This window comes from Cupressus sempervirens, chromosome 3 (assembly GCF_028749045.1).
Source record: "Cupressus sempervirens isolate cs-2001-9-10 chromosome 3, ASM2874904v1, whole genome shotgun sequence".
In the NCBI taxonomy this organism is placed as follows: Eukaryota; Viridiplantae; Streptophyta; class Pinopsida; order Cupressales; family Cupressaceae; genus Cupressus; species Cupressus sempervirens.
Window position 1 is genome coordinate 36,013,889 of NC_143120.1, and position 144,179 is coordinate 36,158,067.

Here is a 144,179-nt window from a genome sequence, read left to right on the forward strand (position 1 = left end):
CATCAATCCTAGATCTATCATTTCAAATTCCCTTTTCATTGTTGATTTAAACATGTCAATAGATAAATTACCTGTGAAGATCAAATCAGCAACATATAAACAAACAATCAAAATTTGACCTTGTTCATTGATCTTGGTATATAATGTAGGTTCACTGGTGTTTCTCTTGAATCCATTCTTCATCATGTATGAATCTATTCTGTTGTACCAGGCTCCTGGAGCTTGCTTCAATCCATAGAGTGCCTTCTTCAACTTATAAACTTTGTCTTCATGTCCTCTTATTTCATATCCTAGTGGTTGCTACACATAGACTTCTTCATCCAAATATCCATTCAAAAATGCTGATTTGGCATCCATTTGATGAACCATCCATTTGTTTTGAGCTACAATAGCTAATACTATTCTAACAGTATCAAGTCTTGCTATAGGTGCAAATGTCTCATTATGGTCAACCCCATATGCTAGTGAAAATCCCTTAGCAACTAACCTTGCCTTATATTTGTCTACATCTCCATTAGATTTAAAATTAATCTTATAAATCCATTTTACACAATGTAGTCTTTGTTCTAAGGCAAATCAACTAATTCCCATGTATCATTTCTCTCAATTGATTCTATTTAATCATTCATTGCATTAATCCAATGTTCTTCCTTAATTGCATCTTCAAAATATATAGGATCTTGAGTAAATAAAGCAAAATTTGATTGCAAATCTAATTTACTTTCTTGAGCATAAGTCTCACTCAACCTTCTATTTTTCTTGCTTGATCTCAATTGTGCAAGTATAGGGTGTGAATTATTACTTACTTGTGAATTCAAAGATTCTCCATGCTCAACTTCTTTTTCTAAGTGATCTCCTTGTGGACTTCATGGTGGAGTTCCTTCTTGGTCACTTGGTTGATCCTCTTGATCTTCATGATCCCTTTTATCATTCTCATCATATGGTATTGTTGTAGCACCTATAACATTTGTATCTATATTTCTAGCCCAAGATTCATCCTCTTTAAATACAACATCCCTACTCACAATGACTTTTCTAGTCATAAGATTAAACAACCTATATGCCTTAGATTGATCATCGTAGCCAACAAAAATGCATTTCTCACTCTTATCATCTAACTTACTTCTAGTTTCTTTGGGAACATGTGCATATGCAATAAAACCAAATACTTTGAGATGAGAAACACTATGAATCTTACCGCTCCATGCTTGCTATGGAAACATGTCCCTCATAATCTTTGTTGGACTCCTATTGAAAATATAAATAGCACAAGAAATTTCCTCAGCCCAATACTCATTAGGAAAATACAAAACCAAAAAATATGTAGAAAGGACTCAGGTTGACCACAAAAGGGGCACTTGGGATCAGGAACCCCAAAGTGCTTGAGTCGAGGCCCTAGGGGAAGACCTTGGAAGGCAAGGCACCAAGCAAAGTGGGAAACTTTGGGCTTAGCAATAGTGCACCAGATGGTATCAAAGCATTTTTTTCATTGAGAGAGCGAAGATTGCAAATGCCATCTCTTTTTTAGCGTGTCTACCATCAGAAGATGGAGCGAAAGCCATCGGTATCCCTTATTGGGCTTGTAGTTGGCAAATGGAGTGTCAGGATACCACTTCCAGTCATGCCACCAAGGACAACCAAACTAAATTCCTACCTTGTGCACCAAATGAACAGGGATGGAGCAAAGCAATAGGTCAAAAGTCTATCGATCTGCATGGACAAGGTAGTACTAAACCTGCATGTCCTCCCAAGTCCTAAAACTCATAGTGACTCTAGAAAAGAGATCTTTGGCAGTTCTGATGCCACGTTTGAAAAAATGAAGAGCACTAGCACCTTGGGTCTTGGCAAGAGGATTTCCCTAGATGGCAAACAAGGGTGACCACCAAATATTTTTTTGATTCAAGGAGAGGCCATTACGAAAGTTATCCCCAGACCAATGAAGCCAAGGCTTGATAGCCTCTCAACCTTTTCAGATGCTCTTGATAACAAATGAGCCCTATATGAAAACAGGTTCACGCATGATGAGAAGGGTTTGAAAACCAATCCCCTTCCATGCAGGTCTATTGGCAGGGAAGCTAGAAGAAATGCAATGGTGAACCAGAATCTTCCAAGCTTCATCTCTATTGGGCTTTATTCATTTTATTCATAGTTGTCTTCAATAGTTAGTCATTCTTTGAGGTTTATCATTTTGTAGTACTTATATTGTCCATCATTGTAGTCTAATCAAATTCCTTATAAATAGTCTTAGTGACAACTTTTTCTTTATACTTTTAACATTGATCATACTTTTTCTTGCAAATGGGGATGCAAGAAGAGTGGGTTTAACCATGGGGAAAACTCTATAGTTAAGTGTGCTCAAGCTAGAGTAATACTGGGATGAGTGACCTCTGGGAAGTCGTGGTGCTTCACCTCTACAAGCATCACCTAGATCCAATGAGTGCTAAGTGTTCCATTTATTCTAATGAGAGATGTATTTGTGTTGAATCACTACTCATGAAATATGGGTCAATGAGTTTGACTCAAAAACTACGCAATTTAATCCTAATAGAAATATCACAATATACTAAATAGTTTTTGTTTATACTCATGAAATCTTTTGACATCAATGAAAATAGTTTTGTCAGAAAGACGTTATTTGAAATAGAGGCTTATGCAAATAGATTTACAAAGTTCTACTTGTGTGGTAAGGATTCTAATCATGTAGCTCACACAAGTTTCAACTATAATGATCTAACAAGCAAGTTTTGGGTGCTTATAAGCTCTCTTCCTATGTTTCTTCATGAAACAAATTATGTAAATCTTTCGATTATAATGAGCATTGGGATGGCGGTCTACTCTAAAAATTACCAAATAGTTCAATATGTGTCAATGATTTCAATTTTTTCTTGAAATTACATCATTCATAGAGTTTTTGGCTAGCATAAGATATGTGAGCTTTGGAAATTTGTCAAAAGATGTTAATATGATGTGAGTCAATATATTCTAAATCATATTAAGATGTGTGAGCTTTGACAAGTCATCCATTCGAGATGGTTCCACTCAATGTCTCAATTATAAAGTGATTTTTCTCAAGTTTGATGAATAACCTAAAGATAAATTTGGACAATGCGCCCAAGATTAGTTAAGATGGAAATGTAGCTGAAATCTCTTAGAATTTAGTAGATACACTTATATTAAGACAAGCTCAAATATTTCAATTTGTTAAGGCTATAAATTTGTGAAGGGATTTTCAAAGGAGGGACATAAAATATATTATAGCTTAATTCAAAGTGATCCATGTTTTTTTTATAATACCCTCTCTCAAAAAAACATATGGGCATAGCTTGGGTGGCATGTAACTCTTTCCCATACACAAAAATTAAATCCCTTCTATGATTACAATACTTAAAAGAGAGAGTAAAGTAAAGGCCCCTTTTGAAATCTAATAGAAAAGTTGTTTTAGCCATATAATATGTAGAGCAGAAACACTCTATTACTGACAAAAATAGTATGAATACACAACAATTCTTTCATACAAATAGATTGGATTTAAGAGCACATTTGCAAATTGATTTGACCATGGAAATAAAGATCACATTTCACGCATAATAGTTAATAAGAATATTATTGTAATTATATTTAAAGATGATTCCAATGTAAAAAGATTTACTTAAAATTGAACTCCTTAGTTTTTTATTCTTTTGACAAAGGTAACTAAAGTCGGTAAATTTTTATTAATATAAAAGGAAAAATGGACCTCCCTATTATAATCACGTTTACAAAAAAATTCAATAAAAAAATAAGATTAAGGAAAACAATTTTTTTATTATTTCCATTTGAGCTGGATGGAAAAAATTATTTTAGAGGTTCCTTTAGAAAATCCAACATACACATGTTATTCAAAATCCCATTGTGAAATATTATTTATACCAAATGATTGGTTAAATTGTTGAAAATTAATTTTACCTTTGATGTCTCTATCTCATGGCATATATAATATGATGAAATACAGTGGACATGGAATGAAATTTTGCATCTAAACTATAATGAAATTGAATATGATTTTGATAAAGGAAGTGAACTATTTCATTTCAAAATGGAAATGATATATTTGTATAGTCTATGACATATGCAAAATTAGAAATAAATACATTATATATAGTCTATTATATGACATCTATTCGATAATACCTTTTTATTTATAAATAAATTATAATATATAAAACTATTGTGTATTCCTAATATGCATAAAGCATTAAAAAATATTTTCAATACTTATAACTTGTTTACTAGTCATTTAGTAAAAATATTTTGTTGTGGAAAAAGAAGAATTCCCTTGAGAACTATGATCTCTACAATGATTCCAGGTCAAAACCCAAAAAGCACTCCCATCTCCAATCCCTTGCACACCCCTTTTCTACTGAAGAATTCCTAATTTCATCCAATATACACAATGCAAGGTGTTGGACATGTTCCCATACTCACTCAACACATGTCTACTTGCCCTCATCTTTTGAGCACCTAATTGGAGCTACTCTCACTACTTTGAGCCTCGTAAAACTCGTGACAATGTGATAGTATGGGTTATAGTTTTAGCAAAAGTAGTGACCAATACACATGGATAGTGTTTAAGTTGTAGAGTGGGGAGTTTTGAAATGGGGTATATATGTAATTCATTGCTAACACATAGTTATAAAAGCAACACATTTATTCAACTAGACAATCTAATATAGTTATGAAATATAGTTACACAACTATCCACTTCTTTTTTATTCTTCAATGAAGAGAAAATTTTAATGTATTTTTATTTCACATACACAACCACTTATTTATCGAGTTTTTTTTCTAGCTACAAAGGTTGGTCTACACATGTACAAATGTAGCTAAAAAATTCATCATGATAAGAAACACGATAAGTTGCAATATACCAACACAAAATTATTATCAAGGTTCATATTAGAAAACATCTACATTTTCATAGATTTGTCTTAATCCACCTTTTACATATTCAATACAAATCAATCTTATGGGTCTTATAAGATTTTTTGTCAAATATTTTTTTAACTTCTCATACATTTTAAATTGTCAAACATTAAATAATAGCACACATGTCTTCACCAAGTTTTTCAATCTCCTATTTCTTTTCCTCCAATTCCACTTTTAGAATTTTTTTCAAGCTCTGAAACTAAAATTACATTTTTAAATAAAATTTAATAATTTTTCTTAGAAATAAGTACAAATGTTTTATGCATGGGGTCATTAGCTCCATAATATATGCCTTAAAACATTGAGCAACTGCTACTAGTAGAAATAAGCTAAATAATAGCATGGGGACCTATCCTAATCTATGAGCTTTCATGCATCATTGTGCTCTTTCCTTCTATCTCCTTAACATAGGTTTGGTTGTACCTCTTAACTCCAATGTTGACAAAATGGGTTGTGCTCTCTTTAAGATTTGTGGCAAGAGACTATTGGCATAGTTAATTTCTAAAGGTTGATGCTTCATTTTCTATAAATAATTAATAGTTTCTAGTTAACTATATGTAATTTTTGGTTAGAACAATTATGACATATTTATCAATTTTATGTATGATGTATGGTATCAGAGCACTCATATGACTGGGCATGAGAACAATGGAGACATGGTAAGGATACGACTGAAAAATATCTTTTGTGCTTGAATATAGATGAAAATTTCACAAAAGATCTATATATACAGTAATGAAAGAGAAGATAATGAACCCTATAGTCGGTAGTAAAACTCTATGAAGGATTGGAAGCACTGGTAATGTTATAAATCTGCACTCATACTCTTGATTTCTCTAACCATTTAAATGTGTGTTCTCGTCCTGTGAGGAGATATTGTTACATGTCCTTGTGATTATTGTAGATTTTAGAAAAGAATAAATTGTGAAAATATAACTTTTATTGAAACACTACTTAAAAAGATTACAAAAGCTTGAATAGAAAGAATTCACAGTTAGAGGAAAAAGTGAGAAAAAAACTAGATACACATGTATCTAGACATGTTTTATTTGCTAAGAAATGAATCTAAAAAGAAATAAAACTAAATTCTAAATATAAATATGCATATTTCAGAACATTCTTTATTTGCATAAAAACTAAAAAACTAACCAAAAGTAGTCTCCAAACCTTTTTTTCTAACAACATTACTTATCCATATGCTACCCCTTGATGGTGAGTGAACTCATAATATGATTACAAAAAACAAAAACTAATTATTTTCAATTGTTTGGGTGAAGATATATGCTAGTTGATCTTGTGAGTTTATGTGTTTTAATTCAACTTCCTTTTTCTATACCAATTCACAGATAAAATGATACTTTAGATCAAAATGTTTTGTCCTGTTGTGAACTAGATTTTTCAAGTTAACTTAATAGCACTTACATTGTCACAATAAATTATTTTAGGATGAATTTTCTTCTCCTCAATTTCTACAAGAACTTTTTCTTAGCTAAAGAGCTTGTGTGCCAGCTAAAGTAACTGCAACATACTCTACTTTTATAGATGAGAGGGAAATAATGCTTTGTTTCTTTGAACTCCATGTAATCAAACCAGAACCAAAAGATAAATAGTTTCAAGATGTAGGCTTATGGTCATTTATACTACCTCCCCAATCTGAATCACTAAATCAAACAAGATTGAATGTTTCATAAGAGTAGTAATGAATACCAAATTTGATAGTTCCTTTCACATATCTCAAAGTCTTTTTGGCTTCTTTCATGTGTATCTTTGAAGGATTTGTCATGTACCTTGAAATAAGAGAAATTGAATAAGCAATATCAAGTCTTGTGTGGATTATAAACATCAAACTCCCAATAATACTTCTATAATATGTCTCATCAACTAATTCAGTACCATCTTCTCTACATAACACAACTCCATGTGGAAATGGAGTGGAAAGAGGTTTACAATCAGGGATATCAAATTTCTTCAACATATTCTTTGTAGACTTTGTTTGACAAATAAAAATTTAATCCTTACCTTGATAAACCTCCATTCCAAGAAAATATTTCATGAGACCAAGATCTTTCATCTCAAATTCATCCATCACATGATAGATTTGAATTCATCTTTCATTTTAGAACAACTACCCATATAAAATAAATTATCAATATACAACTTACAATGATAATATCATTATCTTCTTGTTTGTAGTAAAAGGTAGGTCCACTCTTACTTCTTTTGAAGCCATTCTACTGAAAATACCCATCAATCTAAGCATATCCATGCTCGTGGTGTTTGTTTGAGACCATACACTGCCTTCTTCAACTTGTAGACATGATCTTATTTGTATTGAACTTCAAAACCTTGTGGCTTCCCCACATATAATTCCTCTTCCAACTACCCATGTGATGAATACTCCATTTCTTCTAAGATACAAGAGAGATTAACATCTTAATAGTCCCTTGTCTTGCTACTGGTGCAAACATTTCTTCAAAATCAATGCCATACCTTTGAGTAAAACCTTTAGTGAGTAATCTTACCTTATGTCTTTCAACACTCACATCATTGTTATACTTAATCTTGTAGATCCATTTGGTGCCAATCTTCTTCTTCTCATGTGGAATTTCTACAAGCTCCCAAGTCTCATTCCTATGAATTGAATCCATCTCTTCTTTCATTTCTTGCATCCAAACCTCATTAGAACATGTGTTTTCAAAATATGGTGGTTCAAAATCAACTTGAGAAAGTAATACAAAATTTATTGCAACCTTCAATTACTTCATTTATTTGATCTTCTGATTCAAAGTATCTATGTGATGATCTAATCTACCTCTTCAAATGGTTGAAATAGAATATGATACTCTTATACTAGCATGTAGGAGGAACTACGTTATATATTTGATATGAAGTACGCATACCAAGTATTAGTGCTAGATTCAAGCTTATCACCTCTTAAAGAAAGAATATGAATTCTCTATCATTTGTATATTGTCTTATAGAGATATTTTGTCATTTTATGATAGGAGATGAATGTTCTATGATCTCAAGAGTGAATTTGGGTCTAAACCAAAAGAGCACTTTCATATTCTTAGACCCTCCTGTGATGGATTTAGGACATGTTTGACTCTTATACCAATTTGATAGACTAGAGTTCTATACAGATATTTAAAATAGACTTGAGTACTAGAATATTATTAAAAAATGTGATAAACAATTACAAACCTTAATTTTGCTTATTTTCAATGAAAACATTTGTTAGATATTGAACATCCTTTCTTTCAAATGACCTTCGTACAATATCACACATCAATCCTTTCCTTCATAAAAAAAAATATTTACATCATTTATATATGTAATAGAATTGATTTATGTTTATTTAAAATAGAATAGCTTAAACTTAATGCTAAGTTTCTGCCTTAGACTACATTTATCTGATCTTGTAGTTTAAGATATCTATGCGATGATATTATTCAGGTTTACAAATGATTTGAATAGTGTAGGAGGCTCTTATACTACCATGTAGGAGGAACTAAATAATCTCTTTAATATTAAGCATACCTTATTAGTATAAGATTCGAGCTTATCACCTTGAAAATAAAATATATATAAATTCTCCACCATTTGCATGTCGTGTTGTAGAGAAATTAGGCTTGTTTACGATGGGAGAGGAACGCTCTTGAGAACTACGGTCTCGACAGTGAGTCCGGGTCCAAACCCAAAGAGCACTCCCATCTCCAATCCTTCTCCGCACCCAATTCTAATTTGGACTCCACTTGATCCAGAATAGCAGGCCCTCCTGGGTGCACAATCCAGAAGAGCTCATTCCAATTATCAAACTGCCCGAATGCCTCCACAAGAGCCTTCTCGATGTTCTTCGAGATCAACCTGGGCACGTCCTTCAACAAATGGAACGTCAGCCCGGCCTCTCTCAGATGCCCATCGATGGCTCCCTCGCTGTCTGGAAGAATGGTCTGCGCAGTCCACAGTAGTTGGAAACAGGGCTTCTCAATTCCCTCGATCGGGTCAGCTCCCACAATCACCGCTGCCGCACCATCGTCAAAGAGAGCCTGCCCAACGAGACTGTCAAAGTGGGTGTCATCAGGTCCCCGGAAAGTGACGGCTGTGATCTCATTGCAAATGATCAGAACTCGTGCTCCCCGGTTATTTTCGGCGAGGTCTTTGGCCACTCGCAGGACCGTCCCTCCGGCAAAGTAGCCCTGCTGATACATCATCACTCTCTTCACACATGGGCTGAGGCCAAGCAGCTTTGTGAGCTGGTAATCTGCACCCAGCATATCTACTCCGCTGGTTGTGCAGAATATTAGGTGGGTGATCTTCGACTTGGGCTGACCCCAGTCCTTAATAGCTTCTTTGGCCGCCTCTTTGCCCAGTCGGGGAACCCCTTCCACCACCATGTCTTGCCGTGCATCCAATGAAGGCGCCATGTAGGCGCACAAATTAGGGTTTTCCTTCAATATCTCCTCCGTCAGGTACATGTATCTCTTCTTTATCATCTACTTCTCGCCTGCAACATAAACAACGTGGTCCTTGTAACCATTGAATCTTAGAAATCTAAACTAGTAAGGTATTGTTGTATATGATATAAGTCTGGCCGTATGTACTGGACTTAAACATTCTCTTGAACTTCTCCTTCAGTTGGGCCTTGTGTTCATTTTTCGTTATGCGGAAGTAATAGTCTGGATAAGAGCTTTGTTGAATTACGTTGGGAGGATTAGCGGCTCCAGTGGCCAAGATGTTTGCTGGACCCTCGGCCCTCTGTGATTTTTGCCATGCTTCCATGTCCACCATCTTCTTCAATCTTGACACACTCATTATTATTCTCCTAATTAAACTTCAAACCAAGCCTGCAACCTGGTTGGTGGAGATGTCTAGCAATGGATCACTTTGTTGGGTAATCCAAGCTATGACGAGCAAGATAGATGAAACGCATGCATCTATGTTGGGTATATAAAGAAATGATTTCCACATTGGACACTTCTCGTACTATGACCTGAATCATAAAAATCCAATTCAACTTGTGTAATCCATGAACTATCTTCAATTGGTTTGTCTTGTCTTTTCACTAAACTAGGTATTCCATGTAATCCTTTCCTCTGTTACTCTTTCTTACTCTACTATTTAGAATATTTTCAATGTCTTCTTTCTACTTTCTAGGATAATCCATGTTACTATCATTATCATCTTCTAATTCATAATACTCAAAGATATTTGAAAGGTTAAATATAGGCAATATACATATCCTCTAGTAATTCCACTTCATAGGCATTTTCAATGTCAAATTTCTTCAAAATCTCAAGGTTTAAACTTCTGCATTTTTAGCTTACTGTAGGTACAAACTAGAAATCTATTCTTCATCAAATAAATCATAACCTCATCACCAACTTCAAAATACTTGTGTCTCTTCTTTTTATCAACTCTCTACTTATACTTCTGATTGTTGTCTTCCAAATTTCTTTTAACTTCCTCGTGTAAAGCCTTCATGAAAACTTCAAAGTCCATTGTTTCAACACTCCTTGTCTTAGTAGACAATTCTCTTAACTTTGTGGTTCCTTTAGGATGAAATCCATTAATAATTCCAAATGATATGCTCTTAGTGCTTCTATTCACAAAATTATTGTATGCAAACTCTACTTATGCCAAGAAGAAATCCCAATTAGTAAGCTTATCTCCAACTAAGCATCTTAGTAAGTTACCAAAAAATTTATTTACTACTTTAGTTTGGCCATCTGTCTGAGGGTGAAATTCAGAACTAAACTTTAACTTTGTATTCATCTTTTTCCTAGGTGTTCTCCAAAAGTAACTAGTAAACTTAGTGTCTCTATCTAAAAAAATAGTCTTAGGAAGACCATATAATCTTACGACTTCCTCAAAAAATAACTCAGCTACGTGTAATACATTAGAGGTCTTCTTACAAGGTATGAAATGTGTAATTTTTAAAAATCTATCAACTACTAGCAAAATAGAATTATTACCTCTTTGAGTTCTAGGCAATCCAAGAGCAAAATCCATGCTCACATCTTCCCAAGATCTATCAAGTATAGGTAAAGGTGAATACAATCATACATTCTAACTAGTTCCATTTGCTACTTGACAAATTTTGCATCCTCTAACCATTTTCTGCACATCCTTATAAAGCTGTGGCCAAAAGTATCTCTCAAAAATTACTTTAATAGCTTTATCAATCCGAAAATCTTCAACAAGTCCACCACTATGTTTCTCTTTTATTATGTTCTCTCTCATAGATCCTCTAGGTATGCATAACTGAATTCATCTGAACAACATATCCTCTTGAATGAAATAATCAGTCTACTTATTACTCACTATCTATTCCTTGAAAAATTTCCATGCTTTTGTGAAATCCAAATTAGTCCCATACAAATACTTCAAGTCATCAAAGCCAAGTACCTTAGCTGTCATCTTTGTCAACAAATTTCTTCTTTGACTCAATGCATCAACAACTTTGTTTAATTGTCCACTCTTATGCTTCAATAAAAAGGAAAAAATCTGCAAGAACTCTACCCACTTCATATGTCTCTAATTTAACTTATTCTAACTTCCCAAATACTCCAAAGCTTTGTGGTTAGTGTCTAATACAAAATCCTTAGGCATCATATAATGTCTCCATTTCTTCAAAGATTGAACAATAACATAGAATTCTTGATCATAAACTAAATATTTTATCTTCAAATCATTCAATTTTTAATCAAGCTACATGCCTTCCTTCTTGACTCAAAATAGCTCCAATTGCATTTCCACTAGCATCGCATTCAACTTGAAAAATCTTATTGAAATTAGACAAAGCAAGTGTAAGCAATTTTGCAATCTTTTGCTTCAATGTTTTAGAAGTATGTTGGTGTTTCTTGGACTGCCTAGTTTTTTTGCACCTAATATCAGGATGCACAAGATGAAAACAAACCTAAGGACTATCCAGGTCCTATATTCAGCAAGATTGATCTCAGCTCTAAACCAACTTCAAAAAAGTACACTATACTCTCTACACTTTAGGCTCTATAGGGCCAAGGCGGGTGCACCTACGAATATGAATGTGACTGATTATTTTGATTTTCTCTTCAGGCACTTTCTCATTGATATTTCTTCCCTCAAAACTATCCCTTATAGTAGATAATGGTCACACTTTCTTCTTAGATTTACAATGAACTTCCTGATTACAATAGCTAGTTATAATCAAAAGGAAAGCTATTACAAATAAGTGTTGACCAACAACTTTAGTTCTTCATTACATAAAATGGAAAATTGATTTTTAATTGATATATGTATTTTGCAGCTATAAGACCCATCAACTTAGAACTAAAATTAATTGATCAGTGCCTTATCCATTGTCATATCTAGAGTCAAAACTAGCAACTTTAGACCTATTTAATTGACTTGCAATTAAATTTGTTAATAGTGAACTCTAAATCTCATTCTTATCATATCCCTCTCATATATAAAAAAACTCTATCACTTACTAAAAGAAATCAATAAGAGACATAAAATTTATCTAAATTGCATTAAATTGAAAGAACATTGTTCACTTCAATCTCGAGATCATAGATATGTATAAGAAAGGAGACAAAAATTAGATACACAGATATGTAGAACTTCCTTTTATATTAATTTCCTCTAAAAATGGATACAATATTGGTATAGACTCACAATATAACTTAGAAATTGATAAGTAGATCATTCATATTCACTATATCTTCAAGTTTACAAGACTAAATGCATACATACAATAAAAAAAACTAGATGGACTGTAAATGAAAAAAAACTAAAAAATCTACACAGTTCTAACCTCTACTCCACATCTTGGAAATCCTTATAAAGGATTACAACAAGATATAGATGGGAGGAGGACACATGTCAAAACTTAAATGGAAGAGAAAGGTGGCAGGACATGTACAAAAAGTCACAATTAAGACATTCCTCTGTGCTTGATCCAAAAAGAGGATGTAGTTGAAAAGTTAGTAGGTGGCAATTTATTGCTAGAGCTTTAACTTTAATTCCTTGTCTTCTTTGGTTTTTAACAATTAACTTCTTATCTACCTCTCACCATTAGAGCTTTAATCTCTCCCACCACTTCCAATACATAGATCTCTCTCTTGGTGGGCCACTTTGTAGTTTAAACCTCTTTTAGTTCCTTTGTGACATTAGTCCACCTAACATTTTTTATGGCTTTAGACTCCACTAAAAATTTATTCAAATCTATTTTAGCTCTAAACAAGGAGTCAATCAAATTATTGAATGGGGCATCAGTGTTATCTTCAAAAATTGCTACTATGGCCTCTTGGGTTAATATTGCACTGAATGAATCAAACTACCCCTGCCATTCTCTCAACTTACTACTTGTATCCCAAATTGGTGGAATACGAGGCTCAATTCCCTAAGATAGAACTTTCAACATTCCTTGTATTATTTTAATTTTTCCAATAAAGAATCCAATTAATTCTCTTACTATTTCCAAGCTCTCCTTTACTATAATTATCTTATTACGAAAATCTGCCTTTTTAGCCATCAACATAATCAACCTCTCTATGAATTGAGTATATGGCCCCCAAAGATTAAATGTGGGTAATAGCCATAAAAGTGCTTCATTTTAAAATTTCTCAGCATCTTGTAAGGAATTAAATAATGTATGGGTTTTTTGTGATATACTCTTCAGAGTTTCAACCCTATGGCCAATCATACTCTTAAGGACAGATGCCCTTACCTCATCACCATGTTGTGTTGGTGGAGAATCAATGCTCATCCTTCTAGAATTTGTTTCCTCTATTTCTAGCTCATTAGTATGTGTTGTGGTCTTTTTTTTTACCTTGGATGGATGTATCTAACTATCTTGTTCCTTGCTCTATTCTAAAATGACAACCTACTCTACATTGGATAGTTTCTCTCTGAGAGATACAACTTTAGCTTCTCATACTTGGACCTTAGCCTCAAGCTCCTCAATTTTATATTTGTATACATGGCTCTTCTTGAGCTCATGCTCATACTACTTCCTAACATCAATGTAATCATGAAAGGATTTGGCTGACCTTGTCTCTGTCTCCTCTACCTTTGCCTCATTCATAAATGAGAAATTTTTAATGGCCTTGGAGATCTTTGTACCAAAGGTGCCCTGTAGTGTCCATATTATCATGTTTCCCTACTCTGTGCTTTTCACATCCATCAATTTGGGCTTGTTTTTTGTAGGATCCATACTCCACACTGCCAGAGACTTGGTGTCAATGTTAAGTTCGGATCCTCTCTACAGTCCACCAACACCATATGCCTCATATGAAATGGTATTCTCTTGTCTCCTAATTTGATCAAGCGTAAATGCTTGTTCCAAATCCCATCCAGGAACCAGTAGCATCGTGCTCCTTTGTACTAGATCCCTTGCCTCCTCAAGAGTCATGACTTCACTTTTAGGGGCATGCAACATTTTGATCAATTCTTGCTTCTACTCATCTGACTCACCTAGTTTCATCTTCAACACCAATTCACTCTGTTTAATTCTATACAAGAAGCTATTAAATTCAACTGATTTGATGAAATTTTTCTAGTGCAGAGGTTATCATTTTCTAATTATTTGCAGAATAGGGCTCATTTTTTATGACTCCATGCCCAATGGATTACGTAAGGCCACTGGTCCATACTTAGCAGGAAAGCATCCCCTCTAAGTTGCCAAGAAATGTTGATAATTTTGTCACCATTTATCCCATCACAGATAACTGATTAGAGACATCTTCCATGGGATAAGTTATGTAGTTTTTGGGCATTCAATGATGCAATTCTGTAGTTTTGGCTAAAAATTTAGCATTTTCAGGTGCACAAAAACACAATGCAGTTTCATTCCCACTCAGGCTTGTTAGACAATTTTGTAGAATGAGTGAGAGATTGAATTATTACTATAGGGTATAGCAATCATCAGTGCAAGGCAATCACAAAAAATGGATGTATAGACAAGCGATGGGCTTATTGATATTGCTCTAGCAATAAGTGGTTTCAGGTGTCGGATGAGTCTCATTAAGTGAGGCAGCATTGGATGAGCAATCCTCATAGCATCACAAGTCAACATGGTCAATGGACATTTCAAGTTGCAATGGTGTAAAAGTTGGCTTTCACATCCTTACACATAGTCAAGGTTTACCTAGAGTTAAGTTATTGATGATGTGAAATACTTTATTCACACCATTGCAGGGTCAATTACTGAGTTAATGGTTTAAGTTGCAAAGCTAGGATGAACATCAAATAGTCAAATGAAGTGGTCTTTGCACCATCACAAGTGTCTGAGTTGCAGTGAATTTTTAAGTTGTGAAGGTGCAAATGGTGATCATGGTAGTTAAGGTTTAGAGCAATCGTAGTGTCGCATTAAGGTAATACTAACCCTTGGTTTATGCTATGAAGTGCCAAAAGCTTTGTTCAAATCTTTGAAGGGTTGAATTTGGAGTTAAGATTCATGGTTACAAGGCTACAAACAAAGGAAATATTATGGTTAAGGGCTAGGCATAGCTTTGCAAGGTTTCATCCATTGTTAAGTTCTCTAGTTGCAAGTAACAAAATAAGCTAGCAATCATCTAAGGTAGTGTTTGCAATGTCACATTTTTCAAACATGTTTGAGGTCTAGTAGTTTTGATGGAGAAAAACAATTAAGAATAAAGGTTTTTTAGCTTCACACGGTTAAAGGGTTGTTAAGTCAAAACTGTGGCAAGGGTGTGAGAAGGTCATTTTTACATTGTTCACAGGGTCGTAATGGTTAGAAGACTAAAGTGATAAGGAGTTGAAAAGTAGTGATATGAATAGAATGAAGACATCATAGTTTCACATAGCCTTATAGTTAAAAAGGAGAATGAGTAGAGAAGCCATGATCAAGAGAAAGGCATAAAATCATAGGTCAACATAAAGATAGAAAGTTGGGCAAGGTGGCAAAATGCTTAAAGGTTATAGGGTTGTGTGACAGGTTTGATGGTTGAAATCTAGTTGATCTGATGACATAGCTGATCTAGCATGGTTGTGAACATGAAGCAACAACTCCTTTAATGGTCAAAAAAACTTTTGATTGTATACACTAATATGTTAGCAATAAATACTAATCTATTTAAAAACCAAAACATTAACTAACAAAATCAATATAAACTTCAAGAGAGACAAAGTGAGGTCCTCAAATGAGAATATGAGTCATGGATAGGCTCTCTCAATGAGGATGATCACTTGATTTAGAGATGTGTCTATTATGTGGATTTGGGATGTGTGCTCAAGCTTCAAATTGCTTCAATGGTGGAATTTATGTGGATTTTGGTGTGGATATGTGAAATTGGTATGAATTTGGCTTCTCAAAATGGCATGGTAACTTTAAGGTTATGGATTGTGGTTTTTTGGCTTGGGAGAGGATCCAATTTATAGGCAAGAGGCTTGAGGGATGGAGGGCTAAGATGCAAGGATGTGGAAATGGTTAAGGAGGCCTCAAATTGAATGAGAGGAGAGCACATGGATTGTGCTTCCTTACAACCAATCAAAGAGTGACACATGTCACAAGGAGAGTGGGTGGAGGAAAGGGCATGGATGAGTCAACAAAGGAGGCCCAAGGCTTTAAATGGCCCTCATAAGTGCTTGTAAGAGCATTTAAGGGCATTTAAGGGATAGTGGGCTTCCTTTATGACTAGGTGGGTGGGATATTTTGAGAGGAGACTTTGGCTTGGTTTAGGAAAGTCTTAAGCATGCTTAGGAATGTGCAAATGATTAGGGGATGGATTAGACTTGGGTTAGGATTAGATTAGAGATGGGCAAGTGGATGGCATTCATGAGGGTGGGTGAGTTAGTGACTAAGCATAGGTTAGTATGGTTGGATGGGGTGGATTAGGCTAATGGAGGAATTAGGGATAGGCTTAGGGGTTATTAGGTTTGAGGGATAGATTTATTAAATAGATTTATTTAATAAATGGAGATTTTTGAAATTAGATAGGAGAATAGGATTAATTGATAAATAATGGGTTATTTGATTTATCAATTAGGACTATAGATGATTAATTAAATTAATCCGCTAGGGGATGGAAAAGGATTAATTAAATAAAATTTTAATTAATGATGCCTTTAGAGATAGCTAAATAGGATTACCAAAGCGGTGTAATTAGATTTAGGTGTCTACATTTTGCCCCTCTTTGACATAGTGTTGAGACAACACTATTTCAAAGAAGTTTGAATATAAATGACATGAGGAAGATGTTTTAGCAACAAAGTTGCCCCAGTCTCAGATAAGAAGAGGAGAGACTAGACTACGAGATGTCCCCTCAAGAAGGTGGCAGAGAGAGAAGATGAGGCTCGACGACTCCTTGAAAAGCATAAGAATTCGAGACGAGTAGAGACACAGATTGGCAAAGAGAAGGGGTTAAATTAGCTCAAACTCTCACTATGGGATAATGATAAAGGGAGGTTAGTTTTACAAAAGGAAGCAAGCTTAAGATTTTCCAAGATTGGGGGGAGGATGAAGGAGTGGAGCACAAGAAAAGGAAACCAGGAGGAGGGGATGGATGATGGGAAGATAAAGTTGATGCAATAGGATTTCAAGGGTGGGAGAGATGGATGGTGGATATGGATGGGGGATAATGGAGATGAAGGGAATCCATCAAATCATTTTGAGCAGGGGGATACTTCAAAGAGAAGTACCACCATGGAGTTTACCACTAGATTTAATATAGGAATGTTGGTTAATTACCAAGGTTACCAAGAACAGCAAGGCCTTTGTACTAACTTTCTAGAGGACTGATGAATTGATGCATAAAAAACACGCAAGGATTGCCCCAGCATCACACATGAACCTTAGAGGAAGCAGCGTGGAACCGACATTGGGTAACCCACAAGAAAGAAAGGAAAACAAACAAAAGACCTGATCAAGACCATATGCACAGATTGCCCCATTCGCGGTATACCATGATATGAAAGATTGTGGCAACCTTGAGGAGGGAACAAAAAGATTTCTTTGGAAAAGATACTTAAAGACCCAAAGCGAAGAGTCCAAATCAAGCGAAAATCCAAAAGAGAATCGTTTGCCAATGAGATGTGTAGGATGAGGTACTAATGGACCAAGATTAGATAGGAGGAAAGCTATATCCTACAAGGATCTATCAGAGAGCACCGAAGCTGATGGAGCAGGAAAAGTGATGCGTCTGGCAAGTAGAACTAAGAAGGATAACACTTTGGTGACAGGAGATCAAGCTAAAAAAAATGTAGTAGTTGTGAGATAGGAATTTTTTTGAAGGGTGGGATGACTGAGAGGGGTAGTCAGGGCACCGGGGTCGGCTATAAGGGGTGAAGAGGGGGCGAGAAGGGGTCAGTTGCAATCAGATTAAGGAGGAGATATCGTTGGTGAGGAGCTCTGCAACAAAGATTACGATGGCAGGTATTGGGCAACTAGAGCACCGAGCGAACATGTATAGTGCAATGAGTACAAGTACGAAGGACACCCGATCGATTGGTAGGGTCTAAAACCGCTTTGTGATTTTTGAGTATGCATTTGTTAGATCATTCCCAAAAAATAAAAAATGTGATCCCGCAGGCACGGGTTTAGCGAGAACGCGAGCAAGATCAGCGGGATCGTGATCTTGTGAAAATAGCGTCGAGTGGGAGGTGCGCGAGGAGCCAAATAGGAATTGCAGGAAAGCGATCCCGGGGTGGGAATTTATGCGAGAACGAGGTAGATTAGGCAGGATTGCATCCCCACAAAGAGGAGCGTGATTAATGTAGTGGGAACGTGTACCTGCAGATGAAGGTCTTTACACAACAGGAAAGTGGGAAAATGGGGATAGTGTAGGAAAGCGATCCTGCGGTAACAATGGTCAGCGGGATCGCCAAGTGTAGAGACCACGGGAACACGATAGCAAGATCGAGGGAAAAAGGTCAAGTGGATAACCAAGGTCAACACCGCAATCCCATCAAAAAAGAGTTCTGCAAGAAAGCGAGTATAGAGGCGTTGCGAGAACGCAAGTCCGTGGGAATGATGGTTTTGTAGAATAAAGGCAGAAAAAGTAAGGGTTGAGGAAAGGGATGGTGGGAGGATAAACAAGGAGATAGAAAATTGACGGTTGGATCTATTTTGGTGGTGTGCAGTGGTCCCTGGATGCATTAGTGTCACAGGGGCGGTGAGCAACAGTGTTGCATGCTAGCGAGACGCTGACGTCGACCAATTGGGCATGGATCAAGGTGATCGAACTAGGCTACCTGGTGAGGTTGCCCCACACCCACACCTACATGGTGATGGTCACAGTGCTATGCGAGAGATGGCACAGTAAGACAATGATGTTTCACCTACTGATGGGGAGATTATGGTGATGCTGGAGGATGTGTATCGCATATTTAGACTGCTAGTGTGGGGGACGCCAGTCATGGCGACTAGAGAGATGACAACAGAGGCGATTGTACAAAGACTAGTGGGGCCTGGAGTGGAGTACAAGATTTGGCAGGGACAATCATACTAGATGAGCATTTGGATCACGTGATGACAGAGAGGTAGATCTACTTCTATGTGCTAGGGCTAGTTTCGGGGTACATTGCCCCAGATACAGGTGGTACAGGGGTTACACTAGTGTTGATTCCAGTGGTGATGTCGATTATGAATGCGGGACACCGAGTGGCATGGGGTTCTCTGATGTTGGCCAAGCTATACTAGGAGCTACATCAGATAGTATACTAGGGTGGTGGCTGACAGGGGAGGAGTATTGGGTTTCTGACACTATTACAGGTATGGGCATGGGAGCATATTGCAGTGCTTAGGCCATTGGGGTGTAGAGATAGGTAGCTAGAGGAGCCAGTGGCATACGGCTAGGCCAAGCCATTGACATACCACCACATGGATTCAGTGGACTACTGGAGAGTGGGCATTGATGAGATAATGACAGTGGTGTGGAGGCCATACATGGGCCTAGGACCGTGGGCAGAGGAGGGAGAGCAGCTCCCATATACTATTTCCCCCTGTTTTATGTTTGGGAGGTGGGAGTATGTGGTAGAGCAATACAGGTCGAATAGGGCACTACGGTAGTTTGGGTGGCAGCAGGTAGCATTAGGAGATCCGCACTGGTATCAGCGAGTCACACACGAGCCAGTGTCAATGTACGAGCCAACCTTGCATCGAGACAGATTGCTAAGGGCATGGCAAGAGCTAGAGCCACAGTAGTGGGATTGGTTTGGCGGGGCAATAGATGTGAGCTCCACACAGGAGTACCAAGATACTTTTGTGCGACCAAGACTAGTGGGGAGAGCATAGGGCACAAGGGTAGTGGTGGTGGTAGGAGAGCTAGCTCGAGCAGCCCGAAAAGGATGGTATGTGGTGAGGGGGTTACGGAAGCAGGCAGCAATGGTTGCACAAGAGGAGGAGTCGGCCCCGTAGAGGAGGAGGGTCAAGGGGGAGGAGAGGAGAGCTCAGCCAAAGAGGAGAGCAGAGGAGAGGGGAGCCCAGCCAGAGAGAGGAGGAGAGGAGGCACAGGGGCAATAGAGGGAAGCAGGAGGAGATGCAGGGGGATCGTCTACCTAGGGAGGAGATGACAGATTGGCAGCCCAGTATGCCTTGCTAGAGCAGACACACATAGTGATGAGCTAGCTGCTCCGTAACACACAGTAGGAGAGAGATCAGCTCCGGGTAGAGCAGGACCAATTTAGACAAGAGCAGGATACAGTCCAAGGGTAAGAAAATAGGACAGGTGTGGAGGTGGGGAGGCTACAAACAGAGGTGGGTCGGGTAGAGGGGAGGTTGGATGCCATGACGGTGGAGTGATAGGGGGTGCATGGGAGACTAGACGCCCTTCAACAGGAGTGAGATAGGCTGGTGGTGGAGGTGGTGAACTTACTGGCGCAGGTGGCAATGGGAGGAGGTTTGGATGAGCTGCAAAGACTACGAGCAGAGATGGAGGATTTGAGGGAGAGGGTTGGATTCTACCGAAGGAGGTACCATGCCATAGTGCCAGCATCACAGATTGAGCACTATAGGCAACCTACATGGTCAGGGATAGCAAGTACCCACATAGGGATGTAGGGAGGAGGGGAGAGTACAAGCAGGTCCCAACACACAAAGCATAGTTAGAGGGTAGGGCTGAGCCAGCAATGGGGGAGGAGGGAGGAGGCAGAGAGCTCTGGGATAGGGGGAGGACTGATGAGGCCACCACCACCAGAACTAGGGGCTAGGAGAGGGGCAGAGAAGGAGACTGATGATGTAGGTATGATGGGTTGACCATCGATGAGCAGGTGACTTTTTGGGATACTGACTACTCTGTATATATCGACATTTTTGAGACACATGAAGATTTTGTGTGGGTTCAAACCCATTTGTATGATATGGACATGGTAAACTGATGGACTGCTATTCTTTCATTCTTTCATTGATATATAGATCTGATGATTCTGGTGAGATATGTGTTTATGGACTGGTGATGTTATGTATAATGTTTGATATGCGTTGGATAGACAGATGATATTGCTGACGATTGGTGATGCAGGATGCTATATGTGCTATGATTTTATGATTGTGCTGACAATTTTTGATGCAAGATGTGAGCTTTGATGATATTGTATATATGATGATTTTGATGTGATTTGGCTATGATAGTGCAGATATGATGTGATGTGAGTTTTACCTATGATATCATAGATGTGATGTAATTTGATGTGATCCTTGATGACATATTTTTCCTTATGATATTGTAGATGTGATGATGATGAGATTTGCTGTATGATAGATGTTATGTGGTGTGATATGTTTTGATACGATCTTGATGATGTGATGTGGCTTATGATGGAAGTGATGTGATCCCAGAGAATTGATTTCTTTGGAGAGTATCTAAGATGATGTTGTATGATGATAAAAACAAACTAAAAACTAAGTGACAAATGTAAAATGAATCACCAACTAAAGGACAAACAACAGATTTATGATATGGAAAATGAATATAATATCATGACATTTAGGATATGGTAACACAAACTAAAGATGAACTACAATGCTAAAATGAAACCTAATCTAATGATGAATGACTATAATGCTAAAATGAATCATAATCTAATGATGAATGACTATGCTAAAATGAAGCATAATCTAATGATGAATGACTATAATGCTAAAATGAATTATAATCTAATGATGAATGACTATGCTAAAATGAATCATAATCTAATGATGAATGACTGTGCTAAAATGAACCATAATCTAATGATGAATGACTATAATGCTAAAATGAATCATAATCTAATGATGAATGACAATGCTAAAATGAACTAAAAGAGAGAACATAAATTTATGATATGCTAAAAAGAACACAAACTAAAAGATACACCTGAGATTTATGATAAGCATGTGAGGATAACATAAAAAATTGAATGCAATGATATTCCGAGATATGATAAAGGGATACGAGCTATGATAATACAACATACAAGATTTGAGGAGATGCAAGATAAACAATGATGGTGGAATAGGATAACCAATACTTGACTTATGATAGTGTTCTATGATATGAAAAGTGATCATAGGAGATATTGACACTAAGGAGAATAATGTTGGAAAAAGAGTGACCAACAAACTCGCAGTCAGGAGGATAGCAGAGATTTTAGAGCTAGGATAGTATCTTATAATAGGGATCACATCATGATGAGAATGAATACGAATTGATGTTCAAGGGTTTGAATCAAATGATTCTGAGGGTGGAAAAAGTGACAGTTCAAGGGAGAGGGGTGATGATAAGGAGGAGAATACCAAGGGTTCTAAAAATAAAAGTGAGGCGTAGGGGAAGCTTGAGCATGGGGTACTTCATGAGGAAGTAACACTATGTAGTGTGAGTAGTTTATTTGATATAGGATTGTTAGGGATCTGCCAAGGTTACTAAGAATGTCAAGGCCTTTTCCCCAAAATTCTATAGGACTGACTCAAACAGGCACACAAGGATTGCCCCAGCATCACACATGAGTCTCAGAGATATCATTGTTGGAATGATACTGGATGATCCATAAGCAAATGAGATTACCCAAGTGCACATGTTTTATCTAAAGATGAAAACATGTTGGAAATATGCAAGGATAATATCAAACTGACTCTCAAGCAATAAAAGACTATGATCGAAACCAACAGGTCTCCTTAGTTGCCCCAGTCAAAATACACCATGATATGAAATGATCATGGCGATCTTGAGGAGGAAACAACAAAAAAAATACGTGGAAACAATCAACCAAAATAAACAACCAAAGATTCTGCAAAGTGAAAAAGTAACCTTTTGCCAAAGAGATCAACTGATGGGCTACTGACGGGTTGCAACAAGACCTGGATAGTATGTATAAGTATGACAATTCAAGGACACAAAAACTCGAGACTAGATAGAAAAACATAGTAGTAGGTATATGTATGACGGGGGAAAGCTTAGGATGAGGAGATAGCATGGCTATAATACATGGGTTTGTTTAGGTGAGATTTTGAAAAGCGTGATTTATGTACAAGGGTCTAGATATTGCTGTATTCACATAGGTATGGTACATGGGAGACAAGGGTTAGTGCAGGGGTATGAGACACATGTTATATGGGTTGTATATGCTACATACGGTAAAGTAAAAGGATAAAAAGCTCTTGATAGGGTAGATCTACTAGAGTACAATGGTAGGATACATCGAGTATGATACATGGGATGCTATAATACAGGCATGAGGTGGGATGTTGCATAGTGCAAAGTGCTAGAGGATGATGTTGCGAAGCATGGCGAATAACAATAAGGAACACCTTGGAAAAGTGGGGGAGATGAGTGATATATTATGGAGGGGTGATAAAGGGGTGTGTGTTGGTGATAGATAATGGAAGAGTTATAGTACACCTAGTGCCTATTTGCTAGGTTTTCACCAGGGACCTATCCAAGGTGCTTGAATTGCCAAGTTTTCACCATTGGATGCTTTATTTATTTATTTATTTTTTGTGCCTTTATTTGCAAATTTTGTCCTTAGGTGTAGAATTTCTTGAGATAAATAATGTTGGTAGGATCATTTAGGACTTCACCTTTAAGGGTAGATAGCTGATAAGCTCCTGAGCCAAAAGATGTTGTGACCACATAAGGACCAAGCCATGTGGGCTCGAACTTGCCTGTCTTTTCTCTGTTAGCTTGAACCTTCATATTCTCTTTAAGGACCATGTCACCTTCCTGAAAATTGCACGGATGGACTTTATTATTGAAATTGCACTTGAGGCGACTTTGATAGACCATGAGGTGGTCGTAGGCCTGTTGCCTTTTTTTATCAAGTAGATCAAGTTGAGTAAGTTGAGCCACTCTATATTCTTCATCAGATATTTGTCCTTGGAGAGAAATGTAGAGTGATGGGAGTTCAACCTCAATAGGTAGGACTGCTTCAGCACCATAGACCAAGGAGTATGGAGTTGTGCTAGTGGCTTTACGGAATGAAGTGTGATATGCCCATAGGGTAAGATTAATTTGCAAATGCCAATCACAGCCAGAGTCATTGACAACTTTCTTGAGGATTCTGAGCAAGGTTTTATTAGTTGCCTCTGCCTAACTGTTACCTTGTGGGAAATACGGGCTAGAAAAGCAGTGATGGATGTGAAGGGAAGTGCACAATTCCTCCATATTTATGTTTTCAAAATTACCTTCGTGGTCTGTGAAAATGGTAGCTAGGATACCAAAGTGACATATGATATGATACAATATAAACTTGGACACTTGAACTCCCATGGTAGTAACAAGCGGAACTGCTCCAACCCACTTAGTGAAATAATTAGTGGTGGTGATTATCCACTTGTGCCCTTCTGAAGAAAGTGGCACAATAAGACCAACAAGATCAAATCCCTAGCAGGCAAAAGGCCATGGTGGTACAATGGGTTGCAAGTCCTATGCTAGAGCCCGTATTAAATTAGCATGTTGTTGACAAGGTAAACATCATTTCAAAAATTCACATGCATCTTGTTCTAGAGTAGGCCAATAATATCTAGCTTGAAGGATCTGCTTTGCTAGCACCATTCTGCTTATGTGAGCACCACAAAGTCCAGCATGTACCTCTTTAAGAGCCATCACAACCTCATTGTGATCTAAACATCGAGAGAGAGTATCATGATAACCACGATGATATAGGGTTTGGGCGATGATAGTGTAACGGGAAGCTTTGCGAATAAGGCTTTGGCACTGGGTTCGTGTGAGGTGAGGAGATATGATACCATTTAGTAGGTAAGCATGAATTTCATGGTACCATGGAGATTGGGGACCAACCAAGATACAGATCTGTGTTGATTCATCATTCTCATATGCGGGTTCATGTAGTTACTCAACCAAGAATTCATATTGCGTAGCTTCGTGTGGTATTTCCAAGAGAGAACCAGTAGTAGCCATAGCATTAGCTACCTTATTCTAGAGTCTAGGTACCTATATGAACTAGATCTGAGTGAAATGCTCCTTTAATTGATCAACTAGATCTTTGTAAGGTAGTAACTTGTCATCCTTGGTTTGATATTCATTCAAAGCTTGTTTGATGATAAGCTAAGAATCACCATAGACCTGAAGCTCTGTGATATTCCATTTAATGGTAATTTTTAGTCCCGCAACAAGGGCCTCATACTCTGCAATGTTATTGGTACACAGAAATTGTAGCTTGAAATATTTAGGAATATAATTTCCTTGAGGTGTAACCAAGAGTATGCCTGCACTGGAGCCATGAGATGTATAGGAGCCATCAAAATATAGCTTCTAGAGTGATTGTTTTTCTATCAAATAGAGGTATTCGTTTGGAAATTCCATGATGAGTGGGTGATCTGCAACTAAAGGTGCATCAGCCAAGTGATCTACAATAGCCTGGCCTTTGATGGCCTTTATGTCAACATATTGAATGTCAAACTCACTGAGAAGCATAACCCATTTTGCTAGTCGTCCGATGAGTACTGTACAAGAGAGCATATATTTCAATGGATCAATCTTTGATATTAGTTGTACAGTATGACTCAACATGTAGTGACGTAGCATCTAGGTGGCAAACACCGCTGCTAAGCATGCCTTCTCCATTGGCGTGTAGTTGAGCTCATAGCCCACTAATGTTCGACTGATGTAATAAATAGCTCATTCCTTTCCTACATTGTCAAGTTGTGCTAGCAAAGCACCTAATGCTATGGGAGTAGCTATGATGTACAATATGAGTGGGCACCCTGCAACTGAAGGAACCAAAATAGGTGGATTAGCTAAGTATTGCTTGATGAGCTCAAAATTGCACTGGCAAGTTGGGTCCCATTTGAAATTTTGATCTTTCTTAAGCAGGCGAGTGAAAGGTTGACACTTATCAAAAAGCTAAGAAATGAACTGCCAGACTGATTGGAGTTTTCCTTGCAAAGAACAAAGGTGCCTGAGTGTCTTAGGAGGAGCCATATCCATGATGGCTTTGACCTTCTTAGGGTCAATCTCAATATTGTGTTGTGACACAATGAAGCCTAGGAGCTTTCCTAAAGTAACACCTAAGACACACTTCTTTGAATTAGCATGAGACGATATTCTACCAGTCAGATGAACACTTCCTCAAGGTGAGATAAGTAATCCAAAGCATTGAGAGACTTGACTAGAATATCATCCACATAATCCTCAAGTATCTTATGGATTAGTTCATGGAAGATGACCATCATCACGTGCTAATAGGTTACCCCGACGTTCTTTAGCCCAAATGGCATCATATTATAGCAGAATGTGCCCTAAGGTGTAGTAAATGCTATCTTATGTTGATCTTCCTCTGCTATATGAATCTGATTATATCCAAAGAAACCATCCATTAGTGACAAGAGTTCATGACCTACAGTGAGATCCACAATCATGTCGATATTTGGTAATGGAAAGTCATCCTTCGGACAAGCTTTATTAAGATCCTTGAAATCGGTGCAAATTCTTATATCACCAGAGGGCTTGGTAACAGGTACCATATTAGAAATCCATTCAAAATAATCTATTGGTTGAATGATTTTTGCCTCTAACAACTTCTCTAGCTCTGCTTTGACTAATAAAGCCATCTTAGGGTGCATTTTTTGAAGTTTTTGCTTGATGGGCTTGGCCCCTGGATCTACTGCCAGATGTTGTACAACTAGTTTTGGGTCCAACCCTCGCATATCCTGATATGACCATGCAAAGTGGCCCATATTTTCATGGAGAACTTCAAGAAGAAGATCTGCTTGTTCAAGTGATAAAGAGGCTGTGATGTATGTGATATGTGGTATCTCTCTCAAACTGATATTTATAGGCCGATTTTCTTCTGTCAAAACTGAAGATATAGGAGGTCGATGCTCTTGTGGGGGGAGGATGAAATCTCCATCCTCAGGTGCCTCTGAGAGGTTTTCACCGTTGGATACATCCTTTATTTTTGTTTCATTTTTTGAATCACCCAATGGTGCTCTAGAGGAGTTTTCACCATGGGATGTTTTCCTTTTATCTTTTATCTTTTTTGTTTCTTTTAGAATTCCATTTTTACAACTCGAGATTTCCTCCTCCCTGAAGTAACCTACAGGATCCAGCTTGTAGACATATGTTGATGGTGGTGGCGGCCATTTATGTGGCATTTTTGCCCCCATGAATTTAAGGAGCGTGTTCTCGGTAGAGAACTTGTCAACATGAATGACACTTGGTTGGTCCCAATCTATGAGTTCGGGGTGAGTGAGGGGGAGGTCTATGAAATTCAAGGATAACTGGCAAAGCACAGAGGCTCCAAGGATTATTTTGTCAAGGAAAATATCATCATAAGCTTTTTTTTCAACTTCCTCAGGGATGTCTTCAACCTTGATGAGAGTGTTTTGGATGTTCATAAAGGCGTGGCCTTTCATTGTAGTGCCCCCAATTGTGGGGAGTCCATAGCCCAAGACTTTGGTTTTCTGCCCTTGGTGTGCTTATATAGGCTATCGCATTGACTCGACACTTGAACTTTACTCGGCACCTAATCTTCACTCGACATTTGAAAACTACTCAGTACATGAAGATCACTAGGCACCTGAAGTCTTTCCTGACTCAGCTCATGTTGTGGCTTGGCATTCATGGTGTACTCAGCTTCAATATAGAAAGTAGGTAAGTGTATTGGCACTCAAGTGTCAAAAACTATTATGAAGTTAACAATCTCCCCCTTTGACATGAGTGACAAAAACACTTAACTGACCTTATGAGTACATTTACTAATCTGTTTGGTATATACAGAATTTAAAAAAAACTTGATCAAAATTTTTAATTTACAATATATACCTCAAAAAATTTGTAACTCCCCCTGAGTTGATTGTGTCATTATCTGTATATCAAGCTCCTACTTTTATCTTTTCTCCCCCATTAATTCATCTTCATAATATCTGTATCTCCCCCTATTATATCTCTTTTTCTTCTCCCCCTTTTTGACACTTATGTCAAAGAATGTTTAAGTGTTAAGACTATATTTAGCCAAAAATGTGTTGTTTACCTCCATAATCATCCTGAGAGTTGCATCCCAATTGTTTAAAGAAATTTCTAGTGACTTATGCTAGATGGCAGTCTCTGCAGCAAGATGAATAAGTCCATCTGATGTAGAAAGATTAGGGTCTTTCTTGAGAATAGTTTCAGCATAAAATTTCTCTTTATGGATTATTTCTAAATGTGGGGTAATGGAGGACTAGAGTTGTATCAATTTTGCCTTGATATTGGCCTCTTCTGCTGTTAACATAGCTATTTCCTTTTGAGTGTGAAGCGTCTGGGTAAAATGCTTCTCACTTTGAGCTAGATCTTTAGGTAGCTGCATGCTAGAAATATTTAAATTTCTTTTCAAGCTCATTGTCTTTTGGCTAGTCTCTTGTGTGAAGTATGAAAAGTCACACAACTTTTTGTACAATGAGAATATATTCTCAAGTACCTTTTTCACTTTGTCAATTAGCTTTGCCAATTCAACCTAGGAAAGTGCAATTTGACTTGATATTTGCTCATTTACTTTTCCCTGGAATTTTCTTTCAGACCATTCCATAAGTTTTGCATTTGTCTCTTGGTCTTCATTTGTCACCTGGTCAAAAATATCTGTCAATTGCTCCGTGATATGCTTTGACTCATCTGGTGATTGCAAACTGAAGGCATCCATAAAGATGTCCTTAATCTCATGTAGTGTTTGTTTTTGTTTATACTCCTTCCTGAGTATCTCTTGTCTTTTTCTCCTATTCAGTGCTTCCTGCACCTCATTTATTTGATCAATGGATATAGTTTTTGAGTCATAGCCTGGAATGACTATCTCCTCATCTAATTCAGGGTCTCCATAGTGAAGTAACCTTGCAACTTTTGTAGTACTAGATGTTGGTACAAATATTTGCAATGGCTAGTGTGAAGGAGTTCTTGAGGTAGGCAAATTTATCAATGTTTGTATTGCCTCCTGCTCTTTAGGGGTTTCCACTATTTCCTCCTCCTTCTATCTTCTATCTTGATCAATTATGGTAATCTTAGGAAGTGCACCTTGTGTTTGTGTTGTAGGATTAGATGTAATAGTCTGTCCTGTTTGTTTTGTTTGTCATGTTTGTTCTGTTCCTTTTTCTACAGCTGCACTTGGCTTATGTATTGTAGTATCAACTATGCCTATTGAGATAACTATTGGCATTTTAAGTTGACTACTAGTAGGTGTAGAGATGATGGAAGGTGGTTCTTGTGGATTCACCTTATCTCTAATTGTGCTTTCTACTAGTTTTTGCAATTCATCTATACTGACCAATACTGGATCTGCACATAATATTGCTTGTTGTGTAGATTGGTCAAGGATTCTTTTGAGATCTTCTGCAGTTAATGGATTGATATTCTGACCAAAAGTATCAAGAACATCAATAATAGTTACAGTTTCTATAGGTGTGATAGATACTTGAGGAGGGCTAGAGGGTGGCAATTGTGTGTCTTGCACACTCTGATCTGGTTGCTTCTCTTGCTTAGTTGTTGCCATTATATCTTGTTTTTGTGTCTCTTCCTCCCCTCCATCTTTCTTTTCTTCTTCCTTCTTCTCTTCTTCTATCTTCTTTTCTTCTTCTACTTTCTTTTCTTCTTCTCCCTTCTTTTCCTCTTCTACTTTCTTTTCTTCTTCTCCCTTCTCTACTGTTGTCTTCTCTTCTCTCCTTTTTCTCCTCTCTTCTAATGGAGCAGCAGCTTCTTCGTTGTATTCTTCTTCAAGAAAATCTTCAATCTTCTTGTACAAGTTTTTCCATGATTTCATTGTTCTTTGAACAATTTCTTCCATCTCTTTTTGGAGTAGGAAAAATTCCCTGTATTTAGGTGTAAACCTATTATTATGCCTTTTGACTAATTTTTTTACTTGTTCCTTAGTCAAATCTGGCAATACGCTTGCTAGGGTTGATTCCCTCATCTCCTTCTCCATTTTCAAACAAAAATGCCATCTATCTTCTACAATTTTAGATAGTTCTTTTGGCAATTATTCATCTAGTTCAAGTGGAGTGTACTTGAACTGTGCCATCATTCCATAGACTATTTCTTCTATCCTATTCTATTCTTCTTTGGTAAACTTATTGAAATCAACTTTATTTAAGTTGCTTAAATCACCATTTCCAATCTTTTTACATAAAATATCAACTGAAGAATGGCTTACTTTTTCAGATTGATCTTCTTCATCAATATTAGGTTGAGCCACATATCTTCTTCTTTTGCTCGGCTCTTCCTGTGTTTCCTTGATTTGTTTCTTCTTTGTAACTTCCTCTTTAGCCTTTTGAATGGAGGCCCTTGTTGCAGCTCGTGTTGTAGGCTTTTGAGGTGATGGCATGGTAGATTTCTTTGATTTTTGCTGAGCTGGAGGTTGTTCTGTTGCCTTTCTTTTCTTTGACTCAGCTTCAGTTGGTGCTTCCTTGGCTTCTTTGTCTTCTGCACCTTCCTCCTTGTCTTCACCCAGTCCTTGAGTTAATTCCATTGCGACTTGTTCTTGCTCATCTTCATCATCATTGTCATCTTCTTCTTCTTCTACTTCATCCTCAATTTCTTGGAAGTTGACTCCATTTATGCAAAATAGGGTTTCCTTTTTACGAAGTATAAAATTGCGTAGCTTGGCACAAATGAAAAATACCTCAAGATCGATGAAAACATGTTGGGAGAGGTTGCAATCTGCTTGAAATGCTGGATTCTTTACTGTGAAGTTTCTCTGCTCTTTTTCTCTTCTTTGCTTCTTGATCGCGATGAGTAAAACTGATTAAAATCACGATAATATACCCTATTTCAATTGCATTAAATGCTCAACTGCCAACTTGGCTTCTAAAAAAAAATTGACCTAACTCAGTATCAATTATGAACTCGGTCGCTATTAGGAGCTCGGCATGTGTTGGAGTTTAACTCGACATCCAAAGATAGCTTGGCAACATCATTTAGATTTTGTCTTGACATCTTGTTTCATGCAGATTTATACTTTGCATAGCTTCTTTGTCTTGGGACTGATGTGTGATATAGCTTTGTATATCAGTCACGTATACTTCTCATGCTTAGTTTGATGAAGTGTGATCACTTGACCCATTGGATGAAGTGATCCCTCCACTTGATGTGTTGTCTCATCTTTCTTTTTCCAAGTTTTATTCATTTTCCCTCTTATATTTTTGACATCAATCTTTTCTTTGCCTTTATTTTCTTCAGTCTTGGGTGCCTTTGACCTTGTAGGACAGTTTCTACTAGTATGACCAGTTTTCAGACAACTGAAACATGTGGTTTGGTTCAACCATCTCTTGTAGTTCCCTTTGAAATGTGTTCTTATGTAGTTCTAAGGCATATGTCCATATTCTTGACAATAATGACAGCTATACCTGGTGTTGTAATCCCAATGATAATGACTTCCATTCCCTTTTGATTTTGCTGGTTGATTTGATGTCCACATAGGTTTTGATCTACATTCAGATGCCCTATGTCCATACTTTTTGCAATTATAACAATGTCCATTAAATCTCTGAGTCCTTGTGACATTGGATCTACAATCTTGTGTCATATGTCCTTGCATGTTACACTTGTGATAGAATTTCTTACTCTTGGGTGTGTTTGATTGATTGAATCTTCTACTCCTGCCAACATTAGCTATATGCCCCTTCTTATTACAGTAATAACAAGTGGGTTTTGAATCCTTACCTTTTTCACTTCTTTTTTCAGCACTCTTTGATTATTCTCCAACTTCAGTGTTTTTGTATCCAAGTCCTGATGTATCATGGGCGGATCTTGGGAATTTCATCAATTGTTCAAAATACTTGATGGCTTCACTTGACTTGTTCAGATTCTCTACTACCTCTTTTTCTCTGTTCAATTCATTCTGTATTTGTTCATTCTACATCTTTCAAAGTAGAGATCTCAATATCTTTCACATTGAGTTCATGATAAAGGTTCATCATTTGGGCAAGTGTATCCATCTGCATGTTTGAGATCCTTGTCAATTCAGTACATTTTTCTTCAAGTCTGTTTGCAAGATTTCTTTTGTCATTTTCCATCATGACTTTATCCTCAACTGCTCTTTTCTTTTGTTCAGTAATTTCACATATCATTATGGCCTTTGATTCATGTTCCATCTTGAGAGATCTTATCTCCTCTGCTTGAACTTTGTTTTTCTCCATCAGTTCTGCTATTGCTGCATCAAATTCTTTAGTGTATCCATTGGCAAACACTTGTGTGGTATCAACCTCCTTGTAGTGTATATCATTTTCAGCTATGGCTATCTCCTTTCTTCTCTTTAAAGATTTTCTTAATTCCACTCTTGCTTCTTCTACTTTTTGTAGAGTGAGTTGCACATCAATCACCTAGTTTTCAATGATCTTTCCAAGTTTGAAAACTTCCATCTTTAGATCTTTTTCTCCAAGATGTCAAACTTTTCCTTGTTAGAACCTGGATGCTCTGATACCAATTGTTGTAATATTCAAATAGGAATAATACTTATGAGAGGGGGGGGGGGGGTGTGAATCAGAAGTATCACACTTTTAATCAATAAAACTTTTAGGTGGAAGTAAATTGCATGCATGTAAATACAACAAATAAACATGAAACTAAGACATGCATCAACAACACATAACACTGGAATTTGGTAACCCAGAAACCCTCCAAGAATAAGAAGGTAAAACTGGGGTGGGGATGATACCCACAAAAATTACTACAGCAATATTGTTCAACCACTTATGATGGTCTGCCCTATTAAAGGCCTGCCCTGTTAAAGGCTTTACATTGTATCAATAGTGACCTAGTTAGAGGATTTACAAACACTTTACATGAAGTGTCACCCTATTAAAGGATTTAATCACCTATTTAAAGGATCTATGAAATAGCTGTTAAGCTAACCTATCACCATAGGATTTTCATTCTAATACAATTTCTAGAAAGTAGTAGGTACAATGAACTTGATAGATTACAATCCTTGATTGCTGAATGCAGGCAGTTGTTCTGCTTTCTCTGATCTTGATCCTTTGTGATCTGATAACCCTTGTTCTGAAAGTAGATTTCCTTATACACCCTTGTATATCCACTCATATATTTTATAATGAAATTTTTTCTTCCTTATAAAGACATTTGAGGGTTTAGGGTTAGGTATGGATCTTTGATCCACATTCAATCTCTATTTTCCACTCATTGTTTTCACTTCTTCCATTGGTTGCATACCTTCATCGTTTTTCTTATTGGCTGCATGTAGATTGCATAGGAAAGATAAAATATTTGATCTTATCATTTAATCCTTTGAGATTTACCTTATGTCGACTACAAAAATTGTTTGCATCATAGTTTGTGCAATTACAAACTCTTATGCTGATATTCTGAGTTACTCAGCTCCTGAAGCATTACTTATGCTCGACACATGCTATTTCCTGGATAACTTGGCACCTAAAAAAAACTGGCTTACTTGACACTTGTTTTATTTCTATATTACTCGGCATCATCTATGATTCGGCACTTGAACTTTACTCGGCACCTAATCTTCACTCAGCATCTGAAAACTACTCGGCGCCTGAAGTCTTTCCTGACTCAGCTCATGTTGTGGCTCGGCATTCATGGTGTACTTGGCTCCAATATAGAAAGTAGGTAAGTGTATTGGAACTCAAGTGTCAAAAACCATTATGAAGTTAACAGAATGCAGATCAATGGGAGCTGGACATGGTCATGCAGCAGGCTAGAGTTGTAGAAGCCAGTATTGGAATGCAAAAAGCATTACTAAATTTCCTTCACCACTAGCTAGAAAAATTTGAAACAACAGTGAATCACTTTGCAATATCCCACATTGATGGGAATTTTTGGTTTTCAGTGATTTAAAAACAAGATGCAACAATTACAAAACAAAGAGCTCCATCGGAGTTGAGCTTGTTTGGTTGTTGGTTAAGGGTTTGTGGCTAGACTTTAAATTGCTAGTACTATTGCAGTCTGCTAGTAAATTAGATCTTTTGTCTATTTTGATTAACCTATCAAAAATCCAAGGAATATTCTTTGGATTATTTTGTGTAGGGCCAGGGTGTGACTAGCTAGTACCTATGCAAAAAAATTTCTCTGCAAGGCTACCTAGCCAAAACAAAATTGAAAATTCTATCCAAAAAATGCAAAGAGAAATAACCAGATCCAAAAATAATAATTGCAAATCTGAAAAAATATCATACTTAAACTTGCAAATCAAGGCCTTTGGGTGCCAATTTGCAAAAAAAATTTGCCTCACAATTGACTTTGGCTTAGGGTATCTAAATTTATAGTTGATTTTCATCAAATTGATGTTTTGAACATAATGGTGAGGTCCATTCTAGCTCTAGACACTCCCAATGACTATGGTACTCTAAATTTGAGCTAATGTGTTGAAGCAACAATGTTCTCAAATGGCTATGTGAAGAGAGATTCTCCAAGCTCTGATACCATGTAAGAATTTTCCTTAGGTAAAAATTCAGCCAAGGCCAAGGAACTCAAACACAAGTACAAAATAGACCAACATATGATCAGAATAACAATATAGCATTCAATTCAATGTACAAGTACACTAGGAGTGCCTGTATATAAAGGCCTTTGGAATGCTTCTAGAATTCCTAGAAGTTAGCAACATGATAAGTGATACAACCAAGCACATATCCACCAGGTGTGGGTTATCCTCCATTTAGCATAGGAGTAAGTGCAATGATGAGAGGATAAGCCTACAAAGGTGTAGCACAAAAACTAATGTTATAGATGCCATGTGCTTAATTAGGAGTGCAAATAATTGTGTTTTCTACATGAAAACTTAGTTAATTATGCAAACTCCAGTGTTGTAGACACCATGTGCTGAATTAGAGCTGCATACTTATGTTTTGTCAACATGACAACTCATAAAAGTACAAAAACTCCTAAATGTCAACCTAATAAATAATAAAATAATGCATTAACCTAAGTAAACTTATTAATGTGTAAATAGTAAGTACTTATTTACACCAACACTTGTCTTTCCCATCTTACCAATTTGACAGTTCTTGCATAGACCCATGTCAAGCTTCTTCAAACTAGGAATACCTCTTACTCCTCTATGTTCTCTTTTCTTAACCAAATTATCAAAATTCACATGATATATCCTTTTGTGCCATAACCAACTTTCCTCTACTCAAGCAATAAAACATGAACAATCATTGAGATCAAGATAAAATAGATTACCATTTGTTTGCTTGCTAGAACCAACCAAATTTCCTTTCCCATCTAGCAGGTTGGCTTGTCCATTCATGAATTCTACCTTGAATCCAATGTTATTTAGTTGTGCCACACTTAGTAGATTATGCTTTAGTCCTTCAACCCAATAAGTATTATCACACACAAATTCTTTAGTCAACACAATCCATCCTTTTCCTTTTATGTTACAAGGTTCATTGTTTCCAAATCTTACACTACCTCCATTATAATATTTCATATGCTCAAATTTGTTTTTGTCACCAGTCATATGATGTGAGTAGAAACTATCAATAATCCATAAATCATTTTTTCTAACATGAGAGATAAGTGCCATATTATCTCCTTCATCATCAAATTCATCTTTCACAGCTATATATCTCATTTCATCTTCACTATTATCAGAATCTTTAGCTATGAAACAAGATTTCTTACCTTTATCCTTGAAGCTCTTGTAGTTCTTGGAATCCTTCTTACCTTTATGCTTATTTATTTTCTTCTCATCCTTAATTTCCTTGTTTAGACACCTAGCAACAATGTGACCAATATCTTCACACGAAAAGTAGATCAAAGGAACTTTCCCTTTGTACTTCCCTCTTCCTTTGGAATACTTCCTTGCAAGTAGGGCTTCAATAAATTCAAGATAATTGTTTGAACTTTCTTTTGATGATCCATCTTCTTCAATTCCTAATTGACTGAATTTGGACTTTTTACCCTTTTCTTTGACTGAAATCTTAGCTTTAAATGTAGATTCAATATTTTTTGAAGCAGGAACATAGTTATCATAATTGTCTAACTCAAAAGTTGTTAATCTTCTAACCAGGGCATCTAAACCAATTTTATTATTTAGATCACATCTCATTTCTTGAATAGTAGATACTCTAATTACATAAATAGGAAGAAGAGTTCTGAACACTTTACTTATAATAGTTTCCTCCTTGATGTCTCCTCTAGATGCTTTGAGTGCACTTACACTAGCCTTGATCCTTTCCGCATATTTTTCAATCTTTTCATCTTCTCTCATTTGTATTTGATCAAATTGTCCTCTAAGGCTTTCTACTTTGTCTCTTCTTACATTGTCATCTCCTCCATAGATATCATTCAGTTTGTTCCACATTGCAAAAGCAATTTTGTAGTCTCTTACCTCATAGAATTTAGCATAATTGAGAGTAGATGCAATATCAATCATCATGATATTATGATTCTTCTTTTCAAAAATGTCTTCAACTGATAATGTTACAGTGGGAGTCTTATATTTAGCATCAAGATACTTGCAACTTGAATCACTGATAGTAGCCAGATGTAATCTCATAAGTCCTTTTCATGCTACAAAATTGTCTCTATTCAGCTTGAGAATCTCTCTTTTGTAAGACATCCTGATCTTTAGCTTAGGTCCTTGAAACCTTTTTTCTAAGCACCAAAAGCTCTAATACCAATTGTAGGAAATATAAGAGGAGTAATTGAGAGGGAAGAGGTGAATCAATTACTACAAAAATAAATCCCAGATCCCTTAGATATCAGTACAAAATGCAAACAGATAACTGAATACTATTGAAGCTTAGTAAACACACATAATATTGTAACTTGGTAATAATTGGATTAGCTCGGTAACAAATTAACATATAAACCTTTAGATGTTATCTGTGATTACCATTACTTTAACTTAGTTACAAACACATAAAGAAAATAGCATGAACACATTTGACATTAGGATTTAACATGGAAACTCAATTTGGGAAAAACCACCAATAGCAACTAGTTACTAATTTTCACTCTTTTGAGTGAGCCCTATTAGGAGCCCACCCTATTAAAGGTTACAAAACACACTATTAGGTGTGACCATATTAGAGGATATAATCACCCTGTTAGGATTGGCATGGTTAGCGATCTTGAGAACAATTCAATGGAATTTCCACCTTGTTAGAGGATTTGCAAATAGCTATTAAGAAAACTCTATTAGGAGATTTAGATCACTACTACAATGGTTAGAGAGTAACAATGAGATGACCAGATTTGACTATAACTAATTTACTAATTTTAGATCTTTGTTCTATCTTGTACTTGATCCTTCCAGATCAAATATGGATTTGCTATACCAAAAGGATATTTTTCTTATCCTTCAAATTTTCTTCCTCTGCTTATCAATAGATCTTCAATTCTATCATCACAAGTTGCACACTTTCTTGCACTTTTTCACACACACTTGAAATCACAACTTTACCTAATACTTATATCTTCCAGTTTGTCAAGTCGGCTCAAATACAACTTACAATAATAAATATTCATCACCTTAGTTGGCTAGAATGAATAGATAAGTCAATTAAGATTAATACAATAAAATTAGGAAATTCCTTCATTAATTGACCTTGCTCGATAGAAACTAACTCTAAAACAATTTCCTTTTTTAACCAACAGAAGCTTGGTTAACACTGCAAACTTATGAGAATCCTTTGGCAACCAAGTGAACTTAGTTAGCACTGGTTCCATCCAACTTTCCTTCATTACTCGAGTGAGCTCAATTAACACTCACTTTCTACAACTTTTACTTCAATGCCTGAGTGAACTTAGTATACACTGCCTTTTGAACTAGGCAAATACAGGAATGCTCAGTAGACACTGAGAACTATTTTTACTACCCAAATGAGCTTGGCATATATTTATTGATAATTATTATTAAATTTGTGTAACATCAAAGACAACACACAATTAATCAATTGTATCCAACATAAAATGCTCTACACTCATCCCAAGACATGATCCAATCATTAAATTCATTATCCAAATCAAATACATAATTCATCTCAAACTAAGAACCAAACATAGATAAACTTAGACAAAGAAGAACCCAAGTATCAACAAATATCAAGCTCACTTGACACATGAAGGAATACTCGTCGAACACTAGACAATTCGTAAGTACAAAACTCAGCAGCAACTAGAACTCAACAATTGTTGGAACTCAATAACAACAGGAACTCGGCGGCTACTGGAACTTGGAAGCAATTGGTAGAATGAACATAGATGAACAAGTTTACAAAGTGACCCATGATGCTCCTACATCAAACAAATGGGATTGAAAGAAATGATTCTCCTAAATCATGCAAGTGTTACAACCTGAGCTGAATCCAACTTAGATTGAGAAATCCATGTAGCATCTTCAACTGGTCTATTCTTTCACTTTACCAAATAGTCATAGTAATCTTTTCCTCTTTTTATTTTATCAACTCTTTGATCCAATATATGATTGACCTCTTCAATCTACTTCTTAGGATAATCATCTAATACAACAATTTCATCATCTAACTCATGATACATATTCAAATCAACAACATTGAATATAGGAGATATATCCATGTCATCAGGTAACTCAACTTCATAAGTATTACCACTGTCAAACTTTCTCAAGATCTTACAAGGTCCATACTTCTTCATCTTTAGCTTACTATATGTTCTAATAGGAAATCTACCTTGCTTCAAATGAACCATCACCTCATCACCAACTTCAAAAACATGATGTCTTCTAAACTTATCAAAATTCTCCTTATACTTCTAATTACTTAGTTCCAACCTCAACTTCACTTCCTTCTACAAAAACTCTATATAATCAAAAAATTATTTCCCTACAACACTTCTCTTTTCTACACCAACAACATCCCTCAAATCTAATATTCCTCTAGGTTGCATTCTAGTAACAATCTCAAAAGGTTTTTTCCTTGTACTTCTATTCACAAATTTATTATATGTAAATTCAACTTGTGTCAATACCATCTCCCATTACTTGGTTTATCTTCAACTAAACATCTCAACAAATTACCCAAGCTTCTATTCACAACCTTTGTGTATCCATCGGTCTATGGATGGAATGCAGAACTAATCTTCAACTTAGTACCCATCTTCTTCCAAAAAGTGCTACAAAAGTAACCAACAAACTTATCGTCTCTATCAAAAATAATGCTTTGTGGTAATCCATGCAATCTAACAATCTCTTTGAATAAAATTTCAGCAACATGCTCAACATCTGATGTCTTCTTGCATGGTATGAAATTAGTCATCTTAAAAAATCTACCTACAACAAAAAATATGGAATCATGCCCTTTTACTATCTTAGGTAATCCAAGAACAAAATCCATAGTGATGTCACTCCAAGGTTTCTTAGGAATAGAAATAGGTGTATAATTAAACCAGCATTTTGACTTACTCCTTTTCCAACTTGACAAACTCCACAAATCCTTAAAAAATTCTAAACATCCTTATGTGTGTGTGTGTGTGTGTGTGTGTGTGTGTGTGTGTGTGTGTGTGTGTGTGTGTGTGACCAATAGTTTTTATCCTTCAGCAAACTCAATATCTTATCAATTCCAAAATGTCTAGCCAATCCACTACAATGCTTTTCCTTAATCAAATTAACTCTCACAGAACTTCTTGGTATACATAACTGAATTCCTTTGAACAACATACCTTCCTAAATGAAATATTCATCATGCTTATGTGATTTGATAGATTTTGTGCTTTGTACTCTCTTCACACCTCAAAAAATTTGGGTCAATGTCATACAACACTTTCATTTCATCAAAACCAAGAACTTCAACTTTCATCTTGGTCAACAAAGAATATCTTCTACTCAATGCATCAAAAACTTAGTCAGTGCTCCACTTTTATGCTTAACCACAAATGTGAAACTTTTCAAGTATTCAACCCACTTCGTATTTCTCTAATTCAATTTATTTTGACTTCCCAAATACTATAAAGCTTTATGATTAGTATGAAACACAAACTCCTTAGGAATCAAATAATGTCCCCACTTCTTTAAGGCTTGAACAATAACATAAAATTATTGATCATACACATAATTCTTTCTTTTAGCATCATTCAACTTCTCACTAAAGAAGGCAATAGGTTTACCTTCTTGACTCAACATAGCTCCTATTGCACTGCCACTTGCATCACATTCAACTTGAAATACCTTATTGAAATCTAGAAAAGCCAATACATGTAACTTAGTAACCTTTTGTTTCAAAGTCTCAAAACTCTTATCATCTCTATGTGTCCACTAGATTTCCTTTTTTTCTCCCCTCATTGTCTCAGTCATAGCATTACAAACAAAACTAAAATTCTTTATAAACTTCCTATAAAAACTAGCCAAACCATGAAATGATCTTACCTCACCCACATTCTCAAGTGTACAATCCAAATTAAATATGTAAGTCAGCTCAAAATAAGAACCAAATATAGAAAAACTCAGTCAATGAAGAACCCAAGCATCAAAAAATATCAAGTCCACTTAGCGCATGAAGGAGCACTCGGCCAACACTAGACAACTCAAAAGTACTAGAACTCAGTAGCAAATGGAAATAGACTACTACTAGAACTCGATTGCAACTGGAAAAATGAACTAGAATGATTAGGATTACAAGGAAACCCAAGATGCTCTTGCATCAGGAATCCATTTGAAATGTATCTTCGCTATCTAATTCTCCTACTCAAAATATGTGCCAAACTATACATTGCACCAATTACCTATATATTCAATGGCTAAATAAACAACCATAATAAATATGTTGGATGGATAATAGATTAGAAAAATACATTTGGGATGAAATAATAAGCCCTCCACTTTGGTAATTAGGCTTCTCTGTATGCATGAGATGATGGGAAATGACATAAATCACAATTTCTAAATATCTACACAAGAAACTTGTTAGTTTAGAATGAAGAGCTTGAGGTGAAGTATGAGCCATTACCATTTTAGCCATTTGATGGAAAAATAATTCTAGAGAACTCATAATTACTAAGAAGCATTGTTGGGTGATGCGATGTGCTCCCTTGCCCACAAGTGGTTAATTATGTGGTGTTCCATGTTCACTAACAGTCATGGCTTTTGGTGCAACGGCAAATGGGCCCTACAATTGGTATCAGAGCCTGGTTTTGGCTTGGTCATGGGTTCAAATCTCCCCGGTGCCTTCCCGACCCGCGTAAGCACCTGGTATGCGCGTCGAGGGGGAGATTGTTGGGTGATGCGATGCACTCCCCTGCCCACAGGTGGTTAATTATGTGGTGTTCCATGTTCACTAATAGTCATGGCTTTTGGTGCAACGGCAAATGGGCCCTACAATTGTGTCACCAAAATAAATGCTAGCCTAATCATTACAATCAACATCATTTGCTGCAAGAACCTATCACACTGATCTGATTTAGGATCTACATGTTTAATAACTTAATCCTAAAATTCAAATATAATTTCCTAATCCGTGTAGTAAATGCATGGCTATGTATTTAAAACCATTGAATTTACCAAGAAGAAGAATCTAGGACTGATTTAGAGGAATTCTAACCAATTACATAAAGTTATTTTAATGCTTTTACTAAAGAAAATTAATGTAATTGAAATATAGAAAAGAACATCACATAATAAAATGACAAAAAGAGAAATGAGAGATAAGAGGCACAACACAATTTAATCTCGAAGTTCACCCTATCCGGACTACGTCTTTGAGTCCTACTCCAATTGGTGGACCAATCTAATTAACTCCAAAAATCAATTACAATGTGTTACAATATCAACCCCTTCAAGTACATCAGCATTACTCTACTCCAATGTATGGGACTAAAAAAAATGTCCTCTAGAATTTTCTCTCTCCTCCCCAACACGAACCCATCCTTCTGGTTCCAAAATAATCTGGCTAGAATGCCTCAATTCAAATGATTGAATTCCCAATTTTTTATAATCTCCATGTCTTCACAATGACCTCCTACACCCCTTTTTATACATAAAAATAGACTAAAATAGGCCAAAATAGAAAAATTACAACAATAGGTCCTATAGAAAATCACCTCTTCGAAATTACCCCTTGGCCATTTAATAATTTTGGCTTTACATCAAATTGGGGTACCAAAATTATAACAAAATTTAACAAAAATTCTTTTTTTTTTAAAATAATGGGTGGGTTGTTTGTTCAAGCTTAAATAATGTATTCACTATAGATATCTCAAATATCATTAATATAATAGTGGTGCACACTACTTTTAGTGGGTAGCCAGTTGGGGGTTCCACCCCCACTGACGCCCATCTTTCCTAGAATTGTTGGTAGTTAAACTTCAAATAGAAGTTTACACACATGTTTCAAATGGCATTAGTGGCACAATGGCTACCCACTGTTTTGGGTGGCTAGTGGTTAGGGGTTCAACCCCTACCGACCACTTGGCCTTCCTTCCAACTACTCCCTTGCCAATCAAATTTTTTGCCATGTGGAGGCTGACGTTGCCATGTTAGCTTCACTGATGACACCACGGTGCCACGTGGGCTTCCTTTCCATATATGTGACACCACAATTTTTTTACCATGTAGTGCCATGTCATGACACATGTTGTCACAAGAAATTACCATGTCACCTACTTACACCATGTTGACATCATCTATATGGACATGCCACATCATTGGTCAACCTTTTCCTTGGCAAACTTTGACTGAGCATAACTTTTGTGTCTAGGCTACATTTTCAATGAAACAAATATTCTCAGAAAGCTCTCAATGGGATCTTCATTTCGATGCTAACTTTGACCAATTTTGGAGAGTTCAAAATTTTTCCTTTTGGACTGCCTTTGACCTAGGTTTTGACCAACCTTTGACTGGCCATAACTTGAGTATATAGACTCCATTGTTGTCTATTCAAGTTGCACTAGATTCAAAATTTTGAGGACTTCAACATGGTATTGATTATTGAAGTTTTGGAGATACTTCAAATTTTAATGAAAATATCTTCTAGATCAAGCCTCCCCACTAAAAAAGAGCTTTCAGACCATAAAAGTTTATTCTTACATAAAACAAAAATGAGGGCATGTTTTCCTCACCTGTCCAATATCACCTATACAAACTTCTGGAATTTTGAATATTTGAATCATCACACACATTATGAAGAATGAAATAGCATTGCTAATACAATTGACCATACATCCACCAATGTTCATTGTTACATCTAGCACCCACATAGTACCAACTAGTAGAAGTAGAAGTAACAAAACTAAAATAACTGATGAAATGGAAAAAGTATCAACATTTTGGACCTCTTGTATAGAAACATCATTAGAAAATGAACCTTTCAAATCCTCTTTTACCATCACTAGTTGAAGACATGATTTTGTGAAATGTCCCCTTTTCTGATTTTGTATGATATTTCCAACCTTTAATCAGATCTTTAAGATCAAACAACTAATATCACAGAGATCCTCCAAATTTCTCAAGAAACCCCAAATTGGGTATGCCAGAAATGGTGCCAAAAGCTTCACAGCTTCACCTATTATTAATAAATCTGAAAATGGACATTTTTACAGAATTTTCAGCAGCATAACAGCCTAAAAAATGAAATTTCTAGATCTATATAGCCTTTACACAGTAGCTCACAAATGTAGGACAAAAACTATGCTCATCGGGCTCCCGAAATTAACACAAAAATGCCCGGAAACACCACAAAAACACTAATAAACTATCTCAGAAGTTTAATCACATCCCAATACATATATTCAGCTCTATTTTAACAGCTTAAAGTCTGAAATACAGCAGCAACCAAAACTAATATGAAATGCTCAACTGAAAACACCAAACTCATGCAAAAAACACACCCAAAAACTCACAAATCTACACTGTTCAGCACAAAGGCAAACTCTATATGAGCATGCACATGGAATGGCTTCAAACTCCCATCCTTAGCCTTCCTAGAAACCTACAAACTCCCATTCTTGGGTCTCCCTGGAAACCTGCAAACTCCCATTCTTGGGTCTCCTTCTCCACAGGTTTGGCAGCCTCTGAAGAATAACAAAGAAATCCGCAAAATCAAGTTCTGGAATCCCCCCCAAAATGCCTCCAAACCTCTTTAAAAAGGGCATAACTGTAACTCACGTCCAAGAGAGGTTAATGAAACATATTTTAATAATAATTATCATTTATTAGTCCAACGGTTTCCAAAGATTAACTCCCTTTTTTTGAAACTTCACTTTCTTGGGCCTACCTGTCTTAGCAAAGATTATTATTTTTTAGTTATTTGAAAAGGGGACATGACATTTTGCTTCCACTTGATCCTCACTAGCTACTACAAATATGAGAGTCAGTTTACTACTTGCATTTACAATCATTTTCAAATGTCCTATGTTTACAATTGATCCTTCATTCTTCATGCGATGGGCTCTTATAATGTATTCAATTCCATCTTTAAAAAAATGATATTTGTTATGTTCCCTGTAGAAGATAGCTTTCCTATCATATAAGTATGGGCTACCTAACACAATCCCACAAATATCAAGTGGAACCACATCAAATTCAACCTCATCTATGAACTTAGATGTTATTGCAAATCTTAACTTGTATTGCTTAGTGACTCATAATTTTTTATCATTGCACACCCAACCTAATGGATAAGGTCTCTTATGTGGCTTAGTTTCCAATCCCAAGTGTTTAACAACTTCTTCTAAAATCAAATTAACTTGCAACCCACTATCTATCAATGTGTTAATTTTAGTGTTCTTTGAAATCACCTTTTTATGAAAAAGTTCACACCTTTTACTATCTTTATCAACAACATGACTTTTGGAAGTGGAAGCATATGAAACATTAGTGGTAGAATAAATAAAAGCTTTACCTTTCAAACCCACAATAGATATTGTTGTCTCATTACCAGAATCTGATCCAAGATCCTAAACTACAGTTGTAGACTTTTGCTTCCCTTTTTAATCCTTCTTAAACTACTTTGGTTTCAACTCTAGATGCAATTTCCAACACTTTTCTTCTGCATGCCCTTTCTTTTGACAATATGAACAAGTAGGCTTGTCACCTTCCTCTTTATTCACTATGGCTATTTTCTTGCCCTTCTCGTGTCCTTTAGGAGGAACAAATTCCTTCTTTGAACTAAAACTTGTGTTTCCTCCATCTACTTTAAAATCGGTTTCTTGAATACATACTTCATCAAAGTTAGAAGGACTAAACATCAATATTGTATGCTTCAAATATGAATGCATTCCACCTATATACTTCAATAAAGTATCTTATGTGTAAAGAGGAATACCAAGAGTTAATGCCTTCTTTCTAAACACTTGTGTATACTCTTGCACAGACTATCCTTTACCTTGCCTTGGATTTTGCCAATCCATAATGACTTTTTGCATATGATCCAAAGGATTAAAATGTTTCTTCAAAGCATAAGTAAATTCATACCAAGATGAAATGATTTTACCATGTGTAGCAAGATCATCCTATAATTTCATCTCCCACCAGACTAATTTAGTGCCTCCCATTCTGAGAGTAGCTAGCTCGATTGTGGAAGAATCATCCAAAATATTTTGAACCTGTAGTATACTTCAATCTTCTTAAGCTAGTATCTAACTTTTTTACATCCAATTCACCATTATATATAGGCAAATCAAACTTCACATCCAATTTTAACAAAGGTGTCTTGACAGAATGTTTCTTTTTAAAAGAAGTAGATAGAAAAGAAGAAGATGATGATGAAGATGAAGAAGATGGAGATGAAGGTTCAGGAGGGTCACTACCACCTCCTACTCCTTTTCCTTTGCTCTCTTTTGATGAATATTTTTCTTCCTCCTCCTTCTTAGTCTTATCTACCTTTCTCAACTTTCGTTCATTCCTCTCTTGAAGAAGAATGTCCTCCAAAGCTTTCAACTCCACAAAAGCTCTTTGGAAGGATTTCACATCAAACTCAAAAAGATTTTGTTCAGATGCCATGACTCATGAAAAAATTCTTCTTTTCCCAATCTCTCAATTGAACTTTTCAAGTTCACCTTCTCCTTGTTTCAACTTCAACCTGGTTAACATTCACCACCTGCAATTTCTCTGCAAAATAGGATCTAATACCAAACTTGATCTAATTTAGGATCTACAAGATTTATGACTTAATCCTAAAATTTAGATATAATTTCCCAATCCATGTAGTAATTTCATGGCTATGTATTTAAAACCATTGAATTTACAAAGAAGAAGAATCTAGGATTGATTTAGAGGAATTCTAACCAACTACATAAAGTTATTTTAATGCTTTTACTTAAGCAAATTAACATAGTTGAAATACAAAAAAGAACAACACATAATAAAATGATAGAAAGAGAAATGAAAGATATGAGGCACAACACAACTTGATCTCAAAGTTTTCCCTATCTGGACTACGTCTCTGAGTCTTGCTCCAACTGGTGGACTGATCTGATTAACTCCAAAAATCAATTACAATGTTTTACAATATCAACCCCTTCAAGTACATCAGCATTACTCTACTCTGATGTACGAGACTGAAAAAAAGTCCTCTAGAATTTTCTCTCTCCTCCCCAGCACTTAGGCATCCTTCTGGTTCCAAAATAATCCCTTTAAAATGCCTCAATTCAAATGACTGAATTCTCAATTTTTCATAATCTCCATATCTTAAAAATGACCTCCTACTCCCCTTTTTATACATAAAAATAGCCTAAAATAGGCCAAAACAAAAAAAATTACAACAATAGGTCCTATAACAAATCACCTCTTCGAAATCACCCCTTGGCCATTTAATAATTTTGGCTTTACATCAAATTGAACTTCCAAAATTATAACAAAATTTAACAAAAACCCTTTTTAAAATAATGGGTGGGTTGTTTGTTGAAGCTTACATAATGTATTCACTATATATATTTCAAATGTTGTTAATACCAGTGGTGCACACTAATTTTAGTGGGTAGTTGATTGGGGGTTCCACACCTGTCGACACCCACATCTCCCAAAATTGTTGGTAGTTAAAGTTCAAATAGAAGTTTGTGGAAATATGTTTTAAATGTTGTTGGTGGCACAATAGCTACCCACTATTTTGGGTGGCTGGTGGTTAGGGGTTTGACCCTCGCTAACCACCCAACCTTCCTACTAACTGATCCCTTGCCGATTAGATTTTTTGCCACATGGACATCAATATTGCCATGTCAGCTTCACTAATGACACCACGGTGCAACGTGGGCTTCCTTGCCATACATGTGACACCGCATTTTTTTTTGCTATGTAGTGCCATGTCATGACATGTGTTGCCACTATAAACTACCACATCACCCACTGACACCATGCTGATGTCATCTATATGGACATGCCACATCACTGGTCAACCTTTTCCCTAGCAAATTTTGACTGAGCATAACTTTGCATCTGGGCTCCATTTTTTATGAAACAAATGTCATTAGAAAGCTCTCGACGAGACCTTCCTTTTGAGGTCAACTTCAACCAATTTTGGAGAGTTCAAAATTTTTTCTTTCGGATAGCCTTTGACTGGCCATAACTTGAGCATACAGACTCTATTTTCATCTGTTCAAGTTGTGCTAGATTCAAGATTTTGAGGATTTCAACATGGTACTAATTATTGGAGTTTTGGATATGCTTTAAATTTTAGTGAAAATATCCTTTGGATCACAGACATAGTGATTTATAAAATTTGGAAGATGCATTGAGAAATAATCATCTATATTTCTATGTTTTTATGATTTATATACAACCTTTACATTTGATACATGGTTCATCTTGTTTTGGAAATGGATTCCTCTCATGTCTTCTTTGATTTTTATTTTCCCAACCCCAAATTGTATATTTTCTTAAGGGAGATTCATATCAATTTTGTATGAAAAAAATAATGTCATTTTCTCTATTATTCTTCGTAGCTATGTTCATTCAAATTAAGAATTCTAGAACCTAGAATAAGGATTGGTCCAAAAATATTTTTTATAATTTTATGAAACCATGAATGGGTCCTTTTTCCTCTTAACATTAATTCCTCTACATCTCCCAATTACAGAATCAAAGGTTTCATTCTTGATGAAAATAATTAATGGAGGATCTTGCTATTGTGTATGTTGTTGAACATTGTTGCACTTTTGGCTAGTGTGAGATTGTTTGTGAGTTTTGTTCTTAGGTGGTCATGACTCTATTAACTAGGAAAGATCTTGGAGATTATGATTGGTACCTTTCTTTTGTTATAAGATAATATATTTAGTTACACAACTCCTTAGAGTCTATTAGTTTCATAAAAATTCCTAAGGAGTAGAATGGTGTTGTAGATTATGTGGCTAAATGGGCATCAAATCAAATGCAAGATTGAAATATAATGGATATGGGGTGAGCACTTCATGGTTCATACATTATATGCTAAATCAATTAGTAAATATCAATAAGAGTTTTTTGTGCTCTCTCTGATGCATATTTCCCTTGATTTATATCCCTTTTGAGTCTCAATAATTGTTACCCCTTTTATTGTTAGATTATCTCATTTTCAATTCAACTACATTAAACTCAATATTTTTAGTCTAAAATGGAGAATCATCATTTAATCCTTTACAATTTTCAAGACATTGTGTTAATGACATTGGGCCAACTTATTCTTTCTCCATCTACCCTAACAAATTAAATTTACAAATTTTCATCTATGATCATGATTTTAGCATGGTAATGAAAAGAGGATATGTTTGAAGAGTTCGAAGGAACTATTTTGAATGATAATGCACATACATTTTTTTAAATGACTATTTGTGAGTGTGTATTGTAGGTGATGTATGTAGGTAAGATAATTAAGTATTTTCCCCCTACATAATATAAGAGTAACTAAGAGGGGAGGCATGAATCAATTACTACTAAAATAAATCCCAGACCCTTTAGATGTCAATACAAAAATGCAAACCAAAAAACTGAATATTGCTAAAGCTTGGTAAATACTCATAGAATGTAACTTAGTAATAACTAAATTAGCTTGATAAGTTTTTAACCTTTAGATGTTGTCTATGATTAACATTACTTTAACTAATTTGCAAACACATAATAGAAAATAGAATGAACACAGTAGACACTAGGATTTAACGTGGAAACCCAATTTGTAAAAAACCACCAATTGCAACTAGTTATTGTTTTTCCCTCTTCTGAAATGAGCCCTATTAGGAGCCAACCTTGTTAAAGGTTAAAAAACACACTATTACATGTGACCCTATTAAAGGATTTAATCACCCTATTAGGAGTGGCCTGGTTATAGGTCTTGAGACAATTCAACAGAGCTACCACCTTGTTAGAGGATTTGCAAATGGTTGTTAAGCCAACTCTGTTAAGATATTTAGATTACTACTACAATGGTTAGAGAGTAACAATGAGATGAGCTAATTTAAATGCAACTAATTTTTTGATTACAGATCTCTGTTCTGACTTCTACTTGATCCTTCCTAATCGAATATATCTTTGTTGCTCCACAAGGATATTCCACTTATCCTTCAAATTTGCTTCCTCTTCTCATCATTAGCTCTTCAATTGCATCATCATGAATTACACACTTTGAAGTCACAACTTCACCTTATACTTTTATCTTTCACTTTGTCAAGTTGACTCAAATACAACTTAAAATAATCAATATATATCACCTTAGTCAGCTAGAATTAATAGAAAAATCAAATAAGCTTAACACCACAAAATAAGAAAATCCTTCATTAGCCAGCCTAGCATAGTAGAAACTGGCTCAAGAACGATTTCCTTTGTTAACCAACAAAAGCTTAGTTAACATTGCAAACTCTTAAAAATCCTTTGGCAACTAAGTGAGCTCGATTAGCACTAGTTCCATCCATCTTTCCTTCATTACATGAGTAAGCTTGGTTAAGACTCACTTTCCGCAACTTTTCTTTTGACACTTGAGTGAACTTAGTAAACACTTCCTTTTGAACTAAGAAAACATAAGAATGCTTGATAGATAATGAGAACTGTCTTCACTACCCCAGTGAGCTTGGCATTTACTAACTAATAATGATATGGCATTTGTGTAACATCATGATGCAGGCAAAGGATGAATAACTAGGGCCAAAGGCTCACCAGCTATCCAAACCACCTTGCAAGAGTTAACACAATAGAAGTAAACAAAAAGAACAACAACCAAAGGAGGAAGAAGAGTGAAATACTTTTATTGATTCATCAAAATATCTTCATACATGCCCATTTGTAAGGCCTCCTAGGTTACAACCAATTACAAATATATTCACATTCAAAGATTCCAACTACAAATTTGCACTTTCAGTTCTACTCTCCAGAATTCCTATTTCCAAAAACTTGTTCTTACCTAACTCTAAGCCTAAAATACTCTATATATACTTGCCAAAATAGCTTATAGATCATTCTAGAACATTACATAAGAGGAAGGCCAACCCAACAATGGTCTGGACACATCCTAAGAAAAGATCTTAACTTAAATGTCACAATAGAAATAAATCCCGCAAATCGGCTCATAGAAATCACATCCAAATGTTGACACTCAACGCATGAAGGGTCACTTAGCATACATCGAATAACTCAACACATGAATAGTGACTTGGCATATACTAGGTAACTCAACACATGAAGGATTTGCTACAGTAACTCAAAACATGAAGGATTTTCTACAGTAACTTGGCACCAAGTGCTACAGTAACTTGGCACCAACTAAGTGCTACAATAACTCAGCACCAATAAGTGCTACAGTAGCTTGCCTCCAACTAAGTGCTACAATCACTTAGCTCTAATTGGGTGCTACAGTAACTTGGCTCCAACTGAGTTCTACAGTAACTCAGCTCCAACTGAGTTCTACAGTAACTCAGCTCCAACTAAGTGCTATAATAACTTGGTTCCAACTGAGTGCTATAGTAACTCAGCTCCAACATACATAATGAACAAAAATGAGTAGGATAACAAGGCAACCAAGGATGCTCCTACATCAGACAATCAGGGTTGAAAGAAATGATTCTCTTGAATCATTGAGAGGTCACAATATGAGTTGAATCCAACTCAGATTGGGAAATCCATGAAGCATCTTCAATAGGCCTATTCTTCCACTTCACCTAAATTCGTAGTAATCTTTTTCTCTTGTGCTCTTTCCAACTCTCTAATCCAATATCTGTTCAACTTCTTCAATTTTCTTCTTAGGATAATCTTCTCGTACAAAAACTTCATCCTTTGACTCATGATACTTATACAAACCAACAATATTGAATATAGGAGATATATCCATGTCATCGGGTAACTCAATTTCATAAGCATTACCACTATCAAACTTCTTCAAGATCTTACAATGTCTGAATTTCTTCATCTTCAGCTTGTATGTTCTAACTGGGAATCTTCCTTTCTTTAGATGAACTATCACCTCATCACCAACTTGAAAATCATGGTGTCTTCTAGACTGATCAACATTCTCCTTATACTTCTGATTACTTTGTTCCAACCTCAACTTTGCTTCCTTATGCAAAGGCTCCATAAAATCAACAAATTCTTCTCTTACAACACTTCTCTTTTCTTCACTAGCAACATCTCTTAAATCTAATACTCCTCTAGGCTTCAATCTAGTAACAATCTCAAAAGGTGTCTTTTTTGTACTCCTATTCACAGAATTATTATATGCAAATTCAACTTGTGCCAATACCATCTCCCAATTACTTGGCTTATTCCCAACTATACATCTCGGCAAATTACCTAAGCTTCTATTCACAACCTCTATTTTTCCATCTGTTTGTGGATGGAATGTAAAACTAAACTTTAATTCAATACCCATTTTCTTCCATAAAGTCTTCCAAAAATAACCAAAAAACTTACTATCTCTGTCAAAAATAATGCTTCTTGGTAATCCATGCAATCTCACAATCTCTTTAAAGAAAAGTTCAACAACATGGTCAGCATCTAATGTCTTCTTACATGGTATGAAATGAGCCATCTTAGAAAATCTATCCACTACAACAAATATAGAATCATACCCCTTCACTTTCTTAGGAAATCCAAGAACAATTTATCCATACTAATGTCAATCCAAGGTTTCTTAGGAATAGTAATAGGTGTATGAAAACTAGTAGTTTGACTTACTCCTTTTGCAATTTGAAAAACTCCACAACTCTTTACAAATTTTTGAACATCCTTATACATTTGTGGCCATTTATACTTCTCTTTCAAAAAACTCAATATCTTATCAATTCTAAAATGTCCAACCAATCCACCACTATACTTTTCCTTAATTAGATTCAATCTCATAGAACTTATAGGAATACATAATTGAATGTCTTTGAACAACATACCTTCTTGAATGAAATATTCATCATACTTACTTATGTGGTCTATCAGATTTGGTGCTCTGTACTCTCTCCAAGCCTCATAAAAATGAGGATCAACATCATACAACTCTTTCATTTCATCAAAACCAAAAAATTTAACCTTCATTGCAGTCAACAAAGAACATCTTCTACTCAATGCATTAGCAAGTCTATTAGTAACTCCACTCTTATGCTTAATAACAAATGTGAAACTCTGTAAGTAAGCAACCCACTTCATATGTCTCTAATTCAATTTATATTGACTTCGCAAGTATTGTAAAGCTTTATGATTACTATACAACACAAACTTCTCAAGAATCAAATAATGTCTCCACTTCTTCAATGCTTGAAAAATAGCATAAAACTCTTGATCATACACATAATACTTCCTTTTAGCATCATTCAACTTTTCACTAAAGAAAGCAATAGGCTTACCTTCTTGACTTAATAAAGCTCCTATTACATTACCGCTTGCATCACATTCAACTTGAAATACTTTGTTGAAATCAAGAAAATCCAATATAGGTAATTTAGCAACCTTTTTTTTCCAAGTCTCAAAACTCTTATTAGCTCCATGTGTCCACTTGAATTTCTTTTTATCTCCCCTCATTGTTTCAGTCATAGCATTACAAACAACATTGAAATTGTTTATAAATTTTTTGTAAAAACTAGCCAAACCATGAAATGATCTTACCTCACCCACATTCTCAGGTGTAGGCCATTTCAAAATTGCTTTAACCTTCTCAAGATCCATCTTCAAACCATCAGCTGAAATCACAAATCCTAAATACACAATTTCATCTTGCATGAAAGAACACATTTTTCGATTAATTAGCAATTTTTCCTCTTTCAACCTCTACAATACTTTTCTAATATGATCAAGATGTTCTTCCTTAGTCATGTTGAATATTAGAATATCATCCAAAATAAACAATCACAAACTTCCCCAAGAATCTTTTTAGAAGTTCATTCATCAACCTCATGAAAGTACTAGGTGCATTAGTCAAATCAAAAGGCATAACCAACCATTCATACAAACCATATTTTATCTTGAAAGTAGTCTTCCATTCATCATCTTCCCTAATTCTAATCTGATCATAGCCACTCTTCAAATAAATCTTGGTTAAATACTTTTCTCCACTCAAACAATCCATTATGTCATCCATCCTCGACATAGGAAACATTTATTTCACTATGATTTTGTCAGTAGCTCTGGAATCAGTACACATTCTTTATTCTCCATTCTTTTTAGGTGCTAATATAGTAGGTACATCACATGGACTCAAGCTTTCTCTGATCAAACCTTTCTACAACAACTCATGCACTTGTCTATTAAGTTCTTCATTCTTTGTAGGTGTCAATCTATATGGTGCTTTGTTTGGAAAACTAGCTCCAAGAATCAGATCCATACAATGACTTATACTTCTTACTAGAGGTAAACCATCAAGAATATCATCAACAACAATATCTTTGTACTCATTAAGCAATTCTACAATTTTTGTTGTCACTTTGTCGTTACCAACTTCTACTACTCGGTCATTACTACCAACACTCTGTCCTTTAGGAACTATGGCAAAATAGAGTTGATTCTTTTTCATTTCCTTTTCAATTTGCTTTCCATTAACAATGCAAACTTTTATTGCAATACAATTGACCTCATCTGGACTTTCAATCAAAGGCAGCAATGTTTGTTTCTTCCCATTTACCCAAAGAGTATATTGATTCAATCTTCCATCATGTACAACATATCTATCATATTGCTAGGGTCTACCCAATAAAATATGAAAACAATCCATAGGCATAATATCACACAAAACTTCATCAAAGTTATGTCCAATTTTAAACTTCACAAGGCATGCTCAGTTACCAATATCTTATGCTCATTTGTGATCCATGAAACATGATAAGGTTTGGGATGTTTCAACCTCTACAACTGCAACTTGGTAACCAGCTCTTTTGATGCTATATTTGTAGAACTTCCACTGTCAATGATCACTTTGCAGTATTTTTCAGCCATCTTACATCTTGTCTTGAAAAGACTTCTCCTTAAAATAGGTTCCTCATCACTTTCCTTATTACATAAGTTTCTTCTCACCATCAAATTTTCTCTAGCCTTAGGTCTACTTTGTGAACCCTCATCATCTCCTTGAATCACAACATTTATGTTAACTTGCCCACTTTCAGAGGATCTATATTTAAAAGATCTATGTCCCTCTTTACCACATCTGAAACAATTACCATGAAATCCACTTCTACAATAAGAATTACCTCTTCCTTGGTAAGAATTAGTGCCTCCTTAGTAAGAGTTACCACTTTTCCATTTGGTCTTGCCTTTGTCATCATTCTTTCATTCAGATTTGCCTTTATCCTACACAAAACTTTTAGATCTACCACCTTCACCATAAGATCTACCTTTGCCTTTCTGGAATCTACCACCTCTACCTCTTTGTCTTTGTTCATGCTTCTTTGCTAAGATCTCCTTAGATTTCAAGGCATATTGGTATGCTTCTTCTACACTTTCCAACTTCACAAAACTTATTTCATCTTGAATTCTAGATCTTAATCCATTTATGTACCTTGCAATTTTCTCAACATCATCATCCACATGTCCAAATCTAATGTCCAATCTATAGAATCCCTCAATATATTCTTTCATAGTCATGTCCTTTTGTTTCAAATTTTACATCTTTCTTAACAAGCTAACTTGGTAAGCAATAGGAAAGAATTTTTTCTTTACCTTGTTCACCATCTTTGGCCAAGTTCCGATCTTCTCCTTTCCTCTCCTTTGTCTATCAGTTTGTAAATGTTCCCACCATAGTGATGCATGACCTTTCAAACTAGTGACTGCAATCTTCACCTTTCTATTATCAGGAGTGTTTTCATACTCAAAGAACTTCTCCATATCAAAGATCCAATTGAACACAACATTGGTATCTAATTTTCCATCATAAGGAACAACTTCTATAATAGGCTTTGAATTTTCCCTAGACAACACTTGGAACAATCTTTCCTTATCTTGATCTTCTTCAGGTTTTGAATTATGGTTTGGTGCTACTGCTTCATCATCACTTACATCATCAAGATGTGCTCCTCTCCTCTAGGCTATCTCCATAGCATCTAATCTAGCTGCAATTTGTCTCAACTGATCCAATATAGCATCATTAGCATTTGTTCTACCATGAACTATCTTTACAAATCAGGTTCTTGCAAGATTGTAACCCTCTACAAGTTATAGGTCAAATTTGCAAATCTGCCACCCTACAACCAAATCCAAATTAGGGTTCTACATGATCCAATCTCCACAAGGATGAACCTCAAGCTTCGATACCAATCGATGTAGGAAAAGGATGATTAACTAGGGCCAAAGGCTCACCCAACTATCCAAACCACCATTGACACACACAAAAGATGAATAACTAGGCCAAAGGCTCACCCAGCTATCCAAACCACCGTGCAAGATTTAACACAATCAAAGAAAACACAAAGAACAACAACCAAATGAGGAAGAAGAGTGAAATAATTTTATTTATTCAAAAAAATATCTTCATACATGCCCAACTATAAGGCCTTCTAGGTTACGACCAATTACAAATACGTTCACATTCAAAGATTCCAACTGCAAATTCGCACTTTTAGTTCTGCTCTCCAGAATTCCTATTCCCAAAAACTTCTTCTTACCTAACTCTAAGCTTAAAACACTCTATATATACTTGCCAAAATGGCTTACAAATCATTCTAGAACATTGCATAGAGGAAGGTCAACCCAACAAAGGTCTACACACATCCCAAGAAAAGATCTTAACATAAATGTTGCGATTGAAATAAATTCTACAAGTCAGCTCATAGTAATCACATCCAAATGCTGACACTCATCCCATGAATGGTCACTCAGCATACACTAGGTAACTCGGCACATGAAGAGTCACTTGACATACACTAGGTAACTCAGCACATGAAGGAATTGCTACAGTAACTTAGCACATGAAGGAATTACTACAGTAACTTGGCACCAACTAAGTGTTGTAGTAACTCGGCATCAACTGAGTGCTACAATAACTTGGCACCAACTAAATGCTATAGTATCTTGGCTCCAACTGAGTGCTATAGTAACTCAGCTCCAATTAAGTGCTACAGTAGCTCAGCTCCAACTAAGTGCTATAATAACTTGACTCCAATATGCAGAATAAACAAAAATGAGTAGGATAACAAGGCAACCTAAGATGCTCCTACATCACATCAAAGACAACACACAATTAATCAATTGTATCCAACAGGAAAGTATGGAGGGTGCGTGACATGGAGGAGACTATGGTAGTTTTGGGGCACATGCAAGAATGAAAGGAGGTGGTGCACACATTCCAAAGCCACCCTTTTTTTACTTTACTTATCACATCCCCTTATGCTTTTAGGGAGTCCTATGGGACTCTTTGCACCGATGGAGCAAGTGGGAGGTGATCAAGGAGGGGTCCTTGATCTGTGGGGACCATGTCCTTTTACCTTCCTTCTCATTTACATGTGAGAGTTATAATATAACATTTTTATTTTATATTTTCACATTACCATATATAAAAATGAGGTGAGGTTTAGCTAGGGAACATCTTATTGTTTTTCTACTTGAATGGACAACCCTATGGAACCCTCTTTTTTTGGACTCTATAAGAATATGCTCTAGGATTATTTTAATGGGTTTGTAATTAAGATCTGGATAGTGGGATTAAATGCCTCTCCCCATAAATTTTCTAGAGAGTGGAAAACACTCTCCCAGCACTATAATTTTAGTTTCTAATAGCGTGTCCCTTAGATTTTTTTGATCTAGTATCTATCTGAATTATTTTATCTATTCAACTATGTTGTGGTGAATCTTGACTTGGTATTAGTTTGATGCTATTTTGATGCTTCAATGTAAAAACCAAATGGATCTGTTAGAAATTACTTGACTAAGTAATTAACACATGAATTTCCTTTAAAACAAGAACAAATATGAAATTAATAGGTTAGTCTATTCTATCAGTAATGGAACTTGAAATGATATTTCTTATTGAACTAAGGCATCATGAGATTTCTTTATATGAACAATATTTTGGGAATGTATTGACTCGTGATTTAAAATAAGCAATATACAAACAATGCATGTTCATTAAATGAGTATCAAACAATGAGATATCTTTTTAAATGAGTTTCTTTTACATTCCACTTATGATTGCTATGATTGTCAACTTTTCCATTTCTATGCAACTAAATGCATGGCATTAAATTTTACAATACAAATGCATATGATAATATCCAAAATTATTCATTTTTTTCATGGATCCATTATTCCTAGTAAGCTACATAAGATGAAAATCTCATCTTTACAATACAATAAAAGACATAACTGAAGGGGTTCAACTTTATAATGCAATATCCCACAAATTAGAGAAGGAATTCTTCATTTCAAATTCATTACAAAATGACATAAATGAAGGGTTCAACTTTTACAAAGCAATATACAATAACATGGATAAGTATTACATCCTTTCAACTACATTACAAAATGGCATATCCCTTCCTTCTACTGTACAACCAACAACATGAAAAGATGGAGAGATATTCTCCAATATATGTGCAATGCACAAGACAAGTTTTCTCCTTCAAGTAACATCTACAAGATGACCATTCCAAGTTTGTTTCCATTGTTCCCATGAGCTCAAAATCTGAAAATGCACCACAAAGAAAACAACAAGAACCATGGGTACTCTCCTCCCAACCATAGGCCTCGAAAGAGACCACCCCTGAGCTAGGGGGAACAAGGCTCAAAATAGACATCACATGCAACCTTGAAAATGCATATACATCATAGTGCAACACCTAAACAATTCCATCCCAATGATATTACACAATGGTTCACCAATGGAACCATGAACATAGGGTGAAGGTGTGCTTTTCAATAGGAGACTTGCCATATCAAACAATATCTGCAATAATAATTTTCATACCCTTTTAGGGCTTCCATAAATCAAAAAATTTCATGCCATTTTAGGACTTTCAAAATCATCCTCCAAACACATTACCATCAGCTATATCTTCCTTGGGTCCCATACTCCATAAACTTCCTCATCTCCACCATACTTCCCTTATCACCCCCAAGAAAAATATGAATGATTATGGCATACAATGGAGCCCATACTCCAAGGTTATCAACTAAATGTCAAGCCCAACTAACCCCTTCACCCAAGACTTCTCTTCCCTTCCCAAAGGGTGAGTGAAGCCCTCACACCTATAAACAAAATACATAACAAAATGGAGAAACAAGAGAAAATCAAATGCAATAGCACATTTCATCTCAACACAACAATGTCACAATCTTCCCACAACATGAATCATCATTCAAACAATTACATGAAAGCTACATCATAATAAAACACTATGCAATCTACATACAATATGAATCTCACACTCCATGCTCATGAATGGAACACCATTATGAAAATTAAAAGAAAAATACTACATAGGCAAGAAGAAACCAACCTTGAATCCTTTGCAAGATGGTAATGAATGGTTGTAGAAGAGCTCTCTCCCAAGTTTCCAAATTCTAAGAGTCTCTAAAGTTAGAGAGTGGGTAGACAACCTACTAATTCCATCCCAAGTCCTCTAAAAAGGATCCCAAAACCCCCACTATCTAAAAATGGTCATAACATGAGTTGCCTTTTCTTAGACCATTGTCTCCTTCTAAAAATGTAGCCTTGACCAACTAAGAGAGTGTGGAAGAAGTCATGTGATGCTCCAATTTCGAATTTCTTTGAAAGTGATTTTTTTGGAGGGTTCCCAAGGTCATCTAGGCCTTCTAAAGGTTAAATTTAGACCCCCAATCCATATCACTATCATGAGATCACTTATTTTTCACCAAAATAACTCCCTAGGACCACTTTTGTATCCTTAAAAGTTAATATGATGTTGGAATTCGAATTATCTTTGATGGAGACTTCTCCTAGCACTCTGCCATAAGGGGTTGACATGGGTACTACATTGGGTTAGGTGACTTTTGCCCAAAACCCTAAATGAAAAGTCATCATCACATGGACAACACAAATTTCAAGTAACACATAAAATAGCACATTACATTTTTAGTGAAATGTCTTTAATTATATATAAATTAAACTATTACACACACATACAATTCACATTTATGAAACAAAACAAATTACAATGAGGTTTGAATCTTTTTCATTGATTCAACCTTGGCCATGTCATGTTCACATGGGCTTGAGCCTTGGTTCCCCATTAAGCCCCATGGTTAATTTCTTGCACACTAAACTCGAGCATTAAAACTCCAAGAATATTATGTAAGAAATATGTAAATATGTGCAAATATTCAACATTAGGTTTGTATATTTCATCATTTCCAATTAAATTTCCCTTTTCCATTCATTTTCATGCAAAATATTTGAAATATTAAAATATCGATCCTTGCATATCAATATTGATCTTTACTTAACGTGATTTGAATAACATTTTGAATGACATTATAATATATTTCTATCATAGTGACGAAATATTGAATCTATGACTATTAATTCACCAAGCATGTGAATTAGGTTTTATTGCATATCACAATCTAGCCTTTAACACTAATTTCCATTTAAACATTATGATTTGACATTTAAAACATTTCTAAAATTTAGTTTCTATTAAGGCAATTGAAATAATTTACAACATGAAATGGAGTTATTAAATATATCAATTAGGTCCTAATGTGTAGACATACGTGTGGATCATTAAAATGCAGATATTAAAATGACATAACCCTATAGTCTCAAAAGTGTATCAAAAAATTGAATTAGAAGTATCATAATGCAAATATGTCATCTATTCTAGGGAAAATTGGGCGAGGCCTCATACCAAAGAACCAGAACAAGGAGGGTTAGTAACTACTCGCATCCTTTCAATTTAGTTTTTTGTTCTATGTTTATTAGGGTTTTGATTGGCCTAAGGGCTCTCTTTGTTAATTTTTACTAGACTGGTTTAGAGGCCATTATGAATGTTTTCACCAAGTTTATCTATAATGTTAACATTCTCATATTTTTTACTAGTAGTAGTTATAAAAACATTGTATCATGGGGTTTCTTATTATTAAGAAGGGGGTTAGGTACTTGCATGGTGATGAATTTTGATTGATTCTCAGTCTATGTTTTTCTTTGTTATGGGTCAACCACCATTTTAGTTGCTTCTTAATATCAAGAACACCCTTTTTCTATGTGGAATGTCCTAGTTATTGTAGAACCATATGTTTTGGGATGAGATGGTATATGCGGGATACTTTTAACTTTCTCAAAGATTTGGGTCTCAATGCATGTGGTTTTACATTTGAATTCTTTCCTATCATCATACATCATTCCATGATTATTTTAGTTGAAATGCCTAGCTTTTGAGATTACTTTGGAGATGCCCAATAGAAATTATATGTTTCTTTTATCATTTATTGAAGAAATAAGGTACCCCCACCTTTACTTAGATCTCATCGGCATCATCAAGAAGCTAGACCATTTATCTAAATGTATTTCTCTTATTCATGTATTGGGTCTTTAAGTTGCTTTGAGAACCCATCATCTTCATTAAGCATGAAGGATGGAGATCCTATTTTTGTAACTCCCATTCTTTAAAAGTTCTTTAAAAACTTTTGGATAGCTTCCATTTTTTATATACCTTATGTCAAGCACTCTTTGTAGTATTTGTTATCTATGGAACTATGTTTCTATCTTGATTGTGCAAGAACATGATTAGAACATGCACTAAGAATAGAGGAAACAAAAATGACTTGATTCAAATATGGGATCCATCACCAAAAATTCAAAGAGAAGTCCAAATCTTTATTCCTCTATCCAAATTGAATATATGTTGTGTCTTGATCTCCCTACCATGACCACCACTTCAATGGTATTCCTTTAACTGAAACAATTTATATTCACATATTTTCCAATACCAAGTTGTTAGCATGAATTTTGATGGTATTCCTTTAGGAGACTATCCTAAGCATTAATATAACACTTGAGGATATTTTTAGAATGATTGAAATGTTGAATTCATGACTATATTTTTCATTGATGTTAACATAGCATTGTTTCTATAAAGACTAGTAGAGTAAAAAACAGAGAATGGGGTTGTACGGATTGTGTATTGATGATCAATTCAAGCATAGCTAAAAATGTGTTCTACATTATATCCTGATAATGTGGATAATTGTGCATAGAGAGAGTAAGAGACATGCACAATATATGCTTGATTTATAGAAGATATTATACAAATAGAGTACCTAATAATTGATTTCTAATTATTTATTTGTATCTCTTAGCTAAGATAGAATTGGGATGAGTGCAATTATACTATGCCAATAAATAGTCTAATGATGACATCAACATGTGCATAAGGTCTAAGGTCGCACATGTGAGAATTTGTAAAGACTGTGAGCTGAAAGTAATTTAATTATGAAAAGATGTAAAGTTTTGTAATATCTTAATGATGTCCTATAATAATTAATTGTGAAAGCCTAAAGGATGACTCAAGGATATATTTTGATGATAAGGTATATATAAAGGAAGGTTATTTTCTTTTTGATGAAGTGCAAATTTGATAAGTTATATGTGAAGTCTTTGGTAAATACAAGTGAGAAATCCAAGAGATTATTGGATGCAAATTTGGTGATCTAGCATTGAGATCTAAAGAGGAGAAGTTCAATCAAGGGACAGAGAAGGAGCTATACATTTCTATTATTCTATTAGGAATAATATAGAGATTGGTTGGACAATGATTTCAATGGTCTTTCCTCTTAATTTTTTTGGATAGTGGGTCCATATGCCTTCTACAACTCCTAACATGGATCTAAAGATGAAGATGAGATTATATGGAAGATTTTGAAGACATTGACACTACCATTTAGAAAAATAACATGGATAATTGAGCAAGTGATACCTTGCACTGAGAAGTTTACCAGAGAGACTTTACTTGGAACATTGGAAGCAACAAAAGTGAGCTTGAAGCAATCTGGAGAATTTTCCATAGTGGAAATAGCCTTTAGTGCATTGAGTGCTCATCCTTCTTTATCAAAAAGTTTAAGTGCTCACCAATGGAGACTATGCTAGTAGTAGCAGATCCAGATCTAAGGAGGATAGAAGAATTAAAGAAGGAATTTTTTTACTTGTAAGTAGAGAACTAGATAGTAAGAGAATTTTTGAATGTTGGACTTGCAATGAATTTGGTCATTATGCTTCTAATTGTCCTAAAAGAGAGAAAAAGTATAAGAAGAATTTCAAGCCTAGAATACCTAGAGATTTTTTTGAAAATGAAGATGATGAATTTGAGGAAAGATTTTAGAGTGAATGTGATGATGAATTTGGATTTTTGGAAATAAAAGAATAAAATCCTAAAAAAAAATTAGAGAAGAAAAATCCCTAGTTTCACAAGTTGAAAAGAAATTTGATTGGATTATAGATGGTGGATGTTTAAATCATATGAATTGATGGAAAATTTGTTAGAATTGGTAACAATGCAGCTTGTCACATCACAAGAATATGATTTATCACTCTTGATGGAAATACTAACACTGGTGATGATTATTTTATTGATGGACTAAACCATAAAGCATAACTTGTTGAGTTTTGAGTAGTTGGTTGATAAAGGTTATCAATTGCAATTCAGAGAGAAGACTTGCATAATCAAGGATAAAGATGGCAAGTTAATTGGAATAGGTACAAGATCCAATTGTAATGTGTTTTGATTGAACCCTACAGAGATGACTTGATTGGTTGCAAAGTTGGATAACAGCTGGTTATGGCATAGAAGAGTTTTTCATATAAACTTTGACAATATTATGAAGGCTAGTAGTATATTTTATGTCAAAGATTTACCCAGAATCATGAAGCCTACTAATGTTGCTCGCAAAGAATGCATTATGGCTAAGTAGAAGAAGGTTTATTTTCCTAGCAAGAAGTTCACTACCACAGTGAAATTGGAGATCATTCATACAGATTTGAGTATTCCTCCTAGAACAAAAGGATTCTATGGAGAAATGTACTTTACATTTTTTGTTGATGAAATCACTAGAATGATGTGGGTAGCATTTCTTAAAGAAAAATATGAGGTATTTGAAAAGTTCAAGTTTTTCAAGAATATAGTTGAAAAATGAATCTAGTGTAAAGATAAAATGTTTATGATCGGATAGAGGTAGAGGGTTTACTTCCAAAGAATTTAACATCTTTTGTAAAGAAAATGGTATTAAGAGACATCTATCAACACCCAAGATACCTAAGAAAAATGGGATTACTGAAAGAAGGAATAGGTTTGTAATAGAAGCAGCAAGAGCAATGATGTTTGAGAATGATGTATCCAAGATACTTTGAAGAGAATAAATCAACACAATAGTTTACACTATGAATAGACTACAGATCAAAAAAGGTACAAACAAGACTCCCTATGAATTATGGTTTGGACATGCACCATCAGTAAAATATTGTAGAATTTTTGAAAGTGTTACATAAAGAGAGATGATGATATTGGTAAGTTTGATGCAAGAAGCGATGAAGGTATGTTCTTTGGTTATTAATTGAAAAGAAAAGCTTATAGATTTTTTAATCATAGAAATAAGACAATTGTTGAGTGTCTGTGAATGTAAAAGTGGATGAAAAGTTTAGAGTTAAAGAGAGAATGTTGGATTATATTTCTGATGAAGAAGAAGATAATCCTAAACCTATTAAAGAGAATATTGAAGTTTTCTTTGAGACTAACAATGATTTGAAAAATTATGTTCAAATTGTTGAACAAAGAGAAGAACATAGATTAGAACCGAGAGAAGAAGTGAGAGTTGAAATAGCAACTCCTACAACAAACATAAATTTGACAAAGAATCACCCTATTGATCAAATTATTGGAAGAAAAGACAAAGGAGTAATGACAAGAAATCGAGCAAATGAGTAATTATGTTTGATTTCTCAAGTTGAACCAAAGAGTGTAGATGAGGCATGCAAGGATGATCATTGGATTCAAGCAATGAAGAAAGAACTATATCATATTGTGAAAAAGGAGACATGGGAATTGGTTCCTAGACCTAAAGACAAGAATTGTATAGGAACTAAATGAGTTTCTAGAAATAAGATAAATGAACAAGGTAAACTTGTGAGGACTAAAGAAATATTGGTATGAAAAGTATATTCATAGTAAGAAGGTATAGATTATGAAGACACATTTTCCCATGTTGCCAGAATGGAAGTAGTAATAATGTTCTTGACTTATGTAGCAAGTAAGAAGTTCAAAGTGTATTAGATGGATGTAAAGCCAACATTTCTAAATGGAAAACTTTAAGAAGAAGTATACGTTGAGAAGCCTAAAGGATTTCCTTTGATAGTGGAAAAGGAAATGGTATGTAGATTGAAGAAAGCATTGTATGGTCTAAAATAAGCACCTAAAACTTGGTATGAAAGGTTGGAAAAATATTTGGAAAAATTGGAATTTGTTAAAGGTATGATAGATAGTAAGTTATATTTGAGAGAAATTGAGAATCGATTGTTTATCATTGTAATATTGGTTGATGCCATAATATTTGGAGGTAATAACGAAGCAAGTGATAAATTTATTGATGAGATGAAGAGTGAGTTTGACATCAGTATGATGGGGGAGATGAAATTTTTCTTGGGTTTACAGATTGTACAAACCAATGATGGTATCTTCCTATCACAAGCAAAGTACTTGAACTTGACTTATTGAAAATATTTGGCTTAGAAAATTTTAAGCCTATGGGTACACCTATGATAATTGGTCATAAGTTATCTAGCAAAGATGAGACACCTAAAATTGAGAAGAAGATATATAGATCTATGAAGATCGAGGTTTGTAGTATCAGACTCACACTAGACTAGATATAGAAAATGTAGTTGGGATAGTAGTAAGATTTCAAGCTAATCCTAAGGAATCACATTATGTAGCAGTAAAGAGAATATTTAGATATCTAAAGCGTACAACTAATTTTGTTTGATGATATGATAGATCAAGTAATTTCACCTTGTGTGCTTAAACTGATGCAAATTGGGTAGGCAATATGGATGACAAAAAAAGCACTTGTGGTGAAGCATTTTTCCTTGGAGGGAGATTAGTTTCTTGCCTAAGAAAGAAATTGGATTGTCTTTCACAGAGTACAACAGAAGCAAAGTATGTAGCAGTAGTAAACAATTGTAATTAGATCATGTGGATGAAGTAGATGCTAAAGCACATTGGGATAGAGTTTTCATAACCTTTTGTCATATATTTTGAGAACACAAGTACAATATTTATGTCTAAGAATCTTGTGTTGCATTCTAAGACTAAGAATATATCTATTAAGTATCATGTTTTGAGAGAGAAAGTTGCAAAGAAAGAGATCAAATTAGAGTATGTAAATACAAAAGAGTAGGTTGCACATATCTTTACAAAGCCTTTGCCCAAAGATACATTTGAGTATTTGTGAGGTATGCTTGGGGTTATGCCCCTACCTACTTTTGAGTGTCGGATGATGTAGACATTGCATCAACCCAATGTCACAAAGCACTATTTTTATCTAGAATAAATATTGATGCTTCCTATATGGGGGAATATTTGACATGAATGGAGTCACCAAGTACTCTTAGTAATTAGTCTAGAATAGTGGCTTTGGCCACTTGAGCTAATTGAAGACTTAGAGTAGATGATTGACATAATGAATCCTTTGACATTGATGTCAATCGGGGAGAAGTATACATGAAAAAAATCTCCTATGAATAAGGGAGATATGTCTCATATACATGGGGAAGAAGTGTTATAATGGATGAAAGTGATTGATGTCAATAAGGAGAGATATTTAATGGGAGAGAAGTGTGGAAATTGATGACCATCCATGAAAGAATGAGAGTTGTTATTAAGAATAAAAGTGGGAACAACTGATACCAATACTAAGAATGAGAAATCATAGATAGAACAGTATTACAATGGATTTTAGATTTCATTGATGAAGAGGATTTGAAAAAGAAGCAAACACTAGTAGTAGCAAAGCTTGATTTGGTATTTTTGGAACATAGATGTTTTTCATCTATGTTGTCATCAATGCCAAAGAGGGAGACTTTTAGCATGAATTTTGATCATATTTCTTTGGGGAAGTATCTTAAGCATTGCTAGAACACTTGAGAAGTTTGTTAGCATGATTGACATGTTGAATTCATGACTATGTTTGTCATTAATGTCAACATAGCATTATTTTTGTGAAGACTAGCAGAGTAATAGATAGAGAATGAGCTCTGTTACCCGGCTATGAAATTTTTTTCAATTTCGTGAGCCATGGTTAATATTTAAAATTTGCTTGGTTTTAAGCCTTAAATTGGTCATTCTATCTGTGAAATTTGCGAGTCTTTAAGCCTCCATGTCTCCTGCTCATTAGCAGCTCCGCACAACACTTGAAATCACTGAAATCTGACTCCTGAGCCTCAAGTAATTAAAGGTTAATGATCGCCACCCAAAATGTGTTTTTCCTAACCTCCCAATAGGTTAATGAGAGCTACCAAAAACAAATTTTTGTTAACCTCTCTAAAGGTTAATGATAACGCTCAAAAACACATTTTCATTAACCTCTATAAGGTAGTTATTAACCTGTTAAGGTGACATATGCAACATTGGTTAATAATGCAATAGTCGGATAGAAGATTGGAATGCAAACAATTTAGACTTGTGCATATGCAAATGTAGCAAATGCTGGTGTAGAGGGTGTCGAAATGATAAGGAAATTAAACTGGTTGACCAGCAGCTATATAGAGACCAATCATGGGTAAGCTAACTGTGTGATGAAGATCTCAAGTGCAGGATGAAGAAGTTTTTAAGGAAGTAATTAAACCTCATGCCATGCTTGCCAATTACTTGATACTCAACCGGCGATTTTCTCCCATAATGAAAAACATTTTCAAGAGCTGGAAGCGATAAAGATGCAGAAGAATTTTCAAGAGTTGGAAGACATGAAGCCGCCAACATTTGTTGTAAATAGACAGCGATACATAATCAACTCGCCAACCTTATAAAAGGCATCACCATAATCATACCATTCTGGAATTTGTAGTTTTGTTCCCACATTCTAGATTGCGAATCAAAAGGAGATTGATAATCCAGTTTGACAGCTTTGGCTTTAAATGATGCCTTCGATCAAACGATATTTAATCGTTCCTTAGCAAAGATTTCCTATTGTCTCCGTACATGAGAGATGGAAGATGTCTGCGTCCGTCGTTGACACAATCTCATTATAGATAAAAGGTGATTATTCAGATTATCTCAGGAAACAATTGTTGTTGATCCATTTGTCAGTTTTGCCAAATTGCATTGTTACCCTTGAGCTAGCGGGGTAGAGATAGTTTGAAAATTTTAATTTCTCATTTCCAGATCCATGAACAAGTTGCAGAGGATGTAAGAAAATCTTGAGATTGCCCCTGATTTGTTTGACATAATGCCAAGATAAAAAAAGGTGGTGGGCACAAACAGAACATATAGAGTGCATTATCATTTTTGAGCTAGCGAGGCGGAGATAGTCTAAAGCAAAGCAAACTAAGCCTGCGGTTTCTTAAAGTATTTGGGTCACCTGTTCATTCTATTGCCAGATCTCAACCTTGAAGGTGCCGACAGGGAAGGCTTCTTAAGAGCTTTCATGGAAAAATATTTGCAAGACTTGAGATTGCTCTTAACTTATTTGGCAAAATGCCCAAATTAAAAAAAAAAAGGTGTTGAGCATGAACAGGACATATAGAGTGCTAGGGAAGCATGCAAAATGTTTGACAAAATGAAATTCTCATTCCTAACCTGTAGCCATGGAAGCCTCACTAATTACGTCACTCAAATTCAACTGGAAATAAACGGGATTGAAGACATCCACCATATTTGAAAGAAAGATTGGAAACCAAACCATGAAGCACAAGTATCAAAGGCCAGATTATGCTCCTGTTTTAAGAAGTACACTTCCAGATATTGGTGATACCATTTTAGGAAGTGTTTGCCTTCAAGACTTCTGGTCATCTCTTGTAAATGAAGAAAAGACTCCATTAGCTGGAAAGATATTGGAAAGTGGCTTGGCTCAAGCAGGCGGACATCCCATTTTTGTACAATTCCTAGAATTAGTGTTGGAGTGCATGAAGGCTTATCATCCCAACACTAGAGAAGTTCTTTCACCGAACAATGAAGCAATTGTCCGTCTGGACCCTACCTCTATTGCTATCATTTTTCAATTGCCCACTAGGATGCAATATGCTAGCATTAACCTGAGAACTGCCAAGGAATATTTTTTTGCCAATCAAACCCAATGTTTAAATACTGTGGCAAGATCGTGGTTCTTCCAACCAAGAAGAGGAAAGTCTCAACTAGGCAAATCCATTCACAGATCATCACTGAAAGAAGATGTGGTGAATATGGTAACTTTGTTGAGCAGGATCGTTGGTCTTCGAGATTCACACGAGTTCGAAGGTTGGATGTTTTTATTCATTAATATGGTCTATGAAGGAAAATAATACATTGATTGGGCTGAAATTATCAGCGACTCACTGCATAGACAGCTCATGGAACTTCAAGAAAATGACTACTTTTATATGACTTCATATCTTTTCTATGCTATTATTGCAAGCACCAAAAGTTGGCCAGGACTTAACCGGCAAGGCATTTATGATGACACAACCATCATTTATAATCATCTTCCTCAAATTTAGTATGATAATAGCCTGCACCATTTCAAAAGAGTGAATGATGCATTCACCATGCTAACTGTAAGGGAAATTCAGGGGAACATTGGACTCAGGATTTCACCAGAAGCAGCAATGAAAGTACAAAAATATGGAAGTGTTTTCATACAATTCCAAAAGTTCACTTATATCCGGCTAGCTACCTATGATGGATGTCCACTGATGTTACCTAGATTTGTTGATGATAAACTAGTCTTAGTTGAAATGTGCAGGCAAATTAGTCAAATCAATAAACTTTGCAGGAACAGGAGGATAGATGAAATAGCTTTTCCTATCAGCATCGGATATTATAGTGTGACATTGCATCAGATGCCAAGAACATTGAAAGATCTATTGCCACAATAAATTTGCATCCTTACATGATGTGTTTCCCTTATGACAGTAAGGGCTATGCAGTGAATGAATTAAAGTTAAATTCCAGTCTTGGTCACTTCCCGGCTCTAGAAGACTTTTGGGAGGATTGTAAAAATGACTTCGAAGTCAGGAAGAGAGATTGGATGCGGCTTATAGTACGATAGGTAATAGACTTCAAGTTGGACATTGATGTGACAGGCATAGATGATGATGAGGTTTCTTTGGTCGATCCTTACTATTATGAGAAAATTGAATTGCTAGAGCTCCCTCCTATTGATTGGTCAATTCATGAATTGAAAAGCTTGAAGGAGAGTTCTTCCTATGTTCTTAAAAGAACAAGAGACTGGATCAGTAAAGTCAGAGCCGAAAAAGCAACTGGTGAATCTCAAAATAAAGAGAGGAGAAATAATATAGGGGAATCGTCTCAAATGGCGACAGAGGAAACTTATAGTGAGAAGATACAACAACTGGATACAGGTGCTCAAGATCAAGATGAAGATTTGAATCAGCCAGATAAGTTTACAGTCAAAAGAAAAAGGACAAGAATGAAAGATAGAAGGAATGAAAAAGACCAAAGAAGTCCTCAAATTTCTGAATCACATGTTCCTGTTACATCCCCTCGTGTTGTAGCAATTCCTCACTTGAGTCTTTCTCCTCCTGATATGCCCATAATAGACATCACACAGTTAGATAACCCATTATCTAATTCATAAGACTTAATGATGGTTGCTGAAAATGTAATAGGTGACGTACAAGCTTCAAAAATTACACATTCGTGGTTCCAGGATAGTCTTCAGAAGAGGAAGAAAGTTGTTCAAATGGTCCCACCTCCATTTGATATGATCTCTAGTATTCTTCAGAAGTCTCCTAAAGTGAAAAAGACCAAGGTGATGTCTAGGTTAGCTATTGATAAAACTTCAGGCAATTTGTGTGTGGAATTAGCCAAGCCTATAGTTGAAAAGACTGTTGATGAAGCATCCAAATCAGATTTCATCCTAGAAAAGGTTGATCTTGGTCCTTCTAATGCAGAAAGAGAGTTCCAGAATTTTGAAGTGATTGCTACTCAGATGTTGCAAAGGGCAAAGGAAGAGAAAAGAGCTAAAGAGGAACTCAAGGAACAAGTTCAGATGATGGTGGCTTATATTAATTCAATCAGCAATCCTTCTAATACCCAAGTCGTGGTCACTCCACCGGTTCTAACAAGTCTTGATGGTATTTTAGATCATACTATTGTTCAAAGAATCGACCAACAAAAGTCACATAGTATGATGCTCGAGGCTTGGATAAACAGGATGATAGAAGATGCTTCAAAACTTATAACTAGAATGAAAGAGATATATGGGAGAGCCATCACATAGATCTAGGAAATTTCTAAGGAGCTAGACAATAGCAAGGAACATAAATCCAACTAGCAAAAAGTAGCTGATGAATTAAAAGGAATGGCCAAGTTAGATACGAGCACCCTACTTCTTAAGAGAATTATTGCTGATCCAAGTGACAACCAAATATGTATCTGGAGTAAAAGTGTTGGTTGGAAGGTTATAAACATCAGCAAAGTCATCACTGAGTTCAAAAATCTAATAGCTTCTTTGGAGCAACTGAAAACAAAAAGTACAGATGAATTAATCTCTACTATCACAGGTGGAGTGCCAGTAAGTGATCTTTAGAATGTTGATTGTTAGTTCCTCCTTGAATAATCTCTAAATTGAATAATCTCTATTACTTTCTTGGTGCAAGAAAATGAAATGAGATATGCTTTGGGTTTCTTATTTTAAAATCCAAATTGTTATACGCTGTAGTAGACATTCTCATGGTGCTATGCGAGTGTTTACGAATGATAATGAATGTGCTTTATAATACTGGTTGCTTTCAAGCGTAGCTCTTGAGCACCTCTGTTATTGATTTTGTTTACCGAAGAAGGTTGTGAGGGCGCGTGTTACATTCATCTTCCATGACTTTCTTCTAAACTTTGAAGTTTTAGATTCTTTAATCGAAAAACCCTTTAAAAATTATATCATACGAGGGAGCTGCCCCTCAAAATGCAGAGGAAGGCCACATATCAAGGGCCTATCCAACTGTTGTGAACAGTTTGCCACACACTCTATTGCGCAATTCTACTGTGACAAATTTGTTTACCAACAAGGTCATACAAAATTTTGTATTAATGATAAGGTCAAGCATAGTTAAGGACATGTTCTACAATATATCCTAATGATGTGGATAAGTGCACATAGAGAGAGATGAAGACATGTAGAAGATATGCTTGATTTATAGAAGATAGTGTAGATACAGACATAGTACCTGATAAGTGGTTTCTCATGATTGATTTATATCTCTTAACTAAGATAGAATTGGGATGAGCATAGTTAGACTATGACAATAGATAACCTAATGATGATGTCATTAAGTGCACAAGGTCTAAGGTTGCATGTATGAGAAGTTGTAAAGCTTGTGAGCTAAAAGTAATTTGTAATTATGAAAAGATGTAAATTTTTGTAATATCTTAATGAGGTCCTATTATAATTAATTGGGAAAGCCTCAAGGAAAAATCAAAGAATTATTTTGAGGATAAGGTATAAAGGAAGGTTATTTTCATTTTGATGAAGTGCAAATTTGATAAGTGGTATGCGAAGTATTTGGTGAATGTGAGTGAGCTATCCAATGGATTATTGGATCTAAAATTAGTGATCTAGTATCAAGATCTAAAGAGGAGAAGTTTAATCAAAGCATAGAGAAGGAGTTATACATTTCTATTATTCTGTAAGGAATAATATAGAGATCAGTTGGATAGTGATTTTAGTTGTCTCTCCTCTAAATTTTTTTGGATAGTGGGTCCATATGTCTTCTACAACTCCTAATAGGGTTGGCACAACTCTTAATAGGGTTGGCACAACTCATGTTTCAATAGATTTTTGCACTTTATTCTACAATTCCCATCTTGGCACAAACAACTCAATGCTTGGATTTTTCAAAATTGTCTCATTCAAACCTTGGTATGTGAACAGTTCCTTACTTCTGAGGTTATGCCAAATAACTAACTTTTACAAAGGTTTATTAACCTCTTGATTTTTAACCTCTTATATTTAGCAACAAGGTTAAGAATTATCTCCTTGAAATATGTATTTTTGTTTCATGCTTAAACTTTTTAGTTTTTGGAGGTTAAGGTTTGGGGTTCAAAACATCTATTTGAAATACTTTTCTTAACTCCTTTTTTGGATGGGGAGGTTAAGATTTGGCATTTCTAACACACATTTTGAACCTCGCTTCTTAATCTCTTAATGTTTAAAGGTTAACATTTTGACATAGTAAAAGGTAGGAGAATCCCCAAAGGAGATGTCCAAACCCCCAACATATAAACCACATAGTAGAAACACAACAACAAGCAACTGTAATGCAAGATTTGATACCAAATTACAAATCTTTATTCATAAAATAATTAATTACATGTAATATGCCCAGCTGTAAGGCCTTCTAGGTTAGAGCCAAATACAAAAAATAATTATAGTACTAGTCCTATAAGATCCCAGAAGATCCAATTACCACACACACCAATTCTAGCTAGTCCAAATCAATAACTAGATAAGAATACCAAGAGGAATTTCACATTTGTACCCTTATATCCACCAAGCAATCCTCTAGTTTCTAAGCCATAGCCCTAACTCTTCAAAATTTGCATCTACACTTCATCCCATTCTCAAAACTAGAATGAATCATCATGCCTAAAGATTCCACAAAACCCCCTACTTATACCCAACTAAGCCACAAGTTGGCCAAGCTCATTATAAAGTAAATTAAATACCTTAAATATAGGTCAAGCCACAAGTCAGCTACAACACTAACTTAAATGCCCATACAGAAATTAAATTCCAAAAGTTGGCTCATAGAGAACTCAGCACCAATAGAACCAAGACTAAGCTAAGTGGCAGCAAAACTAATCCGAGCACTAGTAAGTTCCAAAAACCATGCTGAGCTCTAAAGACCATGTCAAGTTGAAGAGATCATGCCAAATTCTAGAGATCATGTCAAGTTCCCAAACCATGTTGAGTTCCACAAACCATGCCAAGTTCCCAGACCATGTCAAGCACTAGTATCTAAGCTCCACAACACTTAACCAAAATCCCTCCAAAGATGCAGGATTGCAAGCAAACCTAGAATTCTCCTGCATCAAACACCCCAGGTTTGAAAAGATGTTCTTAGTTTTTGGAAGAACATCTTCTAGGATTCAACACATATATCCCAAATTGGTTCTTCACATACATATCCTCCAAGTCTTTAACTTATACAATCTTTCCCTTGTTCTTCTTTTGCATCTTCACATCCATCTTTGGTGTGCTACAAGTCTAATTTCTATACTAATCTCCAACCTTCTTAGAATCTTCCAACTAAAATCAGTTGCCAATACTCAAGTTCCTCCTACTGAGCTCTTCATTTTGCAAAGGAATCAGTGAAAACTTCCTACCACCTTTCTCAACAATAAACACATTCTTGACATAATCATGCACAACCTTGCAATCATACTACCAAGGTCTACCAAGTAACACATGACAACTATTCATGTCCACAATATCACACAACACTTTATCCTTATACTTCCCAATCTAGAAATCAACAAGGCATTGCTCCCTCACTTCCAAAGCATGCTTACCTTGCAACCAACCAATCCAATAAGGATAAGGATGTCTCACTCTCTTCAAACTAACTTTCTGAACCATCTCCTCAGCAATAATGTTATCAGTACTACCACCATCTACAATCACCTTGCAAATTTTACCACCAAACTTATAAAGAGTCTTGAAAAAACTAGTCCTCTAACAAGAATACAATGTCCTCTCACCAACTAGAACTCGTTCAACCAATAAAATTTCTTCTTGCTCGGGCTGATTGTCTTGAACTATAACCTCATTCACAAAAATAGTTGTCTTGCTAAGTAGACATTCAAAAAATCTATACCCTTCTTTCCCACATCTGAAACAATTACCTTTGAAGCCACCTCTACATGTTCTCCTTTTCTAATTAGCAAGTTTTGGTTCACCTTCAGCACTTAGTTTAGCTTGTGCCAAGCTATCCTACTTCTCCTTCCCTCTAGCATTACTTTGACTTTTCCTTTTCAATTTATCTTCTACCTTCATGGCATACTAATAAGCATCCTTAACTAAAGAAATATTTAGCATACCAACCTCATCCTAGATATTGAATTTCAAACCATTAATGTACCAAGCTACCTTTTCCTTTGACAATTCCCTATGTCCAGACTAAATAGTCAACTTGTAGAACTCCTCCGTATGATCTTTCATAGACATATCTTTCTACTTTAGATTCTATAATTTCTTAAACAACTCAAGTTCATAATCAACAAGAATGAACTTAGCCTTTAACTTAGTCACCATCAATCTCCATCTAGAGATCTTCATTTCACCTTCCTCCTCTCCATCTCTTTGCAATTCTTTCCACCAAAGAGTAGCATGTCCTTTCAACTTAGTTTGTGCCAACCTCACTCTGAGTGGATCCTTAATATCCTCAAGCTCAAATTAGTCTTCCAATTCACTAATCCAATCAATCGAATCTTTAGGAGTCAAAGTACTTAAGAAATTAGAAACCTTCATCTTATGCTTCAGCTTCAATTGAGATCAAGGTCTAGCAAACTGACCAACCCTAGTTCTAATAGGTCTCTCCATATGATCAGTTATTTCCTCACCACTAGATCTAGAAACTTTAAAGTATTTAGTAACTTCCTCATAGCTACCTTCAATACCTACATGTCTAGGTACACCACCTAAAGCACTTACAATTTAAGCAATCATGTTGAACTTTTCATCAATGTGATCTCAGATCTAAACTTTGCCCTAATATTCTTTGACCTGTTTTCTTCCACAACATCACTAAGATCATCAACTACCCTAGGGTCCAATCTTCTTGGAGGAATCTTCAAATATTTAGCAAACCCTAAGTAATAGATCCACCAATCCAGAAGATCAATCAACCACTAGATCAATCCTCTCTAACCCAAGACCTTGATGTAAAATGGCCTCAACTTCAGTGATCTATCTACACACTCAAGAACAACCTTTGCTCTGATACCACTTGACATACTGCAAGGTAGAAGAATCCCCAAAACAGATGTCCAAACCTCGAAAAAATAAGCCACACAATGGAAACACAAAAATAAGCAACAACAATGCAAGATCTGGTACCAAATCACAACTCTTTATTCATAAAATAACTAATTACATGTAATACGCTTGACTGTAAGGCCTTTCGAGTTAGGGCCAAATACAAACAACAATTAAAAAACTAATTTTTCAAGATCTCACTATTGGAATTATAGATGGAGTAACTAAGAGGGGGGATGAATCAGTTACACCAAAAACAAATCCACAGATCCCTTAGATGTCTTAAATAACTAGTTACTATTATCACTTAGTAAACACTCACAAAAATGTCGTAACTCAGTAGATTAACTTTTTACTAATCTTTAAGCATTAATAATTATTAACATGCATGCAAAAGTAAATAACATGAACACAATTGACACCAGATTTAACATGGAAACCCAATATGGAAAAAAACACCAAGTAACTAGCTACCAATTTTCACTCTTCTGAAGTGAGCCCTATTAGGAGCCAACCTTATTAAAGGTTACAAAACACATTGTTAGGTGTGACCCTATTAGGAGTGGCCTTGTTAGAGGTATTTAGAACAATTCAACTGAACTATCACCTTGTTAGAGGATTTAAAAAATGGATGTTAAACCAACTCTATTAAGAGATTTTGGAATCACTACTACAATGGTTAGAGAGTAACAATAAAATGACCTAAATAAGATGCAACTAAACTTTGCTGATACAGATCTCTGCTTTGCTTCAATAGATCCTCGCTAATCAAATACAACTCTGCTTCTCCTCAAGGATATCTGATCCTTCTTCAAAATTTTCTTACACTGCCTCTTCACACAATCAGCTCATTTCTTACAACTAGAATCCACAACTTGACCTTTTATTTATACATTACAAATTGTCAAGTTGGCTCAATTACAAGTTACATTTACCAATAAAACATACATCATTCAGTTACAAATATTTCATTAAACAAATAAACTTTATTTTCCAAAATAATGAAATCCTTCATTGGCTAACCCTACTCGATAAACACTACTTTAGAAACAATTTCCTAAGTTAACCATCTCAACTTGGTTAACACTACAAATTTTGAAAAATCCTTTGGTTGCTGAGTGAACTAGGTAGGAACTAAATTTGCTTCGTTGAACATGAGAGCTTGGTAAGAACTATTCTCTGCCATATTTTCCTCTAATAATCGAGTAAGCTTGATAGATACTGAATTTCCTTTGCTAACCTTGAAGGCTCAGTAACAACTGTCTGCACAAGGTAAAGTTTGAGAATGCTTGTTAGACACTGTGAATCTTCTTACAAACCAACTGAGCTCGGTAGACTCTGTATTTTGCCTTGCTGACTAGATGAGCTCAGTAGACTTTTTCTTTTTCCTTGCTAACCAACTGAGCTTGGTAGACTCTGACTGATAACTAATATGACATTTGTGTAATATCAAAGATAACACACAATTGAACAATTGTATCCAACAATCTCCCTCTTTGGCATTGATGGCAACACAACATGTCATAGTAGAATGAAATTTGAAAATAAGTCTTTTCTGATAGAATGCTTCTCCCTCTTACATTTCATTCCAAAAACTCCTCAAATATAGTAATCTCCCTCTTTGATAGTAATCTCTCCCTCTTGCATACACTCTCTTTTTCTTGCAAATTTCAGAAAGATATGATAGTAAACTCTCCCTCTTTGACAACACATGCCAAAGACAACACAACTCAAATGAATTTCAATGTACCTTAAGTACTAATCCATATGCAATGTCTTCATTACTTTGCTATATCAACAAATAGATCTTCAGCTCTATTCCTATTGATGCATCACTAAAATTGTATTTTAGTGAGCTTCAGATAGGGGAATGACCCCTAACTTACCTCTTAGATATAAGAATGCATCCTTAGGTAAAGGCTTTGTGAATATGTCAGCAATTTGTTCCTTTGTATAGACATATTCCAATCTAATCTCCTTATCTTGCACCAATTCTCTGACAAAGTGAAAATTTATAGCAATATTCTTGGTTTTAGAATGCATCACTAGATTTTTGGATATGTTAATTGCACTTGTATTGTCACAAAACATGAAAAGTGGTTCTTTAATCTCTACCTTCATGCCTTCCAATAATTGTTTAAACCAAACAATGTTTGAACAACTTACTATTGCTGCAACATATTCTACCTCTGTTGCGGACTAGGATGTACAATTTTTCTTTTTAATTGTCCAAGAAACCAACCTCTTTCCAAGAAAGAAAGCTCCTCCACTTGTACTCTTTCTCACATCAATATTTCCTACCCAATCTATATCAATGAACCAATCTGTATTAATAAACACTTTTAAATCCAAATTTCCTCTAAGTTTATACCATAATCCATAATCTTTAGTGCCTTTCAAATATCTCATTATCCTTTTGATTGCCATCATGTGATTTTCTCTTGGTTTTGCTGAAAATCTTGCTACAATACCAACTGCAAGGGCAATGTTTGGTCTTGTATGCACTACATACTGCAACTTTCCAATCATAGATCTATACAATGTTTGATCCACTTCCTTTGATTCATCATCCTTGGTAAGTTTCAATCTAGTACACTAGGAGTCCCAACTAGTTTGTAGTCTTCTATACCAAACTTTTTTAGTATCTCCCTAATGTATTTAGATTGAGTGATGTAGATGCCTGTCTTATTCTGTTGAATTTGAAGACCAACAAAGAATTTGATCTCACCAAACATTGACATTTCAAATTCTATGTTCATTTGTTCTAAAAATTCTTTGAAAAGATCATCATTTCCAGTGAACAAAGTATCATCTACAAATATTTCTACCAAAACAATCTTATTATCTAGTCCTTCTTGATATACAAGATACTATTATCATTAGTTCTTTGAAAACCAATCTGAATAAGATAGTTATGCAATCTCTCATACATGCTCTAGCAGCTTGCTTTAGACCATACAATACTTTATGTAATTTGCAGACCATTTCCTTCTTGTCTGGATCAAAAAAACCTTCAGGTTGTTCAATATAAACCTCTTTATCCAGTATACCATTGAGAAATGTTGACTTGACATCCATCTGATAAACATTGAATCCTTTGTATGTAGCATATGCAAGTAAGGTTCTGACACCTTCCAATCTTGCAACAGGAGAAAAAGTTTCTCCATAGTCTATACCTTCTTCTTGAGAGTGTCCTTTGCATACAAGTCTAACTTTGTTTCTTGACACCTTACCATCTTCATTTAACTTATTTTTGAATACCCACTTAGTTCCAATCACATTTTTGTCTTTAGCCCTAGGTACAAAAATCCATGTTTTGTTTTTCTCTATTTTCTCTATCTCTTCATTCATAGCCTCAATCCAACTTTCATTTTCTAATGCATCTTTGACACTTCTAGCAAGTAAACAAGTACCTTTCAACTTACTTTTTGTCATAGTTCCTTCAGATTTATCTCCAATGATCTAATCTAGTGCATGATGCCTCCTAACATACTTAGCTAATATAGGTTCCTTACCTTTTGAATGCTTTGCATTTTCATCCTCTTGCACTTTAGCTTCAGGTTCTAACTATTCTACCTACTAATTAAGTCCTTCAGACTTGGTAGGCATTGACTCGATAGCATCAAAATGTGACTTTAGTTTCTGTAGCTCAGTTTGAACTTCTTGCAGCTCAGTTATTGAAGACTCGAGAGTAGAAGATTCCTGATTGATAGGTGTATCTGGCACTATATCAGGTTCAATGAAACAAATCTCCTGTAGTCTTCTAGTTCCCTTTTGCTTTCTTCTTTAGTTCTTTCTGCAAACTCATCAACTTTCACATGTGCACTTTCTATGACTTTGTGAGTAGACAAATTCAAACATCTATATGCTTTACTCTTGCAAGAATATCCCAAAAATATTCCTTCATCGCCCTTCACATCAAATTTACCATTTTTAGATTCTTTTAAAATGTAACATTTGCTTCCAAATACTTTTAGGTAACTTACATTGGGTTTGTAGCCATACCATAACTCATAAGGGGTTTGAATGACTCTTTCTTCAGTTGTACTCAATTCAAGGTATGAACTGCAGTGCTGATAGCTTTCTTCCAATATTTGATAGAAATGTTCTTTTCAATCATTAAGGTTCTTGCACAATCCATGATAGATCTATTCCTTCTTTTAGCTATTCCATTTTGTTCAGGAGTTTCGGGTGCTGAAAACTGCTTTTTGATTCCCCTTTCAATGCAAAATTTATTAAACTCATGTGAAATGAATTCACCACCTCTGTCTGACCTCAAGCATTTTAGTATTTTTCCTATTTCCTTCTCTACTCTAGCCAAATACTATTTGAACTTCTCAAATGCTTCTTATTTCTCTATTAGGTTCATGACAGTCATCATTCTTGAGTAATCATCAACAAAAAGAATGAAGAACTTTTCACCAGTATAACTTTCAATTCCAATAGGTCCACACAAATTAGAATGCATAATTTCTAAAACTTCTTCAAACTAATAGTTTTTACTTTTAAAGCTAGTCTTTGCCATCTTGCCAATTTGATAATTCTTGCATAGAAACCTTAGGTTTCTTTATGTTAGGAATGCCTCTTACTTATTTTCACCAAGTTATCAAAGTTCACATGACACAACCTCCTATGCCATAATCAACTTTCTTCAACTTGAGCAATAAATCATGAACATTCACCAAGTTCAAGATAAAACAAGTTATCTTTTGTTTAAGTGCCTGATCCAATTAGCTTTCCTTTGTCATCCAATAGTCTTTCTTTTCCATGCATGAATTCCACTTTGAATCCATTATTGAGTAGTTGTGCCACACTCAACAGATTTTGTTTTAGTCCTTCTACCCAATATGCATTATCACATACAAGTTCTTTGGTTAGTGAGATTCTTCCTTTTCCTTTTATGCAACAAGGTTCATTATTACTAAACCTCACACTACCACAATCATAGTCTTCAAAATGTTCAAACTTAGTTTTATCACCAATCATGTGATGAGAACAACCACTATCTATAATCCATGTATCATTTTTGCTCACATGAGAAATAAGTGTCATTTCCTCATCATTATCAGACTCATCCATTACAACAATGTAAACAATTTCATCTTCTTCTTCAACATCTGAATCATTAGAATCCTTAGCCATGAAATATGTTTTCTTACCTTTGTCCTTGAATGATTTGAAGTCTTTCTTTCCATTGCACTTGTGACCTTTCTTCTCATCCTTGTTTTGCTTATTTGGGCACCTAGCAACAATATGTCCAATTTCTTCACAAGAAAAACAAATTAGAGGAACCTTACCTTTGTATTTCCCTTTGCCTCTTGAATATTTCCTTGCTAGCATAGCTTCAACCACCTCAAGATCACTGTTTGAATTCTATTTTGATTCTTTTTCACTTTCTGACTGAGAATATTTTATCTTCTTGCCTTTCTCCTTGAGTGAAAGCTTGGCTTCAAAAGTTTATTCAATGCTCTTGGTAATTGGAACATAATTATCATAGTTATCTAGCTCGAATGTAGTCAATCTTTCAACTATGGCCTCTAAATTTATCTTATGATTTGTTTCACATCTTCTTTCTTGAATTGCAGAAACTTTGGTTGCATAAATGGGAAGTAGTGTTCTAAGAAATTTACTTATAATTGTTTCATCCTTGATATCTCCTCCAGATGCTTTGATTGCACTGACACTTGCTTTAACTCTTTCAACATATTTTGATATGTTTTCATCCTCTCTCATCCTCATCTGATCAAATTGACCTCTCAAACTTTCTGCTTTGGCTCTTCTCACATTATCATCACCTCCATAGATATCTTTCAGCTTGTTCCACATTTCAAAAGAAATTTTTCAATCCTTAATATCATCAAATTCTTCATAACTTAGGGTAGATGCAATATCGATCATCATGTTGTTGTGAGTCTTCTTTTCAGCAATATCATTGATAGATAATGTGCCAGTAGGTTCTACATATTTTCCATCAAGGTACTTCAGCCCTGTATCTCCAATAGAAGCTAGATGAAGTCTCATCAATCCCTGCCATGCTAAGAAGTTGTCCCTATTAAGTCTTGGAATTTCCCTCTTGTTAGACATCCTAATCTTTAGCTTAGATCCTTGAAATTTTTCCTATGAGCAACAAAAGCTCTAATACCAATTGTCGGAATTATAGATGGAGTAATTGAGAGAGGGGGTGAATCAGTTATGCCAAAAACAAATCCATAGATCCCTTAGATTTTTTTAAATAACTAGTTACTGTCGTCACTTGGTAAACACTCACAAAAATGTTGTAACTCGGTAGATTAACTTGTTACTAATATTTAAGCATTCATAATTATTAGCATGCATGCAAAAGTAAATAACAGAACACAAGTGACACTAGATTTAACATGGAAATCCAATATGGAAAAAACCACCAAGTAACTAGCTACCAATTTTTACTCTTCTAAAGTGAGCCCTGTTAGGAGTCAACCCTATTAATGTAACACCCCGCCAAGGGATCCAAAAGAAATAACCTAAAGTTTTACTAAGTTTTCTAAACATTTTTTTTTTGAAGTAAGAAAGTATAACATACACATCAATCACATAGTAGCGAAAGCAATAACATGTAATCATCAACAAAATACATAACAAGTTACATTCCTTAAGGATCCCAAGACCTTGAGTCACATTTAAATTTAATCTAAAACTAAGTCTAACAACTACCACGTCCACATGAAAGAATATTAAGAAAGTCCAATGTCCATTTAATATACATTTGTTCTGAATGCCTCTTGGCAAATTAATTTGGGATGCGCATTCATCCACTATACATGTCACAGGGTATGAAAGGCTTAAAAGAATATACATATGTAGAAATAAAGATACATCATCCTCTTCGGATCCATGATACATGTACAATAAAATAAATGAAATCATCCACCATACATAATACATCCATACATCAAAAGATATAACATCCATCATAAAATGATACAACATCCAACATTAAATACAACCATCCATCATAATGAACCATGAACAGAATGAAGGTAAATGCCAACAAAGAATGCTCTAGCCATGGTGACTACGGATGGATCTCAATGGTAGGAGTGAAAAAGCACTACCACCCAACCACATGGAACCTAAATGGCCCACTCCCACCGCACTGAGGAGATAGTTTCAATTCTCAAACAAGATATCAAAACACAAAACATGAGTATTCTCTAAGTCTAGGAAATCCTAAAAGTATACTAACTCAAAGGTTCTAACATAGATCGACATCTAGACCCAGAGGCACACAAAGACACATAGGAAACCTACTATGCAAGCAGGAAAGTGTCATCGCAATTTAAGTCATGTTGGAAGTTACCCGAGAAATCCCTTAGGAATCACGGGTCCCCTGTGATCCTGTAGCCACTAGTATCCTCTCGTACTGACGAGGCACACTATGAAATGCAAGGTCGCAACCAAGGGTTCTCTCTACCCCATCCTAGTCTGTACTAGCACTCAAGGCATGGGAGAGAACATACAGTTATCTTATTAGGTTCATTTAAGTCAATATTTAGGTGAGATGTTTTCACTTATTAAAACAACTTACAATGGGTTTCTCCAGGCAGCCTCTTAGGGTCCCGACCCCCATTGCAAGCCACTTCCTGACACTACACATAAATAACCTACCCTAGGCTCATTAAATCACAAATCAAAGAATCATAATAAAATCACCTCAGTCTTATACAAGCGACTGAAAGCATCATTAATATAATCCACAATAATCACATCAGTTCTCCATGAGCAACTGAAAAGCATCCAATGATAATCATATTGATCATGACAATTCTCTATAAGCAACTGAAGGCATCAGTGATAAATCACAATATCCAATGGTTCTCCAATGAGCAACCAACAAGTATCCCAATAATAGATCACAGTACTGATTGAAGACTCCAAAATGGTCAAGTCAAATATGTCACAACATGACATCATCAAGAGCAAACCATCCAAAACATCTCAGTTCTCTCAAAACAACTAGAAGGAAAATCATATATATAACTGATCAATGACTCAAAAATGGTTAAGTCAGGTATCCCATAACATACACCTCAGCTCCACACAAGGAAACTAGAAAGCAATAATAAATAGTAAAAACATCCATCATAGAGCATATCAACACATCACCATGGTTGGGTTTAGAAAGATCGAGATCAAAACATCATATCACCACAATCACACAACCCCCGAGCCTCTGGTAACAACCTAAACTGGTCAACATCTAAACAACCCCAAAATGCAAATAGCATATAGAAACAAGGTGTAAGTTTCACATTCTAGTTTGATTTTGAAAACACATGATTGAGTTAAATGTAGGGTTTCAGTCTCCACTTCAGTGTATGTTTTAAGTAAAAAAAAGATTCTTTGATTACCCTATAGTTTAACTCATTCTTTTAATCATTTTAAATATAGAATTACCCCATTTTATTTTAAGTCAATTACCTAAAATATTCTAAGGATAGTTATATTTTCCTTCAAAGAATCAATTAAAATATTTCTCATCGAATTTTCAATATTTGCCATAAATTAAAATACATCCCTAACCTTATAATTTTTTATTTTTATTTTTTTGAAATTAAATAATCTAATCTAATTTAATTTAATTAAACTAAAATATCATTTAATTATTTATTTAAAAAAAACTTAATTGGTTAATAAATTCTATTAATAAATTATATTATATAAAAAAAATTATAAATAAATAATAATTAAACTTTTAAATAAATTAACTTTAATTTTAAAAAAATAAATTTGAAACGTTTAATGCTCGTCGGCTATAATAAAGGCCACGACCTCTACGCCGTAATACCTGCTGTTGCAAGGCCTGCAGCAGTCGGGTACAAAGTACCCTGCGACGCAGAGTACTGGTCACAAAGCAGCGACAAGGGGGGCGGGGGGGTGTTACGGGGTAATTCCCTCCCCCTCCTTTTTACATTATTTAATAAAACAAATTTAGGTAAGCACATTATATATATATATATATATATATATATATATATATATATTCTAATCAAAATCCAAAATTAATCTGATGGATAAATTTAACATACCCTTCTTGAAATTTCAAACCCTTCCCGGTAAATTTTCTCAATCTAAAATCTACTGGAGAGAATTTATATTGAACTATTAAAACATTTCATATATAGAATAATTTTCTAATATCCAGAAACCACAATATATATATATTCTTCACCAGAATTATCTAGACAATCATCTAACAAACACGAAGAAGACAGGAATTAAAAGAACATATTTAAGTTATGCAAATTTTCACAAGCGTCTACCTAGACAAGGATGCTAATTTGCTACACTCCAGAAATCTGTAGAGAACAATACCCCTTTCAAAACTTTCTCCTTCTTTGAAAACTTCTTCCTTCTCCAAAATTTCCCAACCCCTTGAAAAATGAACCCCCAAATTATGATAAGGAGTTCTCTTCCTAAAATCAGGGCACTAATTGTGCGTTCACCCCAGAGAACTCTTTGCTCACCCCTTTTTAACTCTTTATTAACTTTTATTAATCTTTGCTTTATCTTTTCATGCTCATTAACTGAATTATTAAATAACTTAATTTAGTTTTCCTCTTGACTTCTATTTTTAATCTTTATCACTTTTAATCCCATGTGCACTTTATGAAATTAAAATAACATTATTATTTTCACTTATTTTATCTTTTTAATTATTTTCTTTTATTTTCAAGTCATGCTCGCATCATGTGGTCTAAAATCTTTTAATAGTTTAATATCTTTTTACTTTTAATTTATTTTAGAAACTTAATTGATAACATATTTATTAACTTAAATAATATTATTAGTTAACATTTATTTAAAAATGAACTCTAAATATATTATTATTAAATTAGATAAATATTATCATGTTCTAAATTTATCCTTAAACGTTTATCTCCAAATTTAATTCTTTTATTTAATTAATTTTTCAATTAATTAAATATTAAAATTATCATATTAATTTTCCATTAAATTAAATCATTAATTTAACCTTTTAATTAGACTTAATTAATAGAAAATACACCAAGGATTCATAAACAACGTACAAAAACTCATCATAGCAAAACACATACTAAATTAAACAAAGGGTTATAATCATGAATTAACGTCATTCGACACATACAGAGGGTACTTGACTCAGATACTTGTCCTAATTTTTAATTAGGACAATGGCTTAAAGGTTTAGGATTTGGACTTAAGATTTATCTCCCCTCTCTTACCATTGAGATAATGTGATAGGGTATGCTCATCCTGGCAATTCAAGGAAGTCGATACCTAGTACCTACAACTTGCATAAAATCCATGCATATACAGACACAATATTCTAAGCTAAACAAGAAATGGTAGGAAGTGGTGCATTGTGTAGATCCTGACTAGCAGGTGACTACGACTCCCTTTCTTAACCACATCAGAAATGCCATACATAAAGAAAACAAACACGCGCACCATACACATGCAGTATGGGGTAAGTATCCATAAGAGAACACATGTGATAATAAACCATCTAACTAAACATCATTAGTAACTAAAAACACTGAATAATCATCTTACATACATGAAATATAGAGTACCAAGTAATCTCATCATATAATAAACTGAGTGTAAAAAAAAATCTGATAATCTCCAAAATAATAATAATACTAATCATCAAATATAAAATTAGCCTAAAAGAGTTTGGCAATGATAATTGAAATGCGACCTAGGGGCAGGAACTACAATTAAAGGTTACAAAACACATTGTTAGGTGTGACCCTATTAGAGGATTTATTCACCCTATTAGAAGTGGCCTTGTTAGAGGTCTTTAGAAAAATTCAACTAAATTGTCACCTTGTTAGAGGATTTGAAAAATGGTTGCTAAACCAACTTTGTTAAGAGATTTTGGAATCACTGCTACAATGGTTAGAAAGTAACAATGAAATGACCTGAATAAGATGCAACTAAACCTTGTTGATACAGATCTTTGCTTTGCTTCAATAGATCCTCACTGATCAAATACAACTCTGCTTCTCCTCAAAGATATTTGATCCTTCTTCAAAATTTTCTTACACTACCTCTTCACACAATCAGCTCATTGCATACTCATTTCTTACAACTAGAATCCATAACTTGACCTTTTATTTATACATTACAAATTGTCAAGTCGGGTCAATTACAAGTTACATTTACCAATAAATCATACATCAGTCGGCTACAAATATTACATTAAACAAATAAACTTTATTTCCCAAAATAATGAAATCCTTCATTAGCCGACCCTACTCGGTAAACACTGCTTTAGAAACAATTTCTTGAGTTAACCATCTCAACTCGGTTAACACTGCAAATTCTACGAAATCCTTTGGCTGCTGAGTGAACTCGATATGAACTAAATTTCCTTTGTTGACCATGAGAGCTCGGTAAGAACTGTTCTCTGCCATATTTTCCTTTGATGACCGAGTAAGCTTGGTAGATATTGAATTTCCTTTGCTAACCTTGAAGGCTTGGTAACAATTGTCTGCACAAGGTACAGTCTGAGAATGCTCGGTAGACACTGTGAATCTTCTTGCAAACCAACTGAGCTCGGTAGACTCTTTCTTTTGCCTTGCTAAACAACTGAGCTCAGTAGATTCTAACTGATAACTGATATGAAATTTGTGTAACATCAAAGAGAACACACAATTGAACAATTGTATCCAACACCCACAAGATCCAATTACCACACACACCAATTCCAGCGAGTCCAGATCCACAACTAGATAAGAATACCAAGAGAAATTTCACTTTTGTACCCTCAAGCCCATCAGGAAATCCTCTAGTTTCTATGTCCCAAACCTAGCTCTTCAAAATTTGCATCTATACTTCATCCCCTTCTCAAAGCTAAGATGAATCATCATGCCTAAAGACTCCACAAAAGCCCCTACTTATACCCAACTAAGCCACAAGTCGGCCAAGCTCGTTATAAACTAAATTAAATCCTTACATTAAATATAAGTCGAGCCACAAGTTGACTACAATACTAACTTAAATACCCATACATAAATCAAATGCCAAAAGCTAGCTCACAGACAACTTGGCACCAATAGAACCAAGACCAAGCTGAGTGTCAACAAAACCAAGTCAAGCGCTAGTAAATTCTAGAGACCATGTCGAGCTCTGGAGAGCATGCCAAGTTCCCAGACCATGCCGAGCACTAGTAGTTGTCGAGCTCCATAACACTTAACCAAAATCCCTCCAAACATGTAGGATTGTAAGCAAGCCTAGAATGCTCTTGCATCATATCTTGATAGAAAACACATGTTTTGAAGGCTTCTATTAACTTTCCATAACTTTTGACTTGAGAATCAGTTTTTGAAGATTTGAAGTGTTGGATGGAGCTAGAGACATGTCAGAGGCATCAAAACCATAAAATCATTTAAAATGTGATAAATTGTAAGTTTGTTTAAAGCTCAAATTTAGATTCTTCTTTGCATATTTTGTCTGAAAGTTTTGAAATCTAGGTTGATTAAAATGTTCATGGAGAATAAAATTATTATAATAATATATTAGAAATATTATTGTAATATTATTAAATAATATAATATTTAAACATTATAAGACTCTGATTATTTAGGAAATGAAATAATAATGAAGTGCTTCCATTTCTTGAAATTAATTAGCTAATTGGAAAAAGTGAATGCAATAATATTGGCTAATTAATTTACAAACAAAAATTGTTATATTTTTGTTTAATACATTCATATAAATGCTAATATTAAAACTAGTATAAGTTGTTTATAAAATTAAGTTAATTTTTACAAGGAGGAAGATCACCACTAGGACCACCAAAAAATATATGATCCCCTGAGTAGTTGTCATTTGTAACAAATCTAATTACATCATAACAATTTCAATTACTTACCACATACTTTGTTTGGATTTTTGATATAAGACTATCATTAGTAGTAAATAATTGTATATTCCGAATATAAGCTACTTTCTTGTAATTGTTTTGATTTGTTTTGGGAAAGTGCCCACTACCCATGTCTATCTTTGAATGTGGAGTTCCTGGACCATTGTCAATAACTGCAACTTCTCCTCCAATACCAACTTGATTGCCAGATGATCTCAAATCTCTAAAAATCTTAGCAGGCCAATGATCCACTAAGCTGTTTTGCAGATAGACAGCCCATACTAAATGGTTACCTCTAGTCTCCTAATAGAACAAAAAGGAAAAAGAAAAATAGAATCAATTTACTTATAATTCTAATTATACTCATACATTTTGAAAAAAATTAAAAAATAAGAAAATTGAAATAAATCAAATTTTACAATTAAAAAATGCAGATATGTTGTAAAAAATATTATTTTTCCATCTCTTATTTAAATATAAAAAATTATGCTTACTGTTTTTATACTTATGAGACTAGCTTCTTGTTGCCTTTCATATGTAGAAACACTATTTATTGAAATTCCAGGGTAAAATTTCCCTTCTTGAATAAAACTTCCACATTCTAAATTGTAACAAGCTGTTTGATAACCATTCAACTATACAAATACAACAAACAAATTCAAACAAAATTATAAAAAACTATAAGAAAACAAAAAGCTCAAATAAAATTAGTATTCAACTACCTAAATTTTAATAAAAATATTACCGTAGAGAAAATGAAAAATGTAGGACATGGGCTGTTATAAAAACTAGGGTAAAACTGCAGGCCATATATACTATTAAGTATACTACTCATAATGTTTCAAACTGACGTCAAAGGAAAAAAACAAGTGGACTATTTATTAATGAAACCTGCCAACCAACTTCCATTGTTTCCGTGACTGCACCATCAGGCCTCACACTCACAAGCCACAATTGACTCAGGCTAAATCCGTCAGCTGACTCCACGAAAGGTTGTCATACATTAAAGGTCCGTTTGGTTAGTGGAATTTAAAAAATTCGGATTTCTACAAATTTTGGTTTAGCCAAATCAAGGTTTTGTATATCTTCATTCCAATGAAACTGTTTGTTTCACTTGGAAAATGCGTGTGAAGACACATTTTTATGTGTAAATTTCAAAAAGTAGTCCAATCTATTGTTTTTACACTCTTTTTAAAACAGAACCAGGTTTTGATTTTCAAAATCTGTTTTTGAAGTAAAATTGGAAGTTCCGTATGCTAATTCTATTTTACAAATTTTGAAACAAGCACACAAATTTTCAAATCCAGATTTTGGAAAAGCCAATTCCTGTTATCTTCCAGAAAGCAAACTAAAAGCTTGCTTTCACTTGATGAACTTCACTGGCTTCCATTTTAGATATGCCCACTGCAAAATAAAGACAAAGATTAACAAGGAAGACAAAACAAGATTGTTCCAATTACGCGTAACATAAAGATGATCATAAAATTCACCATTCAGTGAACCTTATGTTTGTGGGTGTTAGAGAATCTTCCGTTTAAGAAATTTGCTACAGATCCAAAGCTCTCAATAGAATCACGAGAGATCTCCAAAATGGGTACTCTTTTCTCTGGGCACTCTTCCATTGAAAAATTAGTGTACGCAAGATTATCCCTTGAATTCTTCTGCAACCGAGAAGCTATGTACAGTGAGATCTATTAATTCATATATGTATTCAACTCAGCCAAAAAAATGAAGGGGGCAAAAGCATACATTAATAATGTACCCAGATTGAAGGGATATTTGATCTTCATATTTGACACACAGTACGGTCTGCCCATTGCCATTCTACAAACCAGAAAAGAATTCAATTCAAAGCAGAGATACAATAGGAAATAGATGAAAATTTATGTTTGAATAGAAATAAAACCTGAAATTTATGCACCGCTGCTGGATTAACATAATTTATGTAGTTATCAATGGACATTTTGTGCAGCTTAGAGATTTCATTGATGGCATGATCATCCAAATCAGCTGCCATTATTAAGGGTACGAAAAATATTAACAAATAAGTATTGAAAAAGCATTCTCAGCAGCCATAGCTGAAGAAGGTGAAATATACAAATGGGAAACACGATAGAATGGTCAATGTATTCATACAATTTTTTGTCTTTGAAAAATGTATCTCAATGAAGTAAATTTTAGAACCCACTATAAAACATTTCTATTAACAATATTTAATATCACATTTGATTTTAGCATTTTTATTAGATTTGATTTGTTTCTAATTTTTTAGATCTGGCAAGAGGACTTGATTTATTTTAATTTCTATTAGATAAATTGGGAAGTACAAATATTTTCTATTTAAAACATTTTTCAATTCATACTATATTGGAATGATTCAAATTTCTATGAATTAAAATAAAGTAATATAATAAATTTATAATAAAATAATAAAAATATCATTTTATTTTATTTTTTAAACTTACATTCTTTATATAAATTCATATTTTTAAAGCAATTAAACTAAAGTAAAGAAAATTTCTATTGACAATATTTATTTAATTTTATGTTAGAATTTTAATTTTATGAAATTTGATTAGTTTCTAACTTTACATTAGATTTGATTTTAATTTTAATTTCTATCATATAAACTAAAAATTCATGTTTACTTAATTTTTATTTTTTTTTAATAATAATACTAATAATATAACACTATGTTTATATATATATATATATATATATAAATTCAAACAAAAATGTAATTATAGTAGAAGTAGATAATATGAACATTTTTCTATTTAGACCATGTCCTTTATATTGGATTTGAAATTTCATATTAGATTTGATTTGATGATAATTTTCACATAAAATAGCATGTTAATTGTAAGAATTTGCCTAAGAGCAAAATTCACCCAAGAATTAAGAACTCAAACACAAGCACAAATGAAGACAAAAAATGGAGAGAGTATGATCAAAATAACAATGTATTCAATAATATGATACTTGAGTACACTAGGAGTGCCTGATTATAAAGGCTACATGAGAGCTTCTAGAATGCACATGTCCACCAAATATGGATTATCCTCCATTAAATACGGAAGTAAGTGCGGTGATGAGAGGATAAGCCTAGAAGGGTGGGACACGCAAAACAGTGTTGTAGACACCATGTGCTCAAATAGAGGTGCAAACTCCTCTGTTGTCAACATGACAACTCACAAAGTTGCATAAACTCCTAAGTGTCTCATAAATAAAATAATAAAATAATGCAATATAATTAAATAATGCATTAACCTAAGTAAACTTAAGTAAGTGTAAATAGTAAAGTACTTATTTACACCAACATTAATCTATGTTGTATTGAACTTGAATTTGATAACAAATTTGTACTGGTTAATTATTTAATATTATAATATTTTTCTAATAATAATAATAAATAAACAAACAAGACTTATTTAGAAGTTCATAAAATTAAGTGTCAAATAATTGTTAATAATATTAAACTAAACATTTTAGTTTAAATGATGGACAAGCATTGTATAAACAAGTGTCATTAGTGACTAATACTTTTCCTAAATATTTTATTAAAAATAATATAATTATAAATATCATATTTATTTTTATAGGTAAAAGGCCGGCCAAGATATTAATTTACAAATTTGTGTTCATTTTTCCTCATTTCCTTTATTGATCCAATGATGCTTAAAATGGTGACATTGAGTGTTCGTCCAATGCTACAGAAAGATACAATAGAGTGCTTATTACTCATGCTTGCTGATCAATAAAACCAATTCCTTCTGCCCAATAACGTTCTTTTATTTCTCCATCTTTGACTGCTCTGGATATTGGAATTAGTTTGACGTTATTTGCATTTACTGACAAAACTTGCACAGACAAAGATCAAGTATTCTGATATCGCATTTTCTTTCACTAGGCCAAGTCTTTCCTGACGAAAGGAATCTAACTTGTATCCATCATCACCTATAAGAAAATTGCCAACTACTCTTTTCAATCATAGTGACAATTAAAGATAAATTAAAAGATCTAATTTTGTTCTATTGATAAAGTCATAACGTCAACTACTCTTTCCTATTAATAATTAGAATAATTAATTACTAGAACATGATCACCTACCCTTATGACTATGTTTCTACGTTTGACTACATTTTACATAGTTTTTTTGTATCTTTAAACTAATTAAATAATACTTACTAAAACAAACATGTCTTTAAACTAATTAAATAATAATTATAAAAACAAACATAAATATATATTTATATTTGAACATTCCAACAAAAATAATTAGTTTATTATATCCATGATCACCTATAAGAAGATTGCCAACTATTATTTTCAATCACAGTGACAATTAAAGATAAATTAGAAAATCTAATTTTGTTTTAATGATAAAGTCATAACGTTAACTATTCTTTCCTATTAATAATTTGAATAATCAATTACTAGAACATGGTCACCTACCCTTATGACTATATTTTCATGTTTGACTACATTTTTCATAGTTTTTTGTATCTTTAAACTAATTAAATAATACTTACTAAAACAAACATAAATATATATTTATATTTCATCATTCCAACAAAAATAATTAGTTTATTAAATCCATGATCACCTATTAGAAGATTGCCAACTACTCTTTTCAATCATAGTGACAATTAAAGATAAATTAAAAGATCTAATTTTATTTTAATGATAAAGTCATAACGTCAACTACGCTTTCCTATTAATAATTAGAATAATCAATTACTAGAACATGATCATCTACCCTTATGACTATATTTCTATGTTTGACTACAATTTACATAATTTTTTGTATCTTTAAACTAATTAAACAATACTTATTAAAACAAACATAAATATTTATATTTATATTTCAACATTCCAACAAAAATAATTAGTTTATTATATCCATGAACCTTCACAAATTCAAGAACACGCCCAACTAATCTATCCCACGAACTATGGAATTATGAAATTATGATCTATAAAGAAAACGGCCAGCTACTATTCCACTAATAGTGAGAAATAAAGATGGGGTATTAAAATTAACCCTATTAGACTACAATTCCAATGATGGACTTTTACATATGGAGCAGCTGAAATGCTCTTTGACTAAGCCACCCAATGGAATGATTTTTGTTTATTTTAATCCCACCAGCTGCAATTGACATTTTATTGAAAATAGTTGTAAGGTCTTTCAAGTCATGTTAAAGTGTACCAGATAAAATAAACAAAGAAACATCCGTACAAAGAGAAGAAATTTCAAAGCTAAAGAAATGGAGTGGCTTCCTCTATACGCGCCTTGTACGCATTGTGCATGTCTTTTTCTAATGTTATAGTCATCAATATTGATTTTATTTAATTTCTGCTTCTTAAGGTTCTCTCTGCAACGTGAAAGTTTAAGTTTAGGTGTCTGCCCTGTTTCAAAGCCAATAACCTCATCATTCATTTTGTTTTCGAAGCATAAGATGAAGTGGTTTCATGACATAGAACAGGGGCTGCCCCATTGGCTTAATAAGCAAGAGACGCAATGGGCTCAATGGGCATATGTGATTTGGCAGCTTATCCGCTGCAATCCACTGACCATTCTTGTGCTATCATATCTTCCATTTAAGCTGAGCCAATGGCGGAGGAAGAAAGCAGCCGTAATTGTTGTTGTGGGAGACAGTAGAGACTACCACACTTATCCTGCTGATCTGTTTGACTACTTTGATGGCAAGCCAATCGGATGGAATAATTTAGAAGAAGTAAGTAGGCACTCTGAAGAAGATGACCCAGCTCGCCCCTACTTCTTCACAGTTAAACACAATAACAATCATTACTTCACACACATTCATCCGCTATGTGACTTGCTAAAATGCTGGCAACTCTTCGGTAAAGACATAATCTTTGTAGATAGCTTTAGAAGAATATCTGGATCGCTGGCAGTGGGAAAGCACTTATCCGAAACAGAGGCTTATGAAAAGATATTCACAAAGAATTACTTTTGCGGTAAAGGTGCTGGTCTGGTAGTTCCTACAACCTTAAACTATGTCGATTTCAGTAGTAAGTTTTGGGTGCTCATAAGTTCTCTTCCTATTTTGCTTCAGGCAAATAATTACGTAAAGCTTTCAACTCTATTGACTCTTGTGATCATTCTTCTGGATTTCAATAGAGATCGATTGTACAGGGTTTACGACGGGATTTTTAATGGTATCGTCAATTATGTTAAAGTGAACATCTTCAAGGAAAAAACGGGGTTGTATGACTTCTTCTCCATATTCAGCCGCCGTTGGAGATACAGTGACAGTGTTGAGAAGCATGCTTATCCAGCACAACCAGGCCACAGACTAAAAATAGGTTATTACAGTAGATTGGAAAAGCCCGACGATATAAAGATTGTTGGATGGGAAAGATACATGGCTGATCCTAGTGATCAGGCTATATTCATGGAGATTGACAGAGATAAGGCTCACTGCAACCTTATGAAATATAGTGATATGTATCCGTTGGTAGAGTTGAACAGGCGGGTTTATGTTCTCTGATTTGAGGGTTAGCTTTAGTTGTACGTCTTTTCAGTAAATGGATGTTGCCGCATCCTAAACTTTGTAGTATTCAAGTATTGCAATAATTAAATAGTTCATATTTTATTACATGTAGTTATTACTAGATGCCTGGAAAGGATGTATAATATGATAATACTATCACAATTTGATTGTACAGTTTTAGTTTTTTTAGTGGAATTCATGGATCTATGTTTTATGAGCAATGCATCACACAATTTTATCTTTCATAAGAATGAATGGAACATTTAGTAATTATTGGATTTAGGTGACGTTCATACAGGTCAAACACTAGAACTTTTCAGGAGGTCACTCTTTCCAATACTATTCCTGCTAACCTGATCTGCTTGCATCCTTATTCTCAAGACCTTCACTAAGTGTTGTACCTTATGAATCATTCATTAGAAAGTCCCTTAAACTCATCAAGTGAATATATCTTCTTATCAATTAATGTATATTGTTTTTGTTTTTGTCTCAATTTGTTAAGAATTGGTGGAGATGTGTGTGTATCTTTTTAAAAATTAAGCTCGAGAAAAGTAAGTCAAATTTGACTATCTAATACTTATAGCCTAGGAATCAAGTCTCATTGTGTGATGTTTAAGGATTCTCCAACAAAGTAAGATAGAATGTAATGTTCTCAATATTAGTTTTAATTGATTTAAGGAAAAATATTTAAGCACAATATAAAATTATGATAGTATCTCATTGGAATTTAAGTTGTTTGTATAAATATATAAATATATAACTTTTTAACATTTTTCATATGAAGATGGTCATGACATAAGTATTATCTTTGGTGGTATTGTTGTCACTGATGTCTTGCTTCTTTTATATTTTATGTAATAGATAAATGTGTTTGTAGTTAAAACAAGGGTCTCAATTTCATTTCCTCTTATTTCATGTTAGAATTTTTGAAGGGGATTTAATTTTTGACAATGAAGAGAAATCATTCGTACCCAATTACTACCCACATTTTTACTTAGTTCTTGTTCCTCTATTTCTTAATGACAATCCCACAATCACCATGTCATGTTGTGGATGTAAATTTTTTGGGACTATTTCAAATATAACATTTGAAGTATTTTGACCTTAATTGAAATTGTTTCTTCTATACTCTAGTCACCAGTTCACAATCTCACAAGCTTTACAAGTGTTGTATCTAAAGTTGGTTTTCTTTAATCATATTGGTCAAAATCTAAAAGGGCTTGACTACTTTTAAAGCTGAATATATCTTGACTTGAAAAATATTGCATCGAGCCATCCAAACATCCTTGACTAATCTATAAAAGCTTGTAAATGTTGACATGAGTTCTGACATTTTGTTAGTCGAACCATCACAATATCTTTGGGTGAGATATCAAATTTTGTGAAACTTAACATAGTGTAACTCATTGTTTGTTACTAGCCTAAATTTGTTAGCTTAGATATCTAAATTTATTTATCTTTATTGAAAATTTAACTAAGAGGTAAGTTATCTCTTTTGGATAAGTTCTCCAAGATTCAAAGATTAAATATCTTAAGGGACTTATTTACGAAGAAGTCAATACCAATATACGTTACTAAATTTAACTTCAAATGTCCAATTTGAGATAGTGTGGCATAGAAGAGGGGTTTTCTAATGTGAAGGGTGAAATGTGAAGCAATCATAAAATGACTCAATTATTCCACATTTCAAGATTAACCTTAAATCTTAAAAGGAAGTTAAAGAGATTTATCCTTTCAATTCTAACTCTAAGATAATTAGATCTAAGAAGATTCATGTAGTCTAAATGATAAAGGAACACTAATGCAAACTGTTAATGTTGTAGCTTTAGTCGACTTGATTTAACCATGAGATACCTTTGAAAACCACATACCTTATAAGAAGTGTTAATACATTTTTAAAAATATGCTAAGCTTGACTTGGTATCAGAACCATGCTGTAAATGCATGTTATATTTCCCTTTTTGGTAGGGAAGTTAAAATCTATAGAGAGTGTTCCAGACGTGGAGAAGTTTTATCCATTGCAAAATGCAATTTTGACAATATCGATCTATGTTTGATCTACAATGTATGAGTATAATCACTACATATGTATGCTACAAAGGATAATACTTATACTAGAGAACATAGTATACTTACTGCAATGGATTATACAATCTAAGTTAGAAGAAAATAATTGACTATTTAATAGAAATACGATTGGATGCATACTATAAAGATGATATGATCAGACCTTGCAATGATATCCAACATGGCAGAAAATTTATTATTAAACATGTCTGCGGATGTTATCCACGTGTGAATAAATAACTATTAATCGTAAAAACATTTCTCCCACTGCTATCAAAGAAAATATATTTGCAGGGTGAAAACGTATGCTATACACCCATACTGTATGGGAAAGATTTAATTTAAATAAATATTTGAAGAGGTGAATCAGGTAATGATCTATCCAATATAAATACAATTTGTATTAACATCAAATCATAAATGGGCTCCATATGTGGGCAAGCCAAATTCCATCTGATTATGAGATATGGCAAACATGTTGGGGGCATTACAATTGAAAACCAATCATGAGGCATCTAATGTTTAAGGGAAATGACCTCTAATAAGGGAAGAGGGATTGGGCCATGTCAGTACATGAAAACTCTAAGGGCCTATTTGGCAACAAGAATACAAGCTGAATAGGCATATGTAAATTCTCAAAATTTTGAATTCTTCATTTGGATGCACCAAATTAGAATTAGAATACGAAATAAAATAGGAATACATATTCCAATTTTGGCCCAGAAATGAGGTTTTGCAATTCCACCCAAATAGGTAGAATTGGAATACATATTCGTATTCCAATTTTATTTATTTTAGAAAACATAAATTTTTTGGTCCACAAATTCCCCATCAAATTATGGCTGAACCAAACGAAGAATAGGAATATGTACCCTCATTTTATATTCCACAATAAGTATTCTAGAATAGCTATTCTTATTCCCCTATTCATATTCTCGCAGCCAAACGAGCCCTAAACGAAGAGAAACAAAGCAGATTTGAACACATAGAACTTCCACAACCAGTTGGTGGCCACGTCGAAAAGGTGTACCCACCATGATTTGTTAAATAAGGAGATTTAGGGATGCAAATAAATATCCCCCTTTGATGGTTATGCACACCATGTGGGTACATACGAACCCACCATTAACTGCAAGAATTAATTGGAGCAAATTTAATATAAAGAGATTCATTATGGGAACTTATAAAAGGTAAAGATAAGTATAGCTATATTTAACTTCCATACATAATTTATCTTATTTCTATTATTGAAAATATAAAGCGAAGAGTTATATTATAATCATTTGTGTTGTTGTTAGTAACATGCATGAGTTAACTTACTATCATTTTCATTAATGTTAACATTCTTATTTGTATTTCTATATGTGTTATAAGAGATACTTTCCTCGATCTTTTTTGAGGATATTCTTGAAAGAAAAGGAAGATTGATATCAAATTCAAAGGGAGTCTGATAATTTATCAGAGACGATAGTGGATGAGGAGATCATAAATTTGATATTTAGAGGGGGTCTGAAAATCTATGTGTGTGAATGCATCTTTTTAATGAGCCTACCCCCTACATACATCACGAAGAAGTGATGACTTCCAAGTGATTATCATTTGTATCTATAGAATTTATTGAAAGGTGACAACCTTTCATATCTTAATCTCCTATTATGATGGACATCCTATGATATCTAAGAAGATCATGATGGATTATAATTTTCATGGTGGGTTAAGTTCCTTGAATAGACCATGGCCTTATATTGTGATGGACATCTTATGACATCTAGGAAGATTGTGATAGATGATACCTAGTATGATGGATTAAGTTCCTTCAACAAACTATGTCCTTCTATTGTAATGGACATCTTAGAATTTTGAAGAAAGGTCATGATAGATTATATATTGCATGGTAGATCAATTTCCTTAGGTAGACCATGAATGTTTCTATGGTAATTATTATTGAGGATACATTATCTATGGACATTTTTTAACGAACTTGATGAATATCATTTGACTTGATATTCTAAGGCCATTAATCTTGATGCCATGAGATGATATCTAAATGGTGGATATCTTCTAGTCAAAGATATCTATAAAATTTTTCATTCCTAATATTACATGGAGGTAATATATATTCATGTGTTTACCCTCCCAAGCTAAGAGGGAGTGTTAATGTCCTAGGTTTAGTCAAATTGATTTAACCATGAGATACATTGATATGATTACTAGTTAATCATTATTATTAGTAATCATTAGATAATTAGTCTATAAATAAACATGCATACATATATACATATGTTTGTATGTGTATATGTATACATATATATGGTGTACCAAAAATTGAAGATATGAAAAAGATGTAGTTTTGAAATGTCTAAAAGTGTTTCAAAATTTGTTCTGACTTTTTTCCCATTGGATCATCTTAAATTGGATGAGTTCCAATTTAGTGAAGGTTTTGAACCTATTTAATGTGAGATCATCTGATCTCCTTGCTCCTTTCATTTCTTCTTCTCTTGTGTGCCCCTCCTCCTAGGTAGAATTTGTGTAAAACCTAGTAGATCCTCTTTAAAGATCCAATTCTCATCGCGTTAGTATAAAGGTAGGATCTATCCTCTGAGGTCATCCCTTCCCTTCATCTACCCACTTGGAATCTACTCCTTGCACTATAATAATTATATCCCAGGTTCTACACCTAATTATGAAGATCTAAGACCTATTTTGGGATCCCAAAGGGATCATAGAGGTTATGAGACCTAGTTTTTAGGGGCATAGTGTACCCCTAATTGGGAGCTATTTTGGGTCTCCTTTTTGGATCCCATGTTTGGTTACGTTCAGGGTGTAAATTTCTAAGTAGGTCATCCTGTGAGAGTTAGTCAATTTTGAGATCTATATAAACCCTTCCATTTGCTCCATTTTCATATCTTAGATCTCATTGTTCGGTGCTCAAGAATCCACAAGTTCAAGCTCTCAAGAATTCCAACATTCAATCCTTCAAGTCTTCAAGCATTCCTCTATTGAAGATTAAGGATTCAAGAATTGAAAATTTTGAAGCAGTTTTATATTCAAGATCTTCTTTAGTTCATTCAAGATCCTTTGTTGCATCTTCTACAACCATTTAATTTCATCTTCTTCGTCCAAACCAAATTGTGAAGTAAGAACATTTTATTTCATTCAAGAGATTCATCTATTGTAAAGTAAATTCATTCATTTACTTTACACTCATGCTATTTTGATTCAAGATTAATTCCTAAAGTACAATTTGATTGAGACAAACCCCCCATCAATAATAAAAACTCATTTTTAATGCAGGGTATGAATATCAAATCTACAAATAAGTTACAAATCTAAGTACCCCTTTAACATAATTCACCCAATCCCTGGCTACTTCCACCAATAGAAAGTCTAATATTATTATTATCCAGTGATTACAATTTGCAATCCCTTATAGCTCAATACCGTCACAAGAAGTGACAATATCACCATACCTTATTAAATCCCTAACCCTAAACCATTTTGTACAAGCTTTTTCCACTTGCAAAATTAGGGCTAGAGTAAGTCATCCAATAGAAAAATAGTAGCCGATGCCTTTTACAATATAAGGTTATTTTTTGGCCAATAGTATGAATGATGTCTCTAGGGAGATTACAACATTGGGTTCATGGCGGGATAGATGTTGTACATTTTATGTTGATAGGTTTTCGTATGATCAAGTGAAAGAGGGGGATGTGTAAAGGTGACATATGTGCTGTTTTCACTTATCCTACTCTTTTCACTGATCCTATTACTAGTTGCTCCTTAGAAGTAACTACATATCAATTTTCTATACTCTTTTTTTTTTTTCATAATAGGTTCAGAGATGAATTTTCAGATAGGTGGTATATGGTCTTTAAACCACCCTATAATAATGGGGAGGTGAATTTATATTTTCTAAGAAAGCTATATTGTGATTATAACATAGGTAGGAAGACAAATTAATTTCACATATAATAGTTTGATGGTGGAGAGAAAGGCTCTAGAAGCAAGATAGAGTTCAATCCCATAGGGTTGTATAGAGTTGCAACATAGGAGGCATCTAGATAAAAACCATAGTTCAAGTTGTGATCCCAGTAGTAGTGAGGGAGTTTATGGATTTACAGACTCTTCATGTAGCTTCATCATTAACTAATGCCATTATTAAGCATGCCACATAGTTATTCAAAGAAAAGTATGGATCAACACCTACACCACTTCCATCATCATCAAATGCTCCATTTGTCTTAGCCCAACCCAATGAGCATATTTGCCCCAATTGCCAAGGTATATGTGTTGGGGTAGATAGTAATGCAAATGAGGGTTTTTTTCCATCCCATTCATGTACACATTATGGGAGTAGATGTCATGCATTCACTACTAAGGATGTGGCCCACACAGATGACCTATTGATGATGGTATTTTCTAGAAGGAAGTCACAAGTATGTTTAATTGTGTTTTGAGATACGAGTAATCAATCACCTAAATCTTATCAAAGTAAATAAATTTGCATTTAAAGAATAAATTAATTGATATATGAATAATACATTTCATTGAAGAGATGTGTGATATTTTATTTGAATAGTTTGTTTATGCTTTCATTTCAATAGGCTTATTGGTTGTGATTAGGATGTTTTACTAACATGACTTCTATCTTTCAAGGTTGGCTTTGTTGAAATTTTATGGTAATTTTTTATATTTTATAATCCACACTATTAATAACACTGTATTTTATTACAATGTTTGTTGATTTGATATATGACTACTAGTGCGTACACTTTGTGAATATAGATTAAGTATATGGTAGTTAGTAACACAAAAGTTGATAAACTTTCATATTTTAATGTTCCATTGAAATAATATGAATATCTACTATAAATGGGTCAAATTATAAGAGATATCTTCACAACTATTAGAGCATAGCCACCTACTTCTAATAAGTTGCAAAATAATATTTTAACATATGGTTGTCATATTATGAAAAATTGTCACATGCGATGTATACAATTAATGAGAAATATTTATTCTTTTGATATTGACTTTAAGTTGCATAGATTTTTGTGTATATAAATTAAATATATGATACTTATTAACCTAGACTCTAATATCTATTCATGTTTTAATGTTTAGACAAAATGTTAAAATATTATATTAACGAATCAAATTGTATCAAATGTCGTGACAACTATGATAACATGTTCAACTGAGCCCCTTTTTTTGTAAATAGTTTATTAATAGAAAAGGACTATTCATCATAAATAAGATTGTACAAATTGCAATAAAATATTTTACAAATACCTTCCAAAGTACCAAACTACTCTATTCCACTAATAATAGAAGTTATAATATTAATAAGAAGAATTAAAAGATTAATTACAAGATTTAATTTCTTTTTAATGACTTTACTACATCCCCAACAACTATTTGCCACTAATCGTGGGAATCGAATGACGACAACATTGCGAACGACTCGCACTCTATTTACTAGGTAAGCCATCCAATGGAATGTTTTTTTGTTTATTTTAATCCCGCCACCTGCAATTCACATTTTCATACGGCATTTGCAAGAATATGAATATAAAAGTGAGAGTCGGAGTCAAGGTCTTTTAATTTATGTTTAATTCATGAGATATAGTAAACAAATAAACATGGAAGAAGATCCAAAGCTCAAGAAATGGAGTGGCTTCCTCTATAAGCGCCTTGTAGGAAAGTAAACACTGCATGATTTAATTTTTAGTGATATATTCATTACTTGATAAACCTGCAAGAGTGTTTAGGTATCTGTTCGCTGCATTCATTTTGCTTTAGAAACAAAATAACATATGGAAAAGTGGCTCTCTGGTATAGAGGATAGGTTGCCCCAGTGGCTTAATAGACCAGAGTTGCAGTGGGGGCAATGGGCTTATGCCATCTGGCAGCTTCTCCGCTACAATCCGGCAACCATTCTTGTGATATCTTATCTTCCTTTTCCATCAAAAAGATCCAAGCCGTAATGACAGCCATCATCACCTTAACTATGTTCACGCCCGAACAGAGTTGCATTCAACTATTTCTAATCAGAGTCACGCATTCAGCACATGAGTTCTGCCTCTAAATCTCAAAAAAAGCTCGTAAACCCTTTCTCCCTCCTTACCTCCCTACCCCATCCCCCGCCCCCCCCCCCCCCCACCCTCCCCCACTCTCTCTCTCCCTCCCTCTCTGCCTCTCCCATCCACTACTCTATGTCACTCTCTTTCTACGCATTCTATCCCATGTATGCTTTGAACTCCCATCCCCTACTCTCTCTATCTCTATCTCACCCTCCCTCTCCCTCTCCCATCCCCTACTCTATGTCCCTCTATGCATCCTATCCTACGTACACTTTTAACTCCCATAGCTCTCTCCCTCCCTCCTTAGCTCCCTCCCTCCTTAGCTCCCTCCCTTGCTCCCTCCCTCTCTCCCCACCCCATCCTCTCTCTCTCTCTCTCTCTCTCTCTCTCTCTCTCCCTCGCTCCCTCCCTCCCTCCCTCCCTCCCCCCCTCTCTCCCTCTCTCCCTCGCCTACCTTAATTATTTAATATTTATTGAATTTATGTGATCTCTCTCTCTCTCTCTCTCTCTCTCTCTCTCTCTCTCTCTCTCTCTCTCTATATATATATATATATATATATGCTCTTTCACCATTCCCTTCTATCTTTCTATTCTTCTCTATCACTCTACATCATATCCCCAACCTCTACTCTCTCTCACTCACTCTTTACCCTCTCTCCCTCTCTCCTTCCCTCTCTCCTTATCCATCCTCTCTATTAAAATTGAAGGCTTAAATAATGTGTACGCATTATCACGTGTGCATGCTATAGTGTGTATGCACTATATAAGTCATTAATTTAAAAAAGGTTTAAATAGCACGTACACATTATAGCCCGTACACACTATTTAAGACTTGAATTTAAAAATGCTTTAAATAGTGCGCATGCACACACTATTTAAAGCATTGGATACCACCAAGTCTAAGGCTTGGATTTTCCTTGGGGATTCAACCAAAAGGTTTGGAGGCTCTAAACTAGTCTGAGACATGTTTTGCAGCAAGCATACAAAAAGTGCTTGTTTTTGCTTCTGTGCTCTCCTTCAAGTTTTCTTGTTGTTAAGAGTTGATAAAATCAGGTTACATAGTATTATAGATCTCTGTGTTAGCTATATAACCATACAATTTATTTCAAATGCATATTATTTCAAGCCTTTCAACTATAATTTCTTTTGAATGTATGTCCAATTTCTCTCAAAAACCAAGATGTACTAATTGGGGTGTAGATTTTAAGTCGTTTATTGAATTTTGTAAAAAGTTATTTTTTAGAAACTAGACTCCATTCTACACACTTTGAAAAAAAGAATTTTTTATTTTAAATTAGTTTTCAATAATTTCTAGGAGGAGCACACATATATTTCACATTTTTGGGATGTGTCCACTTATAAAATTCATTAAAAAAATACAAATTATAAAATTACCCAAAATTTTTAGGATAAACTACATGGTGTTAGGTAACTTTTGACCAGAGTGATTAAAGAATTTCAAAATAAAAGTTAAAAATTTAGGGGGGGCACACTTTGCACTATGTTATGTTTTTTGTGAAAGAACAATACCTCTTTCTATGGCCTCCTTTTTTGAGGGCCTAAAACTAAACCATTTTGAAAAAAAATTAGTAGTTTAGAAACTAGATTCAAAGGGCTACTACTTTTATTTTTATCATATCTTAAAATTTTGAGCGTAACTATCTTCAAACTCTTGTCGAAGTTCAGAAATTGCTGATTTCAAAAAAAAAGGTGTCCACTTATACCCCTTTTGACAGCACAACTTGGTGCACTTCCCCTGGATTCAACTATCGTCTTATTTAATTAAGATTCATTATCATTAATATGTCCTCTAATTGCATTATTATCTTTCTTCCATCAATTCCAAATTTAAATTTAAGCTTCTTGTAGTGAAATTTGAATATTTGGTTCTCCAACTTTTTCTATAAATAAAAGGGAAGGGACAAGATATATTTCTAAAATAGAAGAATCCTTTCAAAATATTGATTAGTCCTTGCCTTTAAAAATGCTAGAAGTAATATTTTTGATTCACTTTCTTGCATTAGTTAGTGCCTTGAAAATTATGCAACTTGTAAATCATCCCATTTATACTATGTTATACCCAATATTCTCTATTAAAATGAATTTGTGAGTTTTAATAAATATTTTTTGATTGGCCCTCTTCTTTTTTTCCAATAGTATTTTCATTTTCTATGTGTAACATCATTTAGATTTCCATTAATTGTTGCTTCTTGTATTTGTTTTGGTTCCACTTTTATCTCATGTATTTGTTGATAATTTATGTGCAAAACAGGGGCACATTTATGCCATGCCCATTATTTCTTTATTTTCATTTTTATCTCAACAATGAGGTCTCATCATTGTGAGTATATCTCATGTCCACTTTCCTCAGGTAATGTATCCATCCTTCTATTAAAATTTTCCCCTTAAGCAGCTAAACTTCACCCTTTTCTAATAATTGTGTTCATCCTGGCATTTTTTGTGTGTTTTTAATACTCATAAGAAGAAGAATAGGATGATTTATTCATTGGTTCAATATTTATATGCTTAAATTAAACAAGAGTTTCATTCTTCCTTGTATCTAATCTAGAAGATTGAAGGATTTATTTATTTAGGATTTATTCTGTTGCTATGTAGGTGTTCACAACTTCACATTGTTCTTATTTCTAGTTTGAGCTTAATGCATTTATTTGTATGCTATGGAATTGTCTTATTTATTCATGTGATGATAAGATACAACTTAAAATGGCATTTTTAATCTACTTCAAGAATTCTCTATTTGGCCCTAGGCTCATACAGTTATCTGTTTGACATATGCTCTTCATGTAATCATACTCTCGTTGTACATAAATGCTTTTATAATTACATGAAATAGATTGACATGCACTTGTTTATTTGTGAAATTTAGAGGTCGGATCTCATTTTGAATCTTTTTTTAATTCCCAATAACTTCAAGACATCTCTTGTATTTTTCTAATTTTGACAAATTTCATGATTTCTTCACTCTTTTTTGTTTTCTCAAAATTTTAAAATTCTCAATTTGTGTGAATATTGTAGATAATGGAAAGAGTATGGAGGAAACATACTAGAAGAAAATTCAGCTACAACACATCATGATAGTGTGTTTCAGAATGGATGAATGAGATTCTAAGAGAATTGCGAGAGAAGATTCAAAATTTCGATCGAGAACTACGATGACTGCTAGCAGGTATTTGTGTTTCTTTTTCTTCTTTTTTTCAAATTTCTTTCTACCTTCTCTCTTCTTCTTCATTGGGGGTTCATTCTATTTTCATCATAAGAATTTTTCCTCAAATTGACTCTATATTTGCTTCAAGAATTTTGATCTATCTTAATCTGTAACTTGCTCTTTACTTTTTTCCCTTTAATCTGATGAATGTTCCTTACAAACTTTGATTTAAATGTTACTAATTAGTAACTACCCAATCTATCTCATCGATTTAACTTTCAATTTGTTCTTGTGCTTTGAATTAGGAGGTGGATGGGATTTGGGGGAAGGAATCCCCTCTTTCCAATTCCATCTCATTATTGTATGCTTCTAAAATAAAGTTATGTAGGGCACAAATACAAACAAACAATAGTAGGTGGTATATGTTCCTTGTTTAGTTGTTTTGAGAATAATTTCACTAATTTGATCACCTGTGGTTTCCTTGGTGTCTATACTCTTAATTATATATCTCGAAGTTTGAATAGAGTAGGCAATAGTTTTATTTATTTGGAATATAGTGTCAAGACTCAAAAGTATTATAATATATATTAATGAGATGAACAAAAATAAAGTTGTCATGGAGCCTAATTATCTTTGAGTGGCCATGATGAATTTGAGTAGTAGTGAAAATATATCAAAAAAGTTTGCTAAATTTTTTAGTTTTGAAGTATGAAATACATAAAATTGTTTAGTCACTGCTCTTTTAAATATAATATTCACGTTTTGCAAATCCAAAATTTATGATATATTTTCAGTTTTGTGTACACTATATATTAAAGTATAAGATAGATTAACACATTTTCATTATCCAAATGGCTATAGCTATTAGTATTAATTAGCAGTATATCTTTCATCATAATTGATCTTAGTTGAAGGCTTCAATATATTCCATTTGCTAGCTTTTGGTCTATTGTACAAATGAAGGATGCATTATAGTTTCATTCGGTACGTCATTGATTGCAGCAATTAGGTTTCTTCAACTATAGATACTTCTTTTAAACAATAGCTTTTTAAATTTCTTATTAAGTTTTCTAAGTAGTTTTATACTTTTCAACTTTATGTCTCTCTAAGGGCATTGCTTTTCACCTCACTTTGATATTGTTGTGTAAACCACTCTAGATTTTCTTTCTTTGTCCAAGTTGTGTTCTATTCAATTACGTCTTTCTTCTTTTCCTCAAACTAAATTTTCTTTAGTTATTCTCATGGGGATTGACAAACTCAAAATCAAGGATTTTCTAGGTGTCTTTTTCTTTCACTAAACTCCATTGCAATCAACAATTGAGTGGAATCAGCATCATATATTGTGATTTCATATAAGCCCTAAAATTGTTTTCTAGCTTTTATATTAGCTTAGACAAAACCAAAATCAAGGTTTTCTTCATCATTGACTAAAGTTCAATGCAATTACTTATGGAGTGAATTTAATCTCAAATAGATAGCTTTAATTCTATCTACAGTGTGTGGTTATTTTCAATTCAAAAATCCAACATAGAATTGGTGCTCTATATAACTAAAACTAAGCTTAATGGATGCTATTGTGTGCACAAACTCCTACATTAATAATACTTTTCCATAATAAACCATGAATAAACCTTTATTACATATTTATCTTAAAAAAATATTATATTCTCATAATAATCACAATCATATGTCTTCTGTATAGGTCCTGAATAAAGCCTTTATTTTTCATTTATCTAGAAATATTGGTATACTATCATGATAATCAGTCCTAAAACATGTCATGTTTCTACTACATAGAAGCTCCCACATAAAATTATTTAAACAAAAAAGAATATCCCCTCTTTAAGATTTTAGAAGGTATAAAAAACTAATTTCTTCACAGAAAATGAGTTGCTAGTTTCTATTACAGTAATAGATAAGTCGTCTATTATTAGCTAATAGTTATCTATTGTGTATTTCTTGAATCCAAAATCAACCTTAATTTGATTAAACCATGGATAAATTGGCTAAATAAGTGAATGTAATGCATAAGACTTCTGTCTCATTCTTAGCCATTCAAATTGCTCCTAGACTTTTTGTTTATACAGCTGATCATTTGGTGTTAAGTGAACTGTCTGGAATGAGATACAAATATATAGGTATAGGTGGGCATTCTCTGATGGCCCTGGGCCTTTTTTCCCAAAGTAGAGTCATTTTCTAGATCTGATATTTGGTGTCATTTTCTGCGACTTAATTGACATGCTTGTTTTCTTTTGTCTGATCGTTGATCTCCTAATAAATTGGGAAGATTAGTTGCCAGTAATTCAGAAATCACCTATGGAATTAGAGTTCTAGATCTCCTAATGAATTGGGAAGATTAGTTGCCAGTAATTCAGAAATCCCCTATGGAATTAGAGTTCTAGATGATTATGTGCCAATAAAGCATTAGAGTTTCTTCAGATACAGGGTATGTATGATGTTGTCTTTATAGTTTGATCTCAAATGAGATTTCAGATGCAGGGTATGTTTGCAATTGTCTCTATAGTTTGATCTCAAATGAGATTTTATTGTTCTCCTTATTGGTTTCTCTTTCCCCACATCCTTATGTTTGGACTTTTCCAGTTTGGGTAAGGTATTATATGAGCACATTTCACAAATTTTCAACTTCATTGAATGACATCAAGTTCACTTTATCTGATAAGTTGAATATAATCAAGACGGCCAAGAATCTTCTATATTATGTTCAAGCCTAGCATATTCCATTTCATTGCTAGTTGACAAAATCAATGGAAGAACTTAGAATTTTTAATCATGTGGCAAGAAAAATGATTGATAGTGGATTAATTTCAGCACTCCGTTCTATGGTTGGTATTAATATCGTATCAAAAGGTGAGACTTCTCCAAGATTGGTATTACTATTATCCATCCAAAAGATGAGACGGGCATCTCTGGATTGATTCTTCTCCTAACAAGAAATCTTGTGAGAATGTAATTCTTTGACTCAAGAGCAGTATATGTATAGAGGACTGGACAGAGATTTTTACAAAGCATTTCTGATGGTTCAAGCAGCTGTAGCTCATCTTCTCAACGCCAATGTATTATTATTATTAATCAGAGTTGTTTACGGAGCATTTCTGATGGTTTGAGCCATTGGAGCTGATCTTTCCAACCCCAGTACACGATTAGTCACTTTTCGATTTTAGAAAATTAGTACATATGATACATTTTAAGTTGCACGAGCTTCTGATTTAAGTTGTGTATACAGAGGTCCATAATCACAAAAGAGAGAAAAACCATACAATCCATAATGAGAAAGAGGGAAAAAGATTACCTAGTACATTAAAAAACCTTGTTTATACTTTTTATGATGTTTTAATGACATTATAGCTTACACAAAGACAATATAGATTACAGGGAGAGGTCTATCATCAAAAAGAGGAAAAATGCGAAGTCTCTTATCAAAGGGAAAAGTGTACTTGTGTAAAACCATAAGCTTTTTCATCTTATGACTGTAGAAATAAATTTTGTATACAAACAAATGATACATTATTGTTGGCACATGTATCTCTAGTCAAACATTAACAATTTTTTCGATTGTTGAGCCTTTCGATCTGTCCTATAAACGTTAATAGAAAACTACTCCAATTGTATAGTCAGATCCTTACACAGGCCTTCCGCAAGCCTTACTGTCAGTCATTATCGGAAATAACTAAGGCAGAGACTGGAGCTGCGCACAGCCCTTGTTTTATATATAAAAGTGAATATTACTGAAAAATAATAATAATAGAGTACACATTATTATTGAAAATGCATAGAAGTAGAGCTCAACAGCAATTCTATAATCACAATCTTTTAACAGTCACTTGTGATCCAAGAAAAGTAACCTTACTATCAAAGAACATAAACGCTCCTTTTCAATTCCGCCACCTGATATATGTCATTATGTTCCTTATGGGCACAGTGAGCCTTATCTATGTCTATCTCCATGAATAAATTCTCTTCTTTAGCGTCTTCCATGCATTGTTGCCATTCGACAATCTTTATGTCATCGGGCTTTTCCATTTTAGCGTAACAATTTATTGTTAGTCTTTCGTCTGGTTGTGTTGCATAAGCGTGCTTGTTAACAATGTCGATGTATCCCCAGCGGCGGCTAAATACAGAGAAGAAGTCATACAAGCCTGATCTACTCTTGAAGATGTTGAGTTTGATATAAATAGCGAGTGCATTAAAACTCCTGTCATAGAGCCTGTACAGTCGACCTCTATTTATATCCAACAGAATAACCACAAGACTTAATAAAGTTGAAAGCTTTACATAATTGTTTGCTTGAAGCAAAATAGGAAGAGTACTTATCAGCACCCAAAACTTGCTGCTGAAATCGACATAGTTGAAGGTTGTAGGAACCACAACATCAGCACCTCTACTGCAATGGCAGCGCCTACTGAATATCTTTTCATAAGCCTCTGTTTCGGATAACCGCTTGCCCACTGCCACTGACTTTGATATTCTCCGAAAGCTATCTACAAAGACAATGTTCTCGCCCAAGACTTGCGCGCATTTTGGCAAGTGGCACAGCGGACCAACGTGGATGAAGTAATAATAGTTGTTGTGCCGGACTGTGAAGAAGTAAGGCTGATTTGGGTCGTTATCATGATAATGCGTAGTTATTTTTTCTATATTCCTGATTGGCCCATTTTCAAAATGATCAAACACATCCGAAGGGGTCGCTGTATAATCCCTAGTCTTACCTAAAACAACCACTTTAGTTGCTTTCTTCCTCCACCACTGGTTCAGCTTAAAGGGAAGGTAGGATAGCACAAGAATGGTTGCCGGATTGCAGCGGAGAAGCTGCCAGATGGCATAAACCCATTGCACCGACTGCGTCTCTAGTTTGTTAAGCCACTCGGGCAACCCCTCATCCACACCAGAGAGCCACTTAGCCATACTGTTTTGTTTCTAACACAAAATGAATGCAGCTATTAGACGAGGTTATTGCCTTTGAAATAGGGCAGGAAAGAGTATTTCTAACAGCTGTTCTGGCCAATGGCCTACGAATGTGTCAATTGCAGGTGATGCGATTAAAATTAACAGATACATTTGATTGGGTGACTTAGTCAAACACAGTGGAGCATTTCAGAATATATAAATGTCCATCATTGCACGCCACGTTTGAAAACATGCTTTGCAGTATAATGGGACTCAATTTAATCATTAAAAACAATAATTAAATCCTACAGTTAATCTTTAATTCCCACTATTAGTGGGACAGAGTACTTGCCATGTTCTCTTAGTTGATTATTTTCACCATTAGTTGGAAAGACTATTAGATTTATATATAGAATAAATTTATATTATTTATTGTTTGATATTTTTTTAAATGAATATTATTTTCTATTAAACTATAATTAAAATTATATAATTATTCAAAAAAATATTGGAGATACAAGACCACTTTAAGAGAGTTCACACCCACTGATAAATATATATATCTATTTTACTAAGTCACATCTAATTAATTTAAATATATAAAATGGAATGATTTTTGTTTATTTTAATCTGTCACTTGCAACTGACATTTTTAAAGGTCATTTGGAAGAACGTGAACATTATATTCAGAATAGTTGTAAACGTCTTTCAATTTATGTTAAATTGCACCAAATAAAATAAACAAGTAAAACAAAGAGAACAAATTTCAAAGCTAAAGAAATGGAGTGGCTTCCTCTATGTGCACCTTGTACACATTGTGCATTTCTTTTTCTAATGATATAGACATCAATATTAATTTTAGTCCCACCACCTGCAGTTGACATTTTCAATTGCCATTTGAAAGAAAGTAAATATTGTATTCAGAAGAGTTGTCAACGTCTTTCAATTTATGTTAAATTGAACGAGATAAAATAAACAAGTAAAAGAAAGAGAAGAAATTTCAAAGCTGCTTCCTCTATGTACACCTTGTACACATTGTGCATGTCTTTTTCTAATGTAGATAGCTTTGGAAGAATATCTGAATCGCTGGCAGTGGGAAAGCACTTATCTAAAACAAAGGCTTATGAAAAGATATTCACAAAGAATTACTTTTGCGGTAAAGGTGTTGGTCTGTTAGTCTCTACAACCTTAAACTATGTCAATTTTAGTATTAAGTTTTGGGTGCTGATAAGTTCTCTTCCTATACTGCTTCAGGCAAATAATTACGTAAAGCTTTCAACTCTATTGAGTCTTGTGCTTATTCTGCTAGATTTCAATGTACAGGGTTTACCACAGGAGTTTCAATGCTATCGCCATTTATGTTAAAGTGAACATCTTCAAGGAAAGAACGGGGTTGTATGACTTCTTCTCCATACTCAGCCGCCGATGGAGATACAGTGACAGTGTTGAGAAGCATGCTTATCCAGCACAACTAGGCCACGGACTAAAAATAGGTTATTACAGTAGATTAGAAAAGCCCAATGATACAAAGATTGTTGGATGGGAAAGATACATGGCTGATCCTACTGACTAGAATATATTCATGGTGATAGAATATTGTCTATCTATAATGCAAATTTAACCAAGAGGTAAATTTTTTCTTTTATATAAGTTCCCCAAAATTAGTGGGACAGAGTACTTGCCATGCTCTCTCAGTGGATAATTTTCACCATTAGTTGGAAAGACTGTTTGATTTATATATAAAATAAATTTATATTATTTATTGTTTGATATTTTTTTTGAATGAATATTATTTTCAGTTAAACTATAATTAAAAGTATATAATTATTCAAAAAAATATTGGAGATACAAGACTACTTTAAGAGAGTTCACACTCACTGATAAACATTTATATCTATTTTACTAAGTCATATCTAATTAATTTAAATACACAAAATGGAATGATTTTTGTTTATTTTAATCTGCCACTTGCAATTGACATTTTCAAAGGCCATTTAGAGGGTCGTGAACATTATATTCAGAATAGTTGTCAACATCTTTGAATTTATGTTAAATTGCACTAGATAAAATAAACAAGTAAAACAAAGAGAAGAAATTTCAAAGATAAAGAAATGTAGTGGCTTCCTCTATGTGCACCTTGTACACATTGTGCATGTCTTCTTCTAATGATATAGACACCAATATCAATTTTATTTTAAGAAAAATAAAATATATATTAATATCCAAACAATAATGTGAAGTTATTCTATTGATGAATCAAATTATAACAAACACCTTTGCAACTATAAGAAGATTCTCAACTACTCTTTTCAATCATAGTGACAATTAAAGATAAATTAGAAGATTTTATTTTATTTTAATGATAAAGACATAATGTCAACTACTCTTTCCTATTAATAATTAGAATAATCAATTACTAGAACATGATCACCTATCCTTATGACTATATTTCCATGTTTGATGATATTTTACATAGTTTTTTGTATCTTTAAACTAATTAAATAATATTTACTAAAATGAACATAAAAATATATTTATATTTCAAAATTCCAACAAAAATAATTAGTTTATTATATTCATGAACATCTATAAGAAGATTGCCAACTACTCTTTTCAATCATATTCACAACTAAAGATAAATTAGAAGATTTAATTAAGCCGAGAGGCTTTCTACAGTGGCAACAATCTTCAATTTAAACATTTTTCATCTTGAAAAAAAATTGACGTTCATTTACAGGTCAGAAAAATAAAATAGAAATAGACTAATTATAACTAAAATCGTGAAAATTACAGAGGAAATGGAAGTAAAAATGAGGTAGATCAAGAGTCTCAAATTATTTCCTCAAGAAGGATATCTCTCGGCTTGTTTTATATATATAAACTAGTTTTATTTTAATATGAAGTCATAGCGTCAACTACTCTTTCCTATTAATAATTAGAATAATCAATTACTAGAGCATGATCACCTACCCTTATGACTATATTTCCATGTTTGACTATATTTTACATAATTTTTTGTATCTTTAAACTAATTAAATAATACTTACTAAAACAAACATAAATATTTATTTATATTTAAATATATATTTATATTTCAACATTCAAACAAAAATAATTATTAGTTTATTATATCATGAACCTTCACAAATTGAAGAACACGCCCAACTAATCTATCCCACGAACTATGGAATTATGAAATTATGATCTAGAAAGAAAACGCCAGCTACTATTCCACTAATAGTGACAAATAAAGATGGGTTATTAAAATTAACCCTATTAGACTAGAATTCCAATGATGGACTTTTATATATGGAGCAGCTGAAATTCTCCGTTGTGTATGCATGTTTGATTAAGCCACCAATGGAATGATTTTCGTTTATTTTAGTTCCACCACCTGCAATTGACATTTTCAAAGGTCATTTGGAGGAACGTGAACATCATATTCAACATTATATTCAGAATAGTTGTCAACATCTTTCAATTTATGTTAAATTACTTCGAATAAAATAAACAAGTAAAACAAAGAGAAGAAATTTCAAAGCTGCTTCCTCTATAGGTGCCTTGTACACATTATGCATGTCTTTTTCTAATGTTATAGTCATCAATATTTATTTTATTTTATTTCTGCTTCTGAAGGTTCTCTCTGCAACATGAAAGTTTAAGTTTAAATGCCTACCCTGTTTCAAAGCCAATAACCTCGTCATTCATTTTGTTTTTGAAGCATAAGATGAAGTGGTTTCATGACATAGAACAGGGGTTGCCCTGTTGGCTTAATAAGCAAGAGACGTAGTGGGCTCAATGGGCATATGTGATTTGGCAGCTTATCCGCTGCAATCCACTGACCATTCTTGTGCTATCATATCTTCCTTTAGCAGTAAATATGTCGATTTCAGCAGTAAGTTTTGGGTGCTCATAAGCTCTCTTCCTATACTGCTTCAGGCAAATAATTACGTAAAGCTTTAATAGAGGTCGATTGTACAGGGTTTACGATAGGAGTTTTAATGGTATCACGAATTATGTTAAAGTGAACATCTTCAAGAAAAGAATAGGGTTATATGAATTCTTCTCCATATTCAGCCACCGTTGGCGATACAGTGACAGTTGTTGAGAAGCATATTTGGCAATAAACACAATATTTCCGCATACTTACTCAGCATTATTGCCGCAGACTAAAAATAGATTATTACAGTAGATTGGAAAAGCCCGATCATGATATAAAGATAGTTGGATGGGACTTATGAATCACTCATTAGAAAGTCTCTTAAACTAATCAGTCGATAATTAGGAGATATTTTCCATAGCAAGGCAATATATCTCTTACTTATCAATTGTTATAGATTATATTATTTTTAGTTTTGTTTCAATTTGTTAGAAATTTGTTCATGTGTAGGTGTGTCTTAACACAAAATTATGATTAAGAAATGTAAGTCAACTTGGACTTCCTAGTACTTTTAATCTAAGAATCAAGGCTAAGCGTGTAATGTTTAAGGATTCTCCATCAAAGAGAGAGAGAATCTTATTGATATTAGTTTTATTTGATTTAGAAAAAAATATTTAAGGAAACATAAAATTATGGTAGTATTTCATTAGAATTTGAATTGTTTGTGTAAAACAATATAACTTTTTAACAATTTCAAATGAAGATGGTCATATTATCTCTATTGGTATTGTTGTCACTAATGTCTTGTTTCTTTATATTTTATATTACAGATAAATGAATTCTTAGATTTCAAAAAGGGTCTCAATTCATTTAATCTTATTTCATATAACATTTTTAGAAGGGACTTAATTATTCTCGATGAAGATAAATCACTTACATATGCAATTACTACCCATATTTTTCTTGAGGTATTGACCTTAAATTTCTTAATGGCAATCTCACAATCACAATCATGTCATGCATGTCAAATTTTTAGGAACTATTTCAAATTTAACATTAGGAGTATTTGGACCTTAAATTATTTCCTCCCTACTCTTGTCACCACTTCACAATCTCACAAGCTTTACAAATGTTGTATTTAAACATGTTTTTCTTTAATTTTACTAGTCAAAATCCAAAATATCATGATAACTTTACAAGGTAAATATATATTGAATTACAACTTATTACGTGGAATGATCTAAACATTCTCGGTCAATCTATCAGAGCTTGTAAATCTAGAAATGATTTTTGGCATTTTGAGTGAAACATCCCAATAGCTTTTGGCGAGATATCAAATTTTGTGAAATTTAACATAATTAACTCCTTGCATGTCATCATCCCAAATTTCAACTTCAAGCCTTCTATTTGAGCTCTTTTATTATAGAAGGGAGTTTTTAATTTATCATTTTAACTTAATGTACCTACATTCTTTATGTTTTCTCAAAATCCACTTAAGTGGATTTCTATCCCAAATTTGGTTATGGGTCGTTGCACAAACATTTATTATCTCAACCTCTCATTTGAATAAATTGTTAGTAATTTTCCCAATAAATTTCCTAAGTTTGTACACAATAATAAAATATTAAAATTTCTTTACAAAATGTCATTCTCTTCAAAAATTTAGATAATCCATTGATGAAACCTTAGATGTCAAATGAAGTAATTTGTAAATGTTGACTTTTTAGATGGTATAATATGATTTTTTTTATGTTTAACATCCTTCAAAATCTAGAAAAGAGTTCAATGCCAAAATACACATTACAATTATGTTATAGTAAGTTATTTTAATAGAGAGATTAAGAGTACCCTTGTATTGGGAGTATATAGTTATTGGTCACTCTCATATCCTTCGTACATAGTTACATGGAATTATAGATCAAGGAATAATGATATTATTGGAAATATTTCTAATTAATTTGAAAGCTTATTGTACCATCATAAATTAAAAAACTTTTACAATTTGGTACTAGGTTTCAACTCACTTTGGTGATTGTGTCTGATTTGTGTTTGATTGTGCTCAATCTTAGGATCATTTTTATAAACTTTATGTGCTCCATATTGACATTAGAGGAGATTATTGAGTTTGTTGAGTTGAAATTGTTACTGGCATGCATGTTTTGTCATAGGTCTTGTAATTGATGTCAACATATATTCTAGATTTTTAGAATAGAGTTAGATAGGCTTAGATTATGTATGTTATGGGATGTTAATCATATTTATAAGGACGATGTTTAAGATATCTCTAAGTAAATAATCTTAAATATGTGTTATAGGATGACTGTAGATCTTATTTCTGTGGTCACAACTCTATTGAAATGTCCCCTTTTTGATTTTATATGATATTTAAAGCCTCTAATCAGATTTTAAAATCAAACAACCAATATTTCAAAAAATCAACCAATTTCTCAATAAAACCCAAATCGGGTATGCCTGAAATAGTGCCAAAAACCTCATAGCTTCACATATTATTAATAAATATGAAAGTAGACATTTTTCAAAAAAATTCACCAGAGTAATAGCCTAAAAAATGACATTTTATGATTTGTATAGAGTTTACACAATAGCTCCCAAATGGAGGACAAAAACAATGCTCATCGAGCTCCCAAAAACAACACAAAATAGCTCGAAAAATACCACAAAATACTAATAATCTATGACAAAAGTATAACCATGACCCAATAAATATATTTAGCTCTATTTTAACATCTAAATGTCTGCAATAAAGTATCAAACCAAAATGATATGAAATACTCAATAGGAAACACCAAACTCTTACAAGAAACACACCCAAAAACCCATAAATTTACATTGTTCACCACAAGGGAAAACTCTGCATGAGCTTGCACATGGAATGGCCTCAAAGTTCCATCCTTAACCTTCTTGAAAAGCTACAAACTTGCATCCTTGGGTCTCCTTCTCCACAGGTTTGGCAGCCTCTAAAGAACAACAAAGCAATGAGCAAAAATCAAGTTCTAGAATTAGCCTGAAAATGCCTCCAAACCCCTTTAAAAGAGGGAATAACCCTAAATCATGACCAAGAGGGGTCAATAATACATATTTTAATAATAATTTTCATTTATTAATCCACTAGTTTCCAAAGATTAGCCCCTTTTCTCGAAAATTCACTTTTTGAGCTTGCCAGCCTTAGCTAAAGTTATTATTTTTAATCATTTGAAAAGGGGACATGACAAGTCCTCCCTCCCAAATATTGCTTGTCCTCAAGCAATGAAGGTTGGGATGCTCAAGAATATTTGCTCCTTTCCAAGTTGCATCCTCAAATGGTAATCCTTTCCATTTTCCCAAATGCTCTATGATGCTCCTATTTCCCAGTTTTTTCTCTCTTGTATCCAAAACCTCTTCTAGTATCAAAACTAATTTCCCTTCATCATCAAGAGGTGGTAATTCTATAGATACTATGTTTTTCTGGCCTAGAATTTATTTGAATGCCCTTATTTTTTCGATTGTATACAATATTATCTTTTTTCTCCCTAGTTGTAGCTATTTCAATTCTGGGGTAATTGAATTCCATTTACATTTTGTAATTTTACCATTGTTGTGTAAATGGCATTCTACTATGTTTTGTTTATTTTTACACCTCTTTAGTCTTTTCAGCATCTCCATAATAAGTGAGAAATATTAAATTAATTTCTCATACCTACCTTCTTGTATGTTGTTGTCTAAATAATACTTGTTCTACATTCTATCTTGTTAACTTTATTAAATAGATTAATTTATTTTGTTAGAGTAATCTGATAGAGACACATTGAAATTTGTCTTCATCATTTTGACTATAAGCACTAGACCAAAACTATTTCTAAACCTAAGAATTATATAATGTTGATCATAAAGAAGCTTATTGAACTAGAGTGGGGTTTTTTTTGGTAGTAACCCAAGGAGGGTTGAGGGCATTTGTACCAAATCTCTTAAGGTAGGTCTCTTCTTGAGTGCTGGGGATGTCAAACTTAGGGCCAAAACCTACCACATTGTGACCAAGTAGTACTCTTTAGGACCAATTATTGAGGAGGGTAGGACCTCCTCTTCTAGTGCTGGTTGACCAAGGGGGACATTCCTAAGGTGTACTATGATAAATTTGATTGCAATGACTAGGCACTTACCATGACACAAACCCTACTCATTGTGGAGTGCACCTCTATAATCATCATTTCCTACTTTTCACACCCAATCAGAGGGAATACCTAGTTGTTTAAAATGCCTTTTAATATAGCCACTTCCATTGATTCATGCATTGATATGCCTAGAACTACTAAAACACAAATCATGCAATGTTTTAAGATTGATTGGTCTAGTGTGTTGTGAGATGATGGATCCATCATTAAATGACCTAAAAAGCCTCAGGGAATTGTCCTTCCATCTCATTGCCATTAAGTAATACTAGCTGAAGTTGTCAAGATCCTAGACTATTTAGAATCATGTCTATGTTTATTTGACAAATCCCCTTTTCTAAGAGATACTTGCCCAAGCTCTAAAAAAATACTACCTTTCAAACTATAAGAGCTCAAGTTCAAGCTTATCAAGGTCAAGAAAGTTGTGATTTTCTCACTAATGAAAATCTAAATCTTTAAACCTTGACTCCCAAGATCAAAGCATCTTATAACAAGAGCAGAGCTATCTTTATTAGTGCCATACAATCCATGTAGAAGGAGCACATGGATCTCCATTACATCACATTCAATCAGGATTTTGAAGAGATTCTTTCAATGCTTTCATAATTAAAACTTCTGATGTTCCAGTTGTGAAATCCATTGGAATCTATGCATAGTTCTCAAGACCACTGATTATTGGAGTTCTAGTAAGAGGTGCTAACATTATGCTCATTGTTTGTTTGGTAAAGTTGTGAGTAGTCTGCTGCCAATGAAATATCATGAAGCTTCCTCCTCCCTTGAAGATATCTATCTAGCGTAAATTGATGCCATTGAAAATAATGTATATAATGTCCCTTTTTGGCTATGAAGAAATGCTAGGACTATTATTCCAATCTCCAGTTCTTAGTTTGTCAAATGAAAATGAATTAAGAATGTAATAGAAGATATTGATGCAATCTCTGATATATATTCAATGAAAAATATATGCACAATGTCAGTAATCTCTTAATTGTAATGTTTGATATATGATTATGATGCATACAATATGTTTTATATGGCAATTGAAATGTCTAACATGTAATGGATCTATCTAATGTGAAAGATGAATTTTATCACTTGCAGTGATTGATTATGTTATCTCTGATTTACAATAGAAATATGCAATTGATATTTATTGCTTATAGCCATACTACAATCAACTATATGAGTGTAGATGTCTCGCGGATTGGAGACATTACATGGTACCTAAAGACAATATGGATGCTACCTATATAGATTGTACTTGCAATATCTATTCTTTATAAAAATGTAGGGTTGGCATCACTTGTAGGATTTGCAGCATCACTTGTAGGATTTGCAGCAACACTTGCTGTGATGATGGGGAACATTCCCATTACAAGACACCAAAGATATTTTTAGTCTGGGATCATGAATTCCAAAGATGAAAGAATGAGAATTACATCAAAGATATTAAGAAACATGAAAGTAGTAAAATTACAAGCTTGGGATATGAGGTACACACAAAAATTAGAAGACCTTAGAAAAATTGAGTCTAACTGGCTCAAAAAATTAGCTAAATTAGGCACTGCTTCATTATTCATTTTCTTGTGCACCCTTGCATTTATATCAGCTATCACATTTGCTGCAACATACTTCATGGGAATCCCTTTGAAAAGTGGCAGAGTTCTGTCAACGTTAGCAACTTTTAGATTACTTCAGGACCCTATTTATACTCTTCCAGATCTCTTTGCAAATATTGCACAAGCTAAAGTGTCATTAGACCATGTCACTTCATATCTTCAATAACAAGAATTATAAGAGGATGTAGTTGAAAGTGTTCCTATGCATTTAACTGAGTTGGCAATTGAGATTGAAGGTGGAGATTTTAGTTGGGATCCCTTTGCAGGTGAGCAAACACTAAAAGACATTCATTTGCAAGTGAAGAGAGGAATAAGAGTAGTAGTCTATGGAACTATTGGATTAGGTAAATCCAGCCTTTTATCTTGCATACTAGGGGAAATCCCCAAGACATCTGGTATTTTCAAGGTCAGTGGTACAAAAGCTTATGTTCCTTAGTCTACTTGGATTCAAATGGGAAATATCAAAGAAAACATCTTGCTTGGAAGCAGTTTTGACAATGATAAATATGAGAGGATTGTTAAAGCATGTGTTTTAAATAAAGATTTAGAGCTCCTACCCCATGGAGACCAAAGAGAGATAGGGGATAGAGGAAACAATTTGAGTGGTGGACAAAAGAAAAGGATACAAGTTGTACATGCAGCTTACCAGAATGTTGATATTTATCTTATGGACAATCCTTTTAGTGCTATTGATGCACATACAGGAACTCAACTATTCGAGGTGTGTTTCATTTTTCTTCAATTAAAATTTTAAACAGCAATCTAATTTTTTTTTGTTGAAATAGATGCATACTTAATATTGACAAACAAATCAAAGGATGGCTAACTGTAAGTACTTATATAGGAGTGCCTCACAGGAGTTTTGAGTGAAAGACTTTAATCTATGTTACCCATCAAATTGAATTTTTGCCCTCTGCAGACCTCATCCTTATGAGTAAACCATTTATCAATCTTACCCTTAATATCATTTGGGCTCTTAACAATTTTCATGATGCAAATAAAATGTGTATTTTATTCTCCATAATTGATAGTTTCTCTAGTTATATTCCTAGATTTATTGCACAATTGCCTTAGTCTTTTTAGTTCCATAACTTCTCACTTCTTTGTTTCTCTTTCTTATATTTCAAAAGAAGAACTTCAATTTAAAATATTATGAGAAATCTCACTACTTCCTTGATAGGTGATGCAAAATGGAAAGATTGTACAAGCTAGAAAGTATGAAGAGCTTCTGAAAGAAGGCAAAAGTTTTGAATCTTTGGTTAGTGCTCATAATAAAGCCTTAGGGGTTGTGGTTGTAGTCGATAATTTATCATCTACAGAGATGATTCAAGGAAGCAATGTGAATCTCACAGAACTATCTGACATTAATTTGGATGCTCAATCAAATATTCAAATGAGAGACTTGAAAATTCTCAACAGTGAAAAACAAATGTGCAATGAGGTACAAAGGGAAACAAATGCAAATCAGAAGTTTAAATTCTCATAGATTACACAAGATCAAGAGAGGGAAATGGGGTCTATCAGGAAAAGGTCTATTGGTCTTATTTAATGGTAGTATTTAGTGGTGGCTTGATTCCAATCATATTGATATCATAGATTCTTTTTTAGGAGTTTCAAATTGGAAGTAACTATTGGATGGCATGGGCATCTCCTCCCACATGGCCCTTTTTGGGGCTGTCAGAAGACATGGATGTTTGGGCTTTTTTATTTTATAGTCACTATGTGATTTCAAAACGGTCTTTCTTGGCCGTCTTGTTTGACAATTTTACCAAAATATCACAAATATCATGAAAATCTGATATTCATGAAGATTATATAAAACACACAAAAAAGGATATTGTTATAGAAATTTTATTTCATATTCATAATGAGTAACGTTTTAGAATTTGGTTGTGTGATATTGTTTGCATATTCTGTGATCATTTATCTTGGTAATGAATTCAACCTCATTCAAAGTGATTGGCATCACAATGAATGATTCTGGAAGATAATTTGAAACATTGATACAAATTATAGCATGCAATGAAATCGAGAAATATTAATCATAAATTATAACATACAATCAAATTCAAAAATATTAATCATAATTTCATAGATGATGGAAAATGAATGTGTTTATTACTTATTTTTTAATTTATTTTTTAAAACAAGGGATAGACCGCTCCAGAATATGTTATGCATGGCCAATTAACACAAAAAGAAGATGTTTACAGTTATGGCATAGTTGTTCTAGAGATTATAAGTGGTAAGAAATGCAACAATACAGGCCAGCCAACACCTATGAAGTTTCCTTCACAATGGGTATGTATGTTTCTTAAATATGAGCTTCATCTCAACTCTCTTTGGTAGTTAAATTGCAATCATTATGTGAGTACATTTTTGGATTAAACTGTGTACAAAAGAAAATTATCAACATTTTAGATTATGATTCATCATCAAGATAAATTGTATAAAGAACATAATAGTTGATTTCAGATTATACTGCATTATTTATCATGTGAATAAAATGAATAGTGAATAAAGTTATATACTATTGATGGATCATGCACTATGTTATGAAATACAGATGAAAAAATTTGTATAGTTTAATCTAAAAATATATTACTCCACAATTCATAAAGATTCATCATATGCTTCTAGATCTTGATTGTCCACAAATTTTTGAGCCAATATTTTGAGTCACACACTATGAACCATCACCAGACCATAAAGAAGCTCAAGAATATGAGATATATGCAAGTTGAAGCACAAGACTCAAAAGATAAGAGAGGAGGTAGAAAAGAAAGGAGTACATAAAGCAAAGTAAAGCAAGACTCCATTTTTCCATTTCTCCTTTGCTTTGCTTTATGCACCCTTTCCTTTTCTACCTCTTCTAGTCTTGTTCTACAGCCTACATATTTCTCATCTCCTTGAGATTCCTTATGTCTTGATGATGGTTCATAGAGTGTGACCAAAAAAATTGACTCAAAAAACCATACACAATAAAGATTTATGAGAGCATATGCAAAATCTAATGCATATCTTCATAGACTATAAAAACTACAAACTCTCAGAGTACTCCCCAGTTGTTGAGTACTCTATTTTTTGGTTGGGAAAGTACTCACAAGTTTAACTATAGAATTTTTTATGGACACAAAAAACCATGGATAAAAATATTGAAAGGGGTAAAACACTAAGCAAAATCTATTTTTCACATGTTATTTTTGATATAAAACCAATGACCTTACTTTTCTCTTTCAATATATCAATTTTTAATTTAATACATTCCCTAAATGAATTTTACAAAACAAATATGTTTCTTTAAGAAATATTAAGTTTTTGCTCTTTCCAAATTGTCAAATCCAATTTTGTTTTAATGTTTTTGCCTAGTCAAAAATGTTAAGTTTGCCCAATACTCTCTAAATCCTAATCTGCAAACTATGATTTCAATGTATATGTCTCAACAAATAAAAGTAGAAATTAATGAAGTTCTTCATTTAGTTTCAATCAGTACCATTATTATAGGTAATGTTAATATATAGTTGATTGATGTAGGCATGGAGTTTATATGAAAGAAATGAAAGCATCAATATTGCTGATCCAAGGTTCCAGTTAGGGACTCTGACTCACAATGAGAAAGCACATATTTCAATAGCAATACATGTTTCTCTTCATTGCATTCAAAAAACTTCAATTAAGAGGCCATCAATGTCTAATGTTCTTTCAATGCTATCAAAAGATGTGGAGATTGTAGATGTTCCCACACAACTAGCATTGTTGGATTTTTAGACTAAGTTGGCTTCCTCAAGTTCTGAAGCTTCACCCATTACCACCTGGAGCTCAATTAGTTTCCCTCTCTTTACACACTAATGAATAGAGATGTTTTATATTCAAATGGATGTTGGATAGTTGTATCTTTACCTATTAAATGATCCTCAAGGACTTAGTTGTGTAAGTTCAAATTAAGTCTGTGACACAATGACCTGTCCTAGAATTAGAGAGTAATAATTTGTATGTGATATGTGATTTTTGTAAAAATGTCTGTAAGACACCCATCCCAATTGTGAAAAAATAAATTCCCTTCCTTGGTCTTGAGGATTCAATGCAAAGCTTAGGAGATATACTTATTGGTACTAAATACATACCTGTACTAAACTCATACCTATACAGTGACCTAGCTAAGGTTCGGGCATAAGAAATATAAACAATTACAATAGCTTTAGATAGCCAAAAAAAATTTCTTAAATATATGTTTTCCTAGATAGAATTTTCTCATTTAAAATCCTTCATATGAAAGTGGTCATTGAAAATTATGCTACCTTGATTTGTACACAGTATTCATGGATTCTTACAAATAACAATTGTTGTGATGTTTGTGGTTTTTCAAGCAATTAGGATTCCCTTGTCCACCTTTCTAGAACCCATCTGATCACTTTCTAAGATGCATCAACTCAGATTTTGACAAAGTGAAAGCTACACTCAAAGGATCAATGAGACTGTAGGTACTTTCTACATGTTGGATCTTAATATGATAATGTAGAGTCATGCCCCTATGGGGGTACATGACTCTTCCATGTATTATATATGCTCACCAAACTTGGAGACAATGCAACATATCAAGTACAAATATATATTGTAGTCCCAAGATCGATTTACCCTAAAGGTTCATAATACATATTATCAGTAGTTGCCATTGAAGAATAAATTTGAAGATTCATACATCAGCACCAAGAAAGCTAAGATTGTAATTATCTTTATTAGAATTTCTATCAGAGATCCTGTATGCAATAATAGTGAGCTCTTTCCTTGCCTCTTGGTCTATGGACTGCAAAACTTTGAGCTCAATGGGCAGCCCATGGCAATAACAACCAAGCACATAGTGGACCTTACACACAATTTTCTTAGCAAATTGAGTAGCTTTCTTTCTTAGTTTCAATGGTGTGAGCTCTTTCTTTTCCTCTTGGTCTATGTATTGTCATGATGCTCTTAATTGGTTTAAGGATTCTGAGTTGGTTGATACAAATCAAAATTTCAATTTCAAAAATAATCTAATGGTGAGTCTGTTTGTACTAATGCTGATTTCAAAGTGAAATTTTGGCTCTATTTATTGTTTTTTTATAGGTAATGGGAAAAATCTAGATTAATTATTATTATGTGTTAAGTTGAGTAGACTAAAATTCATGACCCCACATAAGAGACTCACAAATTACCATTGGCATTATGTTATAAGCTCTTACCTAAATAGGTTGCTCTATTTATTGTTAGCTTTAGCTTTTGAAGTGTATTGAAATAAATGATCTGGGTAGGATAAATAGAACTTTCTAAATTCAACTCGCTATTTGATTATGTTACAAGTCAATTCTATGTTATAGGGCACAAGAAATCAAAATGGAGAGGATTTTATAGAGTTTTTAGGTGTTGTAAACATCAATGGATCTCCACTAACTAAGAAATCAAATGATTCCTTCCAAGAATCAGATATTGTAGAAAAAATTTTGATAGATGTTGATAAAATCATACACAATCATACCTAGAAGTATAAATATATTAAATTGTTGTGTGAGTTTATTTCTTCAACGTTTCAAAGAAAACCACATAATCCATTAGTAGAATGAAGCAAGACAAAAAGAAAAAAAATTGATCTCAAATGTCGAACAAATAAACTCACACAATAAATACCCCAAGCTATGCACAATAATATATAGTTAATTGTATGATATCTAGGTGTGCTAGAAACCTAGATATTCAAATATGTTTCTCTTTTCATAAAAAATTAGGAGCATTTATCTCTCAGTACTAACTGCTACCATATTTTAATCTACATAGGATGGCTTCTTTAGTATAATAGAGCTTAGTTTGTAAGTAGAGCAACTAGCCTTGGTAACAAAAGGATCTTTCATTGTGGTTGGACAACTACTAGATCAGACATCACAACATGTAAAATATAAATTAGGATGTAAATATTCTCATCCAGATCTTGCATTATATTTTTACAAACCATGCAAGAAAAATCAGTCCACTAAATTCTTCAAGAGTATAACCAGGAAAATAGAAATAGCAACATTAGCCTTAGCCTTTTTTCCACTTCAATGTAGATTAACTCAGCCATACCATGCAAATCCTTTTTGAGCATGCATGGGATTGGAACAAGAAAGATTCAAGATACTTTAGATGCTGTAGATTTTTATTTCCTCTCAGTATGGAAACAAGGGAGGTTCCAAATACTTTAGACAGTACAGATTTTTGTTTAAGAGTAAGTAGATTTTGACAATCTGGGAAATTAATCACTATGATTTTTGAATCTAATTGTATAACTTTCTTTCATCAACATTTTGGATCACACACAGTGGTCCATCATCAAGGTTTTTATTTGTTAGAAGTTTTGTGGATGTTCCTCATATGATACCATTGGTTCAAATTCATCTGGCAAGGAATTAGAGGACTATTTTCCAAGAATCAGTTCTCTATGGCTTTAATGTAGGAGGAAAGCTTACTAGCCTTAATGCCTTGTAAATTGTAGCATGTTGGCTATTATGATTCAATTCCTCCATTAGTTTTTTATGACTCCTACCTCACTCAATTCTTAGAGGAGATATTGTATTGAGCTAGATGAATGTGGCATTCATCCGGCTGGTTCATACTACCCTAGGTCATGGCTAAGAAGATTTTTTGACTGGCATGAAATATAAGCTTCTAGTACTATATCTTATAGATGATAATGGCAAGTTTACTAAAGAAACTGGGTAGCTTGCTGGTTTGGATGTCTTGGGTTATGGAAATGTGGCAATTGTCAAGAGCTTAGATGAACACTCATGTCTTATCATGGAAGAAGCATACAAACATAAATATCCTTATCTAAGCTCTTGAAAATTGCCACATTTCCATCACCCAAGACCTCCAAACTAGCAAGCTACCCAAGTCCTTCAATAAACTTGCCATTGTCATCAATTGGATACAATACTAGAAGCTTATATTTCATGCCAATCAAAAAAAAATTGCACCTAGGTGTTGGTTGAAATTTAGACTAACACCTGTTAGTTTTTTACCATCATTGGTCAAAAAATGCTGAGTGTTTGTCTAAATTTCAACCAACACTTGGCAGTTTTTGATCATCATTGGTCAAAATTTTAACCAACCATGGTCAAAAATTGCCAGGTGTTGGTCAAAATTTAGACCTCTAGGTGAAAATTCCACTATGGAAACACACCATTTTTTACCAACCCATTGGTTGAAATTTTGACCAACCAGATTTTAGTCAAAATTTTGACCAAAAAAATTACGCATAATGGGTTACTCAAATTTGGTCAAAATTTGATAAAAAACTAGGTCAAAATTTTGACCAATAATGGTTGAAAAAAGACCTCAAATGTACTAGTGACAAACTTCCTGACTTCATTCAACACTTCTAGAAGCTCATAACAAAACCCAAAGGAAACTCAAATTCTTCACTTAGGCTAATGAGGCCTAATGGCCACTAGGTCTAGTAACCTTATTTTTCTCCCATTCTTCAATTTCTTCCAAAAATCCACTAAAAAAAAACTTAGGAATCTGGTAGTTATCTCCTAGCACACCAAGAATCCAAACTTTCAGAGCTTTATGAAACCCATAACCCTATTTAGTACAAAGCCCTAGTTTCTAGCGTTTATTTTAGGCCTCCAGTCCAATCAACTCTATTGGCCTAGTTTTTCACCCTTTGTCGTGTGTTGTACCTCTTAGTAAAAAACCCTAGGGTTATAGGCCAAAATTGAAGATTCTCTATTGAAACCCTAGTTTAAAAATTTCTAAAGGTCTTATAAACCCTTGTGTGTATGACCTAGCCTTCAAAAAGTAGTAAAATTATAATTTCCAAATTCAAATTGTGCGGGACATTCTTACGCTAAGTTTTCTTTTTTACAAAGATTACTTTATTATTTTTTATGAAATAAACCCTTTTATTAATAAGCTTGCCCTAACTATAGTTATCTTTCTTAAACACTTTATGAAGCATCTTGTCATGTCCCCTATTCAAATAATTTTTAAAAAAATAAACTTTGTTAAGGCAGGCAGGCTCCAAAAAGGTGAAATTTCAGAAAAATGGGCTAATCTTTGGAAACCAATGGACTAATAAATAAAAATTATTATTAAATTATATTTTATTAACCCCTCTTGGACGTGAGTTAGGGTTATGCCCTCTTTAAAAGGGGTTTGGAGGCATTTTGGGCTCATTCTACATCTTGATTCTTGCTAATTTTCTTGTTGTTCTTCAGAGGTTGCCAAACCTGTGGAGAAGGAGCCCCAAGAATGGGAGTTTGCAGGTTCCTAGGAAGGCTAAGGATGGGAGTTTGAAGCCATTCCATGTGCATGCTCATACAGAGTTTGCCTTTGTGCTGAATAGTGCCGATTTGGGTGTTTTCGGGGTTGTTTTTGGTTTGAGTTTGGGTTTTCAGTTGAGTGTTTCATATCAGTTTGGTTTGCTGCTGTATTTCAGACTTTATGATGTTAAAATAGGGCTGAATATATTTATTGGGTCGTGATTAAACTTCTGAGATAGTTTATGAGTGTTTTGTGGTGTTTCCGGGCATTTTTTGTGTTAATTTCGGGAGCCCGATTGAGCATAGTTTTGCCCTACATTTGTGAGCTGTTGTGTAAAGGCTATACAAATCTGGAAATGTCATTTTGTAGGCTGTTATGCTGCTGAAATTTTTGTAAAAATGTCTATTTTCAGATTTATTAATAATTTGTGAAGTTGTGAAGTTTTTGGCACTAATTTGGACATACCTGATTTGGGTTTTATCGGGAAATTGGCAGATCTTTGTAATATTGGTTGTTTGATTTTAAAGTTCTGATTTGAGGCTGGAAATATCATAAAATATCAGTAAAGGGACATTTCAGTGGTATCAGAGCCGTGATCTTGCCAGCCTGAGGGTTTGTAGAAGTTGCATGTCAGTTTTAACAACTACCCAGATCTTGCATGTCAAGTTTTGATAACTACCCAGATCTTGCATGTCATATTTTATGATTGCATGCAACTAAGTGAAAGAGAAAAAAGATATTTGCAGCGAGAAAAGAAAAAAAAAATTTGATCAAACCCCTAGTTGAAAGCAAAAGTACAAAATCCAAGGAAGAAAAAAGTATGGCTAATCCATATGAGATGGCAAAGAAATTCTTCCAAGACATCCAAAATACTCAGAAGCAAACAGTGGATGGTTTGGCGGAAACTAGAGAGGCTTTGCGAATATTGACAGAAAAATTACAAGGAATTGCATCTATTAATGAGAAAGGGAGTACTTCAGAGGAGCCAAGAAATGGGAGATCCACACCATCTAAATCAACCAAATCTATTTTCTTACCTGCAAATGAGCCACCAGTACCAAATCCAGCCATTAATCCAGTGGAAGAGGTTACAGGTAATTTGATTACATTAAGAGCTACTTACAATGGCTTAGATGATGACTTTCGTAGTTCAGTTCCTTTTAGAGAATATGTGGATATGATGAACGCTTTGATGCCCAAGAAAGAGAACAGGAGGGAGCATGACACAAGTGGAAGAGAGATCAAAAATAAAATAAGCAAGTTTACAGCACCTACTTTTGATGGAACAAATAAAATTTCAGCTAGAGCATGGCTACAAAAATTACAAACTTTCTTCACACTTAACCCCATGAAAGAGAGTGATGCTATTCAATTTGCAAGTCTACACTTGGAAGATGCAGCCTATGATTGGTGGTATCATGGAATGACTACTCAAGGTCACGATCAGGTAACTACATTTGAAGATTTTAGTCAAAGGGTGATAGATAGATTTGACCTCAAGGATGATGAAGAGTACTTTAAAGAATTGTCAAAGTTGAAGCAAACCAAATCAGTTAATGAGTATATAGAAGAATTTCAAAAAGTGGCTGTTATGGTACCTGATATGAGTGAAAAGAGGATCGTTTATCTTTTTCTTGATGGTTTAGAAGATTCTGTTAAGGGTTTGGTTAAGGCCTTCTCACCCTCAACCTTACAGGAAGCTATCAAAAGAAGCTTGCAATTTGAAACTTGCGTGCCTATGAAATCAATCACTAATCAAAAACCCCCAAATCTTTGGCAACATAAGGAAAATTTTCAGAAAAAGACTTTCCCAACACTACCACCAAAAGATGTGACAAATGTGGCAAAAAAGAAGGTGGATGAAGAGACTAGGAGTGAATTACGAAGGAAAAAGCTTTGTTTTACTTGTAGAGAACCATGGGTTCCAGGACACAGATGTTTGGGGAAAGGTCAAGTGCACTATATTGAAGTTGCTTCAAAATCTGATTCAGATGAACATGACGAATTTCATGATACTAAGGAGGAGGTAGAAGAAGAGAAAGTAAAAGAAATCAGCAAGGATGGCACTTTAGCAGCATTATCAGGAGTCCCAAGATACCATCCCTTCCGAATTCGAGGGGTACTAGCAGGGCAAAGGTTGACTATTCTTCTTGATAGTGGGGCAACTCACAATTTTATTGATGAGGGATTTGTCATGAAAAGAGGGCTTAAAGCAGAAGATTTTGAGGGATTCAATGTTACTGTAGCTGATGGATTCACTATGCCTTGCACACGGGTGGTGAAACAACTCAAGATGACCTTAGGAGATTATGAGTTATGTGATGACTTCTATGTGGTTGGTATTGGGGAGACAGATCTTGTATTGGGTGTTCAATGGTTGCACTCTATCGGAGGCTATTACATGAACCATCAAACTATGGAGTTTAAATTTCATTCCAATGGGAAAGAAGTCATATTGAGAGGGTTATCGAATGGAGCACCTAAGGCGATCTCTGCAAAGAGGATGGAGAGGACTTTTCGAAGAGGACAAGTAACATGGGCAGCAGGAGTCATAATCCAACCAACAAGCTCTCCAAAGAATCAAGGTAATTTCCATTTTGAAATTCAAAATATTCTTGATAAGCATAGTATAGTTTTCAATGATTTGCCTCCAGGATTACCACCAGATAGAGGTTTTGAGCATGTTATAGAGTTAGAACAGGGTGCCAAACCAGTTATAACAACCCCATACTACCATCCAAGAGGTTATAAGGAAGAAATTGAAAAAACTATTAAAGAACTCCTGGACATGGGATTCATAAGGCCTAGCTCTAGTCCATTTGCATCATCTGTGGTACTTGTTAAGAAAAAGGATGGTACAATGAGAATGTGTATAGACTACAGGGCTCTAAACAAGAAGACCATAAAAAATAGGTATCCCATACCACGCATAGATGAACTCACTGATGAGTTACATGGTGTTGTATACTTCTCAAAAATTGACTTAAGATCAGGCTACCATCAAATCCGAATGAGGAGTGAAGATGTGGAAAAGACTGCTTTCAGATGTCACTATGGGCACTTTGAATTTCTTGTTATGCCATTTGGACTCACTAATGCACCTGCAACATTCCAATCTTGTATGAATAAGGTATTCAGTCAGCATCTTCGAAAATTTGTTTTGGTGTTTTTTGATGATATCTTGATATACAGTAAAACATGAGAAGAGCATCTAAAGCACATAGACACTGTTTTGGGAATCTTGGAGCAGCAATCCTTCTATGCTAAGCTATCTAAATGTGAGTTTGGTTTGACAGAGATCCTATATTTGGGACATATTATAAGCTCTAAAGGAGTACAGGTTGATCAACAAAAAATCCAGGCAATTTTGGATTGGCCTCCACCCACTAATCTTACACAGTTGAGAGGTTTCTTCGGGTTGTGTAGCTACTATAGGAGATTTGCCAAGGGATTTTCTCAGCTTGCTACCCCCTTGACTGATTTGACAAAGAAAGGAGCTTTTTTTTGGACAGAAGAGGCACAAAAAACATTTGATAAGCTTAAGGAGGTAATGAGTTCATGCCATGTGCTTGCAATTCCATATTTCTCTTTACCTTTTGTTGTTGAATGTGATGCTTCGGGAGAAGGTATAGGGGCTGTCCTAACTCAAAGGGGACATCCAATAGCATTTGAGAGTCAAAAATTAAATCAATCAGAGAAAGGGTACTCCATCTATGATAAGAAAATGTTGGCAATCATGCATGCACTTCATAAGTTTAGACAATATTTGCTATGTGGGAGATTCATTGTAAAGACAGACCATAATAGCCTTAGGTTCTTCTTGAACCAAAGGGATTTGACTGATTGTCAACAAAAATGGGTAAGCAAATTGCAAGCTTATGATTTTGATATTGAATACATGAAAGAAAAGAATAATGTGGTTGCTGATGCTCTCTCAAGAAAGCCCACTTTGTGTTCCTTATCATCTATCTCTGCTGATTGGAAAGTCTCCATAATTTTAGAGTATGCTAAAGATTCATTTGCCACCAAGATTTTGGATAAGTTAGTGGATGATAACAGGTACAAAGTTGTTGATGAATTGATTTATTACAAGAACAGAATCTTCTTAGTGCCAGGGTCAAAAACTAAGGAGAGGATATTGAGGGCCTTTCATGACACACCTTTGATTGGTCATCAAGGATACTTCAAGACATACAGGCAAATTCGAGAGCGGTTTTCATGGAAGGGTATGAAGGAGGATGTCCTTAAACACATTAAGGAATGTATGGTATGCCAACAAAGCAAGAGTGAGCAAAATTTTCCTGCAGGGTTGTTGCAGCCACTTCCTATTCTCGAACAAAAATAGGAAAGTATTTCCATGGATTTCATCACTGGGTTGCCCAAGGTTCAAGGTAAGGATTGCATATATGTGGTGGTAGATAGACTAACTAAGTATGCACATTTCTTTCCTATCACATCTGATTTCAAGGCATCACAAGTGGCCGAATTGTTCTTCAAGGAAATTTTTAGATTACATGGTTTGCCTAGAAACATTGTTAGTGACCGGGACAGTAGATTCCTCAGCTCTTTTTGAAAGGAGCTCTTTCATTTGGCAGGAACTGAACTCACTCCCAGTACTAGCTATCACCCTCAAACAAATGGACAAACAGAGATAGTTAATAAATGGATAGAAGGATATTTGAGGAACTATGTTTCAAATCAACAACATGCTTGGGTGAAATGGTTACACCTAGGGGAGTATTGTTACAATACATCTCATCACATGTCTATTGGTATGTCTCCTTTTCATGCTCTTTATGGTTATGATGCTCTTTCCTTTGTTGATCTAATACTTTTCGATAGCAGAGTACCTGCAGCAAGTGATTTCATCAAGCAAAGCCAAGACATAATAAGGTCCCTCAAAGATAATCTACAACATGCACAAAACCAACAAAAGATATATGCTGACAGGAAAAGGATTGAAAGATCTTTTGAGGTGGGAGATTTGGTATTTGTTAGGTTGCAGCCATATAAGCAAAGCACCTTGAAGAGAAGTGGGGCAGAGAAACTCAAGCCAAGGTTCTATGGGCCTTATAAAATCATCAAGAAGGTAGGAGAGGTAGCTTATGAATTGGAGCTCCCACCAAATAGAAAAATACATAATATTTTTCATGTATCTTGCTTAAAGAAGGTTCTAGGCCAGCAAAGCATAGTATCTACAGAATTATCACCTCTTGATGATGAAGGGAAATTAGTTTTGATACCAGAAGAGATTTTGGATACAAGAGAGAAAATGTTGAGAAATAGGAGCATCATAGAGCATTTGGTCAAATGGAAAGGATTACCACTAGAGGATGCAACTTGAGAAGGAGCACATATTCTTGAGAATTCCAACCTTCATTGCTTGAGGACAAGCAATATTTGAGAGGGGAGGACTTGTCATGTCCCCTATTCAAATAATTAAAAAAAAAATAAACTTTGTTAAGGCAGGCAGGCACCAAAGGGGCTAATCTTTGGAAACCAATGGACTAATAAATAAAAATTATTATTAAATTATATTTTATTAACCCCTCTTGGACGTGAGTTAGGTTTATGCCCTCTTTAAAAGGGGTTTGGAGGCATTTTGGGCTCATTCTACATCTTGATTCTTGCTAATTTTCTTGTTGTTCTTCAGAGGTTGCCAAACCTGTGGAGAAGGAGACCCAAGAATGGGAGTTTGTAGGTTTCCAAGAAGGCTAAGGATGGGATTTTGAAGCCATTCCATGTGCATGCTCATACAGAGTTTGCCTTTGTGCTGAATAGTGCCGATTTGGGTGTTTTTGGGGTTATTTTTGGTTTGAGTTTGGGTTTTTAGTTGAGTGTTTCATATCAGTTTGGTTTGCTGCTGTATTTCAGACTTTATGATTTTAAAATAGGGTTGAATATATGTATTGGGTCGTGATTAAACTTCTGAGATAGTTTATGAGTGTTTTGTGGTGTTTTCGAGCATTTTTTGTGTTAATTTCGGGAGCCCGATTGAGCATAGTTTTGCCCTACATTTGTGAGCTGTTGTGTAAAGGCTATACAAATCTGGAAATGTCATTTTGTAGGCTGTTATGCTGCTGAAATTTCTGTAAAAATGTCCATTTTCAGATTTATTAATAATTTGTGAAGTTGTGAAGTTTTTGGCACTAATTTGGACAAGTTTTTGGCACTAATTTGGACATACCCGATTTGGGTTTTATCGGAAAATTGGCAGATCTTTGTAATATTGGTTGTTTGATTTTAAAGTTCTGATTTGAGGCTGAAAATATCATAAAAAATCAGTAAAGGGACATTTCACATCTTAACTTTGATGGTTTATTTTGGTTGACCATTGGTCTCTCCAAGATCGATAGAGAGCACTTGCCCACAATGTAAAGATGCATGGTTTTCAAGAAAAGTGAGGAAGTGCCCTTGTGCCACATAGCACTTTTTGATAATAGGTCTCAACAATGCTGCCAAAAATTGAAGTTTTTCTAAGTTTTCCAATACTTTATTGGACCCTTTCAGAGTTGTTAGTGTAGGTACCATTTTCCTGCGATCTTCTTGGTTGGCTCATTGTGGTGGTCCTATTTTGATTTTTATTTTGTTGTACTATAGATCTTTGGAAGATCAATGGTTGATACATTACCACTTGATGAATATGCATGATTTTTAAGCAAAGTGGGAAAGCACCTTGGCGACATCTATCTAGGATGATGCCATGAAGGATGTTACACACAGTTCAAAAAAGTACATATTGTATGCCATTGATGTTGATGAGATTGATGGATGGCACTTGCCTACAATATGAAAGTGAATGGTGTTTAACAATGTGGGTAAGCACCTTGTTAACACCTATCATATCATGATGTCACAAATGTAGTCTCTAAAAGGTGTTAAGCCATCTATATTGCTAACATTTGTTAGACATGATTGTCACAAATGTAATGAGCTCATTGGTTGGTGTGACTAACTTAATGTTAAAGGTATAAATTTATTGCACCATTGATCTTGGATGGATCAATGGATGATGCTTCCCCGCAATACCAAGATGCAAGGATTTTTACCAAAGCGGGCAAGCACCTTAGTGATACCTATCTCGAATGACATCACAATAGGTATTTCATGCAGTTCAAAAGATACAAGTTGTATAGCGATGATCTATTCAAAATCAACAGGTAGTGCATTCTCACTATCAAAAAATGCTCAACATTTAAATAAAGCAGGGAAGCATCATTCAGCCATGTGGCAAGGTGGGATGAAATGTCCCCTTTCATATTTTATATGATATTTAAAGCTTCTAATCAGATTTTAAAATCAAACAACCAATATTTCAAAAGATCAACCAATTTCTCAATGAAACCCAAATCAGGTATGCCCGAAATAGTGCCAAAAACTTCACAGTTTCACATATTATTAATAAATTTAAACATAGATATTTTTACAAAAATTTCACCAGCATAATGACCTAAAAAATCACATTTCTAAATCTCTATAGAGTTTACACAACAGCTCCCAAATGGAGGTCAAAAACAATACTCATCGGGCTCTTGAAAACAACACAAAATAGCCTAGAAAAATACCACAAAACACTGATAATCTATCATAGAAGTATAAACAGGACCCAATACATATATTTAACTCTATTTTAACATCTAAATCTATACAATATAGAAGCAAACCAAACTAATATGAAATACTCAACTGGAAACACCAAACTCTTACAAGAACCACACTCAAAAATCTACAAATTTGCACTATTTAGCACAAGGGAAAACTCTGCATGAGCTTGCACATGGAATGGTCTCAAACTCCCATCTTTATCCTTCCTAGAAACCTACAAACTCCCATCCTTAGGTCTCCATCTCCATAGGTTTGGCAACCTTTGAAGAACAATAAAAGCAATGAGACAAAATCAAGTTCTAGAATGACCCCAAAAATGCCTTCAAACCCCTTTAAAGAGGACATAATCCTAACAAATGACCAAGAGGGGTCAATAATACATATTTTAATAATAATTTTAATTTATTAATCTATTGGTTTTCAAAGATTAGCCCCTTTTCCCAAAACTTCACTTTTTGAGCCTACCAACCTTAGCAAAAGTTATTATTTTTAATTATTTGAAAATGGGACATGAAGAGTCCTCCCTCCCAAATATTTCTTGTCCTCAAGCAATGAAGTTTGGGATGTTCAAGAATATGTTCTCCTTCCCAAGTTGCATCCACCAATGGTAATCCTTTCCATTTGACCAAATGCTCTATGATGCTTCTATTTCTTAGTCTTTTGTCTCTTGTATCCAAAACATCTTTTGGTATCAAAACTAATTTCCCTTCATCATCAAGAGGTTGTAATTATATAGATACTATGGTTTTCTAGCCTAGAACCTTCTTCAAGTAAGAGACATGGAAAACATTATGTATTTTATTGTTGGTGGGAGCTCCAATTCATAAGCTACCTCTCCTACCTTCCTGATGATCTTATATGGCCCATAGAACCTTGACTTTAGCTTCTCTACCCCACTCCTCTTCAAGGTTCTTTTCTTATATGGCTACAACTTGAAAAATACCAAAATTTTCACCTCAAAAGATCTTTCTATCATTTTCCTATCAATATACAGCTTCTGGTTATTCTGTGCATGTTGCAGATTATCCTTGAGGGACCTTATTATGTCTTGGCTTTGCTTAAGAAAATCACTTGTTGTAGGTACTCTACTATCTGAAAGTACTAGGTCAATAAAGGAAAGGGCATCATAACCATAAAGAGCATGAAAAGGAGGCATACCAATAGACATGCGATGAGATGTATTGTAACAATACTCCCCTAGGTGCAACCATTTCACCCAAGCATGTTGTTGATTTGAAACATAGTTCCTCAAATATCCCTCTATCCATTTATTAACTATCTCTATTTGTCCATCTATTTGAGTTTGATAGCTAGTACTAGGCATAATTTTAGTTCCTATGAAATGAAAGAGCTCCTTCCAAAAAGAGCTAAGGAATCTATTGTCCCGGTCATAACAATGTTTCTAGGCAAGCCATGTAGCCTAAAAATTTCCTTGAAGAACAATTTTTCTACTTGTGATGCCTTGAAATAAGATGTGATGGGAATGAAATGTGCATACTTAGTTAGTCTATCTACTACCACATATATGCAATCTTGACCTTCAACCTTGGGAAACCCAGTGATGAAGTCCATGGAAATGCTTTTCCATTTTTGTTTAGGAATAGGAAGTTGCTGCAATAACCCTGTAGGAAAAATTTTCTTACTTTTGTTTTGTTAGCATACCATACATTCCTTAATGTTTTTAAGGACATCCTCCTTCATACCCTTCCATGCAAACTACTCTTGAAGTTGCTTGTATGTCTTGAAGTATACTTGATGACCAACCAAAGGTGTGTCATGAAAGGCCCTCAATATCCTCTCCTTAGTTTTTGATCCTGGCACTAAGAAGATTCCGCTCTTGTAATAAATCAATTCATCAACAACCTTGTACTTGTTATCATCCATTAACTTATCCAAAATCTTGGTGGCAAAGGAATCTTTAGCATACTTTGAAATTATGGAGATTTTCCAATCAACAGAGATAGATGTTAAGGAACACAAAGTGTGCTTTCTTGAGAGAGCATCAACAACCACATTATTCTTTCTTTTCATGTATTCAACATAAAAATGATAAGCTTGAAATTTTCTTACCTATTTTTATTGAAAATCATTCAAATCCCTTTGGTTCAAGAAAACTTGAAGCTATTATGGCCTATCTTTACAATGAATCTTCCACATACCAAATATTGTCTAAACTTATGAAGTGCATGCATGATTGCCAACATTTCTTTATCATAGATAGAGTAACCTTTCTCTAATTGATTTAATTTTCTACTCTCAAATGGTATTGGATGTCCCCTTTGAGTTAGGATAGCCCCTATACCTTCTCTATAAGCATCACATTCAACAACAAAAGGTAAAGAGAAGTCTGGAATTGCAAGCATAGGGCATGAACTCATTACCTCCTTAAGCTTATCAAATATTTTTTATGCCTCTTCTGTCCAATGAAAAGATCCTTTCTTTGTCAAATCAGTCAAGGGGGCAGCGAGCCCAAAAAATCCCTTCACAAATCTCCTATAGTAGCTACACAACCCAAAGAAACCTCTCAACTATGTAAGATTAGTTGGTGGAGGCGAATCCAAAATTGCTTGGATTTTTTGTTGATCAACTTATACTCCTTTAGAACTTATAATATGTCCCAAATATAGGATCTCTATGAAACCAAACTCACATTTAGATAGCTTATCATAAAAGGATTGCTACTCCAAGATTACCAAAATAGTGTCTATGTGCTTTAGATGCTCTTTCCATGTTTTACTGTAAGTCAAGATATCATCAAAAAATACCAAAAAAAAATTCAAAGATGCTTGTTGAATAACTTATTCATGCAAGATTGGAATGTTTTTGGTGCATTAGTGAGGCCAAATGACATAACAAGAAACTCAAAGTGCCCATAGTGACATCTGAAAGTGGTCTTTTACACATCTTCCCTCATGCAGATTTTATGGTACCCTAATCTTAAGTCAATTTTTGATAAGTATACAACACCATGTAATACATCAATGAGCTTATCTATTAGTGGTATGGGATACCTATTTGTTATGGTCTTCTTGTTTAGAGCCCTATAGTCTATATGCATTTTTATTGTACCATCTTTTTTTTTGACAAGTATCATAGATGATGCAAATGGATTAGAGCTAGTCCTTATCAATCCCATGTCTAGGAGTTCCTTAATAGTTTTTTTTTTATTTCTTTCTTAGAACCTCTTGGATGGTGGTATGGAGTTGTTATAACTAGTTTGGCTCTCTTTTCTAACTCTATAACATGCTCAAAACCTCTATCTGGTGGTAATCCTGGAGGTAAATCATTGAAAACTATACTGTGCTTATCAAGAATATTTTAAATTTTAAAATGGAAATTACCTTTATTCTTTGGAGAGCTTGTTCGATGGATTATGATTCATGTTTCCCATCCTACTTGTCCTCTTTGAAAAGTCCTCTCCATCCTCTTTTCAATTACCACCTTAGGTGCTCCATTTGATAAGCCTCTCCATAAGACCTCTTTCCCATTGGAATGAAATTTAAACTCCATATTTTGATGGTTCATGTAATAGCCTCCAATAGAGTGCAACCATTGAAAACCCAATACAAGATCTATCTCACCAATTCCAACAACATAGAAATCATCACATAACTCATAATCTCCTAAGGTCATCTTGAGTTGTTTCACCACTAGTGTGCAAGGCATAGTGAATCCATCAGCTACAATAACATTGAATTCCTCAAAATATTTTTCCTTAAGCCCTCTTTTCATGAAAAATTCTTCATCAATAAATTTTTGAGATGCCCCACTATCGAGAAGAACTATCAACATTTTCCCTGGTAGTACCTCTCAAATTTGAAAGGGATAGTATCGTGGAACTCTTGATAATGCTACTAAAGTGCATCCTTTTTTATTTCTTTTTCTTTCTCTTCATCTTCCTCCCCCTTAGTGTCATGAAATTCCTCATGATCATCTGAATCAAATTCTAAAGCAACTTCAATATAGTGCACTTGACCTTTCCCCAAACATCTGTGTCCTAGAACCCATGGTTCTCTACAAGTGAAACAAAGCTTTTTCCTTCATAATTCACTCCTAGTCTCTTTACCTACCTTCTTTTTTGATACATTTATCACATTCTTTGGTGGTAGTGCTAGAAAAGTCTTTTCCTTAAAATTCCCCTATCTTGCTAAGGATTTGGGGTTTTTTGATTAGTGACTAGTTTCATAGGCACACAAGTTTCAAGTTGCAAGCTTCTTTTGATAGCTTCCTGTAAGGTTGAGGGTGAGAAATCCTTAACCAAACCCTTAATATAATCTTCCAAACTATCAAGAAAAAGATAAACAATCCTATTTTCACTCATATCAAGTACCATAATAGCCACTTTTTGAAACTCTTTTATATGCTGATTAACTGATTTGGTTTGCTTCAACTTTGACAATTCTTTAAAATAGTCTTCATCATCCTTGAGATCAAATCTATCTATCACTCTTTGACTACAATTATCAAATGTAGTTACCTGATCATGACCTTGAGTAGTCATTCCATGATACCACCAATCATAGGCTAGATCTTCCAAGTGTAGACTTGCAAATTGAATGACATCACTCTTCTTCATCGAGTGAAGTGTGAAGAAGTTATGTAATTTTTGTAGCCATGCTCTAGCTGAAATTTTATTTTTTCCATCAAAAGTAGGTGCTGTAAACTTGCTTATTTTATTTTTTTAGCTCTCTTCCACTTATGTCGTGCTCCCTCCTATACTCTTTCTTGGTCATCAAAGTGTTCATCATAGCCACATATTCTCTAAAAGGAAACAAACTATGAAAGTCATCATCTAAGCCATTGTAAGTAGCTCTTAACACAATCAAGTTATCTGTAACCTCTTCCATAGGACTAAGGGCTAGATTTGATACTGGTGTCTCATCTACAAGAAAAAAAATAGTCTTTTGTTTATTTAGAAGGTGTGGGTTTCAGATTTCTAGGCTCCTTTGAAGTGCTCCCTTTCTCATTATTAGATACAACTCCTTGCACTTTTTTTGTCAATATCTATAAAGCCTCTCTAGTTTCTGCCAAACTATCCACTATTTGCTTCTAATTATTCTAGATGTCATAGAAGAATTTATTTTCTATCTTATCAGGTTCATTCATACTTTTTTCTTCCATGTATTTTGTACTTTCATTTTCAACTGGAGGTTTGATCAAAATTTCATTATTCTTTTCTCTTTCACTTAGTTGCATACAAACTTCTACGAAACCCTTAGGCTAGCAAGATCATAGATCTAATACCACTAAAATGTCCCCTTTCTAATTTTATATGATATTTAAAGCCTCTAATTAGATTTTAAAATTAAAAAAACCAATATTTCAAAAGATCAATCATTTTCTCAATGAAAACCATATCGGGTATGCCCAAAATAGTGCCAAAAACTTCACTGCTTCACTTAATATTAATAAACTTAAAAGTAGAAAAATTTATTGAAATTTAACCAGAATAATAGCTTACAAAATAAAATTTCTAGATCTATATAGAGTTTACACAACAACTTTCAAACAGAGGACAAAAATAATGCTCATCGGGCTCCTGAAAACAACACAAAATAGCCCAAAAAAACACCACAAAACACTAATAATCTATCACATAATTATATCCATGACTCAATACATATATTAAACTCTATTTTAACATCTAAATGTCTGAAATATAGAATTAAACCAAACTGATACGAAATACTCAATCAGAAACACCAAACTCTAACAACAAACATACCCAAAAATCCACAAATTTGCACTGTTCAGCACAAGGGCAAACTCTACATGTGCTTGCACATGGAATGGCCTTAATCTCCTATCTTTAGCCTTCCTAAAAACTTAAAAATTCCTATCCTTGGTGTACACTATAAATTTGTCACACTCTAAACCATTCTATCCAAACGATTCCATGAGTTAGAATGCTTAGATGCTAGCTTAGAGCTCCCTATCCACGGAGTGCAAGAAGCTAGTATTCAAACATGAAGGCTCTCAGCCAAGCCTTAGAAATGTGCTTCTTGCTAGTAAACCATGCAATGGGAGGTTCTTTGAGACAAGATGCAAGAATGCAAATGTCTACAATGAGTTCCTCAAAGATGCAATGCAAGATGGAAGACTAAACTTGAATGGAAATGCAAAATGCAGCTATGCTAGAATGTGAATGAGAGTGTTACAATACCATTATTTTAAACTATGTGAGATTATTGCAAGAATCAAAGCTAAACTAACATGCAACTATGCTAAGAATGCCATATGATCTTATGCTAATATGATGGAATGAGAGAATGAGACAAGAAATGAGAAGTTCTCCACAAAGCTCCAAAGAAACCTGTTAGAAAACCTGCAGCATAACAATATTCAAAAAATGGATGGATTGAGGGGGAAAGCTCTCTCCCTTTTAAAGTCATATAGATGGTAGAGATCAAGATGAAGATGGTGGATGATCAATGGTGGAATTCAAAAATAGGTGTGATCCATGTGCACACACAAGTCAACCAATAGAATATAAGTTGACTTGTCATATAAGACAAAAGTCTCACAAGCCTTTTCTTTTAATTGTAAAATAGAAAAAGGACTTTATGTGTGCACTTTAAGTGAGTTAGAAGAATGGGGTGCTTTATTTAATTAAAAGGGGACATATTCTTTTAATCAAATAATGAACTTAGGATAGCATAGTCAAACTATAGGTTATAATCAAATAAATTGATTATTAGCAATTTGGCTTAAGTAAGTGATTAAATTAATTTAGCCAAAATGTTGAAAAGGGGGCTAATAGTCTAGATGACCATTTTTAGGTGATTACATTTGCCCCTCTTTGACTAATGCGTGATCAATCTAGGAACACATTATGTCAAAGAAAATAGAAAGCCAAGTAGGCAGTGATAGATATAGATATCTGATTTCAAAGAATGAAATGCAAAAATAGATAGCAAGTCCTGAATGCACAGCCTGATAGCGGTAATACTGAACATTAGGAAGATGATGTTAGGATTCAAAAAGAATTCTAACACCTAGCAAAGTGAATAGATCGAGAGCAAGTGATAAGGTCAAACAAATGCTCCTAAGAAATAGATAGTTGTAACAATCAGCAATAGAGTATTTATGCCCCCTCGGGATTGAAATTGAAATGAGGTAAGAGGAAGTAGAAACTAGCTAGACATGAGAAAATTGAGATATAGCAATGTCTGATATGATAGATAAATGATT

At 34.2% G+C, this 144,179-nt stretch overlaps 2 pseudogenes; both read right to left on the reverse strand.

Annotated features, from left to right (window-relative positions):
• Positions 1-4,272: 4,272 nt before the first annotated feature.
• On the reverse strand, positions 4,273-9,756 carry LOC149564651 (chalcone synthase 7 pseudogene; annotated as a pseudogene).
• A 10,835-nt stretch (positions 9,757-20,591) lies between these two features.
• LOC149564652 (uncharacterized) lies at positions 20,592-90,722 on the reverse strand (annotated as a pseudogene).
• Positions 90,723-144,179: the final 53,457 nt, after the last annotated feature.